We start from the raw sequence: 144,179 nt of genomic DNA, 5'->3' as shown, positions 1-144,179 counted from the left end.
ACAAAAATATATTAGTGAAAGGAAAATGACTAAAAAGGGAATTGTGAGACTAAAAGATACAGCGAACCGCTATGTAGATAATGATGAAGAAAAAGCCAATTTGATAAATAGATACTTTTGTTCTGTTTTCACTGAAGAAAATCCTGGAGAAGGACCGCGAGGGACTGGCAAAAGTACACCTGAGAATGGAATGGATAGAGCACCGTTCACGGAAGAGAGTGTGTATCAACAACTTGGAAAGCTAAAGGTGGACAAAGCCATGGGACCGGACAGGATCCATCCCAGAATATTGAGGGAGCTCAGAGAGGTTCTGGCGGGTCCTCTTAAAGATTTGTTTAATAAATCCTTGGAGACGGGAGAGGTTCCGAGGGATTGGAGAACGGCGGACGTGGTCCCTCATCACAAAAGTGGTGATAGGGAAGAAGCTGGAAACTACAGGCCAGTAAGCCTCACTTCAGTTATTGGAAAAGTAATGGAAGCGATGCTGAAAGAAAGGATAGTGAATTTCCTGGAAGCCAATAAGTTGCAAGATCCGAGACAACATGGTTTTACCAGAGGGAAATCGTGCCAAACGAATCTCATTGAATTCTTTGATTGGGTAACTGGAGAATTGAATCATCGACGTGCTATAGACGTAATCTACTTAGATTTTAGCAAAGCTTTTGACACGGTTCCCCACAGGAAGCTCTTAAATAAATTAGATGGGCTGAAGATAGGTCCCGAAGTGGTGAACTGGATTAGGAACTGGTTGACGGACAGACGACAGAGGGTGGTGGTGAATGGAGTTGGCTCGGAGAAGGGAAAGGCGAGTATTGGAGTGCCTCAGGGATCGGTGCTGGGGCCGATTCTGTTCAATATATTTGTGAGTGACATTGCCGAAGGGTTAGAAGGTAAAGTTTGCCTATTTGCGGATGATACTAAGATTTGCAACAGAGTGGACACCCGGGAGGGAGTGGAAAGCATGAAAAAGGATCTGAGAAAGCTAGAAGAATGGTCTAAGGGTTGGCAATTAAAATTCAATGCAAAGAAATGCAAAGTGATGCATTTAGGGAGTAGAAACCCACGAGAGACTTATGTGCTAGGCTGTGAGAGTCTGATAGGTACTGAGGAGGAGAGGGATCTTGGGGTGATAGTATCCGAGGATCTGAAGGCGACGAAACAGTGTGACAAGGTGGTGGCCGTAGCGAGAAGGTTGCTAGGCTGTATAGAGAGAGATGTGATCAGCAGAAGAAAGGAAGTGTTGATGCCCTTGTACAAGTCGTTGGTGAGGCCCCACCTGGAGTATTGTGTTCAGTTTTTGGAGGCCGTACCTTGCGAAGGATGTTAAAAAAATGGAAGCGGTGCAAAGAAAAGCTACGAGAATGGTAAGAGATTTGCGTTCCAAGACGTATGAGCAGAGACTTGCTGACCTGAACATGTATACCCTGGAGGAAAGGAAGAACAGGGGTGATATGATACAGGCATTCAAATACTTGAAAGGTATTAATCCGCAAACAAATCTTTTCCAGAGATGGGAAGGCGGTAGAACGAGAGGACATGAAATGAGATTGAAGGGGGGCAGACTCAAAAAGATGTCAGGATGTATTTTTTCACGGAGAGGGTGGTGGATGCTTGGAATGCTCTCCCGCGGGAGGTGGTGGAGATGAAAACGGTAACGGAATTCAAACATGCGTGGGATATGCATAAAGGAATCCTGTGCAGTAGGAATGGATTCTCAGAAGCTTAGCCAAAATTGGGTGGCGGAGCAGGTGGGGGAACAGAGGTTGGTGGTTGGGAGGTGAGGGCAGACTTATACGTCTGTGCCGGAGCCACTGATGGGAGGCGGGAAATACTGCTGTGCAGACTTGTACGGTCTGTGCCCTGAAAAAGGCAGGTACAAATCAAGGCAAGGTATACACATATGAGCTTATCTTGTTGGGCAGACTGGATGGACCATGCAGGTCTTTTTCTGCCGTCATCTACTATGTTACTATGTTTCCTAATTTTCCCTTCCTTGTCATCAACCAGATGAAGCCATTACGTATGGGATGTAACAAAGCAATCCCTATATAGGGTGGGAACAGGTCACACCACGCGCTAGCACTTGTGCTCCAAAATGCACATCCCTCCTAGCAGCCACATCCAGCCTGTGATGTCGGGCAAAAGACAGCTTAGAAGCCCATGTTGCGGCACTGCATATCTCTTGAAGAGAGAGTGCTCCTGTTTCAGCCCAAGAGGAAGACATCGCTCTGGTAGAATGCGCCTTAAAGGCTACAGGCGGAGACCGGCCGGCAAGCAGATAAGCTGAAAAGATAGTTTCTTTGAGCCAGCGGGCAATAGTGGCTTTAGACGCTGGAGACCCTCTGCGAGAACCTGATAGCAAAACAAACAGATGATCATAGATCCTGAACGAAATAGTAACTCGCAGATACTGCAGCAGAGTCCTGCGCACATCCAACAGGTGCAACTGCCCAAAAGATTCTGGAAACTCCTCCTTATCAAAGGAGGGCAAGAAAATAGGCTGGTTTAGGTGAAATGCAGAACCACCTTAGGCATGAAGGAAGGCACGGTCCGAACCGTGACCCCGGACTCTGAGAATTGCAGAAATGGGTCTCTACAGGACAGCGCCTGGAGCTCTGACACCCGTCTCACCGAAGTAATGGCCACAAGAAAAACGGCCTTTAGTGTCAAATCTTTCTCCGATGCTCGCCGAAGTGGCTCAAAAGGAGAAGCCTGCAGGGCCTTCAAAACTAGCCCCAGGTTCCAAGCTGGACAGGATGCTCGCACGGAAGGCCGGAGCCAAAGCACCCCACTAAGAAACCGTGCCACATCTGGATAAGCAGCTAAAGACACGCCTTCAACCTTACCACGAAGGGAGGCCAACGCTGCCACTTGCACCCGCAGGGAATTATAGGCTAAGCCTATTTGTACACCATCCTGCAAAAAGTCCAGAATCGGCGAGACAGGAGTCCGCATGGGTGTGATCGCTTTTGAAGCACACCAAGACTCAAACTGGCGCCAAATCCTGGCAAAAGCCACGGAAGTGGAACGCTTGCGGGCCTGCAGGAGAGTGGAAATGACTGTGTTTGAATAGCCTTTGTCCCTCAATTGCGCCCTCTCAATCGCCATGCCATAAGACCAAAGCGGCAGGCGTCCTCCATGGCTACCGGGCCCTGTGACAACAGGTTCGGTACCAGAGGTAAAGGAAGGGGAGCCTCCACTAGCATCTGTCGGAGGTCCGCATACCAAGGCCTCCTGAGCCAATCCGGGGCGATGAGGACCACTTCTCCTGGGTGCAGCCGAATCCGCAGGAGCACGCGCCCTATCAAGGGCCACGGAGGGAACACATATAGTAGGCCCGGAGGCCAGGGCTGAGTCAAGGCATCCAACCCTGCCGAGCGAGGATCTCTCCGTCTGCTGAAGAAGCACGGGACTTTGGCATTTGAACTTGTCGCCATAAGATCCATCACGGGCTTGCCCCATTTGGCACATATCTGCAGGAATACTTAGTCTGCTAGTTCCCATTCTGCTGGATCGATCTGATGCCTGCTTAGATAATGGCGTCCGCTGCCAGCTCTGAGCGGGAAGAATTATCGCTCGCCATGCTCAGGCCAGCTCTTACACCTGTACAGCACGATTTACAGAGCCCCACTGCTGATTTGCACTTGCCACACCGGGAACAGCGCTTTACATTCTCTGCGGCCATCGCCGAAAACAGCGGGAAAATTCAAAATGGCGGTTTCGCGCCAAAAACACCCCGATCGCGGGCCCACCCCGGTGGAGTTAGAAAACACTCTTACCTCACCGGACCGAGTATCACAGCTCTGGTCCCATAGAAGAATCAAAGGAAAACCTCTGTTCCATTTTTTTTTTTTTAACGCTGTGAGGAAAGCAGAGGCAAAAGAGGTAAATAAATTCACTCCGGAGGCTCAGATAAGTGGGAAAGGCAGGGAAAGGCGAACCAATGTGCCTGCATCCACTGAGTGGGAAAGGACAGGGAAAAGCAAGCTAATATGTCCACATCCACGGGGGCAGCTATAGAAATGCTAAATAGTAGTAGTAGTAAGGCAGGCAAAGGGCTAACCTATGTGCCTTCAAAGTGAAGCTGCTATAGCCTCTAACACTCTGGCTAACAACTGGCAAGCCAGGGCCCACCCCCAGGCAGATTTTTGATGGAGTTCGAAGAAGCAGCAGGAGGCACTGTGAAAAGTTGAGTGCTATCTCCCCCTGCTGGTTGATGGACACAACCCATACGTAATGGCTTCATCTGCTTGATGACAAGGAACATGGCATTACATCATCAAAAAAACATTTTTTAACATAATACAATTATCAATTCTAACATTCAACATATCTGATAACTTTGTCTTCTTGCACCCCTTTACTATGCCCTCCTCCCCCGCTCCCCGACTTCTTTCAGGTACGTCCCCTCTTTTCCATATTATAATAATACAACTAGGAAAAAAGGCCCGTTTTTGAACGCAATGAAACGGGCACTAGCAAGGTTCTATAATGTTAGAGGCCCCCTACCTCCGTCCCTCCGAGCTGCTTGCCTGCCTCCGTGTGACCGTCGGACGTTGTTCGTGGTTTGCTCTGTGTGGGGAGGGGTTTTTTTTTGTTTTGTTTTTTGCTGCGCCTCCGTGCCTGTGCCGTTTCAGCCCTCAAGTGTCATTGCTCCGCCCTTGACGTCATCACGTTTTGACGCGAGAGCGGTGCAGACACTCAGGGGCACACCGGATATCTAGAGCGCCTCAACCTCCGTGGAGGCTTCATTAGAACGTTGGGGTTGCCTTTTATATATAGAGATTACCCTGGTCAGCTATGAGTTATATCTTTTCTGTTCTGGTGCACATATCTTTTGTTGTCCCTTGTTGTCACAGCCGAGGCATCATTAACTGTGGAGCATCGATCTCTACCCCAGCCTGTGATCGCCATGTTTTATATTTGTCCCATATTTTAAAGAATTGAAGTATTTCGACATCTTGGTACAGGTAGTCCATTTTATGTATCACTTTTATCACTTTTATCGCCACCAGACTCCTCCATGCTGCTGCTACATTTATCTTACTTGCCACCAAAAATGTAGTGGCCAGTTGATGAAACGGCATTGTCAGTCCTTGTGGTTTAAAATGTAATAAACATTGTTCCATCGTCAATGGGTAGGTCCTGTCTAATATTTGCTCAAGTATTCTATGTATTTCTCCCCAGTATTGTTTAATTTTTGGGCAGGACCACCATATATGGAGCATATCTCCCACATCTGAACATCCTCTTCAACAGTGATTGGATGCCCCTGGTATCATTTTAGCTATTCTATCAGGTGTGTAGTACCAACGATATAGTATCTTATATCCACTTTCCATCATGGCACTACTTACAGAGCCCCTCAATAGTGAACCTATTGCTCGCTCCCATCCTGTATTATCATGGTTGGTCCCCATGTCCTTTGTCCCATTTTCGTGTGTATTGTGTAATTGGACTTTTAAGTGTCTGCAGGGCTGCATATATTCGTGTAACGCTTCTCTGGACGCTCCCACCTCCTACTGCTCGTTCTATCTCCGTCTCCTCCTGCTGTAATTCTTTCTTAGCTTTTCTAGAAATATAGTCTCGTATTCTAGTATAATAGAAAACATGTTGTGGTGGGAGATCAAACTCTTCTTGTAGCTCCTCATAGGAGCGCATTATTCCTTCCTCCCATATTTGCCCTAGGTGTTTCAATCCTCTCTGTTCCCATTGTTTGTTGATTTTATCCCCTTCTTCCCATCCAAAACCCGGTGCAAACCGTAAGTACATTTTGCGGAAATACTGTCTATTAGGGCAGAACCTCTGTCGGATTTCACTCCATGTCAATAATGGGAATCGTATGGCCTCAGGTAAAAGTTGTGCCATAGCTCTTATATGTGTTCTAGGCAACCATAGGAGTGTAGCTGGTTGGTTAAGCCCTATCCAATGCTTTTCAATTTGCAACCATGGCTTCCTATCATCCCTTACCCAAGCCGCCAAGACCCTTAACTGCGCTGCTTGGAAGTAATGGAAGAAATTTGGTACTCCCATTCCCCCTTCCTCTTAGGCATGTAGCATCTCAGCTTGTACTCGTGGTGGCTTATGTCGCCAAATAAATGCAAATGTTTTACGCTTTAGTTGCCGAAAAAAGTTGTAAGGCAGTGGGAGCGGCATTGCTAGAAATAGGTATAGTATCTTAGGTAAGACCATCATTTTTATAGCTTGTATCCTCCCCATCCAAGAGAGCTCTAGCCCCTCCCATCTATCCAAGTCTTGAAATAGCTCTCGCACTTTGGCAGGAAAGTTGACCTTATATAAATCATGCACCTTGGGTGTCAAGTTGACTCCCAAGTATCTCAAATGTTGTGTTGTCCAGCGAAAGGGGAATTGGTGTTGTATCTGTCTAATAGTGTCATCCGCTATGTTTATCCCCATGAGCTCTGACTTAAACATATTAACCTTGAAGCCTGATACTATCCCAAATTGCTGTAAACATTGTTCTATGCCTTCCAGCGAGCACTGAGGTTCTGTCACAGTTAATAATATATCATCTGCAAAGAGCATGATTTTGTGCTCCTTGTGTCCTATTTTAATGCCTTGTATATTGGCTTGCGATCGAATTACCTGGGCCAGGGGTTCCAATGTATGGGCAAACAGCAGTGGTGACAATGCACAACCTTGCCGTGTTCCCCTTACCAGTTGAAATACACTTGAGTGTTCCCCGTTTATATTCAGTGCCGCTAGGGGCTGATCGTATAAGCATTGTAGCCAAGCTATTTATCGGCTTGTTATTCCTATTTTCCTCAGCACCTCAAACATATAAGGCCAATGCACTCTATCAAATGCCTTCTCTGCGTCTAAGGAGAGAATGAGCGTTGGCTGATGTGTGTTATTAACTTCCTCTATAATATGTATGGCTCTTCTGATGTTGTCAAATGTTTGCCTACCTTCTATGAACACAGTCTGATCATCACTTACTAAGCATGGCATAAGCGTTTGTAGGCGCTTGGTTAGTATCTTAGTCAATATTTTATAATCCATATCTAGCAATGAAATTGGGCGATAGGATCCACATTGCTTCGGATCTTTCCCCGGCTTCAATAGGACACTTATGTGACCTAGTCTCCATGAGTATGGTAGCTCCATGTGCTCAATTGCACTGAGTGCTCAAGTCAGTAGGGGTGTGAGAAGTTTTTCAAAGCTTTTGTAAAATTTATTTGTGTACCCGTCATGCCCTGGTGCTTTCCCTTTAGGAAGATTTTTGATCGCCCAGCGAACTTCATCTTCTGTAATGGGTATTGAAAGCTTGTCTTTATCAGAAAGTGTAAGCTGTGGTAATTCCACCTCCTCTAAGTAATCCCGTATTGCCTGCCTCCCTGGGTTTGTATCCTCAGTGCATAATTGCTTAAACAAGTGTACAAAGGCACGACTAATCTCGTCTGTTGTATCTAATCGTTGTCCCTCCCTCTCTTCTATCACCTGTATGTAATTCTTTGTTCTATTATTCTTTAATTTGTGCGCTAACAATCGCGAGGCTTTATTTCCAAACTCAAAATACTGTTGATTCACTTTTTGTAGGTGTTCGGCCACCTCAGCTAGCTGTAACTCTCCATCCGAATTTGGTGCCCCTGCGTTTCCAAAGCTTGCCTTTGTTGCTGGGTTTTAGCCATTTCCTGTAACTTTGCGAGTTCGCCATGTAATTACTGTATCTTGTCTTTTTTTTTTCTCGGTTTCTATGGGCCTGTAAGGATATAATCTGCCCGCATATTACTGCTTTCAAGCTTTCCCACAGGATCATATCTCCTACTTCTCTCGTGTCATTTGTTATAATGAATTCCTTTATCTCCTTTTCTAGACTGATCATAATAGCCGGGTCAGATAGCAAGCTATCATCCATTCACCACATCGGGCATTTAGTTCTAGCACCTGTACATTCTAGTTTTAAAGTCACCGGTGCATGATCAGACCACGTCCTGTTCTGTATTTGTATGTGCTGCATCCGCTGAATCAGAGATTGTCCCCCCCAGCCAGAGATCTATTTGCGAATATGTCCCATGTATGGCCGAATGATATGTATAGTCACGGGAGACTGGGTAATAGTGTCGCCATACATCGGTCATTTGCCAGGTATGCATGAACTTATGCAACTTTGCCCTATCCGCCCGGGCATACCTAACCCCCGGGGTTGTATTATCCATTTGGGGGTGCAGTGTCAAGTTAAAATCCCCCCCCCCCCCGATCAACAACTTCCCATCTACATAGCGAGTCAGGAGCTCTGAAAGTGCCATATAAAAGTGCCCTTGCTTCTCATTTGGGGCATAGATGTTCACCAAGGTGAAAGTCTCATTACCCAGCTGCACAATCAATATGATATATCGCCCTCCCTTATCCCTTACTATGCGTTGTACCTGCCAGGGATGCCTTCTTGTCAGTGCTATCAATACCCCTCCTTTTTTTTTCTCTAAATGATTAGACGCAAAGTATATCTCCGTATAATGGCCATTTTTGCATACTCGTTCATGGTTTGGCAATAGATGCGTCTCCTGTGCAAAAATTATATCTGCCTCCAGACGCAGCGCCTCCTTAAATAGTAGTTGCCGCTTTGCTGGGGAGTTTAGGCCTTTTGCATTAAGTGTCAAGAAAGTAAGTGCCCCCATCTTTATATGTTATGTAAGTTAGATTTTGTCCCTCTCTCGTGTTCCTTCTATGATTTATTACCAGGAAACTCATCAATTTGTACCATCTGTGGAAACTTCTCTTGTACCTCCCCCCCCCCCCCCCCCCCACCCCTTGTTCCCTCTCCATCAACCAAGAATCACCTTCCATATTTCAGTCAGGTGTTTAATAGGGGTCAGTTTCAATCCCGTGCCCCAGAGCCACCATCCTTAACATCATCTAACAATCGTTGTTGTCTATGTGATATTATACATTGTGTGATTACTAAGCAAACATCGTATTCATCTGACTTTCAGTCTGCCCTGTGGATTCACTCCGTAAACATTTTGTCTTAATACTGAGCCTCCATCAACTCGTTCCAGTCGTCGGGGTGTCTCCCCTTTTCAGGGTAGAGTCAGATTGTTGTCTTTGTAGTCTCCCTTTACCAGTTGCGACTCGTTGCCATCTTGGCTTAACCTGGCGTTGCGTCCCCAGTTGTCGTGATGTTGTTGCCAGATTTGCCAGCTCTTTTTCTGGAAATATCCGCGCTGCTTCTGACGCTTGCCGTATCTGGTGAAGTTTGCCGTCCTTATAGAAGCACAGTGCAAAGGGATGGCTCCAGCGATATTGTACTTTCTGTTCTCGTAAGTATTGTGTAAGCGGGCGCAGTTCTGCACGTCTTCGGAGAGTGGATAATGCCAGGTCTTGATAAATTCCAACTTGATGTGTGTCTCATCGAAATTCTGGATGCTCTCTCGATGCCTTTAGTAGGTTTTCTTTCAATTTAAAGTCCACAAAGCAGGCAACCATATCTCTGGGCTGATTGTTTCTAGGCACCCCTAACGATCTATGCGCCCATTCTAGCGCAATCTCTGATGGTTCTTTGTTGATCTATACCTCTTTCAACAGCGCACATGCCATTTGCTGTATTACCGACTCACAATTGGTGTATGCTGGGATTTCTGGTAGTCCACGAAATCTTAGATTATGGCGTCTGCCTGATTTTCGATGTCCTCCATTTTATCCCATAGTTGTTGCATATTCTGCTTATCCTCGCCAGCCTGTTCGCTAATTGACTGCAATATCTCCATGTGCTCCTCTAGCCGCTCTTCCGTTTCTGCTACTCGTAGTCCCAGCGCACCGATTTCACCCCTGAGATCTGCCCCTAGGGTGTTCAGGTCAGTTCACATAGCTTTCAGTTCTCCTGTGATCTCTTTTAGCCATTCTCGTATCTCCACCAAGGGGTCTCTTTCTGGGGATTGTTCTGCCTCTTGTGTAAAAAGCAATTGGGAGCCCGTCTCAATTGGTTGTGGCGCTTTTTCTTGCATGGCCAATTCCGTCGTCGTTGTTTTTCGCATAGCGTCAGTATGCGATGCCGACGTACTAGGCCCTGTATAAGCGAATCCTGCTAGTTAAGCTTTTGACACCCAGGAGCTTATGTTCATTCTGTTCCCACTCGCTTCCAACACTTATTAGGATCGCTGGCGTCCCGTTTTCGCTAATCTGTTCGCTCAAAGCTGATGGTTTTGCTCTGGGGCAGCCGGAGCTCTTCGCTCAAGCAGCCATCTTGGCTCGGTGACATCACTTCCCCAAGGCCCAGTATTCTCAAATGTGGGTGATGTCATCCAACGGAGACCATTGTGGATACTGCCTAATGCATATAGTTTTAGGAAAGTTCTAGCAGCGACCAGCATGAGTACCTCAGCCTGATGGTAAAAGTGAAGAAGACAACTCCAAGGGGAGGTGGGAGAGAAAATGAGAATACTGGGCCTGCTGTCCTCAGAGAACACCTGCTACAGGTGAGTAACTTCGTTTTCTTCAAGGACAAGTGGGCCCAATGTATTCTGACATGTGGGAACCCCTAGAAACCAAGCTCACCAAAACAAAGGTTAGGACAGTAGGGAAATGAAATGTCGAGGACTTGAAGTCAATTAACCTGAAAATATAGCCAGGTAGTTGTGATAGTACAGCTGGACAGAACAAAATGGGTCTACGAGGGTGGAGTTGGATTCTAGACAGCAAACAAATTCTGCAGGACTGTCTGACCAAAGTAGCTGTCATGTTGAGTATTCTGTTCGACAGTAGTGAGATGTGAATGTATGGACTGAAGACGTCGTAGCTTTGCATATCTCCTTAATGGAGGTTAATCTCAAGTGGGCTACTGATGTAGGTATGGCTCTGACGATATGAACCATGACACGACCCTCAGGAGTCAGCCCAGCCTGGGCATACTTGAAGGAGATACACGATTTCTAACTGGCTAGCAGATTGCGTTTGCTGATGGCTACCCCTATCCGGTTTGGGTCAAAAGAAACAAAAAGTTGGGTGGACTGTCCAAGGGCTTTAGTCCGCTCCAAATAGTCAGCCAAGGCACTTTTGCACTCCAAGGTGAGTGGTGCACTTTCGCCAGGATGGGCATGAGATTTTGGGGAAAATTTTGGCAAAACAACTGACCAGTTACGATGGAAATCCGACACCAACTTAGGAAGGAACTTAGGATGCGTGAGAAGAACTATTCTGTTGTGATGAAACTTAGTGTAAGATGGATCAGCTACTAGGGCCTGAAGATGACTGACTCTGCGAGCTGAAGTGATCGCCACCAAAAATACAACTTTCAAGGTTAGATAAGCACATAAGCACCGCCATACCGGGAAAAGACCAAGGGTCCATCAAGCCCAGCATCCTGTCTCTGACAGCGGCCAATCCAGTCCCCAAGAACCTGGCAACCCCCCCCCCCCCCCCCCCCAAAAAAAAAATAATAATTTTTTTCCCATTTTATCCCCCCCCCCTTTTTTTTTTAAATAATGTTCAATGGACTTTTCCCTCAGGAATCTGTCCAAACCCCCCAAGGCCAGCTGCTGTCACTACGTTCTCCAACAACGAGTTCCAGAGTCCAACAACACGCTGAGTAAAGAAAAACTTTCTCCTATTTGTTTTAAATCTACCATATTCTAGCTTCATCTTGTGTCCCCTGGTTCTACTATTGTTTGAAAGTGTAAACAAACGCTTCACATCTGTCCGCTCTACTTCGCTAATTATCTTGTAGACTTCTATCATATCACCCCTCAGCCGCCTTTTCTCCAAGTTGAAGAGCCCTAACCTTCTTAGCCTTTCCTCATAGGGAAGTTGTTCCACCCCTTTTATCATTTTCATCACCCTTCTCTGCACCTTCTCCAATTCCTTTATATCTTTTTTGAGATGCGGCGACCAGAATTGGACACAATATTCAAGGCGCGGTCACACCATCGAGCGATACAACGGCATTATAACATCCTCGTGTTTGTTTTCCATCCCTTTCCTAATAATACTCAACATAGCTTTAAGACAGACACTGAACACTGAGCACTATCATAACACTTTCATAGTACATAAATGAGTATTTCATTATAATTTATAGGTTGTCACGCTCACCTCGCCCTCTGGTGGCCAGACCTGGTGATTGCAATGGACTGTCTGTTTACTGTCACCCGTTCCAGACTTCAGCCCAGTTCAGTCCAGATCTTCCGGGCTGCCAGAATTGCTTTCCTTGTTTGTACCTGAACAGCCTTGTGATTGCTGCAGCTGAGCTTTAGCAGCTGATGGGCTTTATTAATCACCTAGAAACTTCTGTGTTTGCCTTTGCATCGTCTAAGGTCCCTAGTATGTGGGTGTGCTCTGTGCACTTCTGCCTAGTCCAGTTTTATTCTGAGTTCTTGCCTGGTTCTTGTTTGTTTGTGTGTAGTTAGCTTTGGTTTTATTGTTTAGTTCCTAGTCTTGTTTCTGGTCTGCATTTCCTTGTCTTGTGTCTGTGTTCTTTATTAGTGGCTGCTTGTCAGCTTGTAGTCTTGACTCTGTTGTGTGTTTCCTGCTGGTATCCAGTTCCTGCCCAGTCCGGTAAGTCCTGCCGGCCGCCTGCACCCAGGGGCTCAACTCCTGGGGAAGGGTGGTCAAGTGCAGGAGAAGCCTTGCTCCAGTCCTGTGTTCCAGTCCAAGCGTTCTTGTCCAGTGTGTTCCTCCTTTGCTTATCCCTGTCTGCAGTCTCTGCTTTGTGTGTGTGTTAGCCCAGTGCTGGTTGTGGTGGTTCTGCCTGCCACTGCTGCTCCTTGGCAGCGGCCCAAGGGCTCACAAACCTAGTTGCTGCTTTGAGACATAACATAAGTATTAGAAAGGATAGGTTTCTATGTTATTAAGAAGTTTCTATACATAGAAGAAACCGGAATACTTTAAGTCCCCAGAACCTAATAGAATTCAGTAATACTAGAGGGGATAATATGGTGACAGGATGAGACAGTAAGTCTGGTCTCTCGCTGGAGCATATTCAAGAGCTGTCAAGTGGGGAGAGGTTATTCTCGTTGGGCCATAGCATTAGTACTGACTGGAATGATATAATACGAATCCAGACGTCCCAGAATACTGCAGCCAGACTAATATTTGGAAAGATGAAATACGAAAGCGCCTCAGACAGAAATTACACTGGCTCCCACTAAAAGACCGAATTACGTTCAAAACCTGTACCCTGGTTCATAAAATTATTCATGACGAGGCCCCGATATATATGTTTGACCTCATAGACTTACCAGCAAGGAACACAAAAAGATCATCACATACTTTTTTACATCTCCACTACCCGAATTGCAAAGGACTCAAATATAAATCAATATATGCATCTAACTTCTCCAACACCTGTAAGCAAGCATGGAATGCATTACCATTTGACATAAAAACAACGCAAGATTTGGTAACCTTCCGGAAACTACTAAAGACCAACCTGTTTAATGAGACTTATCACAAAGGTTCTTCATAATTGAATTGACACCAAAACTTCTACCTGAATCAAGTTATCTTTGTTCTCTTACTATCTGTTTATTATATTCACCATGATATTTGTTTACTATAATCAAAGTGTCTTTACTGAATGTTTCATATTATCCTAGTTCTCTTACACCTGAAATAATTTATATACTTTTTATTTCTAATTTATGTTATATTTCTCTTTAAATGCAATAATGTTCTGTATCTCTCCTTTTGGTAATGGTGCCTGCCATTACGGCATAATGTAAGCCACATTGAGCCTGCAAAGAGGTGGGAAAATGTGGGATACAAATGCAATAAATAAATAAACATTAATACAAATTAATAAACTAGTGACACATACTGAATTCCATATTAAAACACTCATTGAGTACCGTCACAAACAACGAATCCCTCGGGGTCTTAGATGGAACAAGGAGCCAAGAGTTTTGGATGATAAAGTATTTGTAACTCAATGGAACAACATCATATCACAATGCTCGCTAGATCTGATGTTAATCACAATTGATAAATTGGAAAAACAATTGGTGATGGAAAAGAAAGAGCTGGAGGCAGCAATAGAAAACAAACCAAAGACACAATAACCAATCAAGAGGAATAGCCTCCGGAAACGAGCACAATCGACAAAATGAGGAAAACAACAAGAACAACAAATTCAACCACCGAAGGAACAGACAACTAATAAAAATAAACACGTCAAACCCTCCCTTGGAACCATATCGCTCAATTCATCTAGGATACATCAATGCAAGATCAGCAGTAAGGAACTCAGTAGACATACTAGACTGGATCGTCGCAGATAAACTAGACCTCCTATTTATCACAGAAACCTGGCTCCATAGTCCTACAGATCCAGCCATCTTAGAAATATGCCCACCAGAATACAAAATCACCCACTGGACAAGGAATGGAATAAAAAGAGGAGGTGGAATAGCTATAATTTACAAACCCGAATTCACCATCACAATCACAGGTGAATCTACCTCCCCACAACTCGAAATTGCATCGACAAGAATCAACCATCCAAATCTAATAGGCCACCTCAACACAATCCTATTCTATAGATCTCCAGGGAAATGGCAAGACTCCCAAACACAACTCATGGATTTCATCTCGAATTCCTGCGTATCTTCCTCAAACATCCTCATACTAGGAGACATCAACTTACACCTAGAAGATGACACCTCACCAAGCACACGAGAGTTCAAAGAATTCCTAAAACTTTGGGATCTGCAAGCACCTTACATGCAACCGACTCACGAAAAAGGACACACACTAGATATCATAACGATCAAATTCGAATCGGATTCAACTATCATGATCACGGACACAAGTTGGACACCTACACTATGGTCAGACCACCATAAAGCAAATGTCACTCTCTGCTGGCGAAAAACACACTTAAACACGACCAATAAACCCGAGCGAACAACATACACAACGAGAGGAAAAATAGACTCCACAACATTCTGGCAACAGATCTACCAGTACGAATGGACAACAAACGCTGACACCATCCAATTCCTCCAAGAATGGGATGAGCTATGTACAACAACATTAGACAAAATCGCCCCAACCCAAACCAGAACATCACACAGGAAAAAAGCAAACCCATGGTTCACCGAAGAGCTGAAAAAACTTAAAACACAAGTCAGGAAACTAGAACGAGCTTGGAACAAAAAGAAAGACGAACAAACACGAAACGACTGGAAACTACTTCGGAGAAAATACAAATACACCATAAAACAGACAAAAAGACAACACTACAAAACAATAATAGGATCAAATTACAAAGACACACATAAACTCTTCAGCCTCGTGAACAAACTGCTAGATACCACACCAGTTACAAATAACGGTAAAAACATACCAGACGTCGACAGCCTTGCGAAGTACTTCAAAGAGAAAATCATACTACTACGACACAAAATACCCGCCAGTCCCATAGAATACGCCACTCTTCTAGACTGTCTGGACCCAGAAGAAGGAGCACACCCAGCAGACAGAACCTAGACCGAGTTCGAACCAATACCAGAAGACCTCATCTCTAAAACTCTCAAAAAATATGCCAAATCCAACTGCAAACTAGACGCATGCCCAAACAGCCTCATGAAATCAGCCCCTCAACAATTCACAATTGACCTAACGAAGCATGTAAATTACATGCTACAAAATGGACTCTTCCCAAAAGAAAAAGGAAAAATCTTACTCACCCCAATTCCTAAAGATACAAAGAAAAACTTGAGCAAAATTACCAACTACAGACCAGTAGCATCCATACCACTAATAACCAAGTTAACCAAAGGGATGGTAACCAAACAACTCACAAACTATCTAAACAAACACTCAATACTGCATGATGCCCAATCCGGATTCCGGTCGAACCATAGCACAGAAACAGTACTAGTCACCCTTATGACCAAATTTAAACAAATAATAGCAACCGGGAACAATATACTCCTCCTACAATTTGACATGTCAAGCGCCTTCGACATGGTCGACCACGAAATCCTACTACACATACTTGAATACTTCGGCATTGGAGGAAATGTCCTAAGCTGGTTCAAGGGGTTCCTAACCATGCGCTCGTATCAAGTCACATCACACTCAACCACGTCCAAGGCATGGATACCTGAATGTGGAGTCCCACAAGGATCACCCCTCTCACCAACTATTTTCAACCTAATGATGATCCCTCTAGCAAAACTCCTATCAAACCATAACCTCAATCCACATATATACGCTGATGATGTGACAATATATATCCCTTTCAAACAAGACATCAAAGAAATCTCCAATGAAATCAATCAAAGCCTAAACATCATGAACACATGGGCAGACACATTTCGTCTGAAATTAAATGCAGAAAAAACTCAATGCCTGGTACTCACCTCCCAATACAACACCAACGAATTCAACGCGATAAATACACCAAACCTAAACCTTCCAATCTCAGAAACGCTAAAAATCCTTGGAGTCACTATCGACCGCCACATAACACTTGAAACCCACGCAAACAACACAACTAAGAAGATGTTCTACTGCATGTGGAAACTGAAAAGGATAAGACCACTCTTCCCAAGATTCATCTTTCGTAACCTAGTGCAATCCCTCGTCCTCAGCCATCTGGATTACTGCAACTCATTATACGTAGGCTGCAAAGAGCAAACACTGAGGAAACTTCAAACAGCCCAGAACACAGCAGCCAGACTCATCTTCGGTAAACCAAAATATGAAAGGGCAACACCACTACGAGAGAAACTACACTGGCTTCCGCTGAAGGAACGCATCACCTTTAAGGTATGCACACTAGTCCACAAGATCATTCACGGCGAAGCCCCAGCCTACATGTCCGAGTTGATTGACCTACCACCCAGAAATGCTAGGAGATCTTCCCGAACATACCTCAACCTCCATTTCCCTACTTTCAAGGGCGTGAAATACAAGACGCTACACGCGTCAACCTTTTCTCACACGAGCACGCAACGTTGGAACTCATTGCCATGCAACTTAAGAGCGATCCACGAACAAGCATCCTTCCGCAGATTACTGAAGACCCATCTATTGTTAATAATAATAAACATGCTGCATAAATATAATGAGAAACCGTTGAACAGTATAAAGTTCCTATGGTCAGTGAAGTGCAAGTATTAAGGCAAAAGACCTATGAGTCACAAACCTGTGAAAACAATGAGGGAGTCATAGAATCAACCTTGAGCAGCCTGGTGTGAAGCAGAGACAGAGAGGCTGTGTGCAGGGTAGCAGAAGGAGTGTTGCTTGCAGACATTTGTAGATAAGGAATGTAAGAACAAGCTTCAAAGAAAAGGGTTGCTGACGTGCACACATTGGGTGCAGTATGAATGTAAGTGTATTTAAACTGAGGAGAAGATAGGTATCTTAAGCAAAGCAAAGCACAGCAAAGCTGAGCAAGCATATATCTCTGTATTACTGCTGAGCAAATATATATCTCTGTATTATTGCTAAAAATATATTGTGTAAGCAGACTTTGCTTCCAGTGTGGTGTTCCCACGCTGCCTCTGTCCGACGGAGGACAGTTGAAAAAAATAAAATATTTTGATTATTCTTCTTTATAATAGGTGTCACTTTCTTTGTTTACACACGTATACGGTGTAAATCAACAAATTGGCGACCGCGGCAGGACGCGGCTGCCGTCGTTCGGATTAAGTTTTTGGATTGGTAATCTTGTGACTTTCTTTCCTATGATCTCCAGAAATGGCCAGCCTGGATTGAGTAGGTTATAGACTGTCAATCAGCTGAACCGTGAGTATATCTAGAAGCAAAGTCTTTTGAAAAATTGCTTTTTTATTTTTATTCTTGTATCTTTCATTATTTATATTATTGTTTGCTGTGTATTTTGCTAGCTTAGGCATTGTTTGTTATTATATCATGAGACCTTTTCAGTCTAAGAACGAACTATCCCCTCAACCCGCTGCAGAGGGTCAGGGAGAAATATCTATCACTCCTTATGTTTTGTATGTAGATAGCCGAAAGAATTGCTCACCCCTTGTGCATGTTAAGGATACTTTTCCCTTTGAGGCACCCGTTATTCAAAAGGTCTGTGAGAAATGGGCTGGATATGCCTCACAGGATTCATTTTTATCATGGCCAGGTGGTGGTTCATTGGTAAGAACTCAGCTGTTGTCTGTTTTAAAATACATACAACAAAACAAAAAAGGAAAATCCTTGCAGAAACACTTACATGTTTTAAATCTTTTTATAGTAGCAGCAGACTTATACCATGCTGATAAAATGAAAATTGAGACACAGATGCGTGAAACAGCATGCATGAAGGCAGACGAGGAATTTCAAAAACAGCCTCCTTATCAGAGCTCTGAAGCTACCGCAGCAACACTACAACATCTTGGATACCTTTTGCAGAACCAGCTGTCACTGCTGAATTAGGAATGTTAATTAGACAATTTACAATCATTATTACATGTTGTTACCCATGAATTGGACATTGCTTTAACCGTCCTACAAAGGCAGATTGATGATGATGTTTGTGAACTTATTAATGATACCTCATGTTGTGCAGTTATTAGAAATCAATCAATAATTGTGAAAAATGCAATGCAGCGCATTCTTTCTCTAGCAAGAATTCAAGTAAGTGATTATGAAGGGATATTAGACACGTCATGGTGGGATACCATAAAAAATTGGTTTGGAGGATTAGGTCCATGGTTAAGAGGGATTGTGACTGGATGTATTCTTTTCATATGTGTTGCAGGACTCTTGTTATGTTGTTTGCCTTGTTTACTTGGTTGCTGCAGACGAACATGTCAAGATTCATTGAAAATGACCATGGTAACTCAGATACAAAATATGATGCCTGACACCAGTGACTATGAACCAAACTGTCCTGGGTTACTGATGACTCCCGAAAGTTCTGTGGTTTGATAGAAAATGTTGGTCATTGCCATGACGGCCTGAGGTGTTACCTATTTATAGGATGATGCCCAGTCTAACAGTGATGAAAACTATAACCATGAAATTTTGGTGAACCTTGCTTTACAAGGTTCAAGGGAGGATTTGTTAATAATAATAAACATGCTGCATAAATATAATGAGAAACCGTTGAACAGTATAAAGTTCCTATGGTCAGTGAAGTGCAAGTATTAAGGCAAAAGACCTATGAGTCACAAACCTGTGAAAACAATGAGGGAGTCATAGAATCAACCTTGAGCAGCCTGTTGTGAAGCAGAGACAGAGATGCTGTGTGCAGGGTAGCAGAAGGAATGTTGCTTGCAGACATTTGTAGATAAGGAATGTAAGAACAAGCTTCAAAGAAAAGGGCTGCTGACGTGCACACATTGGGTGCAGTATGAATGTAAGTGTATTTAAACTGAGGAGAAGATAGGTATCTTAAGCAAAGCAAAGCTGAGCAAGCATATATCTCTGTATTACTGCTGAGCAAATATATATCTCTGTATTATTGCTAAAAATATATTGTGTAAGCAGACTTTGCTTCCAGTGTGGTGTTCCCACGCTGCCTCTGTCCGACGGAGGACAGTTGAAAAAAATAAAATATTTTGATTATTCTTCTTTATAATAGGTGTCAGTTTCTTTGTTTACATACATATACGGTGTAAATCAACACTATTTGAGACAATTTACGGAAAAAACCAAAACACATAGAGCCCACACTCACTTACATAAATGCATCACACATCCACTTATGATCTCTCATCCCCCCTAATTCCACATTACTCATACATATACTTACAGGAATATGTACACCATGTGCCTATGTGTCTTAACACTGCCCTTAAGCTTCCCATTGTCTCCTCCCAAACTCTCCCTGTGGATGTCCCATTGTGATATTCCTAATGATAATTCGATTATCTCGCATAACTTGTACAATGTAACCCATAACCAATTTGTAACAACTGTATTCTCATTATTCATATCTTATTGTAAGCCACACTGAGCCCGCAAAGAGGTGGGAAAATGTGGGATACAAATGCAAACAATAAATAAATAAATTAAGGGCTCCCTGGACCGCTCCTCATTTGAATCACAGTTTACTCTACATAACAACACTATGGAGAAATATAGACAGGAGATACGTACACAGAAGATCAACAAGTACAAAAGAGATGAAACAAGATTATACCAGGGGATACGTGTATCCATGGATGGATACCAATAGAAGATATAGATGGATGAGGCATGTTGGATTTACCAACACATCCAGTGATTCATCAGAGGAAGAACCAGTAGGGAGATCACAACAGGGATCAAGACCCACTGAAGCCACTGTCACGGCCCCCGTACCCTCTTCTTCTTCTTTTTTAGATATGACCACAGCGGAAGACCAGTCTCTACCCCATACCAGGTCTGGCAAGAACCGCCGGCAACTGCGATCACAGAAAGACTGATAGACAATCTCTCCTTCAAGCTCCTCACTGCCCACCAAGCTGAGGTGTTACAATTGGGGTTATCATTTGTACCATCAGCAAAATATGACAACTTTATGAATCGCCAATATCTATAATGTTTCTTTAGGAAACTGAAATTAAAAGCATATTTTGGGGATTCTTCTACGGAAGCCACAAACATTGAGACGGATACTTCCACCTTTTTATCCAAATATAGGATTCCATCAACTTGGATGCCCCCAAGCCCCCCAGACGCAATAATTGAAACATTTCAACGTCTGGTCATGGATGATTTAGACGAAGTTGAAAAATCACGCCAATATGTTCACAACAATTTAACTAAGAACCAGTGGAAGGCTCTGGAAGAACTAAAACAAGATGATAGCATTATCATCCAGAGGGCAGCTAAAGGAGGGGCAGTTGTGATCCAAGACATCACAGCATATAGAACAGAAGTGTACAGGCAACTAGAGAATTTGGAATTCAACAGAGCACTCTCGGAAGACCCCACACAGCAATATTTTATGGACATTAAAACCCTTATCCAACAAGCGACCAGTGAAGGTATAATGTCCATCAGGGAAGCCAGATATCTAATGATGCAACATCCTAGGATTCCACGTATACGGTTTGTGCCCAAAATACATAAAAATCTCCACAATCCTCCAGGTAGACCAATATTGGCCAGCCAAGGGTCCCTACATGAACCATTATCACAGTATGTTGATTATCCTTTGCAACCGATTGTAAAACCCACTCCATCTTATGTTAGAGACTCAGCGGACCTTATTATGATGCTGGAGAGTTTATCTATCCAAGACACAGAAGTAATTTTGGTCACCATGGACGTGGTATCCATATATACTGTGATCCCGCAACTTACAGCTTTGGAACTCACTGATCAACATCTACAGAGTCTTGAGATGTCTCATCAGAAAGTAGAGTTATTGAATTCCATGGCACAGAAGGTAATCTTATGTAACTATTTCCAATTTGAGGAAACATTTTATTTGCAGACCCGGGGCGTGGCAATGGGGGCTACAGTAGCCCCACTGTGGCGTGTTTATACATGTCGCATTATGAAGATCTATATGTGTATAACTCACTGCATATGGCAAACATCATTAATTGGAAAAGGTATATAGATGACGTATTTCTAATATGGAGGGGTGACAATGACTCGCTGACATCATTCTGTAAATATCTCAACAGATGTGATCCCAATATTAAATTTGAGATCAATATAGGGATACACACACAGGCATATTTTCAAAGCACTTAGCCTTCCAAAGTTCCATAGAAACTATGGAAAGTTTCTATGGAACTTTGGAAGGCTAAGTGCTTTGAAAATATGCCTCAAAGTGAATTTTTTTGATATCCAAATAACCTTCCATGATGGTACACTCAACTGTATCACAAGCCGACAGACACAAATTCAATATTACATTACAGTAGTTTCCACCCAATAGCGCAAAAGGAAGCTATTCTTACAGGGCAATTTTTGAGAGCAAGGAAATTATGCGACTCCAAAATAGATTATTTATATCATTCAGAACTACTAAGAGAAAGATTCATACGGAGAGGATACCCTAGAAAGATTGTGAAAAGGGCACATAAGAGAGCTACTAACAGCCACAGACAATGGCTGCTACAACCCCGACATGACACAAGCAGGCAACCCGAAGTTCTAACATGTGTTCTACCTTTTTCACCTAGAGCAACTCAGATTAAACAAATTATAAAGAAGCACTGGCCGATATTACATCTACATGGAATTCAATCGGACCCCCGATTTGCTTACACGAGATCTCGAAATCTAGGGCAAATATTAATCCAACGAGCACATCCATATTTAGAGGAAGCAGAGAGAGGACATAATAAATGTAATGGATGTTCTTTCTGCAAATATGTGTCATGATTGTGACTATTTTCCTTGTCTGTGCTCACTTTGCCCCCTGGTGGTCGGACCCTGTGGTTGCTATGGACTGTCTTGTTCTTGTTTCTCAAGCATGTTCCAGAAGTCATTCCAGTCCGGTCCAGATCTTCCAGCCTTCCAGACTTGCTTGGGATATTTGGTACTATGCCTCACCATCTCAGCTGTGAGATTGCCTTTATTAACCAGCTGGGAACTCTCTAGTTTGCCTTTGCAACGCCAAAGGTCCCTGGGTGAGTTGGTGTGCTGTGTAGCACTTCTGCCTTGCTTTGTTTCTTGCCTGTATGCCTTGCCTTGTTCTTGTTTAGTCTGTGTGCAGTTAGCTCTTAAGCACTATGACGGAAACACTGGAGTCCACGGAGGGTGCAAATGATCAACCCCCCGCAAAAAATGAACAACATCCGGATGAGAGGCTAAGGAAGAGCCTCGTATACAGCCTCTAAAACAAGCCAAGGCTGCTACTTGCACCTTCAAGGAGCTCAACGACAGACATTTCTCCAGACCATCCTGTAAAAAGGCCAAGATCGCCGAAACAAAACAGCCGACTGACCTGCCGCTGCACACCATGCCTCAAAGGTCCTCCATACTCTAGCATAGGCTGTTGAAGTGGAACGCTTCCTAGCCCGCAACATAGTGGCAATCACTTCCTCCGGATAACCTTTCCGTCTCAACTTGGCCCTCTCAATAGCCAGGCCGTAAGACCAAATGGGGAGGGATCCTCCATTAAAATGGGCCCCTGGTGTAACAGCCCCCGACAAACTGGAAGCCGTAACGGTGCACCTACCCGAAGGCGCACCAGATCCGTATACCACGGACGCCTGGGCCAGTCCGGCCCCACAAATACTTGACCTGGATGCGTCGCTACTCTTCCCAAAATCCTGCCTATCATAGGCCATGGTGGAAACACATACAGAAGGCCCGCCAGAGGCCAAAGCTGCAGAAGAGCATCAATCCCCTGAGACTGAGGGTCTCTGCCACAGCCGAAAAACCGTTCCACTTTTGCATTGCCCGTCCGTGCCATCTAATCCATAACCGGAACACCCCACCGGCTCGCAATCAATGAGAACGCTTGATCGGAGAGCTCCCAGTCCCCCGGATCCAAAGTATGACAACTCAAGAAATCTGCTTCGGTGTTGTGTGTCCCCGCAATATGACCTGCCGAAATCTGCGTCAAGTGAAATTCCGCCCAGTGGCATAGCCACCGCGCCTCATCGTCCAGATGAGCGCTCCTGGTGCCCCCCTGATGGTTGACATAGGCCACCGCCGTCGCATTGTCGGAAAGGACACGAACTGAGCTCCCCGCTAGGGTCGCTTGAAAGGCCAGTAAAGCTAGACGCACTGCTCTGAGCTCCAAACGATGGACCAAGATGACTCCCTCTAGGACCAGGCTCCCTGAGCCATAAGACCCTGACAATGGGCCCCCCAGCCTGACAGACTGGCATCCATCGTCACCACTACCCAATCCGGCACCGCTAGGGGCATCCCCGACTCAAATGGTCACCCTGGAGCCACCAACACATCTCCATCCTGACCTTCGGCTCCCAGGGTAACCGAACCGAGTAATCCTCCGACAGCAGAGACCATCGACTCAACAGGGATCTCTGCAGAGGCCTTATGTGACCCCTGGCCCACAGAACCACTTCCAGCGTTGCCGCCATGGTCCCCAAGACCTGGACATAATCCCAGGTTTTGGGAGCAGGGCTGCGCAGAATACTCTGTACCTGCGTCTGTAACTTCAATCTCCTGTCTTCCGGCAAGAAAACTCTGCCCACACTGGTGTCGAATAGCACCCCTAGATATTCCAATGACTGAGACGGGACCAAATGACTCTTGTCCAAGTTGACAATCCAGCCCAAAGAACACAGCAGCCCGACCACCTTGTCTGTTGCTCGAACGCTGTCCTGAAAGGAAGGAGCCCGTATTAACCAGTCACCGAGATAAGGATGCACTCGCAACCCCTTCCTGCCGCAGAAACGCTGCGACCACAACCATAATCTTGGAAAATGTCCGCGGAACTGTTGCCAACCCGAAGGGAAGCGCCTGGAACTGAAAGTGCCGCCCCAGAACCGCAAACCGAAGAAACCGGTGATGAGGCGGCAAAATGGGAATGTGCAAGTACGCCTCTTTGAGATCGAGAGAAGAAACTCTCCGGGCTGCACCGCTGCTATCATGATCCGCAAAGTTCCTATGCGAAAATGACGCACTGACAGCGCCTTGTTTACTCACTTGAGATCGAGAAACGGAAGAAAGGATCCCCCTTTCTTTGGCACTATGAAATAGATGGAATAACGTCCCAGACCGTGTTGTGCCACTGGAACGGGCACGACAGCCCCCAAGCAAATCAGATTGTCCAAAGTATCTCTGACCGCTCTTCTTTTCCTTAGAGACTTACAAGGAGATTCCACGAAAAAGTCTGACAGACTTCGAACAAACTCGAGTTTGTAACCATCTCGAATTACCTCCAACACCCATTCATCTGAAGTTATCCTGGCCCACTCTCCCAGAAAAAGGGACAGCCGTTCCCCTATCGAGTCTGGAAGATGGACCAAGGCCCCATCATTGGGCACAAGCTCCCTTAGAGGGACCAGAGGCTGCACCGCCAGAGCGGCGCTCCCCCCGAAACGGCTACTGTCTCTGCGGAAAACGGGGCTTAGAAAAGACCCCTGACCGTCCCGGGCGATAGCGCCTCACATCACGAAACCTGGCTCGATTGGCGCCCGTCCGAGTAGAAGACCTAGGCCTATCCTCTGGCAACCGCCGGCCCTTTGGGTCTCCCTGATCTTTAACAATCTTGTCCAATTCCTCACCAAACAGAAGCTTCCCCTTAAAGGGCAAACGCGCCAGCCGAGAGTTAGAAGCCGTGTCCGCAGACCAGTGCCGAAGCCACAACCAACGACGGGCCACCACCGAAAGGCTGACGCACGAAGAACATCATACAGCAGGCCCGCCTCGTGTGACAGCAAGTTCGCTACCAGTTCTTCCATGGACGCCGCCTTCTGTACCAAAGACAGACAAGCCCTGGCCACATAGGATCCGCAGACCGATGCCTGCATGGATAAAGATGCTACCTCAAAGGACGCTTTTAAGGAAAACTCCAACTTCCTATCCTGCAGATCCTTAAGTGCCGTGCCACCTTCTACTGGCAATGTAGTCCGCTTAGTGACCGCTGTGATTAACGAATCAACTGTGGGCAAATGCAAATCTTCCCGCTCACTCTCTGGAAGCGGGTATAAACGCGCCATGGCTCTCGCAACTCTCAAGCCTGCCTCCGGCTTGTCCCATTGGGCCGATATAAGTACCTTCATAGCTTCATGAATATGAAAGGTACGGGCTGGACGTTTAGTCCCCGACATAATGGAAGGAGCTACTACGGAGGAACTACCCTCCGGAGGAGAAATATGTAAAATCTCCAGTGCCTTAACAATGAGATTCGCCAATTCTTCCTGGCGAAATAATAGTGCCGCCGTGGGGTCATCACCATCCTCAGACGGCAACTCCCCTTCCTCAAGTAACTCCGACCGGGTCAGTTGTGATGTCACTGACAACTGACCGTCATCTACCACTGACCCCACATCGGATCCTAAATCGACCTCCAGGTCTCAACCCGAGGTCTCATAAAACTAGCGGCAGGAACAACAGAGGAATCTTCTGGAGAGCCCCCCCCCCCCCCCCCAGAGACCCCTCACCTGCAAGAACCCCTCCTGAGCGTTTGAGTACAAACGCTCTGTGCAGCAAAAGTACATATTCTGGAGAGAAGAGGCTCTCAGATTGTTCAGCGCTCCTCTCCTGCAACGTATCAGCCCAAACAGAAGCTGGAGGTTGAGAGGAGGGAATAGAAGGCCCCGAAGCCGGCTTCCCCTCCCGATCCAAAATGGCGCCTGAAAAAACGGCACAAGGGGACTCAGCGCGGGAAACAAAGCGCACCGCATCCAAATCTTTCTCCTCCGCCCCTGCCGAACCTGCTGCCACGGTTCCAGCTGATCGCAAATCAGCTGATTTCCGAGACCGCGCTCCTGAAACAGCCTTCCCTTTTACAAGCGCAATGGTGCCAAAATCATCTGCCGGAGGGCAGGAAACGGAACGCTTCGAGGCCCCGAGCAATGGAACTGACTGATTCCGTTCTGAACGCTCCTGCCCCGCTGTCGATCCGTCCTGCTCCGGAGAAGCCCGAGAGCAGTACTCACAAGCGCCCGACACTGCTCTCCTGTTCCCACACTGAGAGCAGCGAGCGCTTCACGGACTCCGATGGGGCTGCCATATGCCCTGCTGATGAGAGGCAACAGCGAAAACTTCCCCCTCCCTGCTGACAGGCAAAAGGCTTTAGCAATATCCTCTACTGTGAGAAACTGCACTACCAACAAAAGTGCTGCCAAAAGTTCCTCTTTTTTTTTTTTTAACAGGAGATTAACTCACGTGCTGCAACACAGTCAGAACAGAAATCAGCGGAAGGGTGGGGGGAGAAAGGGAGGGACCTGGCACCACCAGGTATCCCAGCTCAGCTCTCAGCGAGCAACTCAACCCCCAGGTCACTCAACTCATCCCGAGGGAATGGGCGAGGAGTCCCAATCCAGAGCTGCAGAGTTATGACCATCCACCTGCTAGATAGAGAGAATACTGAGGTTGGAATGGTGACACATGACCACATATAGAGCCTCAGAAGCTCTCTCTATCTCCACCTGCTGGCAGAGGGACATAACCCACCAGTCTCTGGATTGATCTGTGGGACGCTATGGAACAATCTGTACATAAGTACATAAGTATTGCCATACTGGGAAAGACCAAATGTCCATCAAGCCCAGCATCCTGTTTCCAACAGTGGACAATCCAGGTCACAAATACCTGGCAAGATCACAAAAAATTACAAAACATTCTATACTGCTTATCCCAGAAATAGTGGATTTTACCCAAGTCCATTCAATAATGGTCTATGGACTTTTTCTTTAGGAAGCCATCCAAACCTTTTCTAAATTCCACTAAGCTAACCGCATTTACCACATTCTCTGGCAACGAATTCCAGAGTTTAATTATACGTTGAGTGAAGAAAAATTTTCTCCGATTTGTTTTAAATTTACTACATTGTAGCTTCATCACATGCTCACTAGTCCTAGTATTTTTGGAAAGCGTAAACAAACCTACCCGTTCCACTCCACTCATTATTTTATAGACCTCTATCATATCTCCTCTCAGACGCTTTTTCTCCAAGCTGAAGAGCCCTAGCCGCTTTAGTCTTTCCTCATAGGGAAGTCGTCCCATCCCCTTTATCATTTTCGTCACCCTTCTCTGCACCTTTTCTAATTCCACTATATCTTTTTTGAGATACGGCGACCAGAATTGAACACAATATTTGAGGTGATGTCACACCATGGTGCGATACAAAGGCATTATAACATTCTCATTTTTGTTTTCCATTCCAGGAGAGCAATGGGGCACCCTAGGGGGCCTTGCTGTGGACTTCATATATAAGCTCCTAGGTACACATCTCACCGTTACCACCTTATCTTGTCTGCTGAGCCCTCCATAACCCAACACAAAACCACCACCCCCAACTGTACACCACTACAATAGCCCTCATGGGTGAAGGGGTCACCTATATGTGGGTACAGTAGGTCAGTTTTGGAGGGCTCACAGTTTCTACCACAAGTGTGACAGGTAGAGTGAGCCAGGAAATGGCTATTGTTATCGAAGTGGATCGAAAAATTATTTTTTTTTTTTATTTTTTTTTTAAGTTTAGTATTTTTATTGATTTTCAATATACAGGTAAGACAATGAATAACAATCTTGAAGCGAGGAGCACTGTACATATTTGTCTAAAAGACAATAATGAAGAGGGAGGGGGAAAAAAGGAGGATATGTGACAAAGCGTATTTCACGCATAAGCCATAGATAACATGAAATACAGCAAATAAGCAAACATAGCAAACGACACTAAGCATCTCTTTAAAATAAAATACAAGAGAAGACCATTTTTGCACATGCAAAGCAAAACGGAATGACTTTTTAGCAAAATAAGTTACTACCTGGGTAGTGGCGTGAACACTTTCCTGCGGCAACAAAGCATCCAGATAGGGACTATGAAAATGACATTGTTTTTGGTTTTTTTAGCATGCTGATGGAAGAATAGTTTCTTTAAATAGCAGAACAGATCATGAATACCAGTTTGTAGCTATAGAATTTTGTATACTAGTAAAAAAGGCCCGTTTCAGAAAGAAATGAAACGGGCTCTAGGAAGGTTGTCCTCTAATGGCAATTATGTTTTTAAGGGAACTGTTAGGAGAGAGTGAGTATGTGTGAGAGAGAGCGAGTGAGTATGTGTCAGAGAGTGAGTATGTGTGATTGAGAGAGAGACAGAATGTGTGTGTCTGTGTGAGTGAGAGAGTGTAGTGTGTCCCCCATGTGCACCAATTATGCTCTCTTCCCTGCATTCATCCATATGCAGCAAACGTCCTCCGTGCCCTGCCCCCTTCATCCATGTGCAGCATCTCTCCCCTGCCCCCTCCATCCATCGTGGTGCAGCAATTCTCCTCTGTCCCTTGCCCTCCCCCACTACATGTGCATCAACTCTACATTCTCCCCTGGCCCTCCATCCACCCATATCCAGGGCCTCCCTCCCTCCCTCTCCCCTCTGAGTTCCAGGCCCCCTTCCCCCTCCCCTTCGAGTTCCAGGACCCCCTCCCTCCCCTTCGAGTTCCAGGACCCCCTCCCTCCCCTTCCAGGACCCCCTCCCTCCCTCCCTCCCTCCCCTCAGAGTTCCAGGACCCCCATTCTTGTTCAAGTTCCACACCCCCGTGCCTCCCTCCCTGGGGGAGAGGGGAGAAAGGGGGGGAAGGGGAAAGGGGGGGAGGGGGAAAGGGGGTAGGGGGGAAGGAGGGAAAGGGGGGGAAGGGGGGAAGGGGGAAAGGGGGGGAAGGGAAGAGATGCCGGACAGCCTAGAAGCCATGAAGAGCAGAACGAGCGCTACTCACAGGACGAAGAAGGTGGCGTTGTAGTCCCTAACGACGGGTACGTGCCGCAGCGTCACGCCAACGCGGTCACCCGTGCAGACCAGTCGGTCGTTGTGGCACAGGCACTGGCCTTCACTGCAGCTCAGGACGGCGGCCTTGTCGTCGTCGTCACCAGAGAGACAGGCACGCGCCTGACAGGAGTTACAGTGCAAGGAGAGGAGCAAGGCGAAGGGGAGTAACAGAGGCCGCAGCCGGCATCCCGCAGTCATTCTGCCGGGGGGGACCTCCTCCTTTCCCCCCCCCCCCCCCCCTGTTAAGAGGGGACACCTCAAACCATAGGAGAGGCGACTGGAAGGAAGGAGCGCTCAAGCGGTTTTCCACCCTTTTGCCGCCAGCGCGTCTGTTGCCATGGAGACTGCGACGCCGGCACGCTCGACGTGACCTACGTGATGACGAGCCGCCCAAAAGGAGGCGGGGTCAGGTAGGTTTGAGCGAGTGGCGGGCGGGCGCCGCCGATGATGAAGCCTGAGGTGATGGAATTCCGGGTTCCCGTAGGAAGCGACAAAACCGTCTTTGTCTGGAACATTTCGGCTACCGCCTCGGAGGAAGAAATCTCCGTGAGTAACGTTAAGAGCGGCCGGGGCGGGTTCTGAGGCAGAGAACAGACGGTGAGCGGCTTAAAACGTAACTGCTGCAGAGTTACCGAAGGGAAACCTCCTGACCGGCCTAGCTTTACAGCATCCACCCGTCCAGAGCTGGACCTCACCTGTTCTCCGTGCAATTTATCACGATGTCTCATTTATATTGCGTTAACATTTATTCTGTGTCTGTTCTATGGGTGCTGGTTTAATGTGCATATTTCTGATATTGTATCAGTTCCTTGACAAATTGAATCCTAATCATAACGAGCTGCAGATTTCTCACTGATCTTGACTATGGTGAGGTTATAGCTGTAGTCTTCACCTTAGGTCGGTTGCTCACTATTTAAGCAGGCCCATGTTGTGTGCTCATTAAGAATATAAGTATTACCATACTGGGACAGACCAAAGGTCCATCAAGCCCAGCATCCTGTTTCCAACAGTGGCCAATCCAGGTCACAAGTACCTGGGAGAAACCCAAACAGTAGCAACATTCCATGTAGAAGCCCAAAGAGTATCAAGATTCTGGAATCCTAAAGAATGACAAGATTCCATGCAGAATTTCAAAGTGTAGCAACATTCCATGTAGAACCCCAAAGAGCAGCAAGATTCCATTCAGAATCCCAAGTACATAAGTAATGCCATACTGGGACAGACTGAAGGTCCATCAAGCCCAGCAGCCTGTTTCCAACAGTGGCCAATCCAGGTCACAAGTACCTGGCAGATCCCAAAACAGTACAATACATTTTATGCTGCTTATCCTAGAAATAAGCAATGGATTTTCCCCAAGTCCATTTGAATAATGACCTAAATTTATCATTCCTCAGTAAACCAAATGAAATGGCAAAACCTGGAACAGGATTTTGCAATTGCAAACCTCTTCACACAAACAGTGGATCATCTCATTTTAAATTTTGGTGTTCAGGGAATACAGCCTATGAGAGTGTCTGGCCTTAAGACTGAGGAGTTTGCCATCAGACAAAAAATAGTACAACAACAGACAATGATTTCAACATTGTGAAAGGCTTCTCTGTAATTGGACAGAATGACAATGATAACAAAAGAAGATGGAAGCGATGAATTAGCACTACTACTAATGCACATGATAATGACAATGATGCTATAGTAAGGAAGTTAAGTGTTTCAAACAGATTCCTTTGATCAATGCTTGCAGACCCACTTAGCTATGGTGGACAGTCGTTTTCAAAATTTAGTTTTACTAAAAGCAAAGTAGATTGAACTGTAGAGCAATAAAATTGTTGGGATAAAAATGTTTAATAGTTGTATTCAGTGTAATTATGGTACTTTTACTTTTTACTCAAAATATTATATTAGGCAGTAACTTTGGGTTTTTTTTTTTACTTAAGTAAATTTTTAAATGTGTTATTCGTTTTACTTTTACTTAAGTATACATTTGAGCAACACTGTTCTCTGTCTGCTCAGATGGACACCAGTAAGCCTGTATTTCTCATTACTGTTCTACTGATTGGGGGGGGGGGGGGGTCATTAGAGATTAACAGGGCAGGTTATCGTACCATTCGACAATCTTAGTTCATACTCTCTGTTAAAGCTTCCAAGCTTGAGTAATAAACTCTCCATACTAAAAATGTTTCAGCCAGTAAAGGCGTACCCCATCAAGATGTAAAATTGGTCTTTCATAATGTTTGTCCCATATATGTGGGTACTGTATTTCCCCAAACCCACTTCCCAAGGGACTTATAGATCCAGAGGTTTTTCTAAATTTATTTATTTATTGCATTTGTATCCCACATTTTCCCACCTTTTTGCGGGCTCAGTGTGGCTTACAATACATTATGAATGATGGAAATACAGTTTGTTACAATTCGGTTATGGATTACATTGTGAAGAGTTATACGAGACAAAATCAAAGTATCGTTAAGGAATATATCAGTGGAAAAGAACATTGAAACATTGGAAGGAAAACAACGAGAAACTAGAGTGTCTGAGGTCAAATGTACTGTAAAATTAGAACTGGTGCTTTACAGAAATATTTCTGCAGAGGTGTTGCTAGGTAACAATTTTAAAACCCCCTCATTGTCCATGTTGATTCTGGTGTGCAGCCTTAGAAGTCACTGGCCAGCATCCAGCTGTTAATATCTCAGGCCTGCCTCTCCATTTCACTACACATGTTTTTGCTCCAACCTCTTCCTTTCAAAACTTTTTTCAGTACAGTAGACCCTGTCAGTGTCAGGATTGATTATTGATAGTTCTTCGGTGTGAGAAGAACCTTCCCCTCGTAATCCTGTATCTTGTAAACAGGCTTCTGCCCACTGTTTAACACACCCATTGTTGTAATTATCTTATCGGCCCATGTAAATTTTAAAGAGCTTCAACATTGGCTTCTGTACCCTGATAATAGCAAGGAGAAATGAGACTCGGGTATACTATAAAGTATTGCATACCATGTAAACTGAGTTTATCTTGTTGGGCAGACTGGATGGACCGTACATTTGCTATGTTACTATGTTCGAACCCCTTTTGAAAAGCACCTTTTCAAGTTTATTAAGTGGCTTATACTACGCCCATCAAATATTATCTGAGCGGCTTACTGTTTTCGGCAGTCTTAAGTGATTGCCTCTTGCAAAGTGGAAAGCAGAGGTGTCACGTCGATTGGTCTGCTCTGTGAAAACTTCGATTTATAGCTACGTAGAGTGGGCTGCAATACACCTACATAGCGAAAAGTGTCATATGACATGAAGTACCGCCACATTTTAGACTTTAGTGTTCAGTTAAACCTCTCTACCATGGCCACTTTTACATCATTGCTGCTCACAAAATGGCAGATTCATTTTCTTCTTAGTAATGTCTGTACAGGTTTATTTAAAAACTCTTTACCCTTGACAGTTTGTATTTTTTAGACTTTGACCACTTCACGACCAGTTTTATTTTTAGTCGCTGCCCAAGCATATTTCAAGAAGATGTTGATAATCGTCAGTATGTATTTATAGCCATAGTTAAAAGAAAGAGCTGACAGATCCATTAAGTCCACCTCTGAAACTATGGTATTGCTTATTTGAAAACAAATGCAAACAGGTTGGTTGGTGTAAGGTATAAATGTCTTGCCACCTGAGCCATTCTTTGACCTGTTTTTTTTTTGTTGTTGTTGTTTTGAGAGCCTTATGTTTTCTAGATGAATTTGAGCAGAGGTGTGTGTGATGCCTTCTAAACTCCCAACCGCCTCCAGATCAACGTAAATTCTGTTTAGGACTTTTTTATACATGACTTCATAGAGCGGTGCACATTTCAACACTAGTGCTTTGCGATAAAAAAAAAAGAGGGTGTTTATTTTAAAAAGTCCTCGGTGCTGTAGAATGTGGGGAGCCGTATAAGAGTGGGGGAGGAGGCCTATGGTTAGCTGGACGTTACATCTATGTACAGTGGCATAATACTCCTGTGGAGGAAAAATTACCTGTATATAATATGTAAACCACTTTGATTGTAACCGTAGAAAGGTTAATTAAGGTGTGGGGAAGTAGAATACTTGCATAGGTTGCTGAGTCAGCTCAAAGAGCCTGTTTAAAAAAGGCCCCTTAGATTCAAAACTATATAAAGAGGAAAGGTCCCACTGAACTTTCTTTCTGAGAAGTTCTGAGAGAAGAGGACATTTCTCTGGTAAGTGAATGCTATTTTGCTTTGTGCTTTGGGAACTTAAAGATTGGGGTTTAAAGGAGGAATTGTAGGTTAGTGTTAGGCAAAACAAAAAATATACAAAGCAAATTTTAACAGCTAATCTCCATAGTCTTTTCCACTTAGTTTTAAAAACTCTGTACCACAGCATTAACAGAATCTAGCAGGTACTGCAGGATCTAGTTTAGTCTTCCCACCCACCCCTAGGACAGCTGTTCATTTATAGTCATTTATCGTAATTAGGGTAACAAGAAGGTATGCTCTTAAGAAGGAAACACTAAATAAATAATATAATATACTATATAAACTAAAATACACTTTTATATTAGGCTAATATCCTTAATACTATAAGGATGGGAGGCGGGGCTGGTGGTTGGGAGGCGGGGATAGTACTTGGCAGACTTATACAGTCTGTGCCCTGAAAAAGACAGGTACTAATCAAGGTAAGGTATACACAAAAACTAGCACATATGAGTTTATCTTGTTGGGCAGACTGGATGGACCGTGCAGGTCTTTTTCTGCCGTCATCTACTATGTTACTATGTATGTCAAATCGCTTCCCCTTTCCATTTTGTTAACAAACCGCTGATATCTTCAGCCTGTGGCAGTAAGCATTTTTGTAAATGCTGAACTGCCATTGGGCAGATTTAGCCCTGGATATTCAATTCCATGTTCAGGCATTGGACATTGAATATCCAGGGCTAAATAATGAAGCCACTGGGGCTTATGCACATCCCAGATGATAATTCAGCCGGAACCCGCATTAAACATTTATGTAAGCCCCGGCTGAATATTGGATGGGACTCGCATAAGGTGCTCCCTGTGTCTCCAAATTCCCCCTCCCATGCCACACATTTAAAGGCTGACAGAGCCCCCCCCCCCCCCAACCAGATTCAATATTTAAATAACAATACTCATCACTTTTACTTCCAGTTGAAAAACACCTGACTTGGAAATGGAAGGGTCTCGTGCCCTAGAAATGGTTATTTGCTAATCCAGAACCCACTGTAAAGTCATTTTGCTGTTATGTATGTGTATCTGATTACCAGGGGAATGCTTGAATAGCATAGGTTGTAGGTATCATTTTGAAAGAAAAATAAAAAAGAAAGGGGTGGTCTGAAGGCTAAAATGCTTATTTTCTTTCTTGTGAGAGGGGGAAAAAAAGTTAAGCTACACTCATTCCTGTGACTGCCTGATGCCATGTGTTGTGAAAAAAACAGAGCATGATGGGGAGTAGGGAGTGAACGGAATTAAAAACAAAGAAATGATTTAAGAACAGGGATAAAATAAACTGCGCAAGCTCCTCCAGGATATAGAGGGTGGTGTCAGAGGAGGCGTTTGATGTCGCTTCCTGTCATGTGGCATCCAAGGAAATAGTTGTGGCTGTCATCTTATACGGTCTGTGCCAGAGCCGGTGGTTGGGAGGCGGGGATAGTGCTGGGCAGACTTATACGGTCTGTGTCAGAACCGGTGGTGGGAAGCGGGGCTGGTGATTAGGAGGCAGGGATAGTGCTGGGCAGACTTACACGGTCTGTGCCCTGAAAAGGACAGGTACAAATCAAGGTAAGGTATACACAAAAAGTAGCACATATGAGTTTATCTTGTTGGGCAGACTGGATGGACCATGCAGGTCTTTTTCTGCCGTCATCTACTATGTTATTATAGTACTGAAACTGTCCTAGTCACTCTCCTGGCCAAATTCAAGCAGGAAATAGCCAACGGTAAAAGCATACTTCTCCTCCAATTCGACATGTCGAGCGCATTCGACATGGTAAACCACAATATACTAAGACTCCTTGGCCATTTCTGGATTGATGGATCAAGGGCTTTCTAACCACCAGAACATAGCAAGTAAAATCAAATTCAAACACATCACCACCGTGGAAAGCAGCCTGCGGAGTACCTCAAGGATCACCACTATCAGCTATACTCTCTTCAACATGCTGATGGTCCCACCTGCAAAATCCTTATCCAATCGAGGCCTAAACCCGTTCATCTATGCAGGTGATGTTACAATCTACACTCCCTTCAGACACGCCTTGACAGAAATAACCAATGAAATCAATGATGACCTGGACATAATGGACTCCTGGGCAAACTCATTCCAATTGAAATTGACACCGAAAAAACATACTGCCTCATCCTCTCATCTCAGCATAACCACTACAAACCCAAACCATAAACACCCCAGGACACACCCTCCCTACCTCAGACAGCCTAAAAATACTCGGCGTCACAATCAACCGCAACCTTACTCTCGAGAGCCAAGTAAACACCGTAATAAAGAAAATGTTCTATTCAATGTGGAAACTCAAATGAATAAAACCTTTCTTCCTGAGGGAAACTTTTTGAAACCTAATACAATCAATGGTCCTAAGTCATGCAGATTACTGTAACGGAATCTATGCGGGATGTAAAGAACAACTCGCAAAAAAACTCCAGACCGCCCAAAACGCAGCAGCCAGACTAATATATGGTAAAACACGATTCGAAAGTGCTAAACCCATTCGAGAAAAACTGCACTGGCTCCCAATCAACAGATCATCTTCAAAATCTGCACTTTGGTCCACAAAATTATCTACGGCATAGTCCCAGGATACATGACCGACCTCATAGATCTATCAACCAGAAACAGAATCGGATCATCTTGATCATACCTAAACCTACATTACCCAAATTGCAAAGGACTTAAATACAAAACAATTTATGCATCCAGCTTCTCCTACATAAGCACACAACTATGGAATAGTCTCCCAAAAGCTGTGAAAACAATCCATGACCACCTAAACTTCAGGATATCACTAAAAACCAACCTCTTCAAAAAGGCCTATCCCACCGATCCAACGTAAATCCCCACACCCAGCAACACAGCATTACCAATGATCGTACTGGACAATCTAAAAGCTTCATTCCCTTCGACCCCCATGACGCCTGACTCACACCTACCTCTGACCACAGTATAAACTTGTATTTGTTATCAACCAAATTGGCAAACACCTTTACGGTACTATGTAAGCCACATTGAGCCTGCAAATAGGTGGGAAAATGTGGGGTACAAATGTAACAAATAAATAGTAAAAAATGCTATACAGTGCAATCCGCTTAAGGGTCTGGGACCAAAGAAATACTTGCAGTTAACTAGAGCGTGCACTTAACCATTGTGACCCAAAGAAGCTTGACATCTGATAAACATATGTACAGTATACAGTCTCCGTTAACTGACGTTATACAGTCTCTGTTAACTGATGTTAGGCTTACTTGAAGTAATCAGTCATAGTCCTCTGTACACTCTTGTGTCTGTGAGTTCCATAGACTACGTCTGCCAGATGGTAAAAACTGTCATAGCACTGACATCCAGTGGCCTCCAGATAAGCCCGCACGGTGTTGAGACTATCCAGCACTCTTGCAAAAGTGACAGGAGCTTGTTGAATTTTGTCAGCATGTGCCTCGCTGCTCATTTCATCATCTGTTTCATCGTCAGCTGTTGCCTGCATTTAGGCGCATATCTGGACATCAGTGCTGTCGTCAGCTGTTTGTAGATCATTATCAACAGCTATGTAGTGATGAAACTCCTCTTCAGTAACATCGGCTGGGATGTCAATAGCCTGTTCTGCATCTGTTTCATCCCTCTCCACATCCCTAAAAAAAGCTTGCCCGCTTGTAGCAGTTCACAATGGTCGTCTGTGTAACATGATTCCAGGCTTCTTTCTGCATATGTAGGGAATCCAACAGTGGAGTGTAGGAGTGGCCTAGTGGTTAGAGCACCGGTCTTGCAATCCAGAAGTGGCCAGTTCAAATCCCACTGCTGCGCCTTGTGATCTTGGGCAAGTCACTTAACCCTCCATTGCCTCAGGTACAAACTTACATTTAGGTACTCTGGATATTTCTCTGTCCCAGGAGGGCTCACAATCTAACTCACCTTGAGCTACTACTGAAAAAGGTGTGAGCAAAATCTAAATAAATAAACAGTGATAGATTACGAACCAGTTCAACAGCATGTTTATCCTTGCCCTTCTGGTCATAACGCTCATCAGACGATGTAGCACAAGAACCCGATAATGTTGTTTGAAATTGGCTATTATGCCCTGATCAGAGAGGTAGTGTTTAGTGGCAGGAAGACCACCTTGACGTTAGACAGCCTGACGACATCACTGTGTGCAGCACAATTATCACAAAGCAACAAAATCTGACCCTTTTGTGCCCGCATTCTAGTGTCTAACTTCTTTAGCCACTGCTTCAAAATTTCCCCAGTCATCCATGAATTTGCGTTAGCCTCATATGACACAGGAAATTTATTGACATTAAATCGGACATATGATTTACTGTCAGACTATTTCTCACCCTATATACCAATCTACCCACTACTTGGAAACTGGAACAAGCAGAACTGTTACACATTCCTACATGGACACTACATGTCAGCAGAGTCCTTCACCTCAATCGCACAAGCAGAACATGGACAGACCTTAACAATAAAAGCCCAAAGGAAAGCAACGGGGCTGTTTGCTCTTTCCAATGACGAGTGGTTCCAACTTCTCACTCCCATCCATATTGCAGCAAAGGAAGATTGTCAGTTGGTCCTTCGACATTTTACTTCTTATAGTTTTGGCTTGTTTGAATGCAAGTGTTCCATCAGGAATCGCTCGCCAGTAGAGACCGTTTTCGTCAGCATTGAAAATGTCACGAGGTGCAAATTTGTTCAAGATGGTAGGAAGGACTGAAACAACCCAATTTTCAGCTCCAAAGTCATCAGCGTCTTGTTTTTCACCACACTGTTTCTTGAATTTTATGTTGTTCCTCTCCTTCCATCTTTTCAACCATCCAACAGTGACTTTGAATTCAGTTAGTCCAAGACATTCAGCTAGCTGATTAGCTTTCTCCATAAGCAGTGGACCAGAGATGGGAAACTGTCTGCTCCTGGCGTGAGAAAACCAACAAAGAAGAGCATCTTCTACATTCTCAGCTTTTTCTGCCCGTTTCCGTTGTGGATTTGTATTGTTTTGCCAGTCTTCCAGAAGCTGGTCTTTCTACTTCAAGATACATGAAATTTGACTGGGATTGACACCATATTCTTTAGCAATAGATGCTTGACTTTGTTTTCTAATTTTTTAAGAACGTCTTTTCGTTCAGCCAGTGTTAAAGTCTTACAGTTGCGTGACAACGACTCCAGTGTACACTCTAACAACATTCTTTCGCTTCTTCTGCCTGTGGCAGTTAACCAACGAGATTTCAAATTTACCGCCCCTTTGTCACGTGCCAGTCGGCTTCCATATTCCATGTGTACGCTTATGCGGAGTCTTTCCTGCAGAGGAGCAGTCTTAAACCATGTATATAAGCGAATCTTGCATTTATCAGTGGTGCACTAAACCAAAGTTTGTCCCCATAGAAATTGATGGCGACAAAAACAGGACCGAAGTACGGCATGTAGTTAAACAGTGCATGCGCTTATCCGATGTGCACTGTATATGCAAATCATTAAAAACGCTTTTCAACCAGCCGGCCTGGTTGAAAAGTGAGGTGAAGGAAGCTATTAGGGCTAAAAGAAATGCCTTCAGAAAATGGAAGAAGGAACTGTCTGAAAATAACAAGAAGCAGCATAAGGAGTGTCAAAGCAAATGCAAGGCGCAGATAAAGAAGACCAAGAGGGATTACGAAAAAAAGATAGCATTAGAGGCAAAAAAGCATAGTAAAAAAAAAAATGTCGGTATATTAAAAGCAGGAAGCCGGCAAAAGAATCAGTTGGGCCGCTGGATGACCGAGGGGTAAAAGGGGCGATCAAGGAAGACAAAGATGTAGTGGAGAGATTGAATGAATTCTTTGCTTCGGTCTTCACCAAGGAAGATTTGGATGGGATACCAGTGACGGAAATGATATTTCAAGCGGACGAGTCGGAGAAACTTACTGACTTCACAGTAAACCTGGAGGACGTAATGGGGCAGTTCAGCAAACTGAAGAGTAGCAAATCTCCTGGACCGGATGGTATTCATCCTAGAGTACTGATAGAACTGAAAAATGAGCTTGCGGAGCTACTGCTAGTGATATGCCATTTATCCTTAAAATCGAGCGTGGTACCGGAAGATTGGAGAGTGGCCAATGTAACACCCATTTTTTAAAAAGGCTCCAGGGGAGATCCGGGAAATTATAGACCGGTGAGTCTGACGTCGGTGCCGGGGAAAATGGTAGAGGCTATTATTAAAAACAAAATTACAGAGCACATCCGAGGACATGAATTACTGAGACCGAGTCAGCACGGCTTTTGTGTGGGGAAATCTTGCCTGACCAATTTGCTTCAATTCTTTGAAGGAGTAAACAAACATATGGACAAAGGGGAGCCAGTTGATATTGTGTATCTGGATTTCCAAAAGGCGTTTGACAAGGTACCTCATGAAAGGCTACAGAGGAAATTGGAGGGCCATGGGATACGAGGAAAAGTCCTATTGTGGATTAAAAACTGGTTGAAGGATAGGAAACAGAGAGTGGGGTTAAATGGGCAGTATTCACAATGGAGAAGGGTAGTTAGTGGGGTTCCTCAGGGGTCTATGCTAGGACCGCTGCTTTTTAATATATTTATAAATGATTTAGAGATGGGAGTAACTAGCGAGGTAATTAAATTTGCTGATGACACAAAGTTATTCAAAGTCGTTAACTCGCGACAGGATTGTGAAAAATTACAGAAGGACCTTACGAGACTGGGAGACTGGGCGGCTAAATGGCAGATGACGTTTAATGTGAGCAAGTGCAAGGTGATGCATGTGGGAAAAAAGAACCCGAATTATTGCTACGTCATGCAAGGTTCCACATTAGGAGTTACGGACCAAGAAAGGGATCTGGGGGTCGTCGTCGATAACACACTGAAACCTTCTGCTCAGTTTGCTGCTGCGGCTCGGAAAGCGAATAGAACGTTGGGTATTATTAGGAAAGGTATGGAAAACAGGTGTGAGGTTGTTATAATGCCGTTATATCGCTCCATGGTGCGACCGCACCTTGAGTATTGTGTTCAATTCTGGTCGCCGCATCTCAAGAAAGATAGAGTGGAATTGGAAAAGGTGCAGCGAAGGGTGACTAAAATGATAGCGGGGATGGGACAACTTCCCTATGAAGAAAGACTAAGGAGGCTAGGGCTTTTCAGCTTGGAGAAGAGATGGCTGAGGGGAGACATGATAGAGGTATATAAAATAATGAGTGGAGTGGAACAGGTGGATGTGAAGCGTCTGTTCACGCTTTCCAAAAATACTAGGACTAGGGGGCATGCGATGAAACTACAGTGTAGTAAATTTAAAACAAATCGGAGAAAATATTTCTTCACCCAACGTGTAATTAAACTCTGGAATTCGTTGCTGGAGAACGTGGTGAAGGCGGTTAGCTTAGTAGAGTTTAAAAAGGGGTTAGACGGTTTCCTAAAGGACGTCCATAAACCGCTACTAAATGGACTTGGGAAAAATCCACAATTCCAGGAATAACATGTATAGAATGTTTGTACGTTTGGGAAGCTTGCCAGGTGCCCTTGGCCTGGATTGGCCGCTGTCGTGGACAGGATGCTGGGCTCGATGGACCCTTGGTCTTTCCCAGTGTGGCATTACTTATGTACTTATGATGCAAATCATAACTTGCCCAGTGCACAAAGTAAACTCACACCACTGTGTAACAAAAAGAAATAAAACCACAAGACCATAATATCTCTAAGGAAGTTCTGAGACTTGGTTCAAGTTTTGGCTGCAGGTTCTCAAGCTTTCAGATATTTTCACCAGGTTTTCCTTTATAGGCTAGTGCAGTGCTTCTTAACCCAGTCCTTAGGACACACTGGAGATCCACAATAAATATGCATAAGATAGATTTGCATGCACTGCCTCCTTGGTATGCAAATATATCTTTATTTTGAAATCCCAACTGTTTGGATGTGCCTCAAGGACTGGGTTGAGAAGCATTGGACTGGTGAAAATCATTATTTGTATTTCATGCATGCACTCTTAACTCTGCCTTCCTAATAGAATATCTGGAAGCAGAGGATTTTCTTTATTAATTAGTCTGTGCAGTATTTTGTTTCTAGTGGTTTGGGGGGAGGGGGGTTCAACCTTTTCCATGGTGAGTTTGCTTTGGAGGAGAGTGGTACTACATGGCGCTGTCTTTTATTTGCAGCCTTTTCAAAGTCTGAGGGTTAAAAAAAAAATAACAGGAGAGAATTTGGAGATACTTGGAGGACTCCATTCTATTCCCTCTTAATACCCCATTCCCAGCCTTTACCTGGGAGCTAAGCTGTTCTTTTACGAGGTTCTCTCTTCTTGAAGAAAGACTTGGTATAGACATGGAGTAAAGACAGCTGGAAAAATAAGGTATCTTTTGACAGGTTCTTGTATTAATGTTGTGTACCTTCATAAGTTGTTTGCTGCATGTTAATTCTCTCAGATGCTTTGACTCCTGAGGCAAGCGTTGATCGCCAAAACACGGCTCTGTGTCAGGTATGAGTTCATCTGAGTACATCTCTGAGAGCTCTTATTTTATTTTCCTTTGGGCTTTTATTGTTAAGGTCTGTCCATGTTCTGCTTGTGTGATTGAGGTGAAGGACTCTGCTGACATGTAGTGTCCATGTAGGAATGTGTAACAATCCTGCCTGTTCCATTTTCCAAGTAGTGGGTAGATTGGTATATAGGGTGAGAAATAGTCTGACAGTAAATCATATGTCCGATTTAATGTCAATAAATTTATTGTGTAAAGAATTAGTAGATTGGGATGAATTGCAAACATAGGTTAGCTGCAGATACAACAGTGTGGCAATTTTACAGTAAAGAATATTGTATGTTTTAATATTATTTGTAAATTGGTTGCTGCTTGCATTATATCATTTGTACTAATAGAAAGTATAATACCAGCTATGTACATGTCTACAGGGGTTTTTTTTTTCTTGTCTTGTTTTTTTGGAGAGAGAGTCTGTTATACATTTACCAGCACACCTCTGACTCCAACTAATTCAGAATGCTGCAAGTGGCGTGAGCACATCACACCCTTCCTGCAAAAGCTACACTGGCTACCAGTATCTTACATGGCTAAATCTTAAATCTGTTTGATTTTCAAGGTCCTCAGATAAAATGGTCCAGAGTGCTTAAAGAATAAATTAGCCCTTTACACACCTTTAAGACCTCTAAGGTCCTTTCAAGGATCATCACTTTCTGTACCTTCGTGAAAAGAAATTGTATGATGTGAAACCCGCCAGCGAGCTTTCTCAGGAGTAGTCCCCCATGCTCTGGAATTTATTCCCAGAGGGGCTACGAATAACTCAAGACTACCTCTACTTCAGGAAGCAGTTGAAAGCCTGGCTCTTCTCCCAAGCCTGTAATACAAGGAGTGACTGACTATACACTCCTTCTGCACCTGAACTAGCTTGCTACACATACTCTAACTTAGATCAGTTTCTTATCCCTTGCTTAACTATACAAAGAACTTGCCTTGATTTTAGCTAACCATCAAATTATCCCAACTGACTCCGTACCACGTATCTTGTTCCCATCATATATCTGCTCTTGGTCCCTCAGCTACATGGTAAGCTGTGTTGTAGAAAATCTTTAGCATCATATCTATGTTGAATGTTCTAATGTTTATTAGGTGTATCATTAGTATTATGCTAACATTCTATTATATCTCTGGTATTTGAATTCCAGTGCTGTTAAAAGTGTATATTTTTGGTACTGTTTTGTGGTAGTTTTATTATTGTTTACCGTTTTCAAGTTTACGTCATGTATTGTATTTGTTTATTCCATATCATCAAGCTGATCAATCCATAGACTGGTGGGTTGTGTCCATCTACCAGCAGGTGGAGATAGAGAGCAAACTTTTGCCTCCCTATATGTGGTCATGTGCTGCCGGAAACTCCTCAGCAGGTGGTGGTCACACACAGCAGCAGCTCTGGCTAGGCCTCCAAGCCTAATCCTTAGGTTTTGTTGAGGCCTGGGGTTGAGGGCTCTTTTGAGCAAGTGCAAACCTGGTGGTGCCAGGTCCCTCCTTTTCTCCCCCCTCCCGCTGGCTCCGTTTAAAAAAAAAAAAAAAAATATATTTTTAAACGTCTTTAAAGGCGTTTAATTCGACGTTTCTTTAAACGTTCATTGCAGCTACTCACTGGGACACCAGTTCGTTACAGCTCGGAGCGGCAAGCAGGTAATTTTACCTTTTTATAGCGGGCAGGGGGTTCCCCGATTCTTCTCCTCGTGGCAATGGCGTCGGAGGGCGAGGGCGCAAAGGGTCGCTCCCCGGATCGCTGGAGCGCTTCTAGAGGGGATGCGGGGGTTTTACAACCTGATTCGCCCTTGATGGGTGATAGTTTAGTGACCGATGAATGTCCCGGTCGTTCCTCCGGCGTGGCGGTTTTTTCCCGCCATAAACGCCCATCCCCCGCTCCTCGCCTCCGCCATCTTGGCCGGCCACGCGGCTCGGACGGCTTCTTCGGGGCCGGCCTTGAGGTTGGAGACATTAATGCCATGAACGCCCTTAATTTGGGCGACGGCACAAAAGCGGCTAAAGTTAAGCGCCGTTCTTCCCGCGCGGCTCCTTCACGGAGTTTCGCGCCGGACGTCATTTTGGATGCGCAGCATGTCTCTCCCCCGCTATTGCGAGCGCCGGTTGAGAGTGCGTCTAGGGCTGTTGCCCAGGCTGCGGAAGTGCACAGTCTGGGGGGTTTCTCCCCCGAGTTTGTTTTGCTGCTGCATCAGGCTTTCCTCATGCAAAACGCTGCCCCTGCTCCCTCTTCTGATAAAGAGGTTGAGGTTCCCAGAGGTAAACGCCCTCGGGTTGATTTCCAGGCCTTGGAGGACTTTTGTCTCCTCCGATGTAGATGAGGGCAGCGTGTCTGAGGTCTCCCAACGATCCTTTGCGGATTCCTTGGAGGAGATAGATCCCCGCTCGGATGGAGCGGATGACCCCTCTGCAGCGCGGCTTTTTAGCCCAGAGGATTTGCCCAACCTGTTGTTACAGGCCATGGACACTTTGAAGATTTCCTCTCCGGAGGACGTCTCTCCCTCAGCCCCTGTTGGCTCTGCCATTATGCTGGGGACGAAGCGCCCGCCTAGAACCTTCCACGTGCATGATGCCATGCACACCTTAATTGCGGCTCAATGGGATGTCCTGGAAACGAGCCTTAAAGTGGCTAGGGCTATGCCCCGCCTCTATCCTTTGGCTGTGAGTGAACGTGAGGCCTCTCTGTGGCCTACCGTGGATTCTTTAATCACTGCGGTGACTAAGAAAACGGCGTTGCCGGTGGAAGGTGGCACGGCCCTAAAGGACGCCCAAGACAGAAGATTGGAGGCGGCCTTAAGGTCGTCCTTGGAGGCAGCTGCTTTAAGTTTGCAGGCCTCAGTTTGCGGCTCCTATGTGGCCAGGGCGTGCCGGACTATGGTGCAGCGGGCTTCCCCCTCGGATCATTCCTTGAGGGCTGATTGGCCGGCCCTGGAATCGGGCTTAGCCTATTTGGCAGACTTGCTGTATGATGTCTGGAGAGCCTCAGCTAAAGGCATGGCTCAGACAGTCTCTGCGCGGCGGTGGCTTTGGCTGAAACATTGGTCTGCTGACCACGCCTCTAAATCCCGCCTGGCTAGATTGCCTTTTAAAGGCAAGCTGCTCTTTGGGGTCGAGCTGGACAAAATCGTGACCGATCTCGGCACGTCTAAGGGCAAGAAATTACCAGAGGTCAGGGCTCGGGTTAGTACTCGTCCCGATACCTCCATACCGCCCGGGCAAGTCGGGTTCCTCTGCCCCCTCTTCCTTCAAGAGGAATTTCTCCCCCAAGCAGCATTCCTTTCGCAGAGACCGTCGTCCCGGAGGTGCTCCCTCCGGTCCTCCCCCAGGGTCTCGTACCCAATGACGGGGCCTTGGTCCACGCCCCAGTGCAGATTGGAGGACGGCTGTCCTCGTTTCTGGGCGAGTGGACCACTATAACTTCAGACGCGTGGGTGCTGGAAGTCATCAGAGACGGCTACAAGCTAGAGTTCTGCCAACCCTTAAGAGACGGGTTTGTACTCTCTCCCTGCAAGTCTCCGGTCAAGCTGTGGTAGTGCAGCAGACCTTGGACAACCTGATCCGCCTGGGTGCGGTCGTTCCGGTGCCAAAAAATCAGATTGGCAAGGGACGTTACTCCATTTACTTTGTGGTTCCAAAGAAAGGAGGTTCTGTCCGGCCTATCCTCGACCTCAAAGGGGTCAATCGGGCCTGGAAAGTGAGGCACTTTCGCATGGAGACTCTCCGCTCTGTTATAGCGGCAGTGAAGGCAGGAGAGTTCTTGGCTTCCTTGGACATCAAGGAAGCGTACCTGCATATTCCCATCTGGCCTCCTCTCCAACGCTTTCTGCGTTTTACAGTCCTGAGACGACACTTCCAGTTCAGAGCCCTCCCTTTCGGGTTGGCTACTGCTCCGCGGACCTTTTCCAAAGTAATGGGGGTCATAGCGGCCTTCCTGCTAAAGGAAGGAGTACAAGTCCATCCTTATCTGGACGACTGGTTGATCCGAGCCCCCTCTTATGCAGAGTGCGGCAAAGCTATGGACCGGGTAGTTGCTCTTTTGAGCTCCCTGGGATGGATCATCAACTGGAAGAAGAGCCAGCTGCGCCCGACTCAGTCCCTGGTGTATCTGGGAGTTCGATTCGACACCCAAGTGGGCAGAGTGTTCCTGCCAGACAATCGGATTGTCAAGCTTCAGGCTCAGGTGGACTAGTTCCTAGTAGCCTCTCCTATTCGGGCTTGGGACTACGTGCAGCTGTTGGGCTCTATGACGGCCACGATGGAAGTAGTGCCCTGGGCCAGGGCTCATATGAGACCACTACAGCTATCTCTGCTGCTGCGCTGGACTCCGATGTCGGAGGATTATGCTGTGCGCCTTCCCGTGGACCCAGCAGTGCGCAAGGCACTGAGCTGGTGGACGCAGACAGACAAGTTGTCTGCAGGATTGCCTCTGGTGACCCCGGAGTGGATTGTCGTCACGACAGACGCCTCTTTGATGGGCTGGGGAGCCCACTGCTTGGGAAGGACAGCGCAGGGGCTCTAGTCTCCTGCAGAGGCAAGTGGTCTATCAACCTCCTGGAACTCAGAGCCATTCGCTTGGTGTTATTGGAGTTCATCCCGGTACTCGTGTTGAAGCCTGTACGGGTCCTGTCGGACAATGCCACGGCTGTGGCCTATATCAACCGCCAGGGAGGTACCAGAGCGCCCCTCTAGCCAAGGAGGCTATGAGTCTTTGCCAGTGGGCGGAAGCGAACCTGGAGCAGCTTTCAGCGGCCCACATTGCCGGAGTCATGAATGTCAAGGCGGACTTTCTCAGTCGCCATACCTTGGAGCCCGGAGAGTGGCAACTATCTGCTCAGGCGTTCTTGGACATCACGAAGCGCTGGGGCCAGCCGAGCCTAGATCTGATGGCGTCATCGGCCAATGGCCAAGTGCCGCGCTTTTTCAGCAGAGGACGGGACCCTCGATCCCTGGGAGTAGATGCTCTTCTCCAACAGTGGCCGACACAAGAGCTCCTCTATGTGTTCCCGCCCTGGCCCATGTTGGGCAGGGTGCTAGACCGGGTGGCAAAGCATCCCGGCAGGGTAATCCTGGTGGGTCCGGATTGGCCCAGACGTCCCTGGTATGCGGACTTGTTCAGGCTCTCAGTCGACGATCCTCTGCGGCTGTCAGTGGAGCAGGGCCTGTTATATCAGGGTCCCGTGGTGATGGAGGATCCCTCTCCCTTTGGTCTTACGGCCTGGCTATTGAGCGGCAGCGTCTGAGGAAGAAGGGCTTCTCAGACAAGGTCATCGCCACTATGCTGAGAGCGAGGAAGCGCTCTACTTCTACTGCTTACGCCAGGGTTTGGCGTATCTTTGCAGCATGGTGTGAAGCAGGCTCACTTTCTCCCTTCACTGCTCCAATTTCTTCAGTGTTGGCGTTCCTGCAAGAAGGTCTGGAGAAAGGCCTGTCGCTCAGTTCCCTTAAAGTCCAGGTAGCGGCTCTGGCTTGCTTCAGGGGCCGCCTGAAGGGTGCTTCCCTGGCTTCGCAGCCAGATGTGGTGCGCTTTCTCAAGGGAGTTAATCACCTGCGCCCTCCTCTGCACTCAGTGGTGCCTGCGTGGAATCTCAACCTGGTGCTAAGAGCATTGCAGAAGCCGCCTTTGGAACCCTTGTCGAGGGCATCTCTGAAAGACCTGACGTTGAAAGCAGTCTTTTTGGTGGCTATCACTTCAGACAGAAGAGTGTCCGAGCTCCAGGCGCTCTCATGTCGAGAGCCTTTTCTGCAGTGCACTGAGGCAGGAGTGACTATTCGCACAGTGCCTTCCTTCCTGCCCAAGATTGGTTCTCGCTTCCATGTGAATCAGCAGCTCTGTCTCCCTTCCTTTCGTAGGGAGGACTACCCAGAGGAGTACTCCGCTCTTGAATATCTGGATGTGAGACGAGTCATCATCAGATACTTGGAAGTGACCAATGATTTCCGGAAATCGGATCATCTGTTTGTCCTGTTTGCAGGTCCTCGTAAGGGTCTGCAGGCTGCTAAGCCTACAGTGGCAAGATGGGTCAAGGAAGCCATTGCAGCGGCTTATGTGGCCGCGGGGAAGGTGCCGCCTATCCAGCTGAAGGCTCACTCCACGAGAGCTCAGGCGGCCTCGATGGCAGAGGCCGGATCCGTCTCCTTGGAAGAGATATGCAAGGCGGCAACGTGGGCTTCGGCTCATACATTCTCCAAGCATTACCGTTTGACTGTGGCTGCACGGGCGGAGGCCCGGTTTGGAGCTTCAGTGTTGAGGTCAGGGATTTCTATGTCCCGCCCTGGGTGAGTACTGCTTCGGTACATCCCACCAGTCTATGGATTGATCAGCTTGATGTTATGGAAGGTAAAATTATGTATAATCATACCTGATAATTTTCTTTCCATTAATCATAGCTGATCAATCCATAGCCCCTCCCAGATATCTGTACTGTTTATATTCTGGTTGAATTTTAGGTTCAAGTTTAGCCTTCAGTTACTTCAGGAGGACTTCGTGTTCAAGTTCTTCTTTCACTTGGATTCTTCAAGAGTTGAGACGACTTTGTGTTACAGTGAGCTGCTGCATTCCTCTCCCCTCCGTTTTACGGGGCTGGATTGAGACATAAATTCTGCCGGCACTCCCTCCCGCTTCGTGCGGCTGTAGGGCAGCTTTGTACCCCTCCCGCTTCGGCGGTGTTAGGGTCAGTCAGCTCCTCCCGCGGTTGCGGTTGCAGGATAAGCCAGATCCCCCCGCATCGGCGGGTGTGGTGTCCCTCCCCCGCTCCGCGGGGATGAGCTGGACGGATTCCCCTCCCCCACTTGTGTGGGGATGAGCTGGGTTAATTCCCCTCCCCCGTTTCGGCGGTGGTGAGCTGGGCAGAGTGTCCCTTCGTGGGTGTAATTCTCTAAGTGCTGAGTCCTGCGGATGGAGCTTTGATATCGACATACTGAGGAGTTTCCGGCAGCACATGACCACATATAGGGAGGCAAAAGTTTGCTCTCTATCTCCACCTGCTGGTAGATGGACACAACCCACCAGTCTATGGATTGATCAGCTATGATTAATGGAAAGAAAATTATCAGGTATGATTATACATAATTTTACCTTCTTGGTTATTTTGCTATTGTTATGCTGTTAACAAAATTGTAAGTTTTATGTTAAACTGTACCTGCGGTTAATAAATCTTTTTTTGGAGGGGGTGCTCTTTCTTAATTGGTTTTATCTTTTTCTCCTCTGGAGTCCTCAATTTTTTTTTGTTTGCATTAGAAGACCATTGATCCATCCCCACTCTGAATTTTATAACGTATGGGGTTTTTCCTTTCCCTACTTTCTTTATCCATTTTCTACAGCCAGCCACAAGGGGCAGTTTTTAAGATCTTCCTTTTGGTTAAGGGCTTCTTCACACACCATATTTCTAATACTGTCTCTTTTTTTCCAGAGAAACACCAAGTTTGCAGGCCAGTTCATTCATTCACACCTATAAAAGCTGGTTGTGCAAATGATAGAGGCACACTATCCTTTACAAGTTGTATTATATGTTTTTTGAATGTATCTGCTGTCATTGTTACAATAACTTTGTCACTGACTGACTATCTTTTATACCTGGTGTGTGAAATTTTCTGGTCCTTAGCCTGGATGAAAGTACTAGGCATTGGTTCTTTGATTGGAAGCTCTCGTAGGAACATTTTTATCACTGCCTGAATAGGTGCTGATCTTGGCATCACAGCATTTGTCTTCATCTGGGTCCTGTGTCATACACTGACACATACAAAATTTTTATTTTTTTTTATTTTTAGTACATTTGTACCCCGCGCTTTCCCACTCATGGCAGGCTCAATGCGGCTTACATGTACAGGTACTTATTTGTACCTGGGGCAATGGAGGGTTAAGTGACTTGCCCAGAGTCACAAGGAGCTGTGCCTGAAGTGAGAATCTTGAGGTATCAACCAATCAGAGCATGACACATTGGGTTGGTGAATGCCTATTGATTAGCCCTGGAAAAAGTGAATTGATTTTAGGCTTTAACAGGACAAAAAAATATGTAACTATAAAATAATTTACAACACGTATATGGTTAAAGTTTTTATTTCAAAGACTGAGTTGGTACACTTTTGCAGACTGGCTCTGACTAAACAGCCCTGGATGTGAGAATCCCTGGCCTATTGTCCTCTGAGGACAGCTGCTACAGGTGAGTAGCTTCACTGTACAATAGTGCCTTATTGATACAGGTAGTAAATGAATATAACATTTTACTAGAAGTGTGAACATGAGCACCATTACTTGGTTATTGGAAATGCTGAGCATTCTACGGCTACAGTGCCCTTAAAGGGGTGAATCACACAGAGCTATTTTGTTTCTTTGTCTCCATCTGCTGGTCAATGGACATAACTCACAAGTTCTGGACTAGTCTGACAAAACTAAAAGTCCGCCACCTTCGCACCTTGCCTGGCGGACCTCATGTGTCACCTAAATAGGATTTTAGATAGTGCTGATACATGTGGGTACCAATGATACAGGGAAATGTGGGAGAGAGGTTCTGGAAGCCAAATTTAGGCTCTTAGGTAGAAAGCTCAAATCCAGATCCTCTAGGGTAGCATTTTCTGAAGTGCTACCCGTTCCACGCGCCGGGCCCAAGAGATAGGCAGAGCTCCGGAGTCTCAATGTGTGGATGAGACGATGGTGCAGGGAGGAGGGTTTTAGATTTGTTAGGAACTGGACAACATTCTGGGGAAGGGGGAGTGAAGTCAGTGAGGGCCAGAAGGTCCATCTGTTCTGCCTACTTTTTCTTCACCTGAAAGACTGTTCTACAGCCTTCTGTACTTGCCGCGATCAGAGAACTAATTTTGTTTAAAAAAACAGTATTTTGAAAATAAGTTGTAGACAAATTTAGTTTCAAAGGCTTGTGTTTCTTCTTTTCTCCCTTAGCATTCCTTGTGGAAAATACTGTCTCAGTTTGGTGTTCTGTACTCTGTGCGAGTCTGTAGGAATGCTTCAGTTACTGAGCATGGATACTACGCACTTGTAAAGTTCTTCTCATCTAGAGATGCCATTCGGGCTCAGCAGATATGCAACAAGCAAAGACTGTTCCAGGAATCTCCTTTAAAGGTATGAGAGGCAACTGCATGAAGTCCCAAGCCTCTCAATATTTGGCTATTTGGTTTAAATGTTTGTCTTTTTCCCCCCTTTTACTCTTGCTGTAACTTTTTATTTTTTTCTGCTTATCCGTGTACAGGTTTGTCTTTGCACAAGGCAGAAGGAATTTCAGCAGCATGAAGCTCAAAAGCTGAACAGTGTCAAGTGCCAGGACCTGGCCAATCACTACCTCGGTTTCAATGGATGGTCAAAGAGAATAATTGCAGTAAGATGCCAATGTTTAACGGGACAGGGAATTGTTAAATCGGTTGTTCAGACTTGTAGTACAAGGATTCTGTTAAAAATATTTGCCATCCATGAGCCATTTAGAACACTCTTGGTCACGTACAATACAGACAGCATGGGAAGGTGATGAATAACATGAGTTGGTTATGCATGGTGCTGGAATCTCTTATCAGGGCCACATGAGACTTGCTTTATTCCAACATTTAGCCTGGGCCTAATGACAAGATAAGCTGGGTTCAGGTTTTTCATGCTCCTCTTGTTCCATTATTCCTACAGTCCTCCTTTTTCTACCAGAAAAATAGGATTTTCAGATTTCAACCAGGTTCTTGCTGTGTCTTTACAAGCTTGTATTAGGGGATGGTTAGCATTAGAAATCCCATAAGCATTGCAATTGTGTACAAATTGAAAACAAGAATGCATATCTCCTTTGGTTTAAAAGACTTGGTAATACTTAAGTGTATTTAATAAAGTAAACGGGTACAGTGCATGGATCAGAGCTTTGACTTATCAGGAGAAGTCTGTTTTTCTTAGATTCACTTGCTTACATGTGCTTAAATATTATGGGGGTAATCAGCCCATCTTGATGCCAGGTAGCAGCTTAAAAACTGCTGCGTGCTGAGCCCAGATCTTCAATGCTGGGCCACGTCTGGATACTGGCATTGAATATCCTGGTCACGGCGGCCACACATAATCCAGCCATGTACAGGTCATTCTCCTCTCGAGGACAAGCAGGCTGAAGATTATCACTGATGGGTCGTCCTCCGCGACAGCCCAGGAGCCCGGAAATTAGAAAATACAAGAACTTTCTAGATCGTGGCGTTGCGCGAGATTGGAGACACTGCGCATGCGTGAGCAGGTTCCCGCCCACGACGCAAGTGTGAAAAAAAAAGTAGTTTACTTTTTTTTCAAAGGATTTTTCTCCTCTCTTTAAGTTTTCTTTCTTTTTTGATGCGGCCATCCTTAGGCTGCTCGGTCGAGCTGTTTATCCTCTTTTTGTGCCCCTTTTTTCTGGCACCATCGAGTCTTTTGATTTTGCGACCACCGTTTTCCCCTCCATGTCATCGAGGACACCCAGCGGCTTCAAACGTTGTACTCCGTGCAACCGGACTATCTCCAGTACCGACCCCCACGCATGGTGTTTCCAGTGTCTTCGGCCCGACCATCTCCTGAAAAAGTGGACCCAAGTAGCTCGAGAGGCTCAGCATGAGAGACTTTTTTTTCAGATCGGTCCGGTCCTTCGACGTCGGTATCGACATCGGTACCGAGGTCGGTGGCATCGACGTCTAGGGAGGCAGCATCCATAGTCCAGGTAATGGCTGCCGAAAGACCACTTCGAGCTGGGAGCAGCGAGGCATCGAGCGGGTCTCCACCTGTCTTGAGGCCTACTGCTATGCAGGCCCCCCCTGGGACCGACCTGCGTCGGCCCCGGCCCCGAGGAGGCGTGAGGATTCCACATCCTCCTCGTCAGTACCGAGGAGTGTAGATAACGGGCGTCGAGCGAAGGCAAAGAAGCACCGTCATCGAGCACTGGGGAGCCGAGTGAGTCGGCACCCGAGAAGCGTCGGCGCCGGGAGGACCGCTCACTCTCCATTCAGGAGGTGCCGATGTGTCGGTCGTCCGGCAGCCTGGTACTGACTCTCGAGCCCCTTCGAATTCTGGCACCGACTCCTGCACCAGCCCCGCAGCCTTTTCCGATGCAGGTCTCGATGAGCGTCTCTGGACCATTATTCCAGAGCTTCTGTAAGGACTGCTCCGTCAGTCTTCTTCGGTACCGGAGGTGCTTGCGCCTCCCATACCTACTGCTGAGAAGGCATATGGCCCATGGCCTGTGAGGAGGTCCCCGCCCTCGGTACCGGAGCCGGTTACCACCCGGGTTGACTCTCCCTCGACGTCGGTGGAGGAAGCTTTGCAGGAGTCCAGGCAGGAGTCGACTTCTCGACATCCCCCGCGAGGACGTCGATCCTCAAAGTCGAGACAGGCTCAGGTTCAGGCTGCTCTGAGAGCTTTTGTCCGACACCAAAGAGGAGCACTCATGGGGAGAGGAGGAAGACTCCCAGGGGCTTCCTTCTGATCCTACTCCGCCTATTGAAGTTAGACAGTCTCCACCTGAGAGTCTTTCTTTTTCATCTTTTATGGGAAATGTCTAAGGACATTCCATTTCCCATGGAGACTATGGGTGAGCCCAGGGCTGAGATGTTCGAGGTTCTGGATTATCCTTCTCCACCTGCAGAGGTTGCAACAGCCCGACCCCCCCCTGCGCAATACACTCAGGGAAATGATGTTGCGGAATTGGTCTTGCCCTCTCTCTAATTCAGTTGTCAACAAGACGTCCAAGTCCCAGTACAGAGTCCATGGTGAGCCTGTGATGGTGAAGGCCCAACTGCCTCACGATTCTATGGTGGTGGACTCTGCTCTCAGAAGAGCCAAGAGTACTAGAGACTATGCCTAGGGTGCCCCTGGGCAGAGAGTCTAGGACATTGGATTCTTTTGGGAGGTGTACGTATCAGGCTCGAATGCCAAGATCCAAACATACCAGCTGTACACCAGCATTCACTTGCGGAACTCGGTGAAGCAACTGTCCAGTTTAGTTGAATCTCTTCTTCTGGAGCTTGCTGAACCTTTTCACCATGTGGTCAGGCAGCAGAAGGCGTGTCGCAAATTCCTGGCCAGGGGGGCTTACGACACTTTTGTTGCCGCATCCCGAGTAGCTGCTCGGGGTATCCTGATGTGCAGACTCTCATGGCTGCATGTCTCAGGCCTGGATCAGAAGACCCAGCAGTGAATGCCGGATGTTCCTTGCCGGGGGGATAACTTTTTTGGAGAGAAGGTTGAGGATATGGTCGATATCCTCAAGAAGCATCATGATGCTATGGATTCTCTCTCCCGCCGGACGACTTCTGCTACTACCTCCTCCTCTAGAATGTATTTTGGAGGGAGGAGGAGTGCTCCCTATTTTTATAATAGGCGTAGGTACACTCCTGCCTCTCGACAGCCTGTTCAGGCTCGCTCCCAGCAGGTTCGCTCTCGTCAGTGGTGTGCACCGAAGGCCCCTCCGGCTCCCCAGCAAAAACAAGGGACGGGTTTTTGACTGGCTCCAGAGCAGCATAGCCGAGTTAAGAGTATCCGTGCCGGACGATCTGCCTGTTGGGGGGGGGAGGTTGATATTTTTTCACCAAAGGTGGCCTCTTATAATCTCCGACAGGTGGGTTCTTCAAATAGTCCGGTTGGGGTACGCTCTCAATCTGGAATCAAAACCTCCAAATTGCCCACCGGGAGCTCAATCCTTCAGCTCCCAACACAAGCAGGTACTTGCAGAGGAATTCTCCACCCTTCTAAAGGCCAATGCGGTCGAACCCGTTCCACCAGTTGTAGAAGGGCTGGGATTCTATTCCAGGTACTTCCTTGTGCAAAAGAAAATGGGGGGATGCGTCCCATCCTAGACCTAAGGGCCCTGAACAAATATCTGGTTCGAGAAAAGTTCAGGATGCTTTCCCTAGGCACCCTTCTTCCAATGATTCAGGAAAACGATTGGCTATGCTCTCTGGATTTAAAGGACGCCTATACTCGCATCTTGGTGCTTCCAACTCACAGGAAGTACCTTCAATTTCGTCTGGGAACTCAGCACTTTCAGTACTGCGTACTACCCTTTGGTCTAGCATCTGCGCCTAGGGTCTTTACAAAGTGCTTGGCAGTTGTCGCAGCATCGCTACGCAGACTGGGAGTGCATGTGTTCCCTTATCTTGACGATTGGCTGGTAAAGAACACCACGGAGGCTGGAGTTCTACGATCCATGCAGATTACTATTCAACTGCTCGAACTGCTGGGGTTTGTAATAAATTATCCCAAGACCCACCTAGTTCCAGTTCAGAAATTGGAATTCATAGGAGCTCTGTTGAACACACGGACGTCTCGAGCTTATCTCCCCCAGGCAAGGGCGGACATTCTTCTAGCCTTAGTGTCCTCGGCTCAAACATCTCAACAGATCACAGCTCGGCAAATGTTGAGGCTTCTCGGCCACATGGCCTCCACAGTTCATGTGACTCCCATGGCATGTCTACATATGAGATCAGCTCAATGGACCCTAGCTTCCCAGTGGTGTCAGGCTACAGGGGATCTAGAGGATGTCATCCATCTTTCCACTGATTTTTGCAATTCCCTCCAGTGGTGGACCATTCGCTCCAATCTGACCTTGGGACTTCCATTCCAAATTCCTCAGCCACAAAAAGTGCTAGTGACGGATGCATCCCTCCTGGGGTGGGGTGCTCATGTAGATGGGCTTCACACTCAAGGAGCTTGGTCCTTCCAAGAAAAAGGTTTTCAGATCAATCTCCTGGAATTGCGAGCGATCTGGAACACTAAAGGCTTTCAGAGACCAGCTGTCCAATCAAATATCCTAATTCAGACAGACAATCAGGTTGTGATGTATTACGCCAACAAGCAGGGGGGTGTCACCGGATCTCGCCCTCTGTGTCAGGAAGCCGTCAGGATGTGGCTTTGGGCGCAACAGCATGGCATGCTTTTCCAAGCCACGTATCTGGCAGGCGTAAACAGTCTGGCCGACAAGTTGAGCAGGATAATGCAACCTCACGAGTGGTCGCTGAACATGGACATTGTCCGAGAGATCTTTCGAGCGTGGGGCACCCCCTCGGTGGATCTCTGTTCACGCTTTCCAAAAATACTAGGACTAGGGGGCATGCGATGAAACTACAGTGTAGTAAATTTAAAACAAATCGGAGAAAAATTTTCTTCACCTAACGCATAATTAAACTCTGGAATTCGTTGCCGGAGAACGTTAGTTTAAAAAGGGGTTAGACGGTTTCCAAAAGGACAAGTCCATAAACCACTACTAGATGGACTTGGGAAAAATCCACAATTCCGGGAATAACATGTATAGAATGTTTGTACGTTTGAGAAGCTTACCAGGTGCCCTTGGCCTGGATTGGCCGCTGTCGTGGACAGGATGCTGGGCTCGATGGACCCTTGGTCTTTCCCAGTGTGGCATTACTTACGTACTTATGTACTTATCTCTTTGCCACTCAGACCAATCACAAGGTCCCTCAATTCTGTTCCAGGCTTCAGGCCCACGACAGACTATCATCAGATGCCTTTCTCCTACATTGGGGGACAGGCCTTCTGTGTGCGTATCCTCCCATACCTTTAGTAGGGAAGACTTTGTTGAAACTCAGGTAAGACCACGGAACCATGATTCTGATAGCCCCGTTTTGGCCCCATCAGATATGGTTCCCTGTTCTTCTAGACTTGTCCTCCAAAGAACCATGGAGATTGGAGTGTTTTTCAACCCTGATCACTCAGAACGAGGGGTCGCTGTCACACTTTCCAAAGCAGGAAACTGGGTTTGTGAGCCCTTGGACCACTGCCGAGGAGCGGCAGCTGCAGGCAAAAACCACCCCTGAACTGGTACCCTGGACTGGAGTTGCAGCAGAGGCAAGCAAGCTGGAACAAGCAGAGCAGGCACACTTACACTTCACCTGCGCATGGGTGCTTTTCACCAGGAGTTGAGCCCCTGGCTGCAGGACTTACTGGGCAAGGCAGGACTGGATACCCACTAGGCTGAACCAGGACTGAGGGTCAGAGGGGAAAGGAACATATCGGGACAGCAGGGCAAGGAAGGGATAAGCTAAAAGACCAGACTGAAAGCTGCAAGCAGCCACTAAAACAGGGAACAAATACTGAGACAGAGGAGACAGGACTGGAAGCTGCAGAGCAGCCACTTAAGACACAAACAAACAAGGACTAGATACAGAACTACAACTCAGAGACAAGACTAGAGAACAAGCAACAGCCTAATCTAAACTACACACAGACTAACTACAACAGACAAGAATCTCAGGCAAGAATCAATACAATAAAACCAGACTAGGCAGACGTGCACACAGCACACCGACAAACCTCAGGGCCTTAGGCGATGCAAAGGCAGAAAGTTTCCAACTGGCTAATAAGCCCAGCAGCAGCTGAGGCTGAGCTGCAGCAATCACCAGGAAACTACGGGTGCTGTGTAGGTTCAAACAGAGCAAGTCTTCCAGTCTGGAAGATCCGGACCGGACTGGGCTGAAATCTGGAACGGGTGACAGTAACCAGACAGTCCATTGCAGCCACCAGATCTGGCCACCAGATGGTGTGAGGAAGGAGAGCACGAAACATGGGCACAACCGTGACAGTCGCTTTTACATCCCAACCTCCAGTCTCTGGCTCTCACGGCCTGGATGTTGAGAACTTAGAAGTTGCCTCTTTAGGTCTTTCAGAGTGTGTCTCCCGAGTCTTGCTTCCAGGAAAGATTCCACAAAAAAGTGTTGTTCTTTTAAATGGAGGAGGTTTGCCGTCTGGTGTGACAGTAACGCCCTAGATCCTTTTTCTTGTCCTACACGAACCCTGTTTGAATACCTTCTACACTTATCAGAGTCTGGTCTTAAGACCAACTAGTAAGAAGCCACCTTAGTGCGATTAGTGCTTATCATTTCCGTGTAGAGGGTAAGCCCATCTCTGGACAGCCTTTAGTTGTTCGATTCATGAGAGGTTTGCTCTTGTCAAAGTCCCCTGTCAAACCTCCAACAGTATCATGGGATCTCAACGTCGTTCTCATCCAGCTGATGAAAGCGCCTTTTGAGCCACTGAATTCCTGCCATCTGAAGTATTTGACCTGGAAGGTCATTTTCTTGGTGGCTGTTACTTCAGCTCGTACAGTCAGTGAGCTTCAAGCCTTGGTAGCCCACACTCCTTACACCAAATTCCATCATAACAGAGTAATCCTCCGCACTCACCCTAAGTTCCTGCCAAAGGTGGTGTCGGAGTTCCATCTGAACCAGTCAATTGTCTTGCTAACCTTTTTTCCCCGTCCGCATACCCGCCCTGCTGAATGTCAGTTGCATATATTGGACTGCAAGAGAGCATTGGCCTTCTATCTGGAGCGGACAAGCCCCTACAGACAGTCCGCCTAAATGTTTGTTTCTTTTGACCCCAATAGGAAGGGGGTTGCTGTCGGGAAACGCGCCATCTCCAATTGGCTAGCAGATTGCATTTTCTTCACTTATGCCCAAGCTGGGCTGACTCTGGAGGGTCATGTCACGGCTCATAGTGTTAGAGCCATGGCGGCGTCAGTGGGCCACTTGAAGTCTGCCACGATTGAAGAGATTTGCAAGGCTGCGACATGGTCATCAGTGCACACATTCACATCACGTTACTGCCTCCAGCAGGATACCCGTCGTGACAGTCGGTTTGGGCAGTCGGTGCTGCAGAATCTGTTCGGGGTTTAGAATCCAACTCCACCCTCCTAGGCCCTGTTTTATTCTGTTCAGGCTGCACTCTGTTAGTTGTTCTTCGTAGGTTAATTCTTATGTCCTCGCCGTTGCGAGGCCCAATTGACCCTTTTTTTTGTTTTTGAGTGAGCCTGGGTGCTAGGGATACCCCATCAGTGAGAACAAGCAGCCTGCTTCTCCTCGGAGACAGCGGAAGATACATACCTGTAGCAGGTATTCTCCAAGGACAGCAGGCTGATTGTTCTCACAAACCCTCCCTCCTCCCCTTTGGAGTTGTTCTTGTTTCATTTTTGCTATTCATTTAACTGAGCGGGAGCGGTCTCGCATGGGCGGGAAGACGGCCGCACATGTGTGGTGGGCGTGCCCCATGCGCTGGACCTCCCGCGAGACTTTTGGAGTTTGCTAGGGAAACTCTCTGGTTCTGAGGGGCTGCCGTGGACGTCACCCATCAGTGAGAACAATCAGCCTGCTGTCCTCGGAGAATACCTGCTACAGGTATGTATCTTCATTTTCCTGGACCATGCCCTCCTGGCTGCATTCCTCCCATGTCACTTCCCCCTTGGGTGGGACTATGGGTTTTAAGGTGGCTCTGAAACTATGAGGGAGTATCCTTAAGGGAAGTGGCAGTGTCCGGCAGACTCCCTCACACTGTCGTATTTTTAAGTATTTTATCTGCTTTATAGCTACAAATAAACGTTATCCGCTTACTTGGGTTATTGAACTGAATATTGCAGCTTAATAGTTAAGTACCTGCCCATGGACCACCCCAGCACTAGCTGGACTCCACAGCAGTCAGGGGTAGATGCACTATAAAAACATCGTTAAAGCCCTTCCCTTACCGATTCCTTAGCGAATTGGTAAGCAACGTAAATGCATCATGGAAATGGCATGCAAATGAGCTGGTCGCTGCTAGCTCATTTACATGGGATTTCCTTCCAAGCCAGTCGGCTAGCTGAGCATGCGCAGAGCAGCCAAGCGTTCTCCTGGCTGCTCTGCGCATGACAAGGACATCCTTCACTGAATGAAAAAAAAAGTTGTCCCGATAATCAGGAGGGAGATCAAAGGGCTACGAGGAGGATCCCGATGCTGCTGGCAGCTATCGGCAGCTTCTGCTCCGGCCGCCTTGCTCCTTTCTGTCTGCCCCGGGGTGTTAGCAGCATGTCCAATGCCCCTCCTCCTGGTCTCTCTCAGCCAATCACAGCGCATTTAGCTGTCACTGGTGGAGGGGCATAATCGAAAGAGATGTCCAAATAGTTTTTTGATTTGGACGTCCTTGCACGTCTCTCTCTGGCGGTGGTCATTACAGAAAGACACCATCACAAAAAAGTGCTCATCAGGGACGTCTTTTTTTTTTGTTTTTTTTTTTTTTGTTAGCGAAGGATGTCCATGTTAGGCATTTTAGAAGGACGGCCCTGACGAGCACTTGGATGTGGCTAGGCAAAGGTTTCCGGCTGGTTGCTTTTTTTTGTTGTTTTGAGTGAAGGATGTCCATAAAGGACGTCCCTGACGAGCACTTGGGCGTTTTTTTTTTCCCGATTTTTTTTTTTTTTTTTGGAGGGGGGGGGGGTTAAATTTATAGAAGTTTTTAAGGCGAATAAATCTCGCGCAGCCCCCAACGAGAAGTACAGACTTCCTGTAAGATTTTCCACAGGCAATCGAAAAACAGTAGTGCATCTCATTACAATACAATTTATACACATTATAATACTAATTTGCTCATCTGCATTCCGTTTTCGTTAGCTGCTACCGTGATAAGACAGTGCCCTTTTGTGCATGTCCTGGTTTACTACTTGCACGTTAAACTGGCTAGAACCAGTTTAAAACCCACGTTAATGGCTCGTTAATGGCTCGTTAAGTTTAGTGCATCTGGCCCTCAGTGCCCAGTTAAGTGCCACTGAATATCAGTTGCCAGTGTGCTGAACACCATTTAACTGGGCAGGAACTCCTCCTGCCCGGTTAACTGGCTTTGAATATTGGGCCCAATGTTTTATAGCATAAATGCAAAATTCAGCAAGAGCTACCAATTTTTTCCCCCTTTGCTGGGGAATCCTTTCACTGTCTGGCAGCAGCTTCAATCTCCTCTTTGTCTCCCTCAGCTGCAAAATATTTCTGGCTTGGATGAACAGGAAGGCATGGCACAGACACAAGGCTACAGCATGAAATATATTTGCATAGTAGAGATTGTACTGCATAATCATGGCCTTTGCAGCCGAGGCGTTGCAGTAGCAGAAGAACTGTTAGAAAATCACAAAGGTAGAAGTATTTCTCATATGTTTGTTTGTTCTCTCCAATAGGTATCTCTCCATACTTAGTCCTATTTAACTCATTTCGGTCCAGAATAGAAACAGGATATAACCACCAGTCCAGGAAATAACTTGCTGCCATCTCTTCATGCCTAACACATGCACACACAGGTTATTTGTTAGTAGTTTTGCAGTATTAACATAGTTTTACTCCTGTAATTAGATTTTAAGCTAACATAATTAAGGTTTTCCTGAGCTCATCCTACCCAACGGTAGTGGTTTGTGTTTTGTTTTTTAAAGCACAGTGTTACCATACCTCCTTCTGCCCCCCCCCCCCCGCAGATGAGTGATGCTGCTCATGTGCCTAAGGAGAGACAACTGTAATCTATAGGCATCTGCTAGGTTGAGGTGGATAGAGAGAACATTGGAGAGAAGAGGCGCCTGTTCTGAAACCAAAAGTTAATTTTTTTTCTTAGAAGTCAAACTTTGAAGACAAGCAGGCCTATTTATTCTCACAAGTGGGTAATGTGGCACCACGTTGCCTGTTCTGGAGATTATAACGAGTTTGAGAGCTTTGTGGAGCGCAAGACACGCTCCACCACACATGCACGAGTGCTTTCCTGTCCACTACGAGGGCGCGGTTACTGCAGTTTTTCTTCTGCAATGAGGAGAGGACTACGTCTGTATTTTCTCCTCACGCTTGGTTCAGAAGAGCTTCTTTTTGTGCCTTTTTTTTTTTTTTTTTTTTTCTTTGCCTTTATCCCTTCTTTTCTCATATTTTCTTAGGTTTTTCCCCCAATTTTTAAGTTTCTTTTCTTTTTCCGTGAGTTAGACTGCATTTTGGCCTACTCTCTGGTTGTGTGTGACCTCCCTCCCCCCCCCCACCCCCCCCCCCATGGTGCCTTGCCCCTTTTTTCAGGCACCATCTCGTCCTTTGATATGGCTTCTGAAGTTTTTCCTTCCATCCCCACTAAAGTTCTCAGTGGCTGTTCTGGTCCAATCTGATGATCTCTGGCAAAGACACCCATTCTTGGTGTATTCAGTGTTTAGGGCCCGACCATAGCCCTGCCAACTTCATCCTTGTTTTTCGGATGAAGAAGAGGACGCAGGTTGCCAGAGAGGCTCAACGCGAGAGAATTTTTGGAGGCAGGTCAGAGTCCTCTGCATCGAGGTCAGCGGCATTGACGTCGAAGACTGCATCAGGAACATCGGTCCATATAGCTGCTATGAGACCCATAGACATTAGGAGCAGTAGTCTGTTGGGTGGGTCGACACTGGCTGCTGGACAGGGCCCCCGGGACCGACCAGTGTCAGACCTGACCCCGAGGCGACGTAAGGGTTCGACTTCGTCCTCATCAGAACTGAGCAGTCTCGACACCAAGCTTCGGGCGAAGGCCAAGAAACATCAGCATTGGCCGTCCTTGACACATGGTGTCAGGAGCTCCAGGGAATTGAGGGAGTTGACACCCGAGAAGCATCGTCGCCAGGAGGATCACTCCCCTCTCCATCAGGAGGTTCCGATGCATCTCGCCAGGCAGCCAGGACACGACTACCATCTTGACCCCATCAGTTCTGCAGCATGTCTCGGAGCCAGCACCCCAGTCTTTCCCAGTGTTGGCCCTCCATCAGCGTATCTGGACCTTGTTCCCTGAGCTGCTGGATGGCCTTTTGCAATGGTGTGCATCAGTATCGGGGGGGGGGGGGGGGCTTGCCTACCCTACCTCCTGTTGCGGCTCTAATTTGCATTCAGCCTGCGGTGTGGCTCGTCAACTGCCACCCAAGCCGGTACCCCTTCAATGTCGGCAGAGGAAGCTTCACTGGAAAGGCAGGAGCTGACTCCTCAATGCCCCTCTTGGGGATATGGCTCCTCTAAGTCGAGGCAGAGGAGGATCCAAGGTACTTTTTTTAGGCTGAGTCCTATGGCATCCCCTCTGAACCCTCCCCTCCACTTGAAAGGAGAAAGTCTCCGGAGAGCCTTTCGTTCCCTTCTTTTGTAAAGGAAATGGCTGAAGCTATTACATTTCATTTGGAAGTGGAGGATGACCCAGGGCTAAGGTGCTCGAGGTCCTGGACTATGGAGGGAGGCATTGTCCCTCTCCACAAGGTACTCAAGGAAGTCCTCGATAAGAACTGAGAGTCCAGTCTGTCAGTCCCTCTCCTGCCTAAGAAGATTGACACCGTGTATCGGATCCATAGCACACCTGGTTTTGATAGGCCCCAGTTGCCTCACAATTCCATGGTGGTGGAATCTGCTCTCAGAAGAAGGGCCAAGAATTCTAGAGACTATGCCTCGGTGCCCCCAGGCAGGGAAGCTAGGACCTTGGACTCCTTTGGGAGGAAGATATTCCAGGCCTCAATTCTCATGTCCCATATCCAATCATACCAGCTCTTACAAGCGTGTACTTGTGTCACTCGATCCGTAAGCTGTTGGACTTGGCGGACTCTTTCCCACCGGAGCAGGCCGAGTCGGTATGCCAGTTGGCCAAGCAGCAGAATGCATTTCATAAGTTCTTGGCCAGGGGCTCATACAACACCATTTGATGTGACATCCAGGATCTCTGCTTAAATATAACAGTGTGCAGACTCTCATGGTTTCGTGTTTCTGACTTGGAACAATCTGTTCAACAGAGATTGGTGGATGCCGGGGGGATGACCTTTTTGGAGAGATGGTTGAAGACATCACTGACCAAATGAGGAAACACTGAAAACCAACTCTTCTCTCTCCCACTGGGCACCTTCTGCATCAGCCTCCTCATCTAGGAGGGGTGCACACTACTCACAGAGACGTAGGTATGCCACCACTTCTTGCCAGCCTGTTGAGGCTCATCCCAACGCGCTCATTCTTATCAACGGCTTGCGCCTAAGGCCCCTGCTGCTCCCCAGTCAAAGCAAGGGATGAGCTTTTAACTGTCTCCAGCAGAGCATAGCCGCAGTAAAAGTGTCCGTCCCAGACGACTTACCAGTCGGGGAGAGGATGGAGTTTTCCTACAAAAGGTAGCCCCTTGTAACCTCCAACCAGTGGGTTCTTCAAATAGTCCGCCTCTGATATGCTCTCAATTGGCTTCAGAAACCTTCAAATTGCCCACCGAGAGCTCATTACTTAAGTTCTCAGCATGAGCAGGTACTTGCAGAGGAACTCTCTGCCCTTCTAAAGGTCCATGCAGTTGAGCCCATTCCACCAGGGGAGGAAGGGCAGGGTTTCTATTCCATGTACTTCCATTCCAGGTACATCCTCGTGCAGAAGACGGAGGATGCATCTGATCCAAGACCTAAGGGCCTTGAACAAATTCCTCGTCAAAGAAAAGTTCAGGACTGTTTCCCTGGGCACCTTTCTACCGATTATTCAGAAAACGATTGGCTATGGTCTGTGGACTCAAAGGATGCATATACTCATATCCCGATACTTCCAGCCTATTGGAAATATCTCTGATTTTGGCTGGGAACACACCACTACCAGTACCGCATATTGCCTTTTGGCCTCGCGTCATCTCCCAGTGTATTTACTAAATGTCTAGTGGTAGTCACAGCATTGCTTCGCAGACTTGGGAGTCCATGTGTTTCCTTACCTCAACGTTTGGCTGGTGAAGAGCATGTCAGAGAACAGTATTCATGAGTCCTTGCAGAGGACTATTCTGGTGCTAGAGTTACTAGGGTTCATTATAAAGTACCCCGTCTCATTGCCTACTAGGGGTAAGGTTCGTTATAAACTACCCCAAGTCTCATCTTCGCCCTGCTCAACAATTGGAATTCATTGGAGCCGTGCTCAATACACAGCAGGTTTGCGCCTTTGTCCCAGGACCGAAAGCAGACACTCTAGTCGCTCTAGCTTCTCAGGTTTGAGCCTTGCAGCAGGTCACATCTCGGCAGATGTTGGTTGCTTTTGCCACATGGCTTCCATAGTTTGTGACACACCTTCACATGAGATCCACCCAGTACACCCTAGCCTCTCGGTGGTGTCAGGCTATGGGAAATCTAGCAGATGTCATCTGAGTGTCTCCAGAGCTTGTTTACTCTCTCCTTTGGTGGACCATTCGATCCACTGACTCTGGGACTACCATTCCAAATTCCTCAGCCTCAAAAGGTTCTGATGATGGATGCATCTCTCCTAGGGTGGGGAGCTCATGTAGACGGGCTTCACACTCAGAAGCTTGGTCCCTCCAGGAAAAAGGTCTTCAAATCAATCTTCTGGAGCTCCTGGAACACTCTAAAGGCTTTCAGAGATTGGCTGTCCAGAAATTGTGCTCATTTAAACAGACAACCAGGTTGCGGTGTATTACATCAACAAGCAGGAGGGCACATCACGCACTCTGTCAGGAGGCCGTCCGGATGTGGTGCTAGGCTTACCAACATGAAATGTTCCTGCAGGCCTCTTATCTGGCGGGCAAAAACAGTCTGGCTGGCAGGCTGAGCAGGGTTATGGAACCACACAATTGGTATCTCAGCATGGGTGTTGTCCATGAGATCTTCCAAGTGTGGGGTACCTCATTGGTGGATCTGCCACTCAACTGAATCATAAAGTCCCTCAGTTCTGTTCCAGACTGCAGGCATATGACAGACTAGATTCATTCTTCCTGCATTGGGGGACAGGTCTTCTGTATGTGTATCCTCCCATTCTTGTCATGGAGAAGACTTTGCTGAAACTTGAGCAAGACCAAGGGACCATGATCTTGATCGCACTTTACTGGCCACGGCAGATCTGGTTTCCTCTTTTTCTGGAGTTATCCTCTGAAGACCCGTGGAGATTGGAGTGTTTTCCGACCTCACCACGCAGAACGAGGGATCAATTCTGCATCCCAACCGTCAGTCTCTGGCCCTCACAGCCTGGATATTGAGAGCCTAGAATTTGCTTCTTTGGGTCTGTCAGAGGGTGTCTCCCAAGTCTTGCTGACTTCTAGGAAAGATTCCACTAAGAGGTGTTACTTTCAAATGGAAGAGGTTTGCCGTCTGGTGTGAGGGCAAGGCCCTAGATCCTATTTTCTGCCCTTCACAGAGCCTGATTGAATACCTTCACCTCTCTCTGAGTCTGGTCTGAAGACCAATTCAGTAGAGGTTCACCTCAGTGCAGTTAGCGCTTATCACCATGTAGAGGGTAAGCCCATCTCTGGACAGCCTCTGGTTGTTCGCTTCATGAGAAGTTTGCTTTTGTCAAAGCCCCTTGTCAAACCTCCACCTGTGTCATGGGACCTCATTACTGCCTGGAGCAGGATACCCGACACAATAGTTGATTCGGGCAGACAGTGTTGCAGAATCTGTTTGGGGTCTAGAATCCAACTTCACCCCCCTAAGCCCGTTTTCTTCTGTTCTAGGCTGCACTCTCACTCAGTTTGTATGTAGTTTCAGGTTGATCTGAGTTATGTCCTTGTTGTTTTCGTTGAGCCTGGATGTTAGGGATTCCCCACTTGTGAGAATAAATAGTCCTGCTTGTCCTCACAGAAAAGGAAGATACTTACCTGTAGCAGGTGTTCTCCGAGGACAGCAGGCCTTATATTCTCACAATCCCTCCCACTTCCCCTAGGTGTTGTCTCCTATTATTTTATTATTCATGCTGTAGAATTTAACTGCAGTAACCGCACCCTCGTGGCGGGCGGTAAGGCACTCGCGCATGCGTGGTGGATCGTGTCTTGCGCTCCACAAAGCTCTCTAATTCTTGTTATATGCAGCGCCATGTTACCCATTTGTGAAAATATAAGGTCTGCTGTCCTCTGAGAATACCTGCTACAGGCAAGTATCTTCGCTTCACCTCTCAAGTCCTCAAGGTACTGGAATTCTACTTTTTCTCATTGGCTTATTGCCTCATTGGCTTATTTATTTTATTTATTTATTTATTTTAGATCATTTATACCCCACTTTTTGCCATGTAACGCATCAATAAGAATTTTGACTCTTTAGCAGAATTGTTTTTATCGTCTGTGCCATACCAGTCCATACACTTGTGTCCCACTTGTTTTTTTTTTTTTTTTTTTTTTTTTCCTGTTCCTTCCAAATAGCAGATGGAGGTAGAGATACTGAACTTTTCCATTGACATCACCAATATATAGGCTGGTGTCTCCTGAAATTAGTATTTCTCTACCTCCAGCAGATGGTATGGTTGATTTTTGGGCTGGTGTTACAGGTCTGAGGCCTGGCTCGTACTTTGAGGTCGAATCTAATGGCCTTTCTCATGGGATTCAGTCTTCTGATCTTACCCCAGTAGAATGCAGAGTCTGACTATTCAGCCCCAAATTACTAGCTTGGGCCGTCTAAGGACCTTCCTGCAGCACTATACAAACTTGTAACAAAAAAAAAAATGGCTTCTCTCCCTAACTTAACTTTATTCACCAGTTCATCAGGGGAATAAGGTTAGTTAAAAAAAAAAAAAAAAAAGTCCACCTGTAGGAGTGAGCAAAAGGGACAGCAGTGAGTCTTGAGATTCGTTCTCCAGGTGGGCCATAGACAGAGGCAGGTTTGTAATCACAGGCCATATACTTGCATCACTGACTGGCCAGTATGCCCACCGCCTTCAGGAGCCACGGGCTGAGTACGGCCACCGGTTATTGTGCCCCACCAGCCATAGGCCATTTCTGATGGCGGAAAGAGCAGGAGACCTCAGAGTACCGGCCTCAGAGTGGCTGCTTGCTTGCACTATGCGACCTGTAGTCCCTGATATTTTGGCAGTAACAGCAGCTATTTTGGTGCTGTTTGTGCTCACAGGGCAGCTAGAGCAACAGCAGCCTTCTTCTGATTAGGGGTCCAGACCAAATGGTCTCCAACAGATGGTATGGCTGGTTAAGGAGGCCCTGGCTAGTGAGGGGGCTCCCCCCCTCCCCAGCTGAAGAGGAGGTGGAGCAGTCCTAGCACAACTTGGGACCTGAGAGCCCCTCTAAGCACCACCATTGGGGGCTGAGTATCAGAGGTGCAGGCCTACCCTGGATGAGGGAGCATTGGGCCCAGCGGAGATCCCAGTTGAAGGTGAAAAGTGTTCATACTCTCCTCCTTGGTTATTTCACAACTGGATTATTGTAACTACTTATATAAAGGTCTTCTGGTCAAAGATATACACTGCTTACAGATCAGATTGTATGAGGCTGATCAATACAGATGAGCCTGTATTCCCATCAGAACTGCTGAGCTCCCATTCTTACTGTAAGCCTGCATTTACTTTAGAACTGTTAAGCTCCCACTTTTACAGCTGTCTACACATTTATTAGAACTGCTGAGCTCCCATTCTTACTGTAAGCCTGCATTTACTTTAGAACTGTTAAGCTCCCACTTTTACAGCTGTCTACACATTTATTAGAACTGCTGAGCTCCCATTCTTACTGTAAGCCTGCATTTACTTTAGAACTGTTAAGCTCCCACTTTTACAGCAGTCTACACATTTATTAGAACTGCTGAGCTCCCATTCTTACTGTAAGCCTGCATTTACTTTTAGAACTGTTAAGCTCCCACTTTTACAGCTGTCTACACATTTATTAGAACTGCTGAGCTCCCGTTTTTACAGTATTCTACACTCTTATTAGAGCTGCTGAGCTCTAACCTTTATTGTAGCCTGTTCTTGGGGAAGGCTTTCCTCAGCCATCATCTTTCACAACGTAATTTCAAACCAGGCAGACTGTTGGTGATACCAGAAAGCACCCCCCACAATAGCTCCTTGCTTCTGAGGCTCTACTTCTATCAGAACTGCTGGTCTCTCACTCTCACTGTGAGCCTGTATTCCCATCAGAACTGCTGAACTCTCACTCTGAGCCTGTATTCCCATCAGAACTGCTGAGCTCCCACTCTCACTGTGAGCCTGACTTATAGGTGTCCAGGACTTCACTCCCGAGCATCTGACTGTGAGTAACCTATATATCCTAAACTGACACCAAAATGAACACAATCAAAATACTTCTGGTAATCTACTCCCTTTCACTGATCCACCTAGCACTATCCATCCCACTCACAGAACATTACTTCATACCCACCCTACAAAATCACCAAAGACTGATCAAACATTCCACACTCCACCTAACTTACTCTCATCACACTAAAGGAAAACTATTTAAACATGGACATCACCAACAAAACGAGAGGGAAGACCACAACAAACACACATCACCCAAGGAACGACAACTAACAAAAATCCATATAACACCAAACCTAGAAGCCCCATACCAAATAATCCAGGTAGGCTACATCAATGCCAGATCCGTAATCAACAAAACAACAACAATATCAGATTGGATCACCTCAGAAAACCTCAATCTCATCTTTATCAATGAAACATGGATTCACAACCAAAATGACCCCATAATCCTTGAACTGTGCCCGCCAGGTTACAAAATTACCCACTGAACCAGATCAGAAAAGAGAGGTGGAGGCATAGCACTAATATACCGAGAAAAATTCACCACCGAAACCACAGCCGCCTCCATAACACCCCAACTAGAAATTGCCTCATTTAGAATCCATAACAACTCCCTAACCGATCACCTGAATTGCGTATTATTTTACAGACCACCCGGCAACTGGAAGGAAAGTCAGCCCACCTTCATGGACTTCATATCAAACAACTGTGTAAACAACAATAACATACTGCTACTAGGCGACATTAACCTTCACGTAGAAGACCCCAACTCCACAAACGCACTTGAATGTAAAGACTTCCTGTAGTCCTGGGATTTTAAATGGCCCCACATGCAAACTACCCATATCAAAGGACATACTTGTAGCACTATAGAAATGATAAGTAGTACATTGGACCTCCTATCACATAAACTATCTACAGACAATAACCTATTAATAACAGACATCAAATGGACAGCAATACCTAGGACTGACCATTACAAACTGAACCTAACTCTAAACTGGCGGAAGAAGGGCTCAAGCAGTACACCAGAATGTATTATTTATACTACAAGAGGGCAAATCGATCCACAAATATTCTGGCAACGAATATACGACAACGAATGGACAACACACACTGATTCAGCAAAACACGCTTCGAAAGTGCCAAACCCCTCCGAGAAAAGTTGCACTGGCTCCCAATCAAAGAACGGATCATCTTCAAAATCTGCACCTTAGTCCACAAAATCTTATACGGCGTAGTCCCAGAATACATGACAGACCTCATAGATTTACCAATAAGAAACAGTCATATCATCAAGATTCTACCTAAACCTACACTACCCAAATTGCAAAGGACTGAAATACAACAACTTACATAGCCGGCTTCTCCTACATAAGCGCACAACTATGGAATGGGCTCCCAAAAGCTGTGAAAACAATCCACGACCACTTGAACTTCAGGAAATCCACTAAAAACCAACCTCTTCAAAAAGGCCTACCCCAACGACCCCACATAACCCTCTTCACCTACCAATACAGTGTGACTATGATCGAACAGGACAACACGCAATCTTCATCCATTCCAACCCTCCACTTATACCTCATACGATCACTATACAACTTTGTATTTGTTATCCACCGACTGGGCAAATAACTTTGACGGTACTATGTAAGCCACATTGAGCCTGCAAATAGGTGGGAAAATGTGGGGTACAAATGCAACAAAAAAATAAGTAAATTCAGAATACTGCTATTCGTCTCATCACTAATTCACATAAATATGACCATGTTACTCCGTATCTCAAAGAAGCTCATTGGCTCCCTCTTGCTCACTGTATCACCTACAAACTTGTGTTACTTGTTTTCAAAACACTACAGGCTGAACAACTTCTTTATCGTTATCTGCCATCTCATTCCTTACAGCCCTGCACTTGCACTTTGTTCAGCACAACAGAATCAATTAGTGGTACCTACTCATCGTGAAATAACCCATGAGCACACTAGGCATGTCATATTTAATGTGCAAGGGCCTTATCTTTGGAATTCACTCCCAGTCTCTCTTCACCGCCAGACATCGTTGGATCAATTTAAAATAGACCTTAAAACACACCTTTTCAAAGATGCATGTAAGTCCCTTTTTGTAGCAATTGAGTCAGAGGTACCCTGGAAGATACCTGTAGCTCTGTCTTGTTTTTTTTCCTACCCTTTCTGTCCTATCAATTATTGTTTACTTTTGTCTCTTTTTACTTATATTTTAGACTTTAAACTGCCCTGAAAGCACTCCAAAGGGCAGGGTAGTAAGCTTATAATAAACTTGAAACTTCTGTAGAAGACTTGGATTTGGATCCTGAACTGGCCTTGCAGAGGAGGAGGAATGCTCTACTGTGATCTACTCTTCTCACCAGGAAGAGCTGCTCACCTCAATTCAGTCGAGAGGCACTACACTTGTCCTTTCTTTCAGTGGTGGAGCTGGAGGAATGGGATCCTATTTGGAGGGGCTTTCAGGCCCTCCTAAGACCTTTCCACTGCACAAGGCTCTTTCATGTATGATGGCAAAATGGAAAACCTTGGACGGGGCGCTTTAGTGGGGGTCTACACTCCTGGACATTTTCTGTGCTCTCTAGAGGAGATTGAGAGATACTGGCATGTAACTAAAGTAGACAAGCTGCTCTTTGCTTTGGTCTTCATCAAGGAAGATTTGGGAGAGATGCATGTGCCAGAAATGGTACTCAAAGCTGACGAGTCAAAGAAACTGAATGAAATCTCTATAAACCTGGAGGATGTAAGGGTGCAATTTGACAAACTGAAGAGTAGCAAATCTGAACTGGGTGGTGGTCATCCCAGAGTACTGATAGAATTGAAAAATGAACTTGCAGAACTATTGTTAGTAATATGTAATTTATCTTTAAAATCAAGCATGGTTCCAGAATATTGGAGGGCGACCAATGCAACGCCGATTTGGTTCCAGAGGTGATCAAGGTAGACCGGTGAGCCTGACGTCTGTGCTGGACAAAATGGTAGAGACTATTATAAAGAACAAAATTACAGAGCATGGATTAATGAGACAAAGCCAACATGGATTTAGTAAAGGGAAGTCTTGCCTCACCAATCTATTACATTTCTTTGAAGGGATGAGCAAACATGTGGATAAAGGTGAGCCGGTTGATATTGTCTATCTGGATTTTTAAAAGGCATTTGACAAAGTACCTCATGAAAGACTCCAGAGGAAATTGGAGAGTCATGGGATAGGAGGTAATGTTTTATTGTGGATTCTTCACTCAACACGTAACTCTTGAATTTGGACCTTGATCCCAACATTCTGGGTTTGATTCCCACCGCAGCTCCTTGTCACCCTGGGCAAGTTACTTAACCCTCCATTGCCTCGGGTACAAAAACCAAGATTGTGAGCCCTCTAGGGACAGAGATAGTACCTGCTTATAATTGGATTGTAAGCCACATTGAACCTGAACTCTGGGTTAATGCGGGATACAAATGTCATAATAAAAAGACCCTAGGAGGAGGAGCCTAATGGTTAGTGCAGTGGGCTGAGATCCTGAACAATCAGGTTCAGTTTCCATTGCAGCTCCTTATGACCCTGGGCAGGTCACTTAACCCTCCATTGCCCCAGGTACAAAAAAACTTAGATTGTGAACCTACTAGGGACAGAGAAAGTACCTGCACATAATGTGTACAGCGCTGCGTAAATCTAGTAGCGCTATAGAAATGATTAGTAGTAGTAGCAGGGGAGTAGGAGCTGGGTTCAGCAGACTTCCAGCTTCTGTTAGAACTCTGCAGTCAACCTGCTTTTGACCTGATGGCTTCAAGGCTGAACTCAGAGTAATTTTTCAGCCACAGAAGGGAGGCCAGCTCGGCTGGCATTTACAAGTTGGTGTAGTCATGGCCCAGGCAAGAACCACTATACATCTTCCCTCCGTGGTTTCTGATTGGAACAGTTCTGTACAAAGTAGCTTGTCGCCCATTTCTGGTGCCCCTGATTCCCCTAAACTAGCTTTAGAGGCCTTGGTACACAGACGTCATTCACCTTCTAATAGAGCCTCTGCTTCCTCTCCCAAGAGGCTGAAGTCTCCTGAAGAAAGGTATGGTGGAGATGGAAGATCCCAAGCTCTCATGAGACAAGTGTTCTCTGCCTCTGATCTCTCATGGCCTGAAAATCCTCAACTTCGTTGGCATATGTCGTGTCTAGAGTCTTTGAGTGAGTGTTGGTGTGAGGAGCGTGCTGGTATCCCTGTGGAAGGCACATATTTGAGAAGCTCTGGAGTGCCTACAAAGGAGGTTTAACAGGCTTTGACCTTTTTCTTTCTGAAGGTTCAGATTTTCACTAGCAAGTAAGATACTTTGTGTCTCCTTGGCAGCACATGAGGACACTGTTATTTTTACAGGGGATCTACTACTACTACTACTACTATTTAGCATTTCTATAGCGCTACAAGGCGTACGCAGCGCTGCACAAACATAGAAGAAAGACAGTCCCTGCTCAAAGAGATTACAATCTAATAGAATTGGATCTCACTTGCGTCCCCCCTGTCAAGCTGATCCTACCCTTGTGGCGTCTGAATTTGGTCTTTAGCATGCTGTCAAGCCCATCTTTTGAGCCTTGAAGGCAGCCTCCCTTAAAAACCTCATGCTGAAGGCAATCTTAGTTACTATTGCATCAGTGTAGAGGGTTTTGGAATTGCAGACTTTCTCATGCAGAGACTGATGATATCTCTTTCTCAGAAGATTCAGTGTACATCTGGACAGTTCCTGCCGAAGGTGGTTTTCCCTGTTTATGTAAATGAGGTATCCATGCCTTCTGTTCTGTAGCAGGGGTCAGATGCTCGGTCCAAGAGACTCCACAAGTTGGATGTTTAGAGAGTCTTACTTGCAGGGAACAAATTCCTTTTGTCCCTCTGATTATCTGTTTCTTTCCATGGTCCATACAAAGGCCTTGCAGCCTCAATCTTCCATTATTTTCTGCATAAAGATGGCCATTGAGGCTGCTTACATTGTTGGAATAGGCAAGTTCCAAGAGAATTGATAGCTCACTCCACTTCGGTGCAAGCGGCCTTCTGGGTGGAGGTTCGGGCAGTGTTGTCTGAGCATATCCACAAGAGCAGTAACTTGGTGATCTCTTAATAACTTTGTGAAGCATTGCAGGTTTGGTGTGTTAGCTAGAAGTTACTCAACTTTTGGCAGAGCAGTCATTCAGAGATAGTCTTCTCCTCCCCCCACCCCTACCTCGCTTGGGTACATTCCACATGTTTGGACTTCTATAATTAGGATGATGAGGAAAGGAAAAACAAATATGACTAAAACTTTCACCTTCCTCAAGTCCTGCCATACCAGTCCAGGAATCGTAGGACTTGTACTTGACTAGTTTCACTCATACTTAACAACCAGGGAATATATAGTAAGCTACCAGAACACTTTCCAACCATCTGTGGAGTACCCCAGGGATCCATTCTGGTACCTACCCTTTTATATATATTTGTTTTTACTTTAAAGTTTTTATTGAGAGCTTAACAAGCATAACACCTCAAAATACTGAACACATGTTACATTCCTTGTAGAACAATATACCTCCAAAGTTAGACATATACATGTATAAGTGCATAGTTCTCTTTTCGACCTACCCACTCTCCATTTTTGTCCCCCACTCCTCCCTTCCTTGAATCTATTTATTCCCCTTCCCCCTCCCTCCCTCCCACTCCCTTCCCTTCCCCTATACATAGTAACTTAAACTTTACATTTCACCCAGTATGTTATCCAAATGTACTCACTCCTCAGCATCTAATTTTAATCGCCCCAGTCTGCAATCTGTTAGTTTCTCCATCTCGGCCACTATTTTAATTTTTGCTGCCCATTGCTGTCCGGTCGGTCCCAATTTCGATTTCCAATTAAAAGCTATGAGGGACTTCACTGCCGCCAGACTTATGCGTTTTACACGTCTATGCCATTTCAAACCCCTTCTATTCCCTCCCCCCAGAAGGCACCATTTAGGATCACAGGGGAAATCAACCTTCAGTGCTTTAGTGAGAGAGCTTGCAACATCTGACCAAAACGTTTGCAGAACATGACCACCATATATGCCAATACGTTCCCACTGCTTGTCCACAACGCCAACACTGATCATTAGCATAAGGATACATCTTTTTCACACGGTCAGGTGTGTAGTACCATCTGCTTAATACTTTGTATGCATTTTCTTTAATCAATACACATATTGACGCCTTATTCACCTCCCTGCATATAGATTTCCACTCAGTCACATTCAGCTCACTCCCTAAATCTCGCTCCCACTCCTTCATATATGGAAATTTAATGAATTCCTCCCCCCAGAGATGGCGATAAAACAGAGTTATGCCTTTCCCCCTTTTGCTCACAAAACTCCATGTGTCTTCAAAGGTCTCCGCTTTCTCCATTGCAGGACTACCCCATCCCTGCTTACCAACAAAGTGTTTAACTTGCAAGTAGGCAAATATATCTGTCTGTGTTAGTCCGTATGTTTCCTGTAGTTCCTCAAAGGGTCTAATTTCCCCTGAATCTAGTAAATCACTAAATTTGACCAATCCCCTGCGTGCCCACCCTACAAATCCCCTTCCCTGTCTTCCCGCCGGAAAGCTGGGCTCCTGAGTAATTAATGCATTGGTGGATAATATTCTCGTTCCTCTTAATTTATCCCTTTGTGACCCCCATATCATTAACAAGTGCATGATAAATGGGTTCCTCGTTATATGTTTATAAGTTTTAGTAGATATGGAAGCCCATAATACTCCCTTTAGAGAATATCCCTTCACAAAATGCTGTTCCAACCTTGTTAATGCTGTCTCATCTCCCCTATTCCACTCCGTCATAAATTTTAATTGGGCCGCCCCGTAATACCATTGTAAATTGGGAATACCTCTACCCCCTAGATCTACTGCTCTCCACATGATCTTCCTGGAAAGTCTGGCCCCCTTCCCTCCCCAAATGAACCGGAATATTTCAGATTGTAATCTAGATATCTCTCCCTTAGGGACTGAGATTGGCAAGGTTTGAAAAAAGAATAAAAGCCGGGGGAGCAGATTCATTTTTATTGCTGCTATCCTGCCCCACCATGACAGCCAGCCATGCCTCCATTTACTTAGATCTCTCCTTATTTCCCTAAACAGTGGGATATAATTCAATAAGTATAATTGAGATAAATCCCTCGGAATCTGAATTCCCAAATACCGAAAATGCCCTGCCGCTTTTTTAAATGAGTAGGACTCCAGCAATCTATTTACCTCGCTGTCTGAGAGAGTCACCCCCATCAATTCAGATTTATCGTAATTAACTTTAAAGCCAGACATCCCCCCCATATCTATCCAGTTCCCATTTAATAATAGGCAATGTCAATAGTGGATACCCAACATAAAACAAGACATCATCTGCAAATAAAGCTATTTTATGCTCTGTGTCCCCTATCCTCGCCCCTTTAATATCTGTTAGGATTCGCACCCGCTGTGCCAGGGGTTCAATGGAAATCGCAAACAATAATGGGGAGAGAGGGCAACCTTGCCGTGTCCCCCTTTGAATCGTAAACTGTCCTGTGTAACCCCCATTCACTTTTATTCTGGCTACCGGTGATTTATATAGGCACTGTAACCATCCCACAAATCTCTCCCCAAATCCCATTTCACTCATCACCTCCCATAAATAGTTCCACTCCACCCTGTCGAATGCCTTCTCGGCATCCGTTGTCAAAAAAGCCAGCGGCTCTTCGCTTTGTTGAGTACCCCATAGGATATGTAATGATCTCCTTATATTATCTACCACCTGTCTCTTGGGCACGAAACCAGATTGATCTTCATTTATCAAATACGGCAGCACTATCCCCAGCCTATTGGCCATTATCTTGGCTAAGATCTTAATATCCACGTTTATCAGGGATATCGGTCTATATGAACCACACACTCCTGGATCACGCCCCGGCTTTAACAGAACCGATATCCCCGCCTCATGCATACTAGGTGGGAATGATCCGCCTGTCATACCACTGTTACCCACTCTACATAGGACAGGCACCAGTTCCTTGGAAAAGACCTTATAAAATTTGGCCGTGTACCCATCGAGTCCCGGAGCCTTCCCCCCTTTTAAATTTTTAATTACTTCAAACACTTCTTTATGGTTTATGGGTTGCTCTAACATCTCCCTTTGTGATCCTGATGATTGCTGGAGTCCCAACTCCTGTAAATATTGTTGTATTTCCCCCCTGGAAACCTCCGCCCCTTTCGCATATAAAGTAGTGTAGTATTGCACAAATTGGTCACGTATAGCCCTGTCACTGTACAAAGGAATCCCTCCCTGTCCCTTAATCATCGATATTGTACTATTGACCTGACGTTGCTTAAGAAAGCGGGCTAGCATAGTACTCGATTTATTACTAAATTCGAAGAATTTCTGTTGCATGTGATGCCTTTGAAATTCCATTTTTTCCACCTGCAGTTTTTGTAATTCAGCCCTACATTCTAATAAACTTTGCAAGACCTCTAGATTCCTTCCCTCCTGATGTTCCGCCTCTAGTTGTGCTAATCTTACTCTAATCTCCAATTCCCTAGATTCACGCTCCCGCTTCCGGATTGCTCCATTTTTGATGAGGCGTCCCCTTATAACCACTTTAAGAGCATCCCACAAGCTCCCGTCAGACACCTCACCCGTATCATTAAATTCCATATATTCCTTATTGGCCCCCCGGATCTCTGTACAGATCTTATCATCCCCTATTAATGATTCATTCAACCTCCAATAGGTAGATTTCCTTTCTTGCCCTAGATCCGAGAACGTGATCCAAACCGGGGCATGGTCAGAAGCATGAATGCTCTCTACTTCTGTTTCTCCCACCCTTTCCCATAGGGAGCGGCTAACCCAAATCACATCAATTCTTGTGTATGTCTGTTGTGCGTGCGAGTAGAATGAAAATGTTCGTAGCCTAGGATGTTGCAGCCTCCAAACGTCAAGGAGATCCAACTCCTTGACTAAAGCCTTTAGCTTACTTCTATGTGGTTTGAGATTACCTCCTTCACCCTTGGAATGATCCAGCCCTGCCCAGGTCATATTAAAATCTCCCCCCATTATTACCCTGCCTGCTGCAAACTGCGCTAATTCTTTTCGAAGAGATTCAAAAATTTGTCCCTGCCCTGTGTTGGGAGCATATAGATTTATAATTGTTACAGTCTGATTATATAGTTTCCCTTTTATCGCAATGCATCTCCCCTGTGCCTCTGTGTACATATCTTCCTTGTGAAATGGAACCCCCTCCCTAATGTATGTAGCCAGACCCCCCATTTTGCCTCCCCGTGGGTCTGCCAGTGCATAATAGTTTCCGAAATTCTTATGTTGCAGCAACCTTTGATCTTTCTTTTGTATGTGTGTTTCCTGGAGCATGATAATGTCCCACTTTAAACGCCTGAGTTCATTAAAAATAATACTTCTTTTCCCTGGGTTGTTTAAGCCATTAACATTCCATGAACCCATCCTAACCCCCTCCCCCTCCCCCCCTTCCCTGTCTTCAACCGGCCTCCCTCCCTTCCTGCCAGTTAGTTCTTGAAGGAAGTGTGTCAACGACCGGGTGCCACTGTGTACCCTCATATCCCATTCAATCTCACCCATCCATACATCCACCCTTCATGCGCTCACCCTTTCCACAACATTTCCTATATTTGAGCCCTAACAGTCCCTTAACCACTTCAACAGCTCACTCCAACCACCATTTTGTCCATTACAGTCAAGTTTGATCTCCTTGCGCCGGGCTAGCTGTGCTGGGAAGTGATGTTCATCTTCTGCCTCTTCTAACTGTTGTCCATCCCGATTGCGACCTGATCCCGGAGCCCGAAGTCTCTCCTTTCGGCCTCTGTCCCTCTGCCGGAAGATCTTTACACCCCAGGTCCAGCAATGCTTTCCACGCTCCCTCCGTGGTCTGACATTTTTTGGATTGTTTGCCCATTGTGAATTGCAGGCCAAACGGGTAAAGCCATTTGTACCTTAAACCCTTCTGCTGCAGATAGGTTGTCACCATTTTGAAGTCTCTTCTTCTTGTCAAAGTCGCCTGCGCCAAATCTTGAAAAACTTTAACACTACAATTCTTCCATGCTATGTCCCCCATGCTTCTTGCTTTTTTCCAAATCAATTCCTTTGCTTGAAACTCGTGAAAACAGACTATGATGTCTCTGGGTGCATCTCCTCTCCGAGGACCAAGACTCCTGTGCACCCTATCAAGCTGCACAGTATCCATTCTATGCTCTGATTGGGAGTTCTCCCCCGAAGTTAAGATGAATGCACACAATTCCTGAATTACTTTCACACAGTCTCCAAATTGATCCTCCTCAGGGATCCCTTAGAATCTCAAATTACCTCTCCGCGATCTATTCTCAAGATCTTCCATCTTCAGTTCCAACTCCATTCTGATTCGTTTTTCCTCTTTAAGGGTAGCTTGCACAGTTTGTAGCTCCTCTCCCATTGCCTCTATATTTTCCTCATTTAGGGCCACTCTGTTTCCTATCTCTTGAATTTCTCCACGCAATTCTGCAACAGCAGCTTGAATTTCTTTTTTTGAGGTTACAACCTCCGTCTTCAATTCCTGAAACCATTTGGCAACATCCCTCTTAGTGAGCTCCATTTCGCTCTCCGAGCGCTCTTCATGCTCCAGCTCAGAGTCCGAGACGTCAGCCGCCATTTTGGCTCCGCGCTTCCCCGCTGTCTTCTCTAGTGCCGCTTCCGCCTCTGTTTTGTCTGCTTTGAAGTGGTATTTCTCCAGCTTTTTTCGGGTCGTCATGCTGTCTGACCTTAGCTGGAACTTCGGTGGCGCGATTTTCCTCAATTTCTCAGGTGAGATCTTATTTAATATCAAAGCACCTACGGAGCTTCTCTTTCATGCGGCCATCTCCCAGTGATGACGTCACTTCCTCTCACCCTTTTATATTTTTATCACACCACTCTTAACCCTTATCCAGTCTAGAAGCCTAACATTCTCCGAGGACAAGCAGGCTGCTTGTTCTCACGACTGGGTGACGTCCGCGGCAGCCCCCACCAACCGGAAAGAAGCTTCGCGGGACGGTCGGCACGCAGGGCACGCCCACCGCGCATGCGCGGCCGTCTTCCCGCCCGTGCGCGACCGCTCCCGCCAGTTCCTTTTTTTCCGCGACTGGAGAGAGTTGTGCTTCTGCCACTCTCTCTGTTTCAGCCGCCGGATTTTTCGACCGCGTTTACGCGGATCGTCGCTTCACTTCGGATTACCGTTCGGTTTTCCTTTTTTTCTTGTTTGTTAAAAAAAAAAAAAAAAAAAAAAAGAAAATCTCTGCGCGTGTGGAGCACGCGCTCCCCTTTTCCCTCGCTTCCAGCGGGGACGCCACGTTGCGGCCTAGTGGTCGCTCGGTCGTTTATCTTTTCGTGGTGTGTTTTTAGCCACCATTGACGACTTTGACTTCGCCGACGCGATTTTTCCGTCGATGTCCTCGAAGGTCCCGAGTGGATTTAAAAAGTGTGGTCGCTGCGGCCGGCCGATCTCGCAGACCGACACCCACGCTTGGTGCCTCCAGTGCCTCGGGCCGGAGCACAATCTCAAGTCGTGTGCCCTGTGTCTCGGTCTCCGGAAACGGACTCAGGTTGCGAGGCAAGTTCTGCGGGACCGTCTTTTTGGAACTTGCGCCGGCCCCTCGACGTCGACCTCGACGGCATCGGTATCGAAGGCCGGTTCTTCGGTACCGGTATCGATGCCCGAGACATCGGCACCGATGGCAGCGACCCCAGGAGAACAGGTCCCGTTGGCCCGCCGGTCCGCCGGTGAGAGTGGGGTTGAGAGGCCGCGTGGGCAGTCGGCCCCGGTCACTCCCTCAGCTCGTGAGCCACGGGACCGACCCCTGTCTGACCCGGTGCCTCGAGACCGAGGGGGATCGACCTCCTCCTCCTCCATGCCCTCCGGCGCCGGTGACGTGCATCGAAAAAAAGAATAAGCGTCGTCGTCACCGGACGCCCTCGTGCATCCCGAAGAGGAGTCGACGCCGAAGCGTCATCGTCGAGAGGAGAGGTCTCCGTCGGTTGTGGAGGTACCGACGCGTCGGGGTTCCGGCACCTCGGTGCCGTCTCCTGGCTCCCAGCAGCTTCCGGCACCGACACCCTTACCGGCCCCACCGCCTTTCCCGGCAGCGGGCCTGGACGAGTGCCTCAGAGCCATCCTTCCGGGGATCCTGGAAGGGCTGATGCGCCAGGCTGTGCCGGCGCCGGGGGTGCTTGCGCCCTCGGCGCCGATGACTGTGGCGCCGGCGAGCTCTAGCCCGGCGACGGGGCTGTCGACACACCGCCGCCGCTTGCGGTGCCGGTCTCGACTGCCACGCAGGTGGAGTCCCCGTCGACGTCGATGGAGGGAGCTCCGTCCCCGCCGGCGCGGGAGTCCACCGCTCGACGACACCGAGACCTCGGTGCCTCGACGTCGAGCCGGGCCCGGTACAGGACTCAGCTACATGAGCTAATGTCCGATACCGAGGATGAGGACTCGTGGGGGGAAGAGGAGGACCCTAGATATTTCTCCTCAGAGGAGTCTACGGGCCTTCCCTCGGACCCCACGCCTTCACCGGAGAGGAAGCTCTCGCCTCCTGAGAGTCTCTCCTTTGCCTCCTTTGTGCGGGATATGTCTATCAGCATTCCCTTCCCCGTGGTCTCTGTGGAAGAGCCGAGGGCCGAGATGCTCGAGGTCCTCGACTATCCATCACCACCTAGAGAGTCCTCCACGGTGCCGCTGCACAATGTCCTGAAGGAGACGCTGCTCCGGAACTGGGTGCGACCATTAACTAACCCCACCATTCCCAAGAAAGCAGAGTCCCAGTACAGGATCCACTCTGACCCAGAGCTCATGCGGCCCCAATTGCCCCATGACTCAGCGGTCGTGGATTCTGCTCTCAAGAGGGCACGGAGTTCGAGGGATACCGCCTCGGCGCCCCCGGGGCGGGAGTCTCGCACTCTGGACTCGTTTGGGAGGAAGGCCTACCAATCCTCCATGCTCGTGACCCGCATCCAGTCATACCTGCTCTATATGAGCATTCACATGCGGACCTATGTGCAACAACTGGCGGACCTGGTCGAGAAGCTCCCGCCGGAGCAGTCCAGGCCTTATCAGGAGGTGGTCAGGCAGCTGAAGGCGTGCAGAAAGTTCCTGTCCAGGGGTATTTTTGACACCTGTGACGTGGCATCTCGTGCTGCGGCCCAAGGTATAGTGATGCGCAGGCTCTCATGGCTGCGTGCCTCTGACCTGGACAACCGCACCCAGCAGAGACTGGCTGACGTCCCTTGCCGGGGGGATAACATTTTGGTGAGAAGGTCGAGCAGATGGTGGACCAACTGCATCAGCGGGAAACCGCTCTCGACAAGCTCTCCCACCGGGCGCCTTCAGCATCCACCTCAGCAGGTGGACGTTTTTCCCGGGCCCGGCAGGCTGCACCCTATTCTTTTGCAAAGCGTAGGTACAACCAGCCGGCCCGAAGGCCTCGTCAGGCACAGGGACAGCCCCAGCGCGCTCGTTCCCGTCAACAGCGTGCGCCTAAGCAGCCCCCTGCGCCTCCACAGCAAAAGCCAGGGACGGGCTTTTGACTGGATCCACGGGAACATAGCCGCCCTCAAAGTGTCCGTACCGGACGATCTGCCGGTCGGGGGGAGGTTAAAATATTTTCACCAAAGGTGGCCTCTCATAACCTCCGACCAGTGGGTTCTCCAAATAGTGCGGTGCGGATACGCCCTGAATTTGGCCTCCCTGCCTCCAAATTGTCCTCCGGGAGCTCAATCCTTCAGCTCCCATCACAAGCAGGTACTTGCAGAGGAACTCTCCGCCCTTCTCAGCGCCAATGCGGTCGAGCCCGTACCACCCGGGCAGGAAGGGCAGGGATTCTATTCCAGGTACTTCCTTGTGGAAAAGAAAACAGGGGGGATGCGTCCCATCCTAGACCTGAGAGGCCTGAACAAGTTCCTGGTCAAAGAAAAGTTCAGGATGCTTTCCTTGGGCACCCTTCTGCCAATGATTCAGAAAAACGATTGGCTATGTTCCCTGGATTTAAAGGATGCATATACTCACATCCCGATACTGCCAGCTCACAGACAGTATCTCAGATTCCGCCTGGGCGCACGGCACTTTCAGTATTGTGTGCTGCCCTTTGGGCTCGCCTCCGCCCCACGAGTGTTTACGAAGTGCCTCGTGGTGGTGGCGGCGTACCTACGCAGGCTGGGAGTGCACGTGTTCCCATATCTCGACGATTGGCTGGTCAAGAACACCTCGGAGGCAGGAGCCCTCCGGTCCATGCAGTGCACTATTCAACTTCTGGAGCTGCTGGGGTTTGTGATAAATTACCCAAAGTCCCATCTCCAGCCATCCCAGTCTCTGGAATTCATAGGAGCGCTGCTGAATACCCAGACGGCTCAGGCCTACCTTCCCGAAGCGCGGGCCACCAATCTCCTGGCCCTGGCTTCGCAGACCAGAGCGTCTCAGCAGGTCACAGCTCGGCAGATGTTGAGACTTCTGGGTCATATGGCCTCCACAGTTCATGTGACTCCCATGGCTCGTCTTCACATGAGATCTGCTCAATGGACCCTGGCTTCCCAGTGGTTCCAAGCCACCGGGAATCTAGAAGATGTCATCCGCCTCTCCACCAGTTGCCGCACTTCACTGCTCTGGTGGACCATCCGGACCAATTTGACCCTGGGACGTCCATTCCAGATTCCGCAGCCTTCGAAGGTGCTGACGACGGATGCATCTCGCCTGGGGTGGGGAGCTCACGTCGATGGGCTTCACACCCAGGGTCTGTGGTCCCTCCAGGAAAAGGATCTACAGATCAACCTCCTGGAGCTCCGAGCGATCTGGAACGCACTGAAGGCTTTCAGAGATCGGCTGTCCTACCAAATTATCCAAATTCGGACAGACAATCAGGTTGCAATGTATTACGTCAACAAGCAGGGGGGCACCGGATCTCGCCCCCTGTGTCAGGAAGCCGTCGGGATGTGGCGTTGGGCGTGCCGGTTCGGCATGCTCCTCCAAGCCACATACCTGGCAGGCGTAAACAACAGTCTGGCCGACAGACTGAGCAGAGTCATGCAACCGCACGAGTGGTCGCTCCATTCCAGAGTGGTACGCAAGATCTTCCGAGAGTGGGGCACCCCCTCGGTGGATCTTTTCGCCTCTCAGACCAACCACAAGCTGCCTCTGTTCTGTTCCAGACTTCAGACACACGGCAGGCTAGCGTCAGATGCCTTTCTCCTTCATTGGGGGACCGGCCTCATGTATGCTTATCCTCCCATACCTTTGGTGGGGAAGACCTTACTGAAGCTCAAACAAGACCGCGGCACCATGATTCTGATAGCGCCCTTTTGGCCCAGTCAGATCTGGTTCCCTCTTCTTCTGGAGTTGTCCTCAGAAGAACCGTGGAGATTGGAGTGTTTTCGGACTCTCATTTCGCAGAACGACGGAGCGTTGCTGCACCCCAACCTTCAATCCCTGGCTCTCACGGCCTGGATGTTGAGGGCGTAGACTTCGCTGCGTTGGGTCTGTCTGAGGGTGTCTCCCGGGTCTTGCTTGCCTCTAGGAAGGATTCCACTAAAAAGAGTTACTTTTTCAAGTGGAGGAGGTTTGTCGTTGGTGTGAGAGCAAGGCCCTAGAACCTCGCTCTTGCCCTGCACAGAACCTGCTTGAATACCTTCTGCACTTATCAGAGTCTGGCCTCAAGACCAACTCAGTAAGAAATCACCTTAGTGCGATTAGTGCTTACCATTATCGTGTGGAAGGTAAAGCCATCTCTGGAGAGCCTTTAGTCGTTCGATTCATGAGAGGCTTGCTTTTGTCAAAGCCCCCTATCAAGCCTCCTACTGTGTCATGGGATCTCAACGTCGTCCTCACCCAGCTGATGAAACCTCCTTTTGAGCCACTGAATACCTGCCATCTGAAGTACTTGACCTGGAAGGTCATTTTCTTGGTGGCAGTTACTTCAGCTCGTAGGGTCAGTGAGCTTCAAGCCCTAGTAGCTCATGCTCCATATACCAAATTTCATCACAACAGAGTAGTGCTCCGCACCCACCCAAAGTTCCTGCCGAAGGTGGTGTCGGAGTTCCATCTTAACCAGTCAATTGTCTTGCCAACATTCTTCCCCAGGCTGCATACCCGCCCTGCTGAACGTCAGTTGCACACATTGGACTGCAAGAGAGCATTGGCCTTCTATCTGGAGCGGACACAGCCCAACAGACAGTCCGCCCAATTGTTTATTTCTTTCGACCCTAACAGGCTAGGGGTCGCTGTCGGGAAACGCACCATCTCCAATTGGCTAGCAGATTGCATTTCCTTCACTTACGCCCAGGCTGGGCTGGCTCTTGAGGGTCATGTCACGGCTCATAGTGTCCGAGCCATGGCAGCGTCAGTGGCCCACTTGAAGTCAGCCACTATTGAAGAGATTTGCAAGGCTGCGACGTGGTCATCTGTCCACACATTCACATCACATTACTGCCTCCAGCAGGATACCCGACGCGACAGTCGGTTCGGGCAGTCGGTGCTGCAGAATCTGTTTGGGGTGTAAATCCAACTCCACCCTCCAGGACCCGAATTTATTCTGGTCAGGCTGCACTCTCAGTTGTTCTTCGTAGGTCAATTTCTGTTGTACCCTCGCCGTTGCGAGGTTCAATTGACCTGGGTTCTTGTTTTGAGTGAGCCTGAGAGCTAGGGATACCCCAGTCGTGAGAACAAGCAGCCTGCTTGTCCTCGGAGAAAGGGTATGATACATACCTGTAGCAGTTGTTCTCCGAGGACAGCAGACTGATTGTTCTCACCTACCCTCCCTCCTCCCCTTTGGAGTTGTGTGTTTCATCTTTTTGCTAGTCATTCAACTGGCGGGAGCGGTCGCGCACGGGCGGGAAGACGGCCGCGCATGCGCGGTGGGTGTGCCCTGCGTGCCGACCGTCCCGCGAAGCTTCTTTCCGGTTGGTGGGGGCTGCCGCGGACGTCACCCAGTCGTGAGAACAATCAGCCTGCTGTCCTCGGAGAACAACTGCTACAGGTATGTATCATACCCTGTCTTCATATATGCTGATGACATCGATCCTGTGTCCTTCTCAAGACATCCAGTCCTTTAATGACAGGCTATTGCAGATAGCAAATTGGTTAACTGACAACAGACTGATGTTGAACCCCGAGAAAATCTGAAGTCCTCCTGTTTTCAGATTCTGATGGTATGACTCTACCATTGCCACTTGAAGATACTTGGAGTCGCACTAGATGGCACCCTAAGCTTTCAACCAGAGATCACCTCTCTAGTTCAATATTACTTCAAGCTATACATGATCAGATCAATTAGATCCCTTCAGTAATCTGCCCTTCATATACTGGTTCACTATCTTGTACTCAATCAAATAGACTACTACTATACATTATGTAAATGCCTCGAACAGAAAATGATCTATACTGTTTATAACCAATTCAAAATACCTCTGTCAAATTTTCTGGCTTCCTATTCTTATCCCATCTGACACAGTACTCCCCATCCCTTGCACGTCGATCATCACAACAGCATCTCATCATCATCCTGTCATTCAGATAAATTAAATATAACACTTCATGCTATCTGTCACTGGTCCTACTCTTTGGAATGCATTACCCCACCCCCCATATCTGACTGTAGACCTCCTTAAAGAAATTCAACTCTGATGTGAAAACTTTGTGAAGACACCTACACTTAATCCAAGAGACTTTTCACTGTAAGCCTGCCAGCCTCCTCTCCCACCATCTTGATCAAATCTGTTCTCTTCTTTCCTATCAAGTTCAATTTTAATATAGTTTACTAGACCACTAACCAGGAATACCATCTAGGCGGTTACAATACATTAAAAAATATGAGAGAGAAAAGTAGTGAGTGCACTTATCCAGACAAATAGAGAGTGAGGTAAAAAGGGAGGAATTCCATATATTTGAAAGAAAGAAGGGGAGGGAACAAACATTGGAGATACTCTTAGTTTATTTATTGGAGATACTCTTAGTTTATTTATTTATTTATTTGTTACATTTGTACCCCACATTTTTCCACCTATTGGTAATCGGGTGCTCTATGTAAAAATATAAAAAAAAGTCTTGTTCTGACTTGAAAGCTGGTAAAGAGGTTTGATGTCGTAAGGCGATGAGTAGACGGTCCAAAGCTGGGGATCTTAAACAGTGAAAATGGAGGCATGAATATGTTCGTGAAGGATTTGTTTATAGATTGGGGACAGTGAGTATAGATTGTGGTCCTGGGAGCAGAGAAAATGTGAAGGGACATATGGAAGTAGTAGACAATAAAGATAAAGGTTCTTTTGAAATGACGGTTTTGAAAACCAGAAGAAGTTTGTACGTAATTCGATGAGTCATTGGCGCCAATAGGAGTTCTTTAGCAGCGGTGTTACATGGTCAAATTTTTTTCCTTTATGGATTATAATTTTTTCTCTACACCCCACCCCACCCCAACTGCCTCTCCACTATTACAACTACTTTCACTCCTTATTTAGATTTGTAAACCACTCAGATAACCTCTTTGATGCACAAGATAGCAAGTACTGAATTAACTTGGAAGGCTTTGATTCCAAGGTACTCATCGAATTCTTAGCTCTTCTTGCTAGTGATGTATTTGGCTACTATATTGATTAATTTTCTGTGCTACAGTGGTTAGATGGGGCTTTGGGTACGGTATAATAGACCTACTTCTGCTTTGGCAGGAGCATACTAAAGAATTCTAGGAGGTACCAGCCCATAGATAGGTGATGTCATTGGCAGAGTTAGGTATCTCCACCTCCATCTGCAGTTAGGAAACGTACACAACTCACTTGTTTTGGCTGGTATGGCAGGACTCAAGGTAAGGAAATTAACATGTGTGACTTAATTTCACCCCCGGAACAAAATATTCTTTTGTTCCCTATCTGTGACCAGGGATAGCCATAAAGGCTCAAGGCATCAATCTGTTAACAACTGAATTTATGATCCAATATGGGTGACCTTGAAGAGACTGTTCTGGTTTCTTGTTCTACAAGGCACTAGGCTCTAAATACACATCAAGTTTGACAAACGTTGTCCAGAATTTCTGCTACATCAATTCAGTGATACCAAATACAGACTCCCACCTTAACTTGGCCTGATTTGATCTGATCTAGTTGCTCCTACATAAGAAGCCAATATTTGCAGACTTCCATGTTCTTCTCAATTTCTTTTGAATTAAAAGCTAAGCTACTGTCTGAAAGGTGACAACAAATTACTATCAGAATATTTGAACATATTTTTTTTCCAGATCCTCTGGAGTTTGCCTTGAAGACGGGGAAAGTTCAGAAGTATGCAGTTCAGAAAGCCCTCTCTGATGCATTTCAGAAAATAATTCTAGTGGTTTTGGGTAAGATTTCTTAACTAGCATGCAGTCAATAGAAATAAAATAAAACATAGAAAAGAAGTTAGTCCAATAAAAAAAGGTGGTATCTTATTTTAATACATTTTTTGATTAGCTTTCGAAGGTAGTCCTTCGTCAGATCAGAAATAAGCAAAGAAGAGTCTACCTTCGAAAGCTACCGTATTTTTCGGACTATAAGACGCACTGGACCATAAGACGCACCTAGGTTTTAGAGGAGGGAAATAGGAAAAAAAAAAATTTTCCTTTTTCCCAACTCTAAAACCTAGGTGCTCCGGTGCGTCTTGTCCGAATCCCGCCCTCCCCCCGGCTCTGTCACCACTTCTTCCTACTCACGCGATCTTCCCTGGTGGTCTAGTGATGTCGGGGCAGGAAAGAGCCCCCTCTTTCCTGCCCAGCACGCTGCTCTCCATCCTCCGGTATGCAGCCTGACGGTCTCGGCGAGATTCAAAATGGCCGCCGAGACTTCAATTCTCGGCGGCCATTTTGAATCTCGCCGAGACCGTCAGGCTGCATACAGGAGGATGGAGAGCAGCGTGCTGGGCAGGAAAGAGGGGGCTCTTTCCTGCCCCAACGTCACTAGACCACCAGGGAAGATCGCGTGAGTAGGAAGAAGTCTACCTTCGGACTATAAGACGCACCCCCCATTTTCCTCCCAAATTTGGGGGGAAAAAAGTGCGTCTTATAGTCCGAAAAATACGGTAATCAAAAAATGTATTGTTAGTCCAATAAAAAAAGGTATCATCTTATTTTCTTTTCTGTTTTATTTTATTCTATTTCTATTGACTGCTTTTAGAAGTGGACTAACACGGCTACCACATCTCTCTTAACTAGCACGTATAGTGGAAGGGGGTGCCTTCCTGGAGGGCCTGCAGAACATTAATTTGGCAGTGGCGGTATAATCTAATTTGTGTATGATAAATGGATACTTTTTCATGATGTATTCTTTGTAAAAAAAAATTTTAAGGGACTAGAATAGAGCAGATCTTGAGAGACTAATATGAGACTAGTGTCTGGAAATAAAATACATTAGAAAATGAAGCCTGTACCCTGTGAATGAGAACTGTAAAAACAAATTTGTCCTAAAATAAAATGAAACAACTTTCTAAATCAAATATGATTACCTGAAAATAGAGTTAGGAGTGTATGAATTCAGGAGCTTCTGCCTCGGTTTTCCACTTTACTCTTTTCAGGCTTTTGAAATGAGAAATACCTCAGATGCACTCTTTTCCAGTAATTTAGTTAACAAATACAATACTGCTGAACAGTTCATAAGTGTTTTTAGACTAGATCCTTAAGGGGGATTTTCTGGTGTGTTGTTTTTTTTGTTATGCCTAGCATGAAAACTTAATTTATTTCCAATATTTCTGTTCCGCTTAACCTCCAGGTTCAAAGCGGATTACAGCATGAAATCAACAAATTATACATATTAAAAAATTTGTATGCAAATTACACACACTCATAAAATTACCTTAAAATTTTTTTTATAATAAGCATCATAAGTGTACACATTCACAAACCCCAAACAGATCTAAAACTACTAAGTGTTAAGTACTTCTGAAAAAGGCACAATTGTAGTGCTTTCTGAAATGTCATAATGGATTATATTCCAAATACATGAAAATAAGCTGTTCCAGAGCTAAGGGGCTTTCCCATATAAAGTCCGTTTCCTTGTGCTGCCATTTGAATGGTTCGGGAGATAAATGTGTACACAGTTTAAAAAATAAACACTGCTTATGTACTCTCAGAATTGTCCAAAGGGAATTTTTTTTGTGTGTGTGGGTGTGTTTGAGACAGGAATTGAAACGTTTCTTCAACCCTAGCACAGTGTTTTTTTGCAATACTGTCTGTTTTCACTAGTGTAGAACTAGATGAAGAACACATATTAACATACACCATATTTGCAGACTCCTTGGGCAGGTGCTTGAGTGCCGAAACACAGCCGCTGTGTCAAGTCTTTTGGTGTTTCAATAAATATACAAGAATCATCGTGTCTCCCTTGTGTCTTTTGGAAGAGCCTACTCACCCTATTCCTTGGTCTGCACATCTTTGTATCCACATAGTGATAACATCGCTGAAGAAGGCATACACAGCTGTTTAGAGGTCTCAGATTAATGATCATCCTGGCTTGTATGTTTTTAAAACTTTACAAAAGTAATCAGGAACAATCCCATATAAACACTGATTTATCAACACTAGAACCTTAAATATAACTCTAAACGTAACAGGCAGCCAGTGTAAATTTTTTAATACTTGAGTAATATGGTCTGATGTAGACATTCCAGTTATCAAACATGCTGCTGCATTCTGGATGGTCTGCAGTGCTTAGAACCTAAAGGAAGACATACCCAAATATAAAGAATTACAATAATTAATTTTTTGTTAGTACCAGGCTCTGCACGATTGTTTGAAAATCAAGAGGCGGCACCCTCCCCCTCAGTTTGCTCAATACCCAAAGCTGAAAGAGAGATGTAGAATACTGTTGTTTGCGCACTCACAGTAACTAAGAATTAAGATTTCTTAAACCTTTTGTCACCAGATAAATGTCAAATCTTTACTTGATCTTTAAATGTGGTTGGCATGTGAGGGGAAGGAGAAAATTGCCAATGCTTGTATGTTTCTTCTCAGAGAATGGAAAGGTAGCTGTACAGTACAGACCTGTTCAGGAGGACTTTATGGACTGTTTATTAGAAGAAAACCTGCAGGGGCTGATTCAGGTAAGACACAGGTTGCCCCTTCTGTGTTCACTGATAATTGGGTAAGATGCTGATAGAGCTATGATTTTAAGAAACTTTTATGTTGCATTTGTAGTAGTAATAATCTGTTTCCTAAGAGATGAGTTTTTTTTTTTTCTCTGAAGACAAGCTGGTCACCTTATTCTCACATCTGGGTGACATCATCCGACGGAGCCCGGTGTGGACTCTAACTAGTGAATGAAGTAGAAAGTTCTACTGCACGTACGCTGGTGCCTACCCATGCAAGTGCGGGTCCTCCAGTCTTTTTTTTTTTATTGCGGAGCTGAAAGGACACGTCTGCTCTCCTCACGCTGTAATTTCAGGTTTTTCTGAGTGCCTTCCTGTGCGCTTATTTTTCTTATTTTATCAGTCCTTTTTTTTTTTTTTTTTTTTTTTTTCGTTTTTCCTCATCCTCTATTTTTAGAGATTTTTCATCTCTTTTTAAGTTTTCTTTATTGAGGCCACAGCCCTGACCTCAATTTGAATGCTGCCCCCTTTGAGAGTTGAAGATTGAAGAGTTCAATTTAGCTGGGATTCTTATTTCGATATCACAGAAGATCCCCAGTGGCTTTAAGAGGTGCGTCCAATGTAGACGGGTGATTTCTACCACTGGCCCACACAATCTGTGCATCGGGTGCCTTGGGCCAGATTTTGATCTCTGAAAATGGAGGTGAGAACTTTGGTGGGTTCGACTGGCTTAGTGAGCAACTTTTTTTGCTCCTCAAAGGCCAGAATATTGAGTTTGGCACCAGTGACATCAACCTCCGTGGCTGCTCAGACTTCAGCATCCACTTGAGTGGATCTCCACCTGCCTCAACACCGGATGCTGCCTGTCAGCATCGGACCTCATACCGAAGATGTGTATGTATTCAGCTGCATCCTCATCTGCACCAAGGGATCAAGACTCTTTGCATCGGGGGAAGCCCAAGAAGCAGAAGCATTGATCTTCCTTGATGCATGGTGTCCGGGAGCATCGGAATATCAGACCCTCCGATACCTGAGAAGCATCTGCAACGGGAGTAGCCCCCCCTTCCTTAGAAGAGGTACCGGTGCGCAAATCACGTGGCCCAGTTCCTGCCACTGGTTCAGCACTGACATCTCAGATTGCCTCTGCCCCATCTCGCATGCCTTTGCCGATGCCACCTTTGAGCAGTTCCGAAGCATGCTCCAAGAGGAGCTGGCACAGTTACTGCAGTGTGCTCCTGCTCTGGCATCAAGGGCACTTGCGCCACCAGAGGAACAGCCCCAGGCCTTCTCCGAGAAGATTTTTGACTGGATCTAGGCGGTGCTCCTACTACTCTCAAAGCTTACACTTTGCTCGGACACCTCAGGCCCAGCATCCTAGGCCTCACTAGCCTTGTCCTCAGAAGTTCCAGCCGGCTCCCCAATCAAAGCAGGGCACAGGCATTTGACTGGCTCGAGCAGAGTATAGCCGGTCAAAGAGTATTGGTCCCAGATGGTATTGGTCCCAGATGGCTTACTGGTCAGGGGGAGGCTCACTTTTTTACCAACACAGATGGCCCCTTGTAACCTTCGACTGGTGGGTTCTTCAAATAGTCCATCTCCGCTATTTATTTATTAGGATTTATTTACCACCTTTTTGAAGGAATTCACTCAAGGTGGTGTACAGTAAGAATAGATCAAAACATGTGCAATAGCAATTACAACAGTAAAAATATTCAAATAACGATAAAAAGTATTCAGTATGCACTGAATTAGCGTCAGAGATCTCCAAGTTGCCCATTGAGAGCGTTTTTCATCTCTCGGCACAAGCAGGTACCTGCAGAGGAAATCTCCAAGTGGTTTAACATGTACCACCGGGGGAAGAAGGGAAAGGATTCTCTTCCAGGTATTTTCTTGTGACCAAAAAACGGGAGGATACTGGCACATCCTAGACCTAAGGGCCCTGAACAAATTTCTAGTCAAAAGTCAGGATGATTTCCTTGGGCACCCTTCTTCCTCTAAGTCAGGTAAATGACTGGCTACGCTCTCTGGACTTAAAAAAAAAAAAAAAAAAGATACGTATACCCACATTTTGATACTTCCAAGTCACAGGAAGTATCTCAGATTTCGAGTGAGGAAACGCCACTGCCATTTGGCCTGGCATCTGCCCCCAGAGTTTTCATCAAGTGTTCTTGTGGTAGTCGCAAATTATCTACACAGACTGGGGGTGTTGCCACATATGTACGCAGACTGGGCCTGTATGTATTTCCTTCCTAGACAATTGGCTGGTCGAGAGCACATCTCAGGAAGGAGCTATGGAGTCGATGCAGATGACTATTCAGGTGGTGGAACTACTGGGGTTTGTCATCAAGTACCCCAGGTCCCACTATCACCCAGTTCGCCAACTGGAGTACATAGGAGCCCTGCTAGTGACAGCACAGGCTCGGGCTTTCCTTCCTCAGGCAAGGGCAGATAATTTAGTATCACTTAGGTCCGCAGCAGCCAGCAGGTTTCAGCTCGACAAATGTTGAGATTGATGGAGCACATGGCCTCATAGTAACATAGTAGATGACGGCAGAAAAAGACCTGCATGGTCCATCCAGTCTGCCCAAGACAAACTCATATGTGTATACCTTACCTTGAATTTGTACCTGTCCTTTTCAGGGCACAGACCATATAAGTCTGCCCAGCAGTATTTCCCGCCTCCCAACCACCAGTCCCGCCTCCCATCACCGGCTCTGATACAGACCGTATAAGTCTGCCCTCCCCTATCCTCGCCTCCCAACCACCACTCCCTCTTCCCCCCAACTGCTCCGCCACCCAATTTCAGCTAAGTTTCTGAGGATCCATTCCTTCTGCACAGGATTCCTCTATGTATATCCCACGCATGTTTGAACTCCGTTACCGTTTTCATCTCCACCACCTCCCGCGGGAGGGCATTCCAAGCGTCCACCACCCTCTCAGTGAAAAAATACTTCCTGATATCTTTCCTGAGTCTGCCCCCCTTCAATCTCATTTCATGTCCTCTCGTTCTACCGCCTTCCCATCTCCGGAAAAGATTCGTTTGCGGATTAATACCTTTCAAATATTTCAACGTCTGTATCATATCACCCCTGTTCCTCCTTTCCTCCAGGGTGTACATGTTCAGGTCAGCAAGCCTCTCTTCATTCGTCTTGGAACGTAAATCCCATACCATCCTCGTAGCTTTTCTTTGCACCGCTTCCATTTTTTTAACATCCTTCGCAAGATACGGCCTCCAAAACTGAACTAGACATATGTCCAAACAGCCTCATGAAATCCGCTCCCCAGAAATTCATAATAGACCTAACAAACCATATAAACTACATGCTACAAAATGGACTCTTCCCAAAAGAAAAAGGAAAAATCTTGCTCACCCCTATTCCAAAAGATACAAAGAAAAACACGAGCGAAATAACCAACTACAGGCCAATAGCATCTATACCACTCATAACCAAGTTAACTGAAGGTATGGTAACCAAACAACTCACAAACTACCTAGATAAACACTCAATACTGCATGACGCCCAATCAGGATTCCGATCAAATCATAGCACAGAAACAGTATTAATCACCCTTATGACCAAATTCAAACAAATCATCGCAACTGGCAACAATATACTCCTCCTACAATTTGACATGTCAAGCGCCTTCGACATGGTAGATCATGGAATCCTGCTACACATACTCGAACATTTTGGCATAGGAGGAAATGTCCTGAACTGGTTCAAGGGGTTCCTAACCCTACGTTCGTATCAAGTCACATCTAATTCAACCACGTCCAAGGCATGGACACCTGTATGTGGAGTCCCACAAGGATCACCTCTTTCACCAACCATTTTCAACCTAATGATGATCCCTTTAGCAAAACTCTTATCAAACCATAAGCTCAACCCGTATATATACGCCGATGATGTAACAATATACATCCCATTCAAACAAGACACCAAAGAAATTTCCAACGAAATCAATCAAAGTCTACACGTCATGAACACATGGGCAGACGCATTCCGCCTGAAATTAAACGCAGAAAAAACCCGATGCCTGATACTCACCTCCCAATACAACACAAATGAATTCAGCGCTATAAACACACCAACCCTAAACCTCCCAGTCTCAGAAACACTAAAAATCCTCGGAGTCACCATCGATCGCCACCTAACACTCGAAACCCACGCAAACAATACAACCAAGAAGATGTTCTACGGCATGTGGAAATTGAAAAGGATAAGACCATTCTTCCCAAGATTCGTCTTCCGCAGCCTAGTGCAATCCCTCGTCCTCAGCCACCTGGATTACTGCAACTCACTATACGCGGGCTGCAAAGAGCAAATAATGAAGAAACTTCAAACAGCCCAGAACACAGCAGCCAGGCTCATCCTCGGAAAACCAAGATACGAAAGGGCGAAACCACTACGAGAGAAATTACATTGGCTTCCACTTAAGGAACGCGTTACTTTCAAAGTTTGCACACTAGTCCATAAAATCATCTACGGCGAAGCCCCAGCGTACATGTCTGATCTAATAGATCTACCACCCAGAAACGCTAAAAGGTCATCCCGAACATACCTCAACCTCCACTTCCCCACTTGCAAGGGCCTGAAATACAAGACGCTACACGCGTCAACCTTTTCCCACATGAGCACGCAGGCCTGGAATACACTACCGCGCAACCTAAGAATGATTAACGAACAAGCTTCCTTCCGAAAACTACTGAAGACGTACCTGTTTGAACAAACTTACGGAAAGAACCAAAACACATAGAGTCCATACTCACTGTTCACCAATGCAACATACATCCACTTCAGATCCCTCATCCTGTAATCAATTGTCCCACTGTCTCCTCCCAATGTTTCTATGTTGATGTCCCATTGTTATATTCCCAATGATAATCGAATGTCTCACACAACTCTGTACAATGTATTCCATATTCAAGTTGTTACAAATGTATTTCTATTATTCATATCTTATTGTAAGCCACACTGAGCCCGCAAAAAGGTGGGAAAATGTGGGATACAAAGAGGCTCATTTTCAAAGCACTTAGCCTCCCAAAGTTCCATAGAAACCTATGGAACTTAGCCTCCCAAAGTGCTTTGAAAATATGCCTCAAATGCAATAAATAAATAATAATAATAATAACACAATACTCCAGGTGGGGCCTCACCAAAGTCTTATACAGGGGCATTAAAACCTCCTTTCTTCTGCTGGTCACTCCTCTCTCTATACAGCCTAGCAATCTTCTAGCTACTGCCACCGCCTTGTCGCACTGTTTCGTCGCCTTCAGGTCCTCAGATACTATCACCCCAAGATCCCTCTCCCCGTCCGTGCCTATCAGACTCTCCCCGCCTAACACGTACGTCTCCCTTGGATTTCTACTCCATAAAAGTGCATCACTTTGCATTTCTTCGCATTGAATTTTAATTGCCAAACGTTAGACCATTCTTCTAGCTGCTTCAGATCTTTTTTCATGTTTTCCACACCCTCCGGGGTGTCCACTCTGTTGGAAATCTTGGTGTCATCCGCAAAAAGGCAAACTTTACCTTCTAACCCTTCGGCAATTTCACTCACAAATATATTGAACAGAATCGGCCCCAGCACCGATCCCTGAGGCACTCCACTACTCACCTTTCCCTCCTCCGAGCGAACTCCATTCACCACCACCCTCTGGCGTCTGTCCGTCAACCAGTTCCTAATCCAGTTCACCACTTCGGGTCCTATCTTCAGGCCGTCTAGTTTATTTAAGAGCCTCCTGTGGGGAACCGTGTCGAAAGCCTTGCTGAAATCTAAGTAGATGACGTCCATAGCATGTCCTTGATTTAATTCTCCTGTCACCCAGTCAAAGAATTCAATGAGATTCGTTTGGCACGATTTCCCTTTGGTGAAACCATGTTGTCTTGGATCTTGCAACTTATTGGCTTCCAGGAAATTCACTATCCTTTCCTTCAGCATGGCTTCCATTACTTTTCCAATAACCAAAGTGAGGCTTACCGGCCTGTAGTTTCCAGCTTCTTCCCTATCACCACTTTTGTGAAGAGAGACCACCTCCGCCATTCTCCAATCCCTCGGAACCTCTCCCGTCTCCAAGGATTTATTAAACAAGTCTTTAAGAGGACCCGCCAGAACCTCTCTGAGCTCCCTCAGTATTCTGGGGTGGATCCCGTCCGGCCCCATGGCTTTGTCCACCTTTAGCTTTCCAAGTTGTTGATACACACTCTCTTCTGTGAACGGCGCTCTATCCACCTCATTTTCAGGTGTACTTTTGCCAGTCGTCCTTCCCCAGGGTTTTCTTCAGTGAAAACAGAACAAAAGTATCTATTTAGCAAATTGGCCTCGACACTGCATGTCACTCCCATAGCATTTCTCCACTTGAGGACGACAGGGAACCTAACAGATGTCATTTGCTTACCGCCAGAACTGGCCCACTTCCTTCTCTAGCGGATAGTGTGGTCTAATTTGACCCTGGAACTTCATTCCAAATTCCACCACCTCAAAAATTGTTGATGACCGGTGCATCCAACCTTGGTTGGGGAGCTCAATTAGATGGGCTTCAAATTTAGGGCCAGTGGTCTGCTCAGAGAGGTTCAGTTCCACATCAGTTTCCTTGAGCTCCAGGCTATTTGGAGTGCTGTAAAGGCTTTCAGAGAGCAAGCAACTCCAGAACCAAATTGTGCTTATTCAAGCAGACAACCAGGTTGTGATTCTCTATGTCAACAAGTAGGAGGGTAAGGGATCCTACCCCTTGTGTCGGGAAACGGTGCGCATATGACAGTGGGTCCTACTTCACTGTATGGACCTCTGTGCCACTTATCTGCCTGGCAATAACAACTGCCTGGCGAACAGATTGAGCAGAATATTGCAATCACATGTGTGGTCTCTCAACATTGGTGTAGCCCAGAAGATCTTCTGAGAGTGGGGCACAGCCTTGTTGGATCTTTTCGCCACTCATCTCAACAACAAAGTCCTTCAGTTCTGTTCCAAGCTTGGGTCACATGGCAAACTAAGTACATAAGTAATGCCATACTGGGAAAAGACCAAGGGTCCATCGAGCCCAGCATTCTGTCCACGACAGCGGCCAATCCAGGCCAAGGGCACCTGGCAAGCTTCCCAAACGTACAAACATTCTATACATGTTATTCCTGGAATTGTGGATTTTTCCCAAGTCCATTTAGTAGCGGTTTATGGACTTGTCCTTTAGGAAACCGTCCAACCCCTTTTTAAACTCTGCTAAGCTAACCGCCTTCACTACTTTCTCCGACAACGAATTCCAGAGTTTAATTATACGTTGGGTGAACTAGCATCAGATGCCTTTCTCCTGCATTGGGGACGAGGACTACTGTATGCATATCCTCCTATCCCTCTCATAGAGAAGACTTTGCTGAAACTCGGGCAACACCAGAGAGCCACGATTCTGATTGCTCCTTACTGGCTGCGGCAGATCTGATTCCCTCTTCTGGAGTTATCTTCCGATCCATGGAGATTGGCCTGTTTTCTGACCCTCATGCAGAACGAGGGTTTCCTTCTGTGTCCCAACCTCCAATCTCTGGCCCTTCCGGCTTAGATGTTGAGAGCATAGAACTTTAACCCCGCGGATTGCCTGACGGTGTCTCCTGTATCTTGATGGCTTTCTAGGAAATATTCCACTAACAGATGTTACTCCTTTTAAATGGAAAAGGTTTGCCATCTGGTATGAGGGCAAGGTCTTGGATCCTTTTTCTTGTCCTACACAAAAACTGCTTGAGTACCCCCTGCACCTCTCTGAGTCTGGTTTAAAGCCCAACTTTGTAAGACCAGAATTGAACAGAATTGAGCCTGCAAATAAGTGGGAAAATGTGGGATACAAATAAATAACTAAACACCTCGAATATTGTGTTCAATTCTGTTCGCCGCATCTCAAAAAAGATATAGTGGAATTAGAAAAGGTGCAGAGAAGGGCGACGAAAATGATAAAGGGGATGGGACGACTTCCCTATGAGGAAAGGCTAAAGCGGCTAGGGATCTTCAGCTTGGAGAAAAGGCGGCTGAGAGGAGATATGATAGAGTCTATAAAATAATGAGTGGAGTTGAACGGGTAGATGTGAAGCTTCAGTTTACGCTTTCCAAGTATACTAGGACTAGGGGGCATGCGATGAAGCTACAACGTAGTAAATTTAAAACGAATCTGAGAACGTTTCTTCACTCAATGTGCAATTAAACTCTGGAATTTGTTGCCAGAGATCTCTGTGCAGTTGGCGCTTATCTTCTCCGAGGACAAGCAGGCTGCTTGTTCTCACGACTGGGTTGACGTCCGCGGCAGCCCCCACCAACCGGAAGAAGCTTCGCGGGACGGTCGGCACGCAGGCCACGCCCACCGCGCATGCGCGGCCGCCTTCCCGCCCGTGCGCGACCGCTCCCGCCAGTTACTTTTTTTCCGCGACTGAGAGAGTTGTGCAATTGCCTCTCTCTCTGTTCAGCCGCTGGATTTTCGACCGCGTTTACGCGGATCGTTGCTTGGATTCCCGTTCGGTTTCCTCTCATCTCGTTTGTATTGTTTTAAAAAAAAAAAAAAAAAGAAATTTTTCGCACGTGTGGAGCACGCGTTCCCTTTTTCCCTCGCTTACTAGCGGGGACGCCACGTTGCGGCCTAGTGGCCGCTCGGTCGAGTGATTTTTTCGTGGTGTGATTTTAGCCACCATTGCCGACTTTGACTTCGCCGACGCGATTTTTCCGTCGATGTCCTCGAAGGTCCCGAGTGGATTTAAAAAGTGTGGTCGCTGCGGCCGGCCGATCTCGCAGACCGACACCCACGCTTGGTGCCTCCAGTGCCTCGGGCCGGAGCACAATCTCAAGTCGTGCGCTTTGTGTCTCGGTCTCCGGAAACGGACTCAGGTTGCGAGGCAAGTTCTGCGGGACCGTCTTTTTGGAACTTGCGCCGGCCCCTCGACGTCGACCTCGACGGCATCGGTATCGAAGGCCGGTTCTTCGGTACCGGTATCGATGCCCGAGACATCGGCACCGATGGCAGCGACCCCAGGAGAACAGGTCCCGTCGGCCCGCCGGTCCGCCGGTGAGAGTGGGGTTGAGAGGCCGCGTGGGCAGTCGGCCCCGGTCACTCCCTCAGCTCGTGAGCCACGGGACCGAACCCTGTCGGACCCGGTACCTCGAGACCGAGGGGGATCGACCTCCTCCTCCTCCATGCCCTCCGGCGCCGGTGACGTGCACCGGAAAAAAGATAAGAAGCGCCGTCACCGGGAGCCCTCGGTGCACCCTGGAGAGGACTCGACGCCGAAGCGTCATCGCAGAGAGGAGAGATCTCCGTCGGTGGTGGAGGTACCGACGCGTCGGGGTTCCGGCACCTCGGTGCCGTCTCCTGGCCCCCAGCAGCTTCTGGCACCGACACCCTTACCGGCCCCACCGCCTTTCCCGGCAGCGGGCCTGGACGAGTGCCTCAGAGCCATCCTTCCGGGGATCCTGGAAGGGCTGATGCGCCAGGCTGGCACCCCCGGCGCCGATGACTGTGGCGCCGGCGAGCTCTAGCCCGGCGCCGGGGCTGTCGACACCGCCGCCGCTTGCGGTGCCGGTCTCGACCGCCACGCAGGTGGAGTCCCCGTCGACGTCGATGGAGGGAGCTCCGTCCCCGCCGGCGCGGGAGTCCACCGCTCGACGACACCGAGACCTCGGTGCCTCGACGTCGAGCCGGGCCCGGTACAGGACTCAGCTACATGAGCTAATGTCCGATACCGAGGATGAGGACTCGTGGGGCGAAGAGGAGGACCCTAGATATTTCTCCTCAGAGGAGTCTACGGGCCTTCCCTCGGACCCCACGCCTTCACCGGAGAGGAAGCTCTCACCTCCTGAGAGTCTCTCCTTTGCCTCTTTTGTGCGGGATATGTCTATAAGCATTCCCTTCCCCTTGGTCTCTGTGGAAGAGCCGAGGGCCGAGATGCTCGAGGTCCTCGACTATCCATCACCACCTAGAGAGTCCTCCACGGTACCGCTGCACAATGTCCTGAAGGAGACGCTGCTTCGGAACTGGGTGCGACCACTAACTAACCCCACCATTCCCAAGAAAGCAGAGTCCCAGTACAGGATCCACTCTGACCCAGAGCTCATGCGGCCCCAGTTGCCCCATGACTCAGCGGTCGTGGATTCTGCTCTCAAGAGGGCACGGAGTTCGAGGGATACCGCCTCGGCGCCCCCGGGGCGGGAGTCTCGCACTCTGGACTCATTTGGGAGGAAGGCCTACCAATCCTCCATGCTCGTGACCCGCATCCAATCTTACCTGCTCTATATGAGCATCCACATGCGGACCAATGTGCAACAGCTGGCGGACCTGGTCGATAAGCTCCCGCCGGAGCAGTCCAGGCCTTATCAGGAGGTGGTCAGGCAGCTGAAGGCGTGCAGAAAGTTCCTGTCCAGGGGGATTTTTGACACCTGTGACGTGGCATCTCGTGCTGCGGCCCAAGGTATAGTGATGCGCAGGCTCTCATGGCTGCGTGCCTCTGACCTGGACAACCGCACCCAGCAGAGACTGGCTGACGTCCCTTGCCGGGGGGATAATATTTTTGGCGAGAAGGTCGAGCAGATGGTTGACCAACTGCATCAGCAGGAAACTGCTCTCGACAAGCTCTCCCACCGGGCGCCTTCAGCACCCGCCCCCGCGGGCGGGCGTTTTTCCCGGGCTCGGCAGGCTGCACCCTATTCTTTTGCGAAGCGTAGGTACAACCAGCCGGCCCGAAGGCCTCGTCAGGCACAGGGACAGCCCCAGCGCGCTCGTTCCCGTCAACAGCGTGCGCCTAAGCAGCCCCCTGCGCCTCCACAGCAAAAGCCGGGGACGGGTTTTTGACTGGATCCATGGGAACATAGCCGCCCTACAAGTGTCCGTACCGGACGACCTGCCGGTCGGAGGGAGGTTAAAATTCTTTCACCAAAGGTGGCCTCTCATAACCTCCGACCAGTGGGTTCTCCAAATAGTGCGGTGCGGATACGCCCTGAATTTGGCCTCCCTGCCTCCAAATTGTCCTCCGGGAGCTCAGTCTTTCAGCTCCCATCACAAGCAGGTACTTGCAGAGGAACTCTCCGCCCTTCTCAGCGCCAATGCGGTCGAGCCCGTACCACCCGGGCAGGAAGGGCAGGGATTCTATTCCAGGTACTTCCTTGTGGAAAAGAAAACAGGGGGGATGCGTCCCATCCTAGACCTGAGAGGCCTGAACAAATTCCTGGTCAAAGAAAAGTTCAGGATGCTTTCCTTGGGCACCCTTCTGCCAATGATTCAGAAAAACGATTGGCTATGTTCCCTGGATTTAAAGGACGCATACACTCACATCCCGATACTGCCAGCTCACAGACAGTATCTCAGATTCCGCCTGGGCGCACGGCACTTTCAGTATTGTGTGCTGCCCTTTGGGCTCGCCTCTGCCCCACGAGTGTTTACAAAGTGCCTCGTGGTGGTAGCGGCCCACCTACGCAAGCTGGGAGTGCACGTGTTCCCATATCTCGACGATTGGCTGGTCAAGAACACCTCGGAGGCAGGAGCCCTCCGGTCCATGCAGTGCACTATTCAACTTCTGGAGCTGCTGGGGTTTGTGATAAATTACCCAAAGTCCCATCTCCAGCCAACTCAGTCTCTGGAATTCATAGGAGCGCTGCTGAATTCCCAGATGGCTCAGGCCTACCTTCCCGAAGCGAGGGCCACCAATCTCTTGGCCCTGGCTTCGCAGACCAGAGCGTCTCAGCAGATCACAGCTCGGCAGATGTTGAGACTTCTGGGTCATATGGCCTCCACAGTTCATGTGACTCCCATGGCTCGTCTTCATATGAGATCTGCTCAATGGACCCTAGCTTCCCAGTGGTTCCAAGCCACCGGGAATCTAGAGGATGTCATCCGCCTCTCCACCAGTTGCCGCACTTCACTGCTCTGGTGGACCATACGGACCAATTTGACCCTGGGACGTCCATTCCAAATTCCGCAGCCCACGAAAGTGCTGACGACGGATGCATCTCGCCTGGGGTGGGGAGCCCATGTCGATGGGCTTCACACCCAGGGTCTGTGGTCCCTCCAGGAAAAGGATCTGCAGATCAACCTCCTGGAGCTCCGAGCGATCTGGAACGCACTGAAGGCTTTCAGAGATCGGCTGTCCTGCCAAATTATCCAAATTCGGACAGACAATCAGGTTGCAATGTATTACGTCAACAAGCAGGGGGGCACCGGATCTCGCCCCCTGTGTCAGGAAGCCGTCGGTATGTGGCGTTGGGCGTGTCGGTTCGGCATGCTTCTCCAAGCCACGTACCTGGCAGGCGTAAACAACAGTCTGGCCGACAGACTGAGCAGAGTCATGCAACCGCACGAGTGGTCGCTCCATTCCAGAGTGGTACGCAAGATCTTCCGAGAGTGGGGCACCCCCTCGGTGGATCTTTTCGCCTCTCAGACCAACCACAAGCTGCCTCTGTTCTGTTCCAGACTTCAGACACACGGCAGGCTAGCGTCAGATGCCTTTCTCCTTCATTGGGGGACCGGCCTCCTGTATGCTTATCCTCCCATACCTTTGGTGGGGAAGACCTTACTGAAGCTCAAGCAAGACCGCGGCACCATGATTCTGATAGCGCCCTTTTGGCCCCGTCAGATCTGGTTCCCTCTTCTTCTGGAGTTGTCCTCCGAAGAACCGTGGAGATTGGAGTGTTTTCCGACTCTCATTTCGCAGAACGACGGAGCGTTGCTGCACCCCAACCTTCAATCCCTGGCTCTCACGGCCTGGATGTTGAGGGCGTAGACTTCGCTGCGTTGGGTCTGTCTGAGGGTGTCTCCCGGGTCTTGCTTGCCTCTAGGAAGGATTCCACTAAAAAGAGTTACTTTTTCAAGTGGAGGAGGTTTGTCGTTTGGTGTGAGAGCAAGGCCCTAGAACCTCGTTCTTGCCCTGCACAGAACCTGCTTGAATACCTTCTGCACTTATCAGAGTCTGGCCTCAAGACCAACTCAGTAAGGAATCACCTTAGTGCGATTAGTGCTTACCATTATCGTGTGGAAGGTAAAGCCATCTCTGGAGAGCCTTTAGTCGTTCGATTCATGAGAGGCTTGCTTTTGTCAAAGCCCCCTATCAAGCCTCCTACTGTGTCATGGGATCTCAACGTCGTCCTCACCCAGCTGATGAAACCTCCTTTTGAGCCACTGAATACCTGCCATCTGAAGTACTTGACCTGGAAGGTCATTTTCTTGGTGGCAGTTACTTCAGCTCGTAGGGTCAGTGAGCTTCAAGCCCTAGTAGCTCATGCTCCATATACTAAATTTCATCACAACAGAGTAGTGCTCCGCACTCACCCAAAGTTCCTGCCGAAGGTGGTGTCGGAGTTCCATCTTAACCAGTCAATTGTCTTGCCAACATTCTTCCCCAGGCCGCTTACCCGCCCTGCTGAACGTCAGTTGCACACATTGGACTGCAAGAGAGCATTGGCCTTCTACTTGGAGCGGACACAGCCCAACAGACAGTCCGCCCAATTGTTTATTTCTTTCGACCCTAACAGGCTAGGGGTCGCTGTCGGGAAACGCACCATCTCCAATTGGCTAGCAGATTGCATTTCCTTCACTTACGCCCAGGCTGGGCTGACTCTTGAGGGTCATGTCACGGCTCATAGTGTCAGAGCCATGGCAGCGTCGGTGGCCCACTTGAAGTCAGCCACTATTGAAGAGATCTGCAAGGCTGCGACGTGGTCATCTGTCCACACATTCACATCTCATTACTGCCTCCAGCAGGATACCCGACGCGACAGTCGGTTCGGGCAGTCGGTGTTGCAGAATCTGTTTGGGGTGTAAATCCAACTCCACCCTCCAGGACCCGAATTTATTCTGGTCAGGCTGCACTCTCAGTTAGTTGTTCTTCGTAGGTCAATTTCTGTTGTACCCTCGCCGTTGCGAGGTTCAATTGACCTGGGTTATTGTTTTGAGTGAGCCTGAGAGCTAGGGATACCCCAGTCGTGAGAACAAGCAGCCTGCTTGTCCTCGGAGAAAGGGTATGATACATACCTGTAGCAGTTGTTCTCCGAGGACAGCAGGCTGATTGTTCTCACCTACCCTCCCTCCTCCCCTTTGGAGTTGTGTGTTTAATATTTTATTGCTTGTCATTCAACTGGCGGGAGCGGTCGCGCACGGGCGGGAAGGCGGCCGCGCATGCGCGGTGGGCGTGGCCTGCGTGCCAACCGTCCCGCGAAGCTTCTTCCGGTTGGTGGGGGCTGCCGCGGACGTCAACCCAGTCGTGAGAACAATCAGCCTGCTGTCCTCGGAGAACAACTGCTACAGGTATGTATCATACCCTACCATGTGGGTGGTGAGTCGTTCGCTTCTTGAGAATTTAATGAAGCCCCTAACCAAATCTCCCACTATAATGATATCTCAACGTAGTCCTAACCCAGTGTAATACAAGTGAATTTTAAAGATTGTTTTTCAACTCTGTCTTTGACCGAAAGTAACTTTTCTTGTAAATACAAAAAACAAGTTGGAATGCACTTCTGCGCAGCTCTAATTAATTTGGTATGTGAAGGGGAGGATGGCACTTGTTTTCCAGGCCCAGCTTGGTCACCTGGACTTGGAGGGCATGTGACCACGTTCCCACAGTATGGCTTGTTTACCTAAACAGAGAAGCATTCTGTAATTTTCCTCAGCTCTGAACATGAGCTCTAAGCCTAGTAAAAAGGGGGGCTTGTTACAGCAGAGTGGGAGCTCATCTGTGAGTAACGTATGTACTGCACAGAAGATCTGTTCCTGGTCTAAAAGGCTCCTGACTTTCGCAGTAATGGGCACCCCCAGCTGATTAGAGCCTGGATGATGTAAGGACCAGTGATGATTGTATGTATAGTGTATTATTGCTTCCTTTCCTGGTTTAAGAACTCTTAGCATTGCGTAGATGTAGAGACCAGTGATGTAATGATTGTTTCTAATCATTGTGTGTATATAGCTAATCATTGTATATATCTTAATCATTGTAGAATTTAGCACCTCTAATAAAGGTTTCATTTATCTAATATGAATCCAAAAGAATCCACGGTAATTATTGAGTAGTCTGTGTCAGTGAGACAGGCTGTAAATCCATAGCAGTGCACCCAGCTAATGAAGGCTCCTTTTGAGCCTCTGGATACGTGACATCTGAAGTTTTTGACCTGGACAGTTGTGTTTCTCGTGGCAGTCACTTCAGCTCGCACAGCCAGTGAACTCCCGGCCCTGGTAGCTCATCCACTGTATATTAAATTTCATCACAACAGAGTAGTCCTTCGCACACACCCTATGTTCCTGCCTAAGTTTGTGTTGGAGTTCTGTCTTAACTAGTCAGTTGTTCTGCCAACATTTTTCCCAAAACCTCATGCCCATCCTGGCGAAAGTGTACTGCATATTTTAGACTGCAGGTGAGCCTTGGCCTTCTATCTGGAGCAGACTCAAGCCCATAGACAGTCTGTAGGAGCAAAGCTACCAAAGCACTGTGAGCACAATGCCCAGCCATCCATGTGATTATATGGACCTACATGACATACATGGCACTATCCAGCATTAAGAACCAGATTATAGTGTGCAAATTCAGACATTTCCTCTATAAAAACTCTAAGACATTGTGGAGACATCCAGTCTAACAGAAGAATAACAACTCTTGTTTACTGGACAGAAGCTGCTGATAAGGTCACGATGTTCCAGGACAATCGAGCTGTTATCAGCATTGACGTCAATGCAGGACACTTGGAGCTACTTGTTTTATGTTGTTCAAGGATAGAACATACATCAGTAAGAGATCAGGCTCCCAATTTCTCCATAAAAGTCAGCTCTTGCCAGGGTTAGCTGCCATGTTCCAGCACCATGGACCAGACTGACATCTGAAAAATATGCTGACGTCTGAAAGACTACATCAGGTTGTATGTGTGCCAAGCATCCTTGCATAGTGCCCTGGGGTTAGAGTGACTCTCTATACTTTAGAGTTTAGCTAGGGATTTAAGTACCTTTACTGCAAACTATCTCTGTAATAGGACTGTCTTTGTCTTTATTCCTGTTTACTCTGTTATTTGCTGCTACTATAAATAGATAAAGACCCTATTATAATATTTGGGTGTGGAGTTTGTTTCTTCTATTATTTCGGCGCAGTGGGCTTGGATCCAAGGATAAGGGGTGATCTATTTACTCCTGACACTGTACTTACTAATGGTAGTCTTGTTTGGGACCCATTTTTGTTATAACTTGCACTAAGTGTCAGGTACCCTAATAACACAAAATGAGTTCTATCTGTTTTGCACCCACAAGTCCTCCCAGCTTTTTGTTTCTTTTGACTCCAACAGATTGGGGGGTAGCCTTCGGCAAATGCACACTTTCAAGTTGGATAGCGTATTGCATCTCCTTTGCTTATACCCAGGCTGGACTGACTTTTGAGGGGCGTGACACGGCTCACAATGTTAGAGTCATGGCTGCATCTGTGGCCCGCTTCAGATCAGCCTCCATAGAGGAAAAGGTTGCAACGTGATCTTCACTCCACACATTCAAATCCCATTACTGTCTGCATCAGGACACCCGATGTGACAGTTGGTTCAGACAGGCAGTTCTGCAGAATTTGTTCAGTGACTAGAATCCAACTCCACCCTCCTAGGCCCTGTTTTATTCTGTTCCAGACTGCACCTACACAACTAGTATGTATATAGTTTCAGGTTGATGTTTCAATACTCGGTTATCCTAGCTTTCTCATTTTTGGTGAGCCTGGTAGCTAGGGATTTCCAGATTTGTGAATAAGAAGGCCTGCTTGTCCTCTGAGAAAGCAAAAGATACCTGTATCTGGTGTTCTCTGAGAACAGCAGGCCAATTATTCTCACATACCCTCCCACCTTCCCTAGGAGTTGAATTTAGTTATATGCTTTTTGCTTTTTCACCTGACTGGAGAACCCACGTTTGAGCATCAGGCTGGAAGGCGCCAGCGCATGCACGTTGAGATGCTGCTAGTACTTTCTACTTCACTCGCTAGTCAGTGTCCACACTGGGCTCCGTCAGATGACATCACCTGAATAATCTGTTCTCGGAGAACACCAGCAACATATAAATATCTTTTGCTTTATTGATCCATTGTGATCCACCCTATGCCCTGAATGGGAAAGGGGAATATTAATTCTGTTAAATGAATGCATTGATCTATTGGAGGAAGCAAAGTTTGTAGGTGCCTCCTACAATCCTGCTCAAAACCAGTGCTGAATTGTTTCTCAACCCTAGAACAGGTTTTCTGTAGTTTTCTTAATTAGAGCTGATGGGTGAATAAGTTTATAAAGGATAACTTGAATGAAGTAATGAGGTGTTCTCTTCAATATCCCTACAGGTGAATGATTTATCATGGAAGCCATGTAACCAGGATGAGGAGGAAGAAACTTTCTCTGAGCTCAGTTTTAATGAGGAGCTTGAGGAAGACACATAACACTTAAGATTTGTTTGATCTGTGTTCCTAAGGTACTTTTAGACTGACATGTCATCATATAATTCTACTCTCAGGTCATCTATTTATAGCTGTTCTGTGACTTTCAGCCCAGTTCTATTTTATTACAGATTAAAAATCTCCTTGTTATCAGCAAACATGATCTCTTAGGCTCTACTAGGCTGCTTCAGTTTCCATAATGTTCTTAGATGGTGGTGTCGGGCACAACAATCCATTTTTTTTCTCTTAACCAGTGTATAAAGCAGCTACACTCTAGCAGTTGGATCTTACTACTACTTATCATTTCTATAGCACTACCGGACGTACGCAGCGCTTCACACTTGAACATGGAGAGACAGTCCCTGCTCAATAGAGCTTACAATCTACTTATGACAGACAGACAGGACAAGAAAGGGATAAGGGTTAGGACAGACAGGACACATCAGGGATAGGGGACAGTTGAAGGTTTAGGAGTTAAAATCAACATTGAAGAGGTTGGTTTTTAGCCTAGATTTGAAGATGGCCAGAGATGAGGCTTGGCATACCGGCTCAGGAAGTTTATTCTAGGCATACGGTGCAGCAAGATAGAAGGAACGGAGTCTGGAGTTAGCAGTGGAGGAGAAAGGTGCAGATAAGAGAGATTTACCCAGTGAACGGAGTTCCCGGGGAGGAGTATAGGGAGAGCTAAGAGTGGAGAGGTACTGAGGAGCTGCAGAGTGAATGCACTTATAGGTCAATAAGAGGAGTTTGAACTGTATGCAGAAACGGATAGGAAGCCAGTGAAGTGACTTGAGGAGAGGGCTAATATGAGTATAACGACACTGGCGGAATATTAGTCGTGCAGCAGAATTTTGAACAGATTGAAGAGGAGAGAGATGGCTCAGTGGGAGACCTGTGAGAAGCAAGTTACAGTAGTCTAAGCGGGAGGTGATAAGAGTGTGGATGAGGGTTCTGGTTGCATACTCAGAAAGGAAAGGGCGAATTTTGGTGATGTTATAGAGGAAAAAACAACAGGTTTTAGCAGTCTGTTGAATATGTGAAGCGAAGGAGAGGGAGGAGTCGAAGATGACCCCAAGGTTATGTGCTGATGAGACGGGAAGGATGAGCCTATTATCCACAGAAATAGAGAAAGGGGGGAGGGGAGAGGTCGGTTTAGGTGGAAAGATAAGAAGCTCAGTCTTGGTCATGTTTAGCTTCAGATGGCGGTGAAACATCCAGGCAGCAATGTCAGACAGGCATGCTGGATCTTAGAATAAGAACAATTTTCACACTGACTGTTCAAGGGAGAGACACTATACCTGAAGGGGAGAAAGGAATAGACTTCCTGAGCTAGTACGTCAAGCTCCATCTCTGACCGTCTTCAAATCTAAGCTAAAAGCCCACCTTTTTGATGCTGCTTTTAACTCCTAACCCTTATTCACTTGTTCAGAACCCTTATTTTATCATCCTCACTTTAATATCCCCTTATCTCTTGTTTGTCCTGTTTGTCCTAATTAGATTGTAAGCTCTGTTGAGCAGGGACTGTCTCTTCATGTTCAAGTGTGCAGCGCTGCGTACGTCTAGTAGTGCTATAAAAATGATTAGTAGTAGTAAAGGATCTTTTCTGGCATAAGAATAAAGTTTCTCTGCAGTCAAGCAGGAGCATGCTGTCACGCTTTTGTTTTCCGATGCTGCTTGAGTGTGGAGCTCTCCTTAGCTCAGAAATATCTAACTTTAGATCTCCAAGCATGCACCGGGGAGGGGGGGGAGCAAGTTCCTGCACTATCTTAGTGATGGGTTTGTCTCTTTCCTCTGCCCTTTTCATCTGCCAATGTGTCGGGCATCTCTCTTCGTTTTCTCCTTGCTTCACGAGTGTCTTTTCTCCAATAAACAGATCAATTTTTTTTTTATTCCCTTTTGTGTCAAGTTGGTAACCTGATGGAAGTTTCCTTTCTGGTGTCTCTCTCTTCTCGTCTCTTCTCTTCTCTTTAGTCTGAAATTAAAGGAGGTGCAAAAACTGCTACTACCATGACCTTTGCAGCAAGTTACCATCTTGCCTTTAGTGGCAAGGGGCTCTGGAGCTCAAGGCTCACAGCATCAGGACTATTGCTCAACTCTCCACCCCCTTTTTAATGCTGCTAGATTGACTGCGAGCAGTCTTGGGACACCAGTAGCACTTCTAATAAATAAGCCCAAATTTAGGCTCTTAGGTAGAAAGCTGAAGGCCAGATCCTCCAGGGTCGCATTTTCAGAGAAGCTTCCCGTTCCACGCACAGGACCCAAAAGGCAGACAGAGCTCCAAAGTCTCAATGCGTGGTTGAGACGATGGCGCAGGGATGAGGGATTTAGATTTGTTAGGAACTAGGCGACATTCTGGCAAAGGGGGGGAGACTGTTCCAAAAGGATGGGCTCCACCTTAACCGGGATGGAGCCAATCTGCTGGCGCTAACTTTCAAAAAGGAGATAGAGCAGCTTTTAAAGTAGAATGGTGGGGGGGTGGGGGGGAGCAGACAGTCGCCCAGGTGTGCATGGTTCGGTGTGGAGTATCTTTGAAGGATACTGTTGAAACAGGACATTTAGGGAATCTCATGCTTAAAATAAGCCAGGTGTGCTTAATGAGAGAGCAGGATAAAGGATGCACATTATCCCCTTCAACTTCTAAGCAACTTGTGGATCAAAGGAAAAAACACAATTTGAAGTGTCTGTATACAAATGCTAGAAGCCTAAAAAAATAAGATGGGAGAGGTAGAATATATAGCGCTAAATGCTGAGGTATTTTGCTAAGTTCCTTAGTTCAAACAGTTTACCTTATTAAGTTCATCAATTCAGTAGTAGTAATAATCCATTACTTTTAGTTCTTCAGTTCACACAGATATATATATCTCTGTAGCCCTTCTATAACAAGGTCTGGCAGCTCACCTCCCTCTTACACAGTATATCTTCACCTGAGTCCTCCCACGCTGCCTTTACTGGCTGGAGTTCTCCTGTTCTGTCATTTCACAATCCATTACTGCTGGCTCCTCTGCAAATTCCATAGGTAGGTCCTTGTCCTCCTCCAAATGGGTTCTTTGCCTCCAGAACTTTCTTTCTTAGCTTCATGTTCCTTGAGAGCACTAAGGAATTCCTCCCTCTGTTTACCACACCCAGGAGGAATCACATACTGCTTGTTCACCCAAGGGTATTGAGCTTCATCCCTTATACTCCCTCTAGTGGGGGCTGGGGAAAATGGCAAACGTTTCCCTAAGCTCCTTTCCCCAATCTGTTTGCTAGGATGCCACTCCTGGTCTTTGGGCTCACCTTTCTTACCCTGTCTCAACAGGGCTTCTGGGTCCTGTAGTCTTGGGAGATTTTTCCTCCTAATGGGGACCTGTGTATTATTCTCCTCACAGATGGTAATTTATGCCCCAATGATCAGAAGCAAATGTGGGTGCTAGAGGCCAATAGCACTATACAAGTGCCTGCGTTTGCTCCCACCCGATGATCAGAGCTGGTGAGCGCATGTAACGACACACCAGCTCTGAATGCATTGAACATGCAAATGCATGCTAAACAGGGAATTACCTGTTTTTCACTAATACTCAGCACGTCAAACATTGACACTGCTCCCGCAGCAAATTACGCCAGCTCAGAGCTGGCATTAGCATTTGCAGCGCATTGGAGAGGAAGGGGAGCCCTGTCCAACATGCATTTGCATCACAAATCCCCCACATGCAAGCTCCCTAACACCAGTTTTCCCTGGTGGCCCAGTGGCCTTCTCCCCCCCCCCCCCCCCCCAAATAATACCCCTATGATCAGAGCTAATAGCTTGCTTAAATTTGCATGCTATTAGATCTGATCATAGGGGCGATATAGCCACGTGCTGTTCTGATGCAACTTTTAAAGCGCTATTTGGAACATCGTGGGGCTTCTGATCATTTGGACCTTAGTAACAGGGCACCCACTGCACTGATGCTACCCATTTCAAGCCCAAAAAAAGGCCTACTTTTCTTTATCAAATATTAACACAAATGTGCTTACTTCTAAGGTATGAGCACTTTGACTAGCCTTATAAGACCAGGTTTTATATATGGTGGTGGAAAATGCTGCATAGAGAGAAAAACCGCCTAGGCCTATTTCTCTCCCTGGAGGAAAGGGTTCAATCGCCTTGACCTGTAAAAGGGAGGAGAGTTCCTTTGTAAGCAGTTCCTGGTGTTGAGAGTTTTTTATTTGGACACTCTCGGTTGGTAATTTTGTGGAACAAATCTTTTGGTTTGCTCTGTGACCAGGAAATACTTGTAATAAAAACCCTTCCTTTATTACAAGTATTTCCTGGTTACAGAGCAAACCAAGAAACATCTGATGAAACTAAAGTTTAGGATGGTTCCCTAGGCAACCTGCTCCCCATGATTCAGAAAAAAGATTGACTGTGCTCTCAACTTAAAGGATGCTTACACCCGCATACAGATACTTCCTGAGTTTTGAGTAGGAAAAGGCCACTACCCGTCCTGCGTTCTTCTGTCCGTCTTACGCCTGTTCCCAGGGTCTCCACAAAATGCTTAGCAATAGGTGTGCAGCATTGCGGTGCAGACAGGGAGTACGTATGCTCTATTAGATTGTAAGCTCTTTGAGCAGGGACTGTCTTTCTTCTATGTTTGTGCAGCGCTGCGTATGCCTTGTAGCGCTATAGAAATGCTAAATAGTAGTAGTAGTAGTTTCCCTACCTAGATGATTGGTTGGTAAAGAGTACTTCACAAATTGGAGTTCATAGAAGCTCTTCTAAACACAACTCAAGCCAAAGCTTTTTCTCCTATCCAAGGCATAGAGATTCTAATCTCTATAGCACTACAAGTTCGGCAGAACCAGCAGGTATCCACTTGGCAATGTTGAGGTTGCTAGGCTCAACAGTTAAAATTACACCCATGGCATGCCCATATATGAGGACAGCCCAGTGGACTCTAGCTTCAGTGGTGTCAGGCCCTGGGGAACCTAGCAGATGTCATCAGTGTCACTCCTTCCCTCAAGAGGTCTCAATCTTGGCTCATTTGCATCATTCTGGCCAGGACACTGCCATTCCAAATTCCTCCACCCCACAAGCCACTGATGAAAGATGCATCCAATCTAGGCTGGAGAGCCCACGTTGGGCTTACCGCCACTTTGTAAAAGGGGCCCTTAGTAAAAAAAGACTTCCATTAGTTAAGGTGTATCGGTTCTAGTTCTGTCTTACAAAAACAGCTGGATGCCCCTGTCAATGTGTCTACAACAGACTAAATAGGGTGGGGGGGGGGGAATAGCTACTGACTTTACTTGCTCTGATGGCTAGCTTTAGTACTATGGACTGAGAAATCTACTGGCTAGGCTTTTTGCTCTAGGTGTTGAAAATAGGTAGTTCAGTCCGGCCCCCCCCCCCCCCCAAACAGGATGTAATTGATTTCAGAATTAACAATTCCACTCCAAAACAACAGGAGTCCAGAGAGACCTGTAAGGTTCTGTATTATCACCCATGATGTTTAATATTTATCTTTGTCTTCTAATAGATTAAATTCCAAATACATGTTGATATCCAGCTTTACTGCACATTAAGCCTTCAGCCAACAGAAATTTTATGAATCTGAAATTAATGTTTAAATGTTACAAAAAATCCCCCATAACGATTTGACTATCAAATTACTCCAAAAACAACTATTATGGAACTCTCCTAATTTATTTTAATTACATCCTCATTACTGGATATTATATCTTGTTCTGATATCATTGTTTTATCTATTTATCCATTTGCAATCCTACATGATATACCTATGCACCTTTATTTGTAATAATTCTGAAATTATTAATCCGTTAAAATGATTGCTATGATATTCTTATCTGCATCTATATTCTGAAATTCTTATTCTATTAATGTGAATGTCGTTGTAACATTTTGTAAGCCACATTGAGCCTGCAAATGGGTGGGGAAATGTGGGATACAAGTGCAGCAAATAAATAAATCTTGAATTGGATAAAGCTAATCTACACCCTAGTAAAACAAAGGTATTGAAGGATAAGAGGTAAACAGAAAGGAACTGCTTTCTCATGCAACTTTGGATGAGGTTATCCTTTCTTTAATCCCTAGTCTGAAGCTGAAGAGTAGTGCAGTCTGCTCGAAATACTGAGGAATGCATTTTTTCTAAAGCAAAACCTGCATTTTTATTTTTCTTTTTTTAACTGAATGGTCCATCAATGTTAAGTATGCTAATATAGCACAACATGTTACAACACTAGGCTTTTCTTTAATTATTGGTGCTAAGAGCATGCTCAGATTACAACTAACACAGAATACTGCAGCTCAGGTAATTGCAGGTTATAGATTTTACATGAATTCCATGGACTTCCTGTGCCCTTATGGACTCAGTTTTAAAATCGTATATCTTACTTTTAAAACACACTGATCAGCATATAGGGGAAGCTTATCTAAAGAAAGGACTCAAAATATTAGCCTCTTCCAGATACAAAGTCCTCTTTGCACAAGATTGTTGAAATACCAGAAACTGGTCAAGGCTGGGATGTATCTGCCTGCAGCACCCAAGCATGTGTGTGTCTGTACTTCATCTATATATATATAAAAGGCACCACCAACGTTCTAATGAAGCCTCCAGCCGGAAGTGTGAAGCGCCTGAGATATCCGGTTTCTCCATGAGTGAAGGAAAACAGCACGAAATCCCTCTCTCTGTAACAGTGAAGGACTCAGAGGGGGGAGGGGAGAGAGATGCCCTCACTCTCTCTGTAACACAAACACAGAACAGCAGGAAACTTAACACTGAAGGACTGGACTCGGAGGGGGGAGGGAGAGAGGGCAGGGACACACACACTCCCACATGCACACACTGAAGAAAACCTTGCTAGCCCCCGTTTCATTTGCATCAGAAACGGGGCTTTTTTACTAGTGTTTACATATTTTGTAAAAACATATTTTGGATTCATAGTGTATACATGGAGAGGCATCCTGCTCATAACGTCCAAAAAAATGTTCATTTCACAGTATTTTTCGGACAGGGAGAATGTCAAAGGTTTCCTGTTCTAAAATTATTATTATTTGTTACATTTGTATCCCACATTTTCCCACATATTTGCAGGCTCAATGTGGCTTACATAATACCGTGAAGGCATTCGCCAAATCCGGTACGGGATAGGTACAAAATGTTGGGACTCAAGTGTAAGATTTCTATCAATAATGACACCTAGTATTTTGAGACTATCAGAGATGGGAAGGGAATGCTCTGGAGTGAATAAAATACATGAGAACGTTCAAACCGAACATTTTCCAAAATAAATCCAAAATTATGAACTCCAAAAACCCAGGGATTAGGATGTCCCTGCAGAAGGGCAGCTTAGTGATCAGTCCAGTGGACTTTAATCCAGGGCACCCAGGTTCATATTCCACTGCAGGTTTAATTGTTGAGATCTCTCGAAAAGGGGAAATACCTATTGTACCTGAACATGCAGCACCTCAGTAGGTTTGCAGGTGTCTAATATTTAGGTACAGTACATCTATTTCCAAGCTCTTCAGCTTGGAAAAGAGATGGATGAGGGGAGATATGATTGAGGTCTACAGATTCCCGAGTGGTGTAGAATGAGTAGAAGTAAATAGATTTTTTTTTTTTACTCGTTCCAAACGTACAAAGACTAGGTGACACTCAAGGAAGTTACTTTTAAAACAAATAGGAGGAAATATTTTTTCACTCAACGAATAGTTAAGCTCTGGAACTCTTTGTCGGAGGAGGTGGTAACAACTGTTAGCGTATCCGGGTTTAAAAAAGGTTTGGAGAAATTCCTGGAGACAGACATGGGAAGCAACTGCTTGCCCTGGGATTTGTAGTATGGAGTGTTGTTGCCGCGAATTGGGTTTCTGCTTGTGACCTGGCTTGACTACTGTTTGGAAAACAGGATACTGGGCTAGATGGACCATTGGTCTGACCCAGTATGGCTACTCTTATGTTCTTATATAACCCCTTACTGAGTGAGGCAAATATGGTTCCCCATACTCCTGGAACTTGCTTACCAGGATCTGTGGAGATAGGATCCAACACTCAGAACAAGGAGTTCTTCATGTATCTCAGCCTGCAGGCCCTAACTCTCATGGCTTGGGTGTTGAGAGGCTATAGAGATCAGCCATTTAAGTAGGGGTTCAGTGGGCTATACCATTTTGTCTTAGGGATACACCAGTGTTAAAAAAAATAATAATAATTTGAAGATAGGAAGTTGCTTTTGTCCTAATAGTACTTGCAGTAAATCTGTCCATATAATTCACAACCCCAACGTTCTAAATGAAGCCACCACCGGAAGTTGAAGCGTCGAGATCAGCTTTCCCCACCGGAAGTTGAGGCGTCGAGATAGCCGCTTTCCCCATCAGTGTGTGCCCCGCCCTCACGTCACTACGCGATGACGATGAGGGCGAAGCACTGAGACTGGACGAAACGGAGCACCAGCAGCAGTGAAGACATAACCGCTCACTTACACTGCAGCACCGACAACACGAACAGCGGTGACAGAAGAAATCCATTTGGATGGCCATGCTCCTGCTCTCCGTATGTGAGTTCCCCCCCCCCCAAAAAAAACAAGCTAGTGCCTGCTTCATTGCTCTGAGAAACGGGCCTTCTTTACTAGTGTTGGGTAAATATTGCTCTGTGGTGTTGATACAGGCTTCAAATAAAGCTTTAAGGGAAAAATGAATTGGCCTGGGGGATATGTTTTCATTTTTTCCTTTCTCTTACCCCCCCTCAAAGTTTTGCAGTGAATTAACAGCTGCTTTTGCTATTATGTTTTAGAAACATATGAAATGATACATTACCACTGTTTGTTTCCTGTTCTTGCTTTCAAATTGTAAGAACACTTTTAGCTTTGATGTCCATGATATTAAAGCACTGCTGTAAGATGGGGATCAGGTAAACACAGTCTTGCTGAGAGAGATTCCATAATGCTCTTGTGCCAATGAAGCATCAGTTCACTCAGCAGTGAAGCAGGAATTCACTATTGGCTGCAAACAACTTTGTGTTTATACTGCGTTTGTCCCCAAGGTCTACAGTGTCTGATATTATTGGAGCAGGGAGGTGGGGGATTTCCATGAGTTCAGGTCTTTCAAACTGCATGGAAGATTTCCAACATGTATCCAGCAGTTCACTGCAACTGCCTACAAGCTGTTGAGATGAGGAAGGAACACCATCTTAAAGCTAAGGTGGTCTGATAGTTTTATTATATTCTTTGGTTTATGTGTAATATCATCTTTGAGCCTAGTTTGAAATATGGTTACCAGGGATAGAAAGAGATGGAGTGTTTAGGGAAATAGATTTTACTTGCTGGATTTAAAATTCATCAGATTAATGTATTTGTTGTTGAACAATGTGGCTATTTTGTAGAAGGACAGTTTATAAAACCAGTTAAAATGATACTGAATTGCTGCCTATTTTTTTTATTTATTGAATTGTAGGTGTTGCTTCCTGATCCCAGTGCTTACCACATCAATGCTGACTGATGGCAGACTAGTACTTTCTGAATATGGAGTTCCGCTTGTAGAAATCCCTATTTCTCTGTATCAGTTTAAGAATTCTTGCTTGTGCTGGAGCTAGAATGAAGTTCATTTCTTTACCTTGTGCACTGAAAACAAAGATGTCAATTTGCGTTTACGTGCTCATTTATTATTTAGTGTTTAAGTTTGCAAAATAACAAAAAAAAATGTACAAAGATTTCAGCTTGTCTAGCTTGTTTTTTCTTCCTTAAACATTCCTATAATCTTCTATTCATGCAATTAAGGTAAAGTTGCTGCTTTGTCAAACAAAATAAACCTGCAGAATGTCATCCTGTGGTTCTAGCCAGTATCTTGGAACAAATCTTTTAATGGCATACTGTGTCTTTTGTCAGATAGTGCAGTTGCTCTCCACGAAGCGTCTGCATTTGGTAACCTTCAGGTATGTCTCCACTTTGTGCATGTCCTTCTTGAAGCAAGACAGCAGCCCATAATTCTTAAAAAGGGCATCCTCACTGCGAAAGTTTACATCAAACTTTTCATAAGTGAGCCTTAAAAGCGATGCACCTCTGGAGTTTCCATCATCAAGTTCCTGAAAGAAGAGCATGGAACATATGTGAGAGAAATCTTTTTATTTATTTAACATAGCATTATATAAGCTGAATGTGAAGGAGTCTGATGTTCCTGCCAGGGAAAGCTCAGAAGCAGGTTCTAGGAAGAAAGGAGAAGATGACCAGCTTGATAGTCACATCTAGTTAATAAAACAGTAATTTCCAACCTGTGGCTCAGGCTCCCAAATAAAGTCATCAGTGGATGGGGTCACTGAATCAGGGCTGCTCCTCCACTCTTTGAACCCCACTCTGACCTATGTCTAGTAGTTGCAGTCAGCTTGGGGCCTTTGAGTGAGTGAACATTCAAAGGGGCCCACTTCCTGTTAGACTGGAAACCCATGTACAGTATTGGGGTTTATGGTGAACACTGAAACACAGGGCCCTGAACTGACTGCTGCTTTTGGTGCCACCACTGCTGCCTTCAAGCTTTGGGTAAGTGGAGGGAGGAGGAGGTGGGAAGGGGAGTTGAGGTCCACTGTGTTTTCTTCAGCAACTGGATAAAAGTTTGGAAAGTATTGTCATTAAGGTTCCAAACTGACGTTTGGTCTTAATTAAGATGGTGCTGTGTCCTCATAATTGCTTGTGAAAAAGTCTAAACTGAGACTTCAAGACTGACAAAACACAGACCCAACACAGGTCTGACTGCAATAAACTTGTACTAAAACACCGTCGACTGGTTTCACTTTGGGAGTCGTACACTAACCTATTTTTACTGTGTTCCTCTTTTTGTACTTGACATTTTAATTGGACCCCTTGTGATAAAGTCACATCCAGGATAGTTGGGTTAAGGCACTGTCAGTTTGAAATACAAGTCCCAGAAAGCATTGCAGGCAAGGAGCCAGGGGGTGAGATGGAAAACCCGGACGGGACTCCTAGCTGCAATAAGGGAGGACATGGGTGTAAACTAACAGGAGGGCTAGATTGGCTGCCACTAGGGGGAAAGAGAGATAGGAAACCCTGTGTGCAGGAGCTCATCATTAGTCTAATGCTTAACTCAGCTGCTATGGGTGTGGTGGAAGCTAATGGAAGGAGAATGATTGGTTGTGAGAGCAGAAGCCAGGGATTGATTAGGCAGGTGGGAAGGAGTCCCAGGGCAGTTCAGGAGGAGAGAAGGAGTTGCAGGCTGAAAATCCATGGGCAAGAGAGGTCCCTAAAGTACTGAAGCAGGCTGAAATCCCTTGGGTGTGAGGAAGTTCCTAAAGTATTGAACCCTCCTGAAAGTAAAGGCTGCTTTGTGATTTAACTGGGATGATGAACTGATTGAACTGTTTGTCTTGGGAACTGAACTACTGTTTATTGTGCACTGGATAAAGAGCCCAGACTGAAGCTGACTGTGAGCCTGTATTGAATCCTGGTAGGGGCTGGTAGCCTACTGCTTAAGGGGACTATTTGCCACACACTTACTTTCAGGTGGCTTACATGTGCTTAAGATTAAAGGTGAATGCTGCTGTTGGAACCGTGTATCAGGTCTACTAGAAACCTGCATGGAATAAAAGCCTTAAAATTGAAGTTGCTGGTGGACATTTGTTTTCTTGACTGTACCAGGAGCCAGTGGCTGAAGGAGATTGAAATGCTAAGTAGTAGTAGTATCCTTGGCTGCACCTAGAAGTACTTGCCCTGAAGCAGGCGTTGTTTGCACTGGAACATGACCTGTTTTGGGTCTGACTGCAAAAAAGAATTCCTGTTTTCTCAGTCTTGAAGGCACAGTTGTGCGTTTTTCTTTGTTTTGCTATTTATATATACTGTTTCACCTTCTCTTGTTACTTTGTGAAAAAGTCTGTCAGGAATGCACCAAGCGGTGCTTAGGCGGTGTGGGCCATGTCATCCCTAGAAACCTTTTTAACTGCAGAATGAAGCCAGAAGAGGGGCTGTAAATTGCTCTTTTATCGGATTGGGGAGGTGTTTCCTACAATCATGGGAGCCCTATTGTATTTCTCTTCCAAAGATTTAAGTATTAGAAAAAAGGAGTCAAGGTCTATTGGGATCCTTCAAGAGACATCTACTGTGACCTGGCATCAGAGTGCTGTGAAGCCTGCTCCTGTGTCCTGAAATGGAATCACTTGGTTCTTTGGTGTAGTTATAAATTATTGCGAAAGTTTGCATTCTTCTCTTAGTTGTTGGGTTCTCTACACTGTTTTGGTCTTTTAGTAGATGTGTTCCTTTGCATTTAGTTTTAGGTCCATTTATACAGATGCCTCGGTCTGAGGAGGTAGAGGGTTTTTTTTTTTTTAAGTATTATTTGTTGCATTCCTTGCATCCAACCAGATGAGCTCCATGGACACTATTTGCACATGATGTACAACACATGCAGGAGCAGATCCTCGGTACTGCACCTGAGTTCATGGGAATGTGTGCCCTGCTGGCAGATGCCTGAGTTTTGACTGTGAACTGCTGCAGGCAGTGTTTGATGTGGTTTGTTTGCATCTCATTCTGTATCATTTTGGAAGAGAGTTCACTTTCTCCTGAATAGTTCTTGCTAAAAGGAACTAGCACATGGTACTGTAGAACACTTAATAGAAAAATGCACAGCCTTTTTGGGTACTGCGCAGGAAGCATGCAGATTGTGAATTTTGGGGCCAGCCTAGTATCCCTCTAATTGCATAGCTATATTGTTGTCTCTTACCCTCATTAGAGCTTGAATTCCTTCTTCCAAATCTCTTAGTTTCTCATAGACTCTATCAGAGGTGCCAAAGACCAGGGTATTAGCAAATGCCCTGCTCAGGATTTGCAGTGGGTTTAACCAAGACTGGATCAGTGTCAAGGAGAATCTCAGTAGCTCCATGTCCTGAAAGAGAGATGACGGTAAGTATATGAGAGAATTTCCTAGACCGGGCTTTGGATAGGTGAACCCTATCAGGCCCCACATCCACTACACTGCCAGGCCTACTGACATGGGCCATTGGAAGGAAAAGGGAGCCAGAGGGGTGTTTGAACTTGGTTGCTAGGAAAGTTTAGTGGCAGTGGGTTCTTTGGGAGGTGGTGCCTGTGACACCTCATGACTGGACATTGCTGTAAACTAAAGACCATCCTGTTCTCAGGCAAATGAAGTCCTGTCTTGCAGGCCGAATAGGGGCCATGTAGGCTAAAGTGCACTTGGGACTTGAAAATGAAGTACTTTCTGTCCCACAGTCCAGAGGTGCAAAGACACCAGCTGTCTTGCTATCCAGAGGTGGCTGGTTCAAATCCCACTGCTGCTCCCTGTGATCTTGGGCACTTAACCCTCTGTTGTCTCAGGTACAAACTTAGATTGTGAGCTCCAAATACCCAGTGTACCTGAATGTAACTCACCAGCTGCTATTTGAAAAAGGTGTGATTAAAATCTAAATAAATTTAAATATTAAGGCCACACTGATCAACTTTTTGTTTTGTTTTTTTAAACACTGCTTCAGGCTGAATTAGCCCTGGATATTCAGAGCTAGGCTTTAACCTGGTACCAGCAGTGAACATCTGGGCCTAATTGAACAGGCAGTGGCCGCTAGAGCATATGTGGTTCCTGGCCAAGTCTTATGCTGGCTCTTGCTGCCTCCCCTCTCCCCAAGGCAAGATCTACACTGCCAGAGAAGACTAGACCCCCTCCAATCAGGATAGTCCTCCTGGTTCTATCTAAATTCCCTGTTGGTTCAGTGGTGGAATGGAGACCAGGAGCAAACCCTACTCCCTTCTTTTTCAAGTGCTGCCCACTTAAATCACTTTGAATAAAGACCATTTTGGTTTTCTTTGTTTTGTTTTAATGCAGTGCTTAAAGCTGTGGCATCTGTTGCTAATGGATGTGGTCAAGGTAACATGATTCAAATGAAGACCAGACAAGTTCCTGGAAAAGTCTATAAATGTTTAGCCAGGTAGACTTTGGAGAGCTATTGCTCATCTTTGGAAGGGAACTACTGGGATGTGGATCTACTTTTTAGGAGCCATCAGGCACTTGTGATCTAGGCTGGCCCTGGCTTTTTCAGCTTAGCCACTGCAGCAGTGGTCCTTTGTTTTACTAATACTAATCATTTCTGTTGCACTACTCAATATACATGTTATACACAGGTACTTTCTCTGTTCTTAGAGGGCTTACAATTTAAGCTTTTGCACCTGGGGCAATGGAGAGTTAAGTGACTTGCCCAAGGTCACAAGCAGCTGTAGTGAGACTTGAACCCATGTCTCCAGGATCAAAGCCCACTGCACTAACCATTAGGCTGCTCCTCTACTTCATAGTTTTAGGGCTATGGTTCCCTCAATAAACTGCTACATGTGCAACCTCAGTCTGGCCAGTAGGTGGCATTGTTGCAATTCATTTTTAAAAATAAAAACAAAGAATTCCACTCATTTCCCTTTGTTTTTGTAAACTTATGCTGTATTCATCACCTCAAAAAAATCTCTTATGGGCAATCCCTTCCAGTTCCCACTTGATGCTCTTTTACTTGTATTTCCTCACACGGCAGGAGTGATCGCCAGTTACTCTTGTCCCAATGGAACTAGCTATAAATGCCACCAACGGGTGAAGGCTGGTGCCTATGTTCAAAAGGAAATGGTTCAGGTCCACTATATGGGATTGCTTCAGCTGTGGTGGATTGAGGGTGGAGGGGGAAACCCAGGAGTAATTTTTTTTTTTTTTTTAGTTGAGATTTATTTTAACATTTAAATAAAAAAAAAACAAATGAACAAAAATCCTAAACTAAAAAATGAATGTGTACATCATTATACAACGTTGCAAATTAAGTACTGCATTTCCTAGTCCAATTGGGTCTACAAGTTCGTGACTACAAACAGACACAAGCAGGAGTGGTTCAGCTTGACCCTCATGACCTTGAGTCATCTGGTGCCCTTAGATGAAGCCAAAGTTCTGGGGAACAACTTGAGCTGAACAAGGACGTCTACTTACTGATCTTTGCTGGGCATCGTCTTTCCCAGTGGGTGCAGGGATTGTCTCTGAGTAACAGAAAGCAGACTGAGAATTTTTGTTGGAATGTCTCTGCTCGTCTGGGATATATGTACGCTCCTAGGAAGGAAAATTCACAGTAAATTGGCTAATCCTTACCACTAAAATTCAAGGGTTGTCGTTTAGCAGATACAATGCAAGGCAGTGGTGTGCATGCTGACCCTCCATGGTGTACAGAAGGCTATGAGGATCTAACTAATGGGAAGACAGATTTAGCAATGCCTTCTGACCTTATTAGTGTGAACATATCAAATGAGAGTTATGCTGGAGCCTGCTGAACTTTTACAGGGAAAAATATAAAACTATGAAATGTACTCAGAAATATTGGGGTCAGTGAAAGTATTTAGCATTATTAAGATGTTACTGTCATCTCATGCTGTCAATCTAATTTCTGGTGAATACTGCAGGAAGGGTGAGGAACTCCCACCAAGCTTCCTTTTTTTATTTTTAAAAATCTAAAAGTGTTCTTTTTTTAAGGGGGGAAATCCACAGTTCTTCAGAAACCACATCTAATAACCACGAGGTTGTGGAAGGGCTGTCTGGTAAGGTTTGTCTCTTTGCAGATGATACTAAACTCTGCAACAGGGTGGACACCCTGGAAGGTGTGAATGATGTGAGGAAGGACCTAGCGAAGGTGGAGGAATGGACTAATATTTGGCAACTAAGGGTCATGCACTTGGGTCGCAAGAATCCAAGGGAATGGTACAGTATAGGGGTGACCTGCTTCTGTTTCTGAAGGAAGAGCAGGTCTTGGGGGTGATTGTGTCTGGTAGAAAAAGCGACGGTCAAAGCCAGAAGGATGCTTGGGTGCATAAAGAGAGGCATGACCAGCAGGAAAAAGGAGGTGATAGTGCCGTTATATAAGTCTCTAGTGAGGCCCATTTGGAGTACTGCTTGCAGTGCTGGAGACTGCACCTACGGAAAGATATAAACAGGATGGAGTCAGTCCAGAGGGTGGCTACAAAATTAGTAAGCGATCTTGAATGCAAAAATTATAGGGACAAGCTTATGAACCTTAACATGTATACGCTGGAAGAGAGGAGACGTGATAGAGAGTTTAAATATCTCAAGGGCATTTATGTACAGGAAGAGAACCTTTTTCAAATGAAGGAGAGCTCTGGAATGAGGGTGCATATGACAAAGTTAAGAGGGAATAGGCTTAGGAGTAATCTAAGGAAGTACTATTTCACAGAAAGGGTGGATGAGGCGTGGAATGGCCTCCTGGTGGAGGTCATGGAGTTGACTGTTCCAGAATGTAAAAAGGCATGGGATAAGCATTTGGGATCGCTTAGGAACAGGAAGAACTGGGGGTTACAGAGGAAGGGCAGACTGGATGGGTCATATGGCCATCATCTGCTGTCATGTTTCTAATATGGCATGGCAAGGGCGAGAACCAGAGGCATGCTAAGCAGAAGCCCCAAAAGTCCTATGGGATGAGACTTCAGAACCTAAATAAAGAAGAGAGAAAGGAGGGATATATGTAGAAATAGTGCATTATGAAAAAAAAAACAATTTTCAGAGGAAAGAAATTGCTGGACCAAGAGGTCTTGATAGAAGGCTTCAAGAGGACAGATTCAGGAATACTCCGGCCTAGGAAATATATTTTCACAGAAAGGATGGTGCATGCTTGGTGCAGACTCATAGGAGAAGTGATGGAAGCAGAAGCAATAAAAGAATTTTGAAATGCCTGGAACAAATACAGAGAAACTTCGGTTAGGAAAAAATGACTTGAAAGCCAGAGCTCAACAAAGATCTAGTACACTGAAACAGGAAGTAGATTGCATAAGTACATAAGTAATGCCATACTGGGAAAAGACCAAAGACCCATCAAGCCCAGCATCCTGTCCCTGACAGCGGACAATCCAGATCAAGGGCACCTGGCAGCTTCCCAAATGTACAAACATTCTATACATGTTATTCCCAAAATTGTGGATTTTTCCCAAGTCCATTTAGTAGCGGTGTATGGACTTGTCCTTTAGGAAACCATCCAAACCCTTTTTAAACTCTGCCAAGCTAACCGCCTTCACCACGTTCTCCGGCAACGAATTCCAGAGTTTAATTACGCGTTGGGTGAAGAAACATTTTCTCCTATTTTGTTTTAAATTTACTACACTGTAGTTTCATCGCATGCCCCCTAGTCCTAGTATTTTTGGAAAGTGTGAACAGACGCTTCACATCCACCTGTTCCACTCCACTCATTATTTTATATACCTCTATCATGTCTCCCCTCAGCCGTCTCTTCTCCAAGCTGAAAAGCCCTAGCCTCCTTAGTCTTTCTTCATAGGAAAGTTGTCCCATCCCCGCTATCATTTAACCATGTGCTTCATCAGTATTACATCCCTTAAGTACATAAGTAATGCCACATAAGTAATGGCCGTAGCCAGAAGGTTACTAGGCTGTATAGAGAGAGGTGTGATCAGCAGAAGAAAGGAAGTGTTGATGCCCCTGTACAAGTCATTGGTGAGGCCCCACCTGGAGTATTGTGTTCAGTTTTGGAGGCCGTACCTTGCGAAGGATGTTAAAAAAATGGAAGCGGTGCAAAGAAAAGCTACGAGAATGGTATGGGATTTGCGTTCAAAGACGTATGAGCAGAGACTTGCTGACCTGAACATGTATACCCTGGAGGAAAGGAGGAACAGGGGTGATATGATACAGACGTTCAAATATTTGAAAGGTATTAATCCGCAAACAAATCTTTTCTGGAGATGGGAAGGCGGTAGAACGAGAGGACATGAAATGAGATTGAAGGGGAGCAGACTCAGGAAAGATGTCAGGAAGTATTTTTTCACAGAGAGGGAGGTAGATGCTTGAAATGCCCTCCCGCGAGAGGTGGTGGAGATGAAAACGGTAACGGAATTCAAACATGCGTGGGATATGCATAAAGGAATCCTGTGCAGTAGGAATGGATCCTCAGAAGCTTAGCCGAAATTGGGTGGCGGAGCAGGTGGGGGAAGAGGGGTTGGTGTTTGGGAGGCAAGGATAGTGGAGGGCAGATTTATACGGTCTGTGCCAGAGCCGGTGATGGGAGGAGGGATTGGTGGTTGGGAGGCGGGAAATACTGCTGGGCAGACTTATACGGTCTGTGCCCTGAAAAAGGCAGGTACAAATCAAGGTAAGGTATACACATATGAGTTTATCTTGTTGGGCAGACTGGATGGACCATGCAGGTCTTTTTCTGCCGTCATCTACTATGTTACTATGTTATGTAATGCCACACTGGGAAAAGACCAAGGGTCCATCGAACCCAGCATCCTGTCCCTGACAGAGGCCAATCCAGGCCATGGGCACCTGGCAAGCTTCCCAAACGTACAAACATTCTATACATATTATTCCTGGAATTGTGGATTTTTCCCAAGTCCATTTAGTAGTGGTTTATGGACTTGTCCTTTAGGAAACCATCTAACCCCTTTTTAAACTCTGACAAGCTAACCGCCTTCACCACGTTCTCCGGCAACAAATTCCAGAGTTTAATTATGCGTTGAGTGAAAAAATGTTTCTCCGATTTGTTTTAAATTTACTACACTGAAGTTTCATCGCATGCCCCCTAGTCCTAGTATTTTTGGAAAGCGTGAACAGACGCTTCACTTCCACCTGTTCCACTCCACTCATTATTTTATATACCTCTATCATGTCTCACCTCAGCCATCACTTCTCCAAGCTGAAAAGCCCTAGCCTCCTTAGTCTTTTTTCATAGTGAGGTAGGCCCATCCCCGCTATCATTTTCGGCGTCCGTCGCTGCACCTTTTCCAATTCCACTATATCTTTCTTGAGATGCGGCGACCAGAATTGGACACACTACTCAAGGTGCAGTCGCACCATGGAACGATACAACGGCATTATAACATCTTCACACCTGTTTTGCATACCTTTCCTAATAATACCCAACATTCTATTTGCTTTCCTAGCCGCAGCAGCACACTGAGCAGAAGGTTTCAGTGCATTATCAACTACGACCCCCAGATCCCTTTCTTGGTCCGTAACTCCTAACGTGGAACATTGCTATAATTCGGGGTTTTTTCCCACATGCATCACCTTGCACTTGCTCACATTAAACGTCATCTGCCATTTAGTCGCCCAGTCTCCCAGTCTCGTAAGGTCCTTCTGTAATTTTTCACAATCCTGTCGCGAATTAACGACTTTGAATAACTTTGTGTCATCAACAAATTTAATTACCTCGCTAGTTACTCCCATCTCTAAATCATTTATAAATATATTTAAAAGCAGCGGTCCTAGCACTGACCCCTGAGGAACCCCACTAACTACCGTTCTCCATTGTGAATACTGCCCTTTTAACCACACTCTCTGTTTCCTATCCTTCAACCAGTTTTTAATCCACAATAGGACATTACCTCCTATCCCATGACCCTCCAATTTCCTCTGTAGCCTTTCATGAGGCACCTTGTCAAACGCCTTTTGAAAATCCAGATACACAATATCAACCGGCTCCCCTTTGTCCACATGTTTGTTTACTCCTTCAAAGAATTGAAGTAAATTGGGCAGGCAAGATTTCCCCACACTAAAGCCGTGCTGACTTGGTCTCAGTAAACCACGTTCTCGGATGTGCTCTGTAATTTTGTTTTCAATAATAGCCTCTACCATTTTCCCCGGCCGGTCTATAATTTCCCGGATCTTCCCTGGAACCTTTTTAAAAAATCGGCGTTACATTGTCCACCCTCCAATCTTCTGGTACCACGCTCTATTTTAAGGATAAATTGCATATCACTAACAGTAGCTCCACAAGTTTATTTTTCAGTTCTATCAGTACTCTAGGATGAATACCATCCGGTCCAGGTGATTTGCTACTCTTCAGTTTGCAGAACTGCCCCATTACGTCCTCCAGGTTTACCGTGAATTCAGTAAGTTTCTCCGACTCGTCTGCTTGAAATACCATTTCTGACACCGGTATCCCACCCAAATCTTCCTCGATGAAGACCAAAGCAAAGAATTAATTTAATCTCTCCGCTACGTCTTTGTCTTCCTTGATCGCCCCTTTTACCCCTCGGTCATCCAGCAGCCCAACCGATTCTTTTGCCGGCTTCCTGCTTTTAATATACCGAAAAAAAATTTACTATGTTTTTTTGCCTCTACTGCTATCTTTTTTTTCATAATCCCTCTTGGCCTTCTTTATCTGCGCCTTGCATTTACTTTGACACTCCTTATGCTGCTTCTTGTTATTTTCAGATGGTTCCTTCTTCCATTTTCTGAAGGCGTTTCTTTTAGCCCTAATAGCTTCCTTTACCTCACTTTTCAACCACGCCGGCTGTCTTTTGGACTTCCGTCTTTCTTTTCTAATTCGCGGAATATGTTTGACCTGGGCCTCCAGGATGGTATTTTTGAATAGCATCCACACCTGTTGTACAGTTTTTACCCTCTCAGTTGCCCCTCTAGTTTTTTCTTAACCGTTCTTCTCATTTTTATCATAGTCTCCTTTTTTAAAGTTAAATGCTAACGTATTTGACTTCCTATGTATAGTTACTTCAAGGTTGATATCAAAATTGATCATATTATGATCACTGTTATCAAGCGGCCCCAGTACCATAACGTTCCCCACCAGATCATGCACTCCACTAAGGACCAAGTCTAGAATTTTTCCTTCTCTCGTCGGCTCCTGCACCAGCTGCTCCATAAAGCTGTCCTTGATTTCATCAAGGAATTGTACCTCTCTAGCATGTTCCGATGTCACATTTGCCCAGTCTGTATTTGGGTAATTGAAGTCACCCATTATTATTGCATTGCCCATTTTGTTTGCGTGTCAAGAATACTCAGGCTTTATAGTTTTTATCTACCGTATTGTTTCTAGTAATAGCCCGTCTCCTGTTTCAGCATCGAAAACCCTGTAAATTTCACCTTAAAAGCCTATTTAGATTCCTCCAGTAATTGCTCCTCCCCCCCCCCCCCCCCCACACACTCCTAGATTTTGCCGTAGCTGGCATTGCTGTCCTCCACTCTCTTCTTACCTTTTCGTCATGGTTCTGGCACTGGACTGGTGTAGGGCCTTGAGCATGAGCAGATGTTCAAGGACCCGCACCAGCCCAGGGCCATAATTGGCCATCCCAGCCTAGACTTCAGAAAGCCCATTCTTTCTAATAATAGCCCAGGTGTTCATGAGAAACAATAGCTTTGTATTCTATGTAGGGATACTCGGCACTTTTTTTGTCTCATGTCTGGGTTTTTGCTTATTTTGTTATGTAATTAGAAGTATTCTCTTTGTTATTTGTATACCCTGTTTCAATGTGAAAATAATGTGTGCAATTGATGAAGCAACCAAAATGTCCGTTTGTGGCGGTCTGTTTTTCCATTTTGAAAATAACAAGAAACATAGGCTATATTAATATATCCTATGTTATCTGAAATGACTGCATATCCTTGTTTCCTAATTCAGTGTTTCAGGCAATGGCAAACCACCCTGCTAACAGTAAGTCAAGAAATTATGTAAGTGGTGGCCCCCATAAGTTGTCTTTATGAAATTGGAACCAAGAAGCTGGTCACTAGGCTCTGATGATGTCTGAATATAGAATTAAATTGAATAGCACTTTTCCAAAACTTACTCAGCTCAAAAAACTGACAAATAAATGGACTATGCAATTAATTTCGTTCATCAAGGCAAAATTCATTTACTGTAGCTGAGTCCTGTTCCAAAATTCATGGACTGATTGAGTTTTGGCACAGGAATAAGTACAGCAAATGAAACTTGCCTTGATCAACAACATTAATTGCATAGCTCAAACCTGACAACAGAATGGACTGAGCCAGTTTGGAAAAGTGCTCTTCAATTGAAGGGCAGATTATGGTTTAAAGATGTAAAAATAATAGGATGAGAAGTGGGGAGCTGATGTATTTAGCAAGAAGTGAGAAAGCAGAGGGAAGCTATCAGCAACACAACTAATAAAAAGACTGTACCTGATGAGGAGTGGGTAAACCAAGGTCTCAAAAATTGGGATTAAGAAACTTTCAACACTACCCAGGAACACAAGGCATTTGAAATTAACGATAAGAACATTAGATTATACCTCAGAATTTTGCTTTTAAAGCTGTAATGACAGCTATTTACAGTTTACTTGTATATTCACATGTATCCTTCCTAGCTCTCTCTAAAGTGATCTGATAAAGGAATTGGAGCTCTCAAAAGCTACTCATAGTAACATAATAGATGATGACAGAAAAAGACCTGCATGGTCCATCCAGTCTGCCCAACAAGATAAACTCCTATGTGCTACTTTTTGTGTATACCTTACCTTGATTTGTATCTGCCATTTTCAGGGCACAGACTGTAGAGGTCTGCCCAGCACCAGCCCCAGCCCCGCTTCCCACCACCGGCTCTGCCACCCAATCTCGGCTAAGCTTCTGAGGATCACAAATGTATTTTTAATCCAATGAAATAGAATCACCTACAGTTGACTTGTTGACCTTTATGTATATTTTCTGACCTTGATCAATGAGGCTGCTGATGTTGTGTTCATCAGGAGCTTGAGGTGCAGTGTATGTAGTGCAGTGGGGCATTTCAAGAGATCTTATTTAATACTTACAAATTCTTTCACTGTGTCGGCAGCAAGGAGATGTAGATGCTGGGCTCTCAGCACAGCATTCGCAAAGAGCGTTGATAGAGGCATTGTGGGGAAGGCAGTCATTTCCTGAGGATACAGCAGCAACATGCCAATGGCAACTAGGAGCAGAGGGCACAAGTGGAGACCTGCAATGGAAATCACATTCTGCTATGTCTTGGGTGCCTTCTAGGGTGGGTGGCCACATTCTGACTGAAGCTTCCTTTCCATTTAGTCTCTCATTGTAGTCTGAGTCCAGTCTTCTGTACTAATGAGATGGGGTCCTCTCCCACAGGGTCAGATCTTGCTTCCACAAAAGCATTTGTTAAAACCAAGTTTAACACTGTGTCACATACTAGGTTTTCAAATGGCTTCATGCCACTGCCCCCTGATAGTCTGAGGTAGCCTTGATTTTGTTCCCTACTGCATGTATAGCAATGCAGTTGACATAGAAGGAGAACTGGATCGTGAGTTAAGATAATTCTAGTCTAAAACCATGTCACCTGTTCTCTGAGGATCACCAAATGCTTACCTCAGAATCTAACATAGAGGGAAAGTAAATATGCCAAGTATTCATTAGAACCTATCCTGACTGTAACCCTGTTTTTTACTCTTATTCTATTGCATATATAGTTTTATACCCCCTCTCTTAATGGAGAAATCAGAGCTCCAATCACCGTATAGATTCACCCTATCCTTCTTGAGTTGAGGTCCTCTGTAGATACTAACAAGGTGGGAGTGCTGTGATCTGTAAACCAGCTCTGATATTTCAATATTTGCATGGTATAGACCAAAGAGAATGTTATCATCATGATATATGCTGTGTGACCAAATTTAGATATGAGCTGTTAGAGTTTACCTTAATTAGGTGGGAAACCCTTCCTTTCTCCTCACTCCTTCCCATCTGTGTCTCTTCAGCAAACCACTATTCACAGTTCTTTATTAATTTCTTATCATGAAGTCATTACGTGTGCCCTCTTTGCTTACTTTTTCCCATTTAGCTCTCATCAAGGAGCCATTATGCATAATCTTTCCTAGCCTTTCTGGTCATCTGACTCGTATCACAGACCCTCCATGAATGGGTGTCTTCTTTGTGGCAGGCCAGCTCTCCCCCACTCCTCATTCATTATTCATCAGATTCAGGGAGGCAGCACGTACAACCCCTTATTCCCGCTGATCCAGTTCTTGTCTGGACAAACCGTGTCCATCCTCCAATAGTTTTGCTATTTCGTTCATTTCCTCAGTATTATTTAGAGAAAAAACTCTTACAAGACATAATACTGGACATAGCTATTTTCTATATTGCTCTTTGGTTGGTCACGTGATAACTAAAGAGCTTCACTTGATGGTCCATGTCCCAGAAACTATTTCTGCAGGGTATATTCTGTAATACACTCTCAGCCCTTCCCCAGAGCCCAGGCTGGGATCAATTCCCAGGTCTCCAGCTTGGTAATGCTTGTCCTGAAGTCATTTCCACAACTCCTGTAAATAGATATCACTTTATCCTGCAGTATTTTAACTATAATACAAAAAGATTACCTGATGCCATTCCTCTTGAGTACCTGTAGCTTGATAGTCTAAAGCTTGTCTGCAGAGGTTCTTGGGACGAATTAATCTGTTCCTCTCTGCCAGCCATATATATATATTTGGGAGTACATGTAATATGAATGGCAATCCATCCATACACTCATTGTGGTATATATATGAATTTATACATAGAGTTGGACACTAACCAATGAAGCAAAGCTTATAGATATATTAATGTGATTGTGTAAGCTGCCTATGAATAAATATTAAACATTTACTACACGTGGGAGGTAGTTTGCTATCACCAGCACCCACTGAGGATAAGACTCGCTCTCAATAATAAAAATAATGCATCAACATAGCACATGCAACCACCTCTGGGGTAGGTCACACCACCCCTAAAAGAGGCCCACTCATCACGTATCACTTTTAAACTCCTCCTTTTGACTTACAAACTTCAGGATCATCAAGAGCCATACTTTCTTTCGGTATGTCTGATCCCCTATTGCTGTGCTCCTCACATCGAGACCTACTAACTATCCCACCTTTTTCTATGATCCCCACTCTTGCTATGCATGTCAATTCTTTCTGTTCAGACCCCCCCCCCCCCCCCCCAGGCTCTGGATCCACCTGCCATTAAGCTGACCTTAAGACATTTCTTTTCTTTGGAGGCATTTGGCCACTAGCCGAGTTTGCTTGATATATTGTTATTTGTAATCTCGTCATGTGTTTACCCTCCATCTCTCTTCTTTCCTGTCTAGTTCTCCCCAGTCCCTCTTGTGCTCATCTGTTCATTTTTCTCCTTTGGCTATATGTTATTTCCTTTTCCTCCCTCTCTCTGTTTGTATGCCGCCTACACACACTGTAGATTGGCGGGATGGAAAATCTCTTAATAAACTTGAAACTTAACCTGACAGCACTTCTCTGCCCTCTAGATAGCATCACAGCTTCCAGTGTCACAAGAGTAGAAAGAATAATATTACACATTTGTATATGTCCTACATCTAACATATCTATAGAAGTTCTATGTGGACTGGTGACACTTTATAAAGAATTCTACTCAGTTACAATTAAGTAACCAGAGGAATTCATAATAAAATGATTTGCCCAAAGTCATAGACCGAGTCAGAGCTGGGGATTAGAGCTAAGGCCTAGGGAGAAAAAGTGACTTGCCCAGACTTACACAGCAGAATTTGAACCCTTGTTTTTGAGACCATATAAAGAATGGCCATATTGTCCACCCAGCTCAGCATCTTCTCTCCATCAATGATAAGTCTGGGATGCTTGGAGGAATAGATCCTAGCTGCTCATCCTGATCATGGCAGTAAAAGGCTGCGTTATCCAGGTCTACCTTATTAGGCCTCTCCTAAGTTATGCTGCTGTTTTTGATGACATCCTCCAGCAATAAATTCTTTAGGTTAATAGTGGATATCTTTCTTGACTCCTTGGTTGCTGTTCGCTGTACTGGGTCAGACCAGAGGTCTATCAAGCCAAGTATCATTTTCAACAGTGGCCCATCCATGTTACAAGTACCTGGCAAGATCCCCAAAAGTAGTAAGCAGTGGTTTTCCCCAGATTTACCTTAATAACCATCTATGGACTTTTCTTACAAAAGCTTGTACATACTTAATCAACATATGGTAAGTACCATTACACATCTTTCCAGAGCTTAATTGTACATTGAGTGAAAAAATGTTTTCTCCTATTTGTTTTATAGGAAATAACTATTGCAGAGAATAGAAAAATCCAAACATTTCACCACATAGCACTATAAAGAAACATTTCTTACAACTGAGAAAACGTTGAAACAATGACAAAGAACAGTTTTAACATAACCCCCCCCCCCCCCCCCACACACACACACACACACCCTTCAAGAACTATTCCCTCTCCTATTTGTTTTAAATGTAACTTCAAGGCATGTCTTCTAGTCTGTACATTTTGAAAGAGAAAACTACTTTGTGTTTACCCTTTTTATTAATTTATTTAAATTTCTTATATGCCACTTGCAATCCCCCAAACCTGTCAAGGTGGTGTACTGGGAGGGCTCACAGTCTAAATTTTATACCTAACACACAATAACAGTAAATGACGTCAAATAAAGACTTGCACGGTCCATCCAGTCACCCACCAAGCTAGCCAGAGCACTGCCTGCCACTTAGAGCGTGCCCCAGTCACCCATGCTTAAATGCTGGTTGTCAAGTCTCCACCATGCCAACCATATAGGCAGCCAAACATGATGGGAATGATATGTGGTTGTAACCAAGACCCCAAGTATGCTGACAGTATCAAGCTTACCAGTCAAGATGTTGTCCCCTTCCTCTTGAACTGCACAACACCCTCACTCAACATATGACAAAGGTGATCTACAACACTGGAGTTGCCAAAGCTTCAGCTGACTTTTGTCATTTGTGGGACACAGACCGTAGAAGCCTGTCCAGCATCGGCCTCACTGCCCCCATGCTGGATTTGGCTCATCTTTCAGTCTTTTGCCATTTGTGGGACACAGATCATAGAAATCTGTCTGACATCAGCCTCAGTTCCCAATACTCTTGCCCAGGATAACACCTCAATAGCCATGTTGTGTTTCCATGCTCTTTCTGTTTAGGCATCTCCTGTGTCTATCCCATGCGTTTTTAAATTCTCTTACCATTTTTTACTCTACCACCTCCCCTGGAAGGGCATTCCAAGTGGCTACTACCCTCTCTGTGAAAAAATATTTCCTGACGTTACTCCTGTCTACCTCCCTGCATCTTCCATTCATGTCCTCTAGTTCTACCGCCCGTACGTCTCTGGAAGAGGTTTGTTTGAATATTAATACCTGTCAAGTACTTAAATGTATGTATCATATCATCTCTCTCCTTTTGTCTATTTATTTGTTACATTTGTATCCCACATTTTCTCACCTATTTGCAGGCTCAATGAGGCTTACATAGTACTAGAGAGGCGTTCGCAGACTCCAGTGTGAACAAATACAAAGTGATGTTGTGGTAAGATAAAGTTCATGTGGAACAGTCAGCAGAAGAGTTGTGTTATGTCCATTACATACTTTTGTTGTGTTGCAGAGATCAGGCATTTAAGTTGGATCTGCGGGGTATGCCTTTTTAAACAGGTTAGTCTTTAGTGATTTCCGGAAGTTTAGGTGGTCGTATGTTGTTTTCAAGGCTTTTGGTAATGCGTTCCACAGTTGTGTTCTTATGTAGGAAAAACTGGATACATAAGTTACTACTACTACTTATCACTTCTATAGCGCTACAAGGCATACGCAGCGCTGTACACCATACATGAAAAGACAGTCCCTGCTCAAAGAGTTCACAATCTAAATAGGACAGGCAAACAGACAGACAGAACAACTAAGAGGTAAGGAAATTAAAGAGGTGGGGATAAAAGGGTACAGGGCAAGTGAGTAGTGGTTAGGAGTCAAAAGCAGCGTTGAAGAGGTGGGCTTTTAGCCTGGATTTGAAAACAGCCAAAGATGGGGCAGCTAGATAAAAGGAACGGAGTCTGGAATTAGCAGTAGAGGAGAAGGGGACAGACAAGATAGATTTATCCACAGAACGGAGTACCCGAGGGGGGCGTGTAGGGAGAGACGAGTAGAGAGGTACTGGGAAGCGGCAGAGTGAATGAACTTATAGGTCAGTAAGAGAAGTTTGAATTGAATGTGGAAACGGATAAGGAGCCAGTGAAGTGACTTAAGGAGAGGGCTAATGTGAGCATAGCGACTCTGGCGGAAAATGAGTTGCACAGCAGAGTTTTGGACTGATTGAAGAGGAGAGAGATGGCTAAGACGGAGACCGGTGAGAAGGAGGTTGCAATAGTCTAGGTGAGAGGTGATAAGAGTGTGGATAAGGGTTCTGGTACAGTGCTCAGAGAGGAAGGTCCGGATTTTGCTAATGTTATAGAGAAAGAAACAACAGGTTTTGGCAATCTGCTGAATGTGAGCAGAGAAGGAGAGAGAGGAGTCGAAGATGACCAAGGATACGAGCTGATGAGACAGGGAGAATGAGAGTGCCATCCACAGAAATAGAGAAAGGGGGGAGAGGAGAGGTAGGTTTAGGGGGAAAGATGAGAAGCTTGGTTTTGGCCATGTTAAGTTTCAGATGACATTGAGACATCCAGGCAGCAATATCAGATAGGCAGGCTGATACATTGGTCTGGATGCTGGTTGAGATTTCGGGGGTAGGCAGGTAGATCTGGGAGTCATCAGCGTAGAGAAGGTATTGAAAGCCATGGTAGTGGTATCAGAGAGCCAAGGGAAGGAAGCATAGGCGCCCGGTATAAAGAGGCTTGGAGAGGCTAAGCCTCCCTTGCTGTGCTCTGAGGGTTTAAATTGTTGATTTACCTCCATCCTCACAGCAGGAGCTGCAGTGAAAGCCCTCTAGCCTTGTGGAACCAGTTGTAGAAATTGGTTTATGGTTTAATTTGTTTACTTTACTGCTGGGAGAGCAGGGGGGGTTGGCTGGAGGTGTCCTGGGTTGCCAGGGAGATATTTAACGAGGATGACTTCCTGACCTGCCCTGAGAACAGATAGCAGCAGAATCGGATACTGGGCCAGCATGATCAGAAAAAGTCACCAGACAACAAAGGTAGAAAAGATCATTTTATTTTCATTATAGTGTTTGGAATATGTCCACTTTGAGAATCAGGTGCTCAACATTAAAAGTTTATATTTATTTACTTATTTATGGTATTTTATCCCACATTAAACATGAATTAGAGTGTTTTGTGGCTCTACATGAGAATTGTGATGATATGATCCTTTGTTTCATATTGTTGACGGTCTGCATTTTCCGTATGGGTGGTATATTGGTGTATTAGGTTCTGCCCAGTGTAATATTTATGGTACAGTAAGGTTCTGAGTGTGTTTTTGCACAAAGTTGTGTCCTCTCCTGGTTCTCCTCCTATCTCTCCCACCGCACCTTCAAAGTTCACTCTCATGGATCTTCCTCCACCCTCATCCCCTTATCTGTTGGTGTTCCCCAGGGATCTGTCCTTGGACCCCTTCTCTTCTCAATCTACACCTCTTCCCTGAGCTCCCTGATCTCATCTCATGGTTTCCAGTATCATCTCTATGCTGATGACACCCAACTGTATCTCTCCACACCAGACATCACCGCGGAGACCCAGGCAAAGGTATCGGCCTGCTTATCTGACATTGCTGCCTGGATGTCCAACCGCCACCTGAAACTGAACATGTCCAAGACCGAGCTTATCGTCTTTCCACCAAAATCCACTTCTCCTCTTCCTCCACTTTCTATCTCAGTTGATAACACCCTCATCCTCCCCGTCTCATCTGCCCGCAACCTCGGAGTCATCTTTGACTCCTCTCTCTCCTTCTCTGCGCATATCCAGCAGATAGCCAAGACCTGTCGCTTCTTCCTCTTTAACATCAGCAAAATTCACCCTTTCCTCTCTGAACACACCACCCGAACTCTCGTCCACGCTCTCATTACCTCTCGCCTGGACTGCAACTTACTCCTCACCGGCCTCCCACTTAGCCATCTATCCCCCCTTCAATCTGTTCTGAACTCTGCTGCACGTCTCATATTCCGCCAGAACCGATATACTCATATCACCCCTCTCCTCAGGTCACTTCACTGGCTTCCGATCAAATACCGCATTCAATTCAAGCTTCTCCTTCTTACCTACAAATGCACTCAGTCTGCTGCCCCTCACTCTCTACCCTCACTTTCTACCCTCATCTCCCCTTACGTTCCCGCCCGTAACCCCCGTTCACAGGATAAATCCCTCCTCTCAGTACCCTTCTCCACCACCGCCAACTCCAGGCTCCGCTCATTCTGCCTTGCCTCACCCTATGCTTGGAACAACCTTCCTGAGCCCTTACGCCAAGCCCCCTCACTGCCCGTCTTCAAGTCTTTTCTTAAAGCCCACCTCTTCAATGCTGCGTTCGGCACCTAACCAGAAACACATCGAAATCAACACGAACATATCTAAATCTGCACTACCCAAGCTGCAAAGGACTTAAATACAAATCAACTCTAGTGGATCCTCTTCCACTTCTATCCCACTACCAATCGGTGTACCTCAGGGTTCTGTTCTCGGTCCTCTCCTGTTCTCCATCTACACTTCTTCCCATAGGCAGTCGGTGGCCCAACTGTTTGGGGAGGCTAAAGGGGGCGGGGTTAGGGGTGAGGCCAGGGGTGGAGCTTAAATCCATAATTGTCTGATAACACACAGAAAAAAATAAATAAAAATAAAAGTCACATTTAATACCTTTTATTAAATTTAGATATTAGATATGTATCATATGTCAAAGAATAAAGTGGTTGCTCAAAGCATATTCTAAGCACAATCGCTCAACTGCAAAACACTATACTACTACTACTACTACTTAACATTTCTAGAGCGCTACTAGTTTACACAGCGCTGTACAATTTAACAAAGAGAGACAGTCCCTGCTCAAAGAGCTTACAATCTAATAGACAAGTGAACGGTCGGTCCGATAGGGCAGTCAAATTGGGGCAGGCTGTGAATCCAGACTGCCCCAATTTGACTGCCCCTATCGGACCGACCGTTCACTTGTCTATTAGATTGTAAGCTCTTTGAGCAGGGACTGTCTCTCTTTGTTAAATTGTACAGCGCTGCGTAAACCTAGTAGCGCTCTAGAAATGTTAAGTAGTAGTAGTAGTATAGTGTTTTGCAGTTGAGCGATTGTGCTTAGAATATGCTTTGAGCAACCACTTTATTCTTTGACATATGATACATATCTAATATCTAAATTTAATAAAAGGTATTAAATGTGACTTTTATTTTTATTTTTTCTGTGTGTTATCAGACATTATGGATTTAAGCTCCACCCCTGGCCTCACCCCTAACCCCGCCCCCTTTAGCCTCCCCAAACAGTTGGGCCACCGACTGCCTATGGAAGAAGTGTAGATGGAGAACAGGAGAGGACCGAGAACAGAACCCTGAGGTACACCGATTGGTAGTGGGATAGAAGTGGAAGAGGATCCACTAGAGTTGATTTGTATTTAAGTCCTTTGCAGCTTGGGTAGTGCAGATTTAGATATGTTCGTGTTGATTTCGATGTGTTTCTGGTTGGTATGTTAATGAGGTCTGTCATATATCTCGGGGCTTCACCGTAGATAATTTTGTGAACCAAAGTACAGATTTTGAAGGCAATGCGTTCTTTGATTGGGAGCCAGTGTAGTTTTTCACAGAGGGGTTTTGTGCTTTCAAATCGCGTTTTTCCAAATATAAGCCTGGCTGCTGTGTTTTGGATGGTCTGAAGTTTCTTTAAGGTTTGTTCTTTGCATGCCACATAAATTCAATTGCAGTAGTCTAAGTGACTTAGTACCATTGATTGTATCAGGTTGCGAAATGTTTCCCTCGGGAAGAATGGTTTCATGTGTTTGAGTTTCCACATTGAGTGGAACATTTTTCTTGTTGTGGATTTCACTTGGCTCTCTAGTGTTAAGTTACAGTCCATTGTAATGACGAGTATTTTCAAGGTTGTCTGAGATAGGGAGGGTGTAGTCTGCGGTGTTGATACTTGTGGGGTTGCCCGTGCTGTATTGAAATGAGAGAATGAGACATTGTGGTTTTTTTCTTTATTGAATTTTAGTTGAATTGCATTTGCCCGTGAGTCCATGATATTCAAGCTGAGCTTGATTTCGTTGGTGATTTCTGTCAGTTCGTGTTTATATTGTGACATTGAGGGGCATAATCGAACGGCGCCGGCCTAATCAATGGGCGGCCATCTTCGGGGCCAGCTCCACGAAGGGATGGAGCCAAGCGTATTTTCGAAATACGTTGGGCACCGGCCAAATCGCTCGCCCAGGGTTAGATGAGATGGCTGACTTCGATTTTCAGCCATAATGGAAACCGGAGCCGGCCATCTCAAATCCAGCAAAATGTAAGGCATTTGGACGTGGGAGGAGCCAGCATTTCTAGTGCACTGCCCCCCCCCCCCCTGACATGCCAGGACACCAACCGGGCACCCTAGGGGGCACTTAAAAATTTAATAAAAAAAACACAATTAGCTTCCAGGTGCATAGCACCCTTCCCTTGTGTGCTGAGCCCCCCAAATCCCCCCCAAAACCCACTGCTCACAACTCTACACTATTACCATAACCCTAAGGGGTGAAGGGGGGCATCTACATATGGCTATAGTGGGTTTTGGGGGGCTCCCATTTACCAGCACAAGTGTAACGGATGGGAGGGGAGGGCCTGGGTCCACCTGCCTCAAGTGCACTGCACCCACTACAAACTGCTCCAGGGACCTGCATATTGCTGTCAGGGAGCTGGGTATGACATTTGAGGCTGGCATACAGGCTGGCAAGAAATGTCTGATTTTTTTTGTGTGTGTGTGTGGGAGGGGGGTGGTGACCACTGGGGGGAGTAAGGGGAGGTGATCCCCGCTTCCCTCCGGTGGTCATCTGGTCAGTTGGGGCACTTTTTTGGGACTTGTACCTAAAAAAAAAAAAAGGGGGGGGGGTCCAAATAAAATGGACCAAATTCTCCTGAGGGCCGGCTTTCTTTTTTCCATTATCAGGCGAAGCCGGCCATCTCAACGCACACCCCCGTCCTGCCCACGTCCCGCCTTCGCTACCATGCCAACACGCCCCCTTTTAACTTTCGCCGGCCCCGCAACTGAACACAGTTGAAGCCGCACAAAATCGGCTTTCGATTATGCCGATTTGGGCAATCGCCGTCCATCTCCCGATTTGTGTCGGAAGATGGGCGGCGATCACTTTTGAAAATCAGCTGGATTGTCTGCATAGATGAAAGGGTTGAGGCCTTGGTTGGATAATGACTTGGCTATTGGGGTCTTCATTAGGTTGAAGAGGATCGGTGATAGCATGTACATATTCAAGTCCTCCAGTCTTTTCTCATACATCTTACGGCACAAACCCTGTATCATTTTTGTTGCCTTCCTCTGAACCAGTTCAAGTCTTTTTATGTCCTTGAAGAGGCAATGGAGAGTTAAATGAGTTGCCCAAGATCACAAGGAGCTACAGTGGGATTTGAAACAGGTTCCACACCCTTTACCATTTTGATTGCCTTTCTTTGTACCAGGTTATCCTAGAATGGGAATATGCTAAAGTGGGCCCTCTGCTGTCCTTGTGTAATACAGCTAGAGATCGTGGCAACCATTTTGGAGTTGCAGCTGCTAGGAGCAGAAGTGAGTGGGCTTTGCTCCTGCCCCCGTCACCTAACTGGAACAGAGGGACTTTAGGTACGCCGGAGATAGGGACCTATCCTGAGTAGGTCAAGCATTGCAGGGACTATCCTTGCAAGGGGGTGTGGTCAGGAGGGCCTAATATTGAGGGAGGGTGGACATGCCTTGCAAGAGGGGTGTGGGGGGAGGGGATTGGCATGAGCACAAGGCACTTTTTTTTTTCATGTGGGTCCCGGCCAATATTCAGCCAGGGCCCATGTAACTGTCTTATGCAGGCCGCAGCTGGCCAAGACCCATATAACCTCTGGTAGCCAGCACCAATGCAATTAGCCCCCAATATTCAGTGCCAGTGCCCACACATGGGGCTAATTTAGCTGGCAATGGTCAGCGTTTTATTTTATTTGTTACATTTGTATCCCACATTTTCTCACCTATTTGCAGGCTCAATGTGGCTTACATATTACTGGAGAGGCGTTTGCATACTCCGGTGTAAACAAAGACAAAGTGATGTTGTGGTAAGATAAAGTTCATGTGGTACAGCCACATTAGGGAGTCATTCAACAGAAGAGTTGTGTTATTTCCATTTCGTACATTAGGTATGTTGTGTTGCAGAGGTCAGACGTTTATGATGGACTGGTCGAGTATGCCTTCTCAAACAGGTTAGTTTTTAGTTTTTTCCAGAAGTGTAGGTGGTCGAACGTGGCTTTCAAGGCTTTTGGTAATGCATTCCACAATTGTGTGCTTATGTAGGAAAAATTGGAAGTGTAGGTTGATTTGTATTTAAGTCCTTTGTAGCTTAGGTAGTTAAGATTTAATTACGTTCGTGTAGATTTGGATGTATTTCTGGTTGGGAGGTCGATCAGGTATGTCATGTATCCCGGGGCTTCACTGTAGATAAATTTGTGGACCAGGGTACAGATTTTGAAAGCAATGCGTTCTTTGATCGGGAGCCAGTGTAGTTTTTCGTGTAAGGGTTTTGCGCTTTCAAATTGCGTTTTTCCAAAGATAAGCCTAGCTGCCATGTTTTGAGCAGTCTGAAGTTAAAAAAACTGACTGCCACTGGCTGAATATTGGTCCAATTCCAATTGTGTCTTTTTACCTGTTTTCCCATGTGTATTTATTTATTGAAATGTATTAACCACCTTTAAGAAGAGATTCACCCAACTATACATGTGCCAAATATCACCCTATTCTTGGAGAAGAGACGGCTGAGGGGGAGACATGATAGAGGTATATAAAATAATGAGTGAGTGGAACAGGTGGATGTGAAGCGTCTGTTCACACTTTCCAAAAATACTAGGACTAGGGGGCATGCGATAAACTACAGTGTAGTAAATTTAAAACAAATCGGAGAAAATGTTTCTTCACCCAACACATAATTAAACTCTGGAATTCGTTGCCGGAGAACGTGGTGAAGGCGGATAGCTTGACACAGTTTAAAAAGGGGTTAGATGGTTTCCTAAAGGACAAGTCCATAAACCACTACTAAATGGACTAAATGGACTTGGGAAAAATCCACAATTCCAGGAATAACATGCATAGAGTGTTTGTACGTTTGGGAAGCTTGCCAGGTTCCCTGGGCCTGGATTGGCCGCTGTCGTGGACAGGATGCTGGGCTCGATGGACCCTTGGTTTTTTCCCAGTGTGGCATTACTTATGTACTTATATGTAAATGTTCTATGTGCCAGAAACTGGATCTATTTCTCCTAATGCATTTCACTATTTGGGGGGGGGGGGGGGGGGGCAAGGGGCTTATTTATCTAGAACCCCTTATGTCTTTTTACCATTTTTTTTCCACATGCCAGGTTTCATCTCATTTTGTTAAATGTTCCGAGAGTTCATTTTCCTCCAGACAGATGGACAGACTTGCATTGGTTTGGAAAGAATAAAAGACTAGTTTGTACATGCATACGTACATCCTGATTCTAGAAAAACCACTTCGTACACGTGAATAGCCACAGCAGATACAGATTTCAAAGGGTCATGATATGGTCTCCTCAGAATCAGGTGCAAGAGTGAGCTGCTTGTTTTTGCTTGCAGGTTCTGAAGAGTGAGTGACAGGGCGATTGTACTGATCCTTCTGTCCTTAAAAACCATCTCAGAAAGCCCAAAATTAGATGCTTAGAACTCTGCTTCTTAATTGGTTCCACTTCTTCATGTAGTTTTCCAAGAGCCAGCATTTAAATGTGTATTTGCCTGTACTTACCATAAGTAACACTGCTTATAGGTGTACCCCCCCCCGGATTCTATATATCGCTCTGAGATTTCCATGTGGAAATTGAAGCGTATTCCATAACAATGCACGTATCTTAATTAGATAAGCTAATCAGCAGTGATAATTGGATGGTAACAAGCAATTATCAGCACTAACTGGCATTAGTTAGAATTTACCTGCAATACCCGCTAAGCGTATTCTGCAAAGCAGTGCATGTAAATTCTAATGCGTGCTGCTGATAAGGGGGTGTGACTATGGGTGTGGAACGGGGCGGGTCATGGGTGTTCCAGAAAACTACGCCCAGGGTTATAGAATACACTTGCTCTGTGCCTAACTTAGGTGCTGGTATTTACACCAATGACCACTCCTAGAGTTAGGCACTGTTATGGCCACTCGGCGTATTCTATATACTATGTGGAAATTTAGGCTTATTCTGTAAAGTACGCCTCAATTAAGGCATACTTTTTAGACTGCACTTAGACGAATTTCATTTCTGCGCTGAAGTTTTAGTCATGATATATAGAATCTAGTCCATGACGTCCCAAGTGAAGTTGATCTTTTTTTTTTTTTTTTTCTAAAATGGCTGTTTCCACTGTATGTGCATGCAAAAATACATGT

General features: G+C 46.0%; 2 protein-coding genes across 2 annotated transcripts; one reads left to right on the top strand and one right to left on the bottom strand.

The window, feature by feature from the left end:
• Window positions 1–29,708: 29,708 nt before the first annotated feature.
• On the top strand, window positions 29,709–117,933 carry RDM1 (RAD52 motif containing 1). Its single transcript, XM_030221017.1, has 8 exons — window positions 29,709–29,818; window positions 50,886–51,065; window positions 51,193–51,318; window positions 60,709–60,865; window positions 87,948–88,046; window positions 90,687–90,775; window positions 108,055–108,182; window positions 117,566–117,933. Exons 1-7 carry the CDS (start codon window positions 29,717–29,719, stop codon window positions 108,148–108,150), a joined length of 849 nt encoding a protein of 282 aa, XP_030076877.1. The 5' UTR covers window positions 29,709–29,716; the 3' UTR covers window positions 108,151–108,182; window positions 117,566–117,933.
• A 59-nt stretch (window positions 117,934–117,992) lies between these two features.
• LOC115481408 (somatotropin-like) lies at window positions 117,993–143,443 on the bottom strand. Its single transcript, XM_030220495.1, has 5 exons — window positions 143,263–143,443; window positions 130,663–130,826; window positions 123,080–123,196; window positions 120,836–120,997; window positions 117,993–118,193 (listed from the first exon to the last, which is right to left on the bottom strand). Exons 1-5 carry the CDS (start codon window positions 143,441–143,443, stop codon window positions 117,993–117,995), a joined length of 825 nt encoding a protein of 274 aa, XP_030076355.1.
• Window positions 143,444–144,179: the final 736 nt, after the last annotated feature.

This window comes from Microcaecilia unicolor, chromosome 12 (genome assembly GCF_901765095.1).
Source record: "Microcaecilia unicolor chromosome 12, aMicUni1.1, whole genome shotgun sequence".
Lineage (NCBI taxonomy): Eukaryota > Metazoa > Chordata > Amphibia > Gymnophiona > Siphonopidae > Microcaecilia > Microcaecilia unicolor.
Note: the sequence above shows the minus strand (reverse complement) of the source record. Positions and strands in the feature narration are given on the sequence as shown.

Coding starts and splice junctions, on each gene's coding strand:
- RDM1 (XM_030221017.1), top strand. CDS start 29,717: ATGATGAAGCCTGAGGTGATGGAATTCCGGGTTCCCGTAGGAAGCGAC. Junction 29,819..50,885: donor CCTCGGAGGAAGAAATCTCC/GTGAGTAACGTT, acceptor TTTCTCCCTTAG/CATTCCTTGTGGAAAATACT. Junction 51,319..60,708: donor GGTCAAAGAGAATAATTGCA/GTAAGATGCCAA, acceptor TGTCTCCCTCAG/CTGCAAAATATTTCTGGCTT.
- LOC115481408 (XM_030220495.1), bottom strand. CDS start 143,443: ATGGTTTTTAAGGACAGAAGGATCAGTACAATCGCCCTGTCACTCACT. Junction 130,827..143,262: donor GGTTTTTCTAGAATCAGGAT/GTACGTATGCAT, acceptor TTTCCATTGCAG/GTCTCCACTTGTGCCCTCTG. Junction 123,197..130,662: donor CCGACACAGTGAAAGAATTT/GTAAGTATTAAA, acceptor TTTCCTTCCTAG/GAGCGTACATATATCCCAGA.